The following is a 144,179-nucleotide window of genomic DNA, read 5'->3' as shown; positions in this document are numbered from 1 at the left end:
CACACACAGGACGGAGGCCTCCTGAAGAGGGAGCCCAAATGCAGCCACATCTCCCCAGGAGAAGGTGGTCCCCGGGTACTCGCACATCTCGGGACGATCCAGCCTGAGGCACTCTGAAAATCCTGTGCATGTCCATCTTCCCATTCCACATCGAAAACCAGGTAAAGCAGGTCAAGTGAATCACTCATGAAATTTTTTTAAATGTGTCTTTTTCCAGGGATGAATGACCCCCCACCCCCCGCCCCATAGCTGCCACCTCCATATGCTACCCTAATGGTCACTGAGGTCATGCAAGGCACAGTCACTTTCAGCTCAGCTCTCAGGAAGGCTAAGAACACAGGAGCATGTGCGTTCATCTGCCACCATTTCTCTCCTGCTCTTTTCAAGAATCCGAAAAACAAAAGGATGAAACACCAATTCAGCCACTGAGGATTCATTTTTAAAACATATTCCTAGCTTCTGCTAGAATACCTCTGCCTTTTCATACACAGCTCCCTTTAGAAAAGCGTGGCTGCTGTTCCTCCGATGACAGAACAGCAGGCTCTTACCAGCCACACCACGTGGTGGTAGAGCAGGAAGTAGAACCAGAGGTTACCAAGGAGGCGCTGGCCTCTGTGCACTCGGAGAACTCAGCCTCACCTTAGACACCGCCTCCCCCAGGCTGCACTGTGTGACCTTCCTGAGCTAAACCAGGAGCCTTCCTTCACGGGAGACCATCATGGTGGTCAGCTTTGTGAACACAATACTGAATTCACCCTATGAGCTTAGGGTTCAAGCCATCGCTCCATTACTTTCCACGAGACCTACAGCTCTGCAACGTTTTGTATCCTTGTTGACCACTAACAGAATACCTGCCTCTGGGATTCGATGTTAGCCTGAGAAAGTATTTTGAAACTGTAGGTTTTTAGCTGCAGAAGAAATGAAATGTGCCGAGTTCTCTGGTATTAAAAGCACAGCTGTTGAAATGAAGCCAGGCATACAAGCAGACCTATGCAGAGAGACAAGGACTTATATGGCTTTTCCAATTGCTAACGAGAATAAAAATGACAGGTCAGCCGTCAGAAACAGGGCCCCCATCAGACTCCCAACCCCACCTTCTCTGCTCTTTCTGCAGACGCTGTTTTATTGAGCACCTGCGAGGGCAAACCATCTCCATTTATGAATTAAACATGCATTTTTAGTTTAAAGAAAAGAATGAAGGCATGGCATTAAAAATCCCTCTTTCATTTTACATCACTGCTGTCTACTCCTGATGTATAAATTCTCAAAACAAAATCCATTTCACTTCAATTTTTAAAAATCTCTTTCTGGCCTTTGAAATCAAGACCACATACCTGTGAGCCAAAGGGAGCCACAGACACCCACCTTCATCCACAATTAATACTCGGAATGTCTCTGTGTCTCTCACCTACTTTCTCCTCAAAATCTCACCTCCACCTGCCAGCAATCTCCTGGCTCTTCAAGCACATCTTCAGTCTTGCCTCTGGACTTGGCAATGTGTTTAGTCAGAAAATACTTATGAGTGCCTGCCCTGTGCCAGGCACTGTTTGTTCATAGGGAGCAAAATCCTGGGAAAGCAGGGGTCCCTGGATCTCCTAGAAAGGTTCACTCTTGCTTCCTAGTGTTAGAATCTTGGTTTCCTCCTGTGGGTTCTGACTTGTTTGCACCTGGCATGGGTTAGTTCTTTGGGCCTCAAATGTCAATTGCATCATCAAGAAAAGAATAATTTGAACAGAAATGCCACATGGAACTTTTAAGAAACCACATTTGATAAAACCCAACCCTATATAATAAAAGGCTAATATGCAAATAGACCGAACAGCAGAATAACCAGTTGCTATGATGTGCACTGACCATCAGGGGGCAGATGCTCAATATAGGAGCTGCCCCCTGGTGGTCAGTGTGCTCCCACAGGGGGAGCGATGCTCAGCAAAGAGCCAGGCTCATGGCTGGCGAGTGCAGCTGCAGTGGCAGGAGCCTCTCCCAGCTCCACAGCAGCACTAAGGACCCCTTGGGGGTCCTGGACTGCGAGAGGGTGCAGGCTGGACTGAGAGACGCCCCCATCCACCACCCCCAGAGCACAAATGTCATACTGCAGGCCTCCAGTAGGCTATAACAGCCAAACAAATCCAGAAAATGCAGGCACTTCAGTTCCTACAGCCTCCTTCCAAGAAATGTCAATAGAAAATGGTAGGTCAGGGTCACCTCAGACTGTCTGACCCCCTCTTCTAGATTGATAAGCTGGGCTTGGTTCCTTTCCCTCTACAATTATCTTGGATGTGTCCTTTATGTCGCACAAGCTGTTCTCAAAATAACTTCTTTAAAGAAAGAGTTTCAAGTAATTGAAACACAAATTTTACTTTTGTTCAATTTCTAGCAATTTTGATGCTCTTATCTCTGTCTTGGAACAATATTTTGGGGTTAAAAACGAAGTAAAGAGCTTCATTTCTGGTACCAGTTTAAAAATTAGTCACTAGGTGGTAGGTTTTGTTAGTTGCGTTGGGAAGTTTTAAAGTTTCCTATACTTTAAAATGGTTTTTAGTTTGGTACTACATAAAATTGAAAAAGAGTAGCAGAGCCCTGGCCAGTTAACTCAGTTGGTTGAGTATAGTCCTGTGCACCAAAAGATCACTGGTTCAATTCCTGGTCAGGGCACATACCTGGTTGCAGGTTTGATCTCCAGTCAGGGTGCATATGGGAGCCAACCAACTGATGTTTCTCTCTCACATCAATGGTGTTCTCCCTTCCTCTCTCTCTAAAAAGGTCAATAAAAAGAAAAAAAATATTAAGTAAAAAAGTAGCAGAACTTTCAGCTTAAGTTGGAGTTCAGCTAGTGACTCTGGATATAAAGGCCTCGAGCAGCACATCAGCTACATACGAAAGCAAGAGATGCAAAGTTTCTCAAAGACTGGAAACAAAGGAAAGTAATTCTCCAAGAAGAAGTACACGTCTCCAAGAATTACACTAACCAAAGTGTAGATGAAGCCCTGAGAAAGAAGAGCAAAGAAAGAAAGTCAAGAGGGATTTATGGACCCCCCATTTCCTACAACCCCTACTTCAGGGACATGAGGCCTTCGCTGTCCATGAAGCTGATAGGCTCATCGTACTGTAATTAACCCGCTTTCTGAAATGACCGTTGTTCATTTCACAGTGGTTATTTATTAGTCATTGGGGCTGCATACCAATATGTCTCTCTCTCCTCAATAGTATGTGATTGAATTGCACTTCCCAACCCCCTGAAGATTAAACATGGACAAGTGACTCACTTCGGCCAGAGAAAAGTGATGTGTGTCACTTCTGCATGGAAGCTTTAATACCCAGTGCACAATTAGCCACACTCCTTTTGCCTCTGCTAAGATGACCATACGCTCTCTAGATGGTGGCTGCTCCAATAGCCTAGGTCTTGGAGTGATCTTGGAATGCTATGATGGACATTCAGCAGGAATTCAAAACAAACTTACTATGTTAAGGTGCTGAGCATTGTGGTCTGTTTGTTACTGCTGCATGGCCTTGTCTATGCTGACTTTCTACTCATATATCCTGAACTAGGGTTGCCAGATAATGCATCACAAAATCCACCCAATGGATTCAAGGGTGAATGCATTTCATTTTTTAAGAAACCAAAGGTATTTATATTTTATAATATTTGCATTTTTTAAAACTGTTCTTTTGATGTATATTTACTATATAGAGCAGAGATTAGAAAATTTTTCTACAAAGGACCAGAAAGTATAGCAATCAAAGTTTGAGAATAAATTAATTTCAATAATTTTAGAGCTGCTATTAATTAAATAAGTGTGCTGGCCCCTCAGGGAGAGAAATGGTTAGTCAAAGTAAGTACTTTCATCATACAGGGAATTAAGAAGGAAGTTGTTTTTCCTAAGGGCGAGCCATTAAATTTTTCTGATTTCATCATGGTTGGATATTTACTCCAATAAATGCAGCATGTGCTAAGGCCTCAAAAATGCAATATGTAAAATCATCCAAAGGACACATTTCCTTAAGTACCTGACATAAATATTAATGTTTCTTTTTTGTAAATTTTTCAACTAAATATAATGTAAAACAAGTTCTTATACAATGCAAATGTAACATTTTTCTTGAAAGGTAATAATTTTTATCAAGTACATAAATTTTTTTATGACAGGGCTAATTTATTCCTTATTTTGAGTTGTGAATATTATGACTGCAAAAATCAGTAAATAAGATAAAGATGGGATTCTGGAACTACTAGCTATTGTAGAAGAGTGTATTACTAGCCAAAAATTATTTCTTCCTTCCTCCTCCTTGCCAAAGTCCTCACAGTTTACCTCCTCATTCCATTTATGTTGTGTTCAGTCATGTGACTCTTGTTGGTCAATGGAATATAGACAGAAGAAACTGTGCTATTTTAGAGAAGAAGCTTCTAATCACCTCTTATGGGTTTCATTCCCCCTTGTCCTTCTGTCAGGAGAAAAGCAAGCTCTTTGCAGCTGCTTTTGGTGATGTTAAACACCTGGAACAGACTTGAACACAACTCTTATCCTAAAGCAGACCCAATCCAACTAACTTGCAGATGAGTGGATGAGGAAATAGTTGTATGCCATTGAGATTCTGGAGTTGTTATTCAATGCTATCACATTAACAGTGACTTAAATAGCTACTATTATTTGCCTTTTTTTTTCTTACTTAATCAGGAAGTATTTTTCACACTGCCATATGAAAAAATCATGATTTTTAAATAGTCATCAGTTCAGTAAAAATGTCTCAATTCTCTTAATAAGCCAAGCCACAAAGTGTGATTAAACCTAGTAATTCCATGGAATTCATTTTTTAAAATTTCTTAGCGTTTTTTAATTTTAGGTGATGCAGCAGGATAGTATTTTGAAGTACTAACAGATGTCCTCAATTATTCCCTATATTTCATTGAGTTATAACCCAGTCCAATCCTAGGCCTAGAAATAAAGATATCAAATAACTTAAAAAGAAATGCTTCCAACTATGGATTGAAACCATTAATGGATCACAAAATCAATGAAGTAGGTCTCAACCAACGTATTTTAAATGAAAAAATAGAAGATAAAATATCAGACTGTGTCACACATAAAAAAGGTAAACATTGGTTTGCAAATATATGTGAAAAAAAGAGAGAATAAAATGTAATAAAGAAAAATCAAAACAATCATTGAGAACATTCTTAAAGGAAGTTTATTTGAGTAGATTTAGAGGCATCAAATAACTGGCTCTCATTTGAAACTAGGCTCTTCAAATTAGCACTTTACTTTCTACATTTCTCTGGAGCTATAATTATAGTTAATGTAAAATAGAAGGACATTATTTGAACATGGAAAAGACCACAGTAAATTGTAATTAAACAATGAATTATTAAAGTGATTTCCATTCAAGTCAGGACCAAGATAGGAATGTCTACTATGAACACTACCTTTCAATCATGTTTAGAACATTTTAACTAATGCACTAAGGAAAAATAAATAGAACATAAAGAAAGATAAGTCTTTCTTTCCTTATCGATGATATTATTGAATTATGACTATCCAATTTCCTTTTATTATAAAAAAGGAAAGACTTAAGCAGACATTTCATACAAAGGCTATCCACATGATCAATAAACATATGGAAAACACTCAGTATCATTAGTCACAACAACATATGCTAAATAGCCACCAGAATAGCTAAAATTTTTAATAACTGTCAATGCTAAGTTGATAAGAATGGGAACAACTGGCACTCTCACAATACTGACAGAACTTTCACTTGGTACTGGTTCTTTGAAAAGCTCTGCCATGCTCTGTTAGAGAGGAATATATGCATATATTCTGACCCAGCAATTTCATTCTTGGCATATACCTGATGGAAATGTGTGAACCGACAGACATGTACACTAGTAAGAATTGTTTTGGTGTTACAGATAACAGCCAAAACTAGAAACAACCCAGATGTCCATCAAGAGTAGAATGGAGAGGCAGAAATGCAAAATGACGCATCCACTGTAAAAAGTGGTATGGTGAGTCCTTAAAAAATTAAACATAGAATTATTATATAGTCCAGCAATTCTACTTCTGAGTGTGTCTACTCAAAAGAATGGAAAGCAGAGATTTGAATGAATACTTGTACACCCATGTTCCCACCAGCATTATTCACAATAGCCAAAGGCGGAACCAAATCAAGTGTCCATGGACAGAGGTATGGGTAAATAAAATATTGTGTAACCATATGAAGGAATATTATGCAGCCTTAAAAATGAAGGAAATTCTGACACATGCTACCCCATGGATGACCAATGAAGACACTATGCTAAGCCACACACAATAGATCAAATATTATATAATTCATTTAAATAAGGTAACTGGAGTAGACAAACTCATAGAGGCAGGAAATAGAATGATGCTTCCAAGGGCCTGAGGTAAGGGGGGAATGGAGGGTTATTTATAATGGATACAGAGTTTCAGAGTAGGATGACAAAAAAAATTGTGGAGATGGATGGTGGCAATGGCTGCACAACAATGTAAATGTACTTAATGCAACTGAACTGTACACTTAAAAATGGTTAAAATGATAAATTTTATGTATGTTTTACCACAATAAGAAATTTTAAGAGTAGAATGGATAAATTGTGATATATTCATCAAACTACTACCACACTACAACATAGATTTAATATTTTTAATTCAATAGCTTTAACATGTATGTGTTTTTTGAATACTTATATAAAAAAGGCAGAAGACTTAAGCCAGACAAATAAAGACAAAAAAAAAAAAGATATTTTCCATCCTTAGAACCACGGAAAATATATGTTAGCAGTTTTAGAATGATTATTTTGTTCTAAATTTCAGCATGAAGCCTACTAGAAACTGAGCCTGAGAAATTTTCAAATAATCAAAGCAAACATTTACATAACCTTTTCAAATGTAACTTATTAAACAAAATTTTTAAAAGGTAAGACTGTCTAATTTCACATCTGGCAGCTCTTCCCCAGCTTCATTGTCATTCACTTCCTGCACCACTCCGATTATGACTGCCTGGGCCCGGTGACAAGCTGAAGTAGACGAGGCAGTAACTGACCACTTCCATGTTTTGAGATTCGTAGGAGAGAGGACCAGCGTCAGGAATAGACATTGGAGACGTGTCTTGCAGAGACTGCCATGTTTTACTTACACTTCCTGGCACAAAAAGAATGACAGATTGTTCCACACAGCCAGGCACCATAATGGGGCCCAGTTCTTCAACGGTCCTTACAGTGAGAGCAGCTCCCTGCACTGTCCAGTTGGGGCCACCCCATCAGTGAGCTCAGCGTGGTGCACAGTGCTCATCCTCCTCCCTTGGACCTGGCGAATAGTGACAGGGACCAAAGCCACTCCCACCCAAGCCAGGTGAACAAGCCCTGACTAGCCCCCCACTGCCTTGCTGTGCAGGTGAACAGAAAAGAGCAACACGGCGCCTACGAAACAACGTGGGACATAGAAAAAGGAAGCAGTACACTCAGGCGGCAGAGGGAAAACAGGCTTTTTTTTAAGAGCTCAAATCCATCATGTTTATTTTCTAAAAGAATGAGAGACCCTCCAATCAAGAGGAAAGGTTATTCCCTAAACTTGGAACTCTAAACAACTTGCTTTTTAAAAAATATTTCATTTGCTTTAGAACGTGAAATACATAGGGTAGTGGGTGAAGGTCTCTTCAAAACTCACAGGACCCAGAACCACAGAAGGTGACCTTTTTGGGATACAAAGTTTTTGCAAATGTTATTGGTTTACCTAAGATGAGGTCGTGCTGGCTGAGAGTGGGCCCTAGAGGCAATGACTGGGTCCTTACAAGGACAGGCACACAGAGAAGGCTCTGAGGAGACGGGGGCAGAGACTGGAGTGATGCAGCCACAAGCCAAGGATCCTTAGGAGCCACTAGGAGCAAGGAAGAGGCCAGGAAGGGGTCTTCCCTAGAGCTTTGAAGGAGCATGGCCCTGCCGACTCCTTGATTTAGTTGCCAGAACTACGAGAATAAATGTTTGTTGTTTTTAGATACCTACTCTGTGACAATCTGTTATAGCACTCCTAGGAAATTAGCATAGTAAGCTATACAGAAGGGTAAAATCAACAATAAAATAAATACCCACTTATCCATATCCTAACTTATGGAAGAAAAGTTACTGGCAACTTTGAAGTCCTCAAGAGTGTCCGTCTCCTGTCTCAGCCTCCATCCCTCATCTCTCCTATCTGGAATTTTGTATTTAACACTCCTTTTCTTTTCTTTGTAGTTCCCTTAGATGTACCTATGAAAATATCCCCAAATAATACAGTGTTTAGTTTTTCCAGCTTTGAGCTTTTATATGAAGTTATACTTTATATATTCTTTTTAATGTTTTCATACAATATTTTGTTTTTGAGACTAAGTCATGATGATGTGTAATATTGCATATACAACATATTTATTTATTTATTTATTTTATACTACCTCCTAAGTAGTTTTTAATATTTTGTTGTTATAAACAATGTTACCATGAACATCCTTATGTATGTCTCTTAATACATCTATATGATTATGGTACTATACCAACCTGATTTGCAATAGGCTTAGAGTTAAAATGGAGTTTCTACTTCATATATTTGCTGAATTATGGATATGTCTATGTTCCACTTTATGAAAAGTATACTTTAAAAATATATATGGTGCAGAATTTTTTAGATGTCAAAATCACAGACTCAAAACAAGAGAAAAAAAAAAGATGAGGTAAAAAATAATTAGTTAATAATCCAAAACCTGATGAGGTTAGGAAAAACACACAGACTGATCTCACTTATGAATATAGATTTCAACTCATAAATAAAATATAAGCAATTTAAATCTAAAAGTATATAATAATAATGCATCAAGTTGACTTTACTCCAGAAATGCAAGCATAATTAAATATTAAGAAAAATGCACATAATTTATAAAATGAGTCAAAACATAAAAGTATACAATTATTTTAATCAAAATTGAAAAGATATTTTATAATATTCAGAATCTATTTCTCTTTTTTTAGAAAAAAAAAACTCTTTATGAACCAATACTAGGAAAGTGGATTCGTAACTTGATGAAAAAATAACCACATTAACCAAATTAGAAAAAAGAATAGAATGTTTGCCTTCATTATTCAAACCAGTTTGGAGATTTCTAATCCATGTATTAAGAAAAAAAAAGTGAGAAATATATTTTATAAAGGAGACAAAAATTAGAAAGGTGAAAATTTATTTGGAGATGACATGATTTGCAAATGATTTTTCACCTAGATAACACAAGACTAAAAAATCTGTTGTAAAAATCTCACCATAATGGAGACAGATATACATAGTAGTACTTGTCAGTGTTCAGCAAAGACAATTTGTCCTACAATATTGACACAATGCCTCTTGTGGGGCAACAGATTAAACGGAAGGCTGACGTTAATGATCCGAAATATTGTATAAAAATCATTTTAAAAGTATATAAGTAGAATTTCATGTCATATGAAAAAAATATTAACTTTTAATACTTACAGACAGCATAGAAAAACTGCTCATATCATTAGAGAAAACAAGCAGTGCACCTCCCCTTTCTCATGCTCCCTTTTGGACATAATTTTACAGGATGAAATAGGGGATGGAATTGTCTAACATTTACATCATTATCTCCTTCCTTTTCTCTTTCTAACTCTATTTTTTCCCCCTCTCAGAACAGACATTTGAATTCGTGTACTTCACATGCATATATAATCAGACATCATTATAAATAAAACCGTATCTAATTATGCCCATATGCAGATTCTGCTTTTGCTTGATGCCAAGCCTGATGCAAAATTCAGTCCTGCTACAAATCCCACCTCCCAACGAATTATTTTCGCACACCAAAAATATTATTGAAAAAAATAGAATTTGCTAGGATGTTGATATTGGAGGAGGGTATGTGGGTAGAGATACAGGGGGCATAGGGGAACCCTCTATACTTTCCATTCAATGTTGTTGTGAACCTAAAACTGCTCTCAAAAAAACTCTTATTAATTAAAAAACTGGAATTTGCTAATTATTTAAGAACTTAATCAGTAGCCAATTTTAAGAATTGACATTACGTAGCACACGTTATTTCCACCAGGCAATTCTTTCCTAAGTGTCTCTTGTCGACAGCACCAGCCACATCCAGCCCAGATCCAGGTCCTGGCCCAGGACTAAGAATCCCACCTCTGGCTTCTTCCAGCTAAATCCACTTTGTGATTTGGGGTTAACAGGGTCAAGGAGTTGTCTTCTCCAGAGCCCACCACCTAGAACTTTCCTTTTATCCCTCCTACTTACTCTCTTTTCTGCCCTCTCTTATTTTATCTTTTTATTATTATTAGAAAAGCTTCTTTTTCTTTTAATGAAACCTAAAATTCTGCCACATGACCATTCCCACCATCAGCAGGTTGTGATAGACTATTATGCAGGCATGAAAAGGAATGGTGCAGGTCCCAGCAGTAAAGCAGCGAGGTGCCCGTTCCCTCTTGGTACCCACTGCAAGCGCCAACAAGACGCCCAAGCACAGGGGCGATTCAGCCCAAGAGCGCTAACGGAACCCTATGGGATTCGCCTAAAGGCCCGCCAAACTGTTTCTGTAAACAGTGAAACTAAGCCACAGAAATCTAAGTAACAAAATAAAGTGATGAATGGAGTGGATCCAGAGACATGGAAGTGTGGAACAGAGTGTGGAATCTTGGGAAGGTCGGTGGTTTGATTCCTGGTCAGGGCACATACCCAAATTGTGGGTTTGATCCTCAGTCCAGGTGTGTCCCAGAGGCAACCAAACAAAACAATCTCTCTCTCTTTCTCTCTCTCAAATCTATTTCTAAAAGAAATACAAAAAAAAATTTTTTTTAAAGCCCATTTTAGTACTCAGTGGTTCAGCATCAACCTATGAACCAGGAGGTCACAGTTCAGTTCCTGGTCAGCGCCCATGCCCACGTTTCAGGCTCTACCTCTGTGTGGGGCATGAAGGAAAAGAACCAATCAATGATTCTCTCTCCTCAATGATGTTTCTCTCTCTCTCTCTCCCCCCCCCCCCTCTCTGAAATCAATAATAATATATTTTAAAGTAATATGTCAATTATATCTCAATTTTTTTAAAAAAGGAAACTGGTTAGAACACAGGTGTTGTGCTATAGTTCAATTGGCAGAATTTTGTCTGTCTTTCTCAGCAGTACATAAAACAATGGGACACTAACAATCAATGACATATACAATGAAATATAGTTTCTTTATTATCATGGAAAGAAATCCTTGATACACTTGAAGTGTTCCTTTCAGGAGCACAGACTAAAATTGGAATGACAGAGCATGGCACCTGGGTAAGGGTGCCATTCAGCCTCATGAAGAGCTCCACCTTTTTTTCTATTTCTTGATCTGGGTGTTTATTTATTAACATTCATCCAGCCATACACTTACGTTTCATGCCCATTTCTGTAGGTGTGCCATCTCTTCATATCATTTCTTACAGTATCAGTATGTAATCTAGCTTACTAGTATATAGTGTGGATCCCATTTTTCTAACTAAGTGTAGGTGTGCATGCCCTCTCCCATTTGGGTGCACATATTTTGGTATGTAGGCACAGAATCCAAAATGTCAAGGGGAATTATGGAAAGACAGGTGGCTTTTACCCTCTCCCTTATGCTTTTCTGTGTCTGAATATTTTTTACAATGAGTGTGTTATTTCTTTTACAATCAAGAGAAAAAGACAAAAAGACCTATTCTTGTTTTAAAAGCACAGGTATATAAAACAAAACAAGCATATTCCGAGAACAGCGATTGCACTTCACAGAACTGCTGTACATAATAATTAAGGATGTGCACAACAAGTTAGCTGTTATAATGCTCATCACATTTCATGTCTTCTACCCAGTATTTTCATTTCTGAGAACCTAGCCTAAAAAATAATTTGAGATGTGGAGAAATACATATACAAGGTTTTTCAGCATAGTATTCTATAAAATATCAAACACTTCTAATAACACCGGGATAGTTAGATAAATTATTGTACATTCGTGTGATGAATGTAGCCACCAACATGGGTGTGGATTTTTAAGACTTCAGGGGTAGACAAAAGTAGGTTTATTTTTTACAGTGAGTGTGTTATTTCTTTTACAATCAAGAGAAAAAGACAAAAAGACCTATTGCAAATACATGAAACAGAGAGTTTGTTCCTATATTATTATGATTATAATAATTATGATTATAACCTGCATGTATTTTCTATAGGAACAACTGCAAATTTACTTTTGCCCACCTATGCATCATAACAAATGGTTTAAATAATATCAACATCGTTGTACTTCTTGTTAACAAAAAATAAGAGAAAAAAACAACTTTAAATACTAACAAAACTCTTACTGAATTCCTGTGATATGCCAAGTACTTTATATACATTATCTCATTTAATTCTCAGCATAACTCTGCAAAGTACACAATCATGTTCCCATTTGTAAGACAGGAAAATAAAGGCTCCCAGAGTTAGTACAGAAGTTAGGAGCTAGGAGCTCTGGAATTAAATGCTGCCTCTCCCTTCTATCTGATCTCAGTAAGTCAGTGGATTTCTCTGTGCCTCTGTTTCTTTACCTGTAAAATGGGGACAGTAATTCTCAGAGAGAAGTTGTCAGGATTAAATAAGCATCAACAAATGTAGGGCTGCAAGGCCATCTTATTATATGCTACTTAATTCCAATTTCTCTCCCTTTTAAGGCTCACTCCACTCAAATTTTCCACCCCACAATCTTGGCATCTTAGCGTGGCTACCAATGACATCCACATTGCTAACTCCAGCGGTCAGCTCCCTCCCTTCCTTACCTGGCACAGATTATCACATCCTCTGAAGTGCTAACTCCCTTCCCTTTGCTTCTCCAACACCGCACTCTCCTGACCTTCGCACCTCACTGGCCACATGCCCCACCTGTAATCTTCTGTTCTGTCTTCCTATTCAGAAGACAACGTGGAGGCCACATGTTGAAGATGGTGGCATCAAAAATTGGAAGGAGATGAAACCGGTTTGGCTCAGTGGATAAAGCGTCGGCCTGCAGACTGAAAGGTCCCAGGTTCGATTCCGGTCAAGGGCATATATCTTGGTTGCAGGCACATCTCCAGAAGGGGGTGTGCAAGAGGCAGCTGATCGATGTTCCTCTCTCATCGATGTTTCTAGCTTTCTATCCCTCTCTCTCTTCCTCTCTATAAAAACTCAATAAAATATATATTTTTTTAAATAAAAATAAATTTTAAAAAAAAATGGAAGGAGCTCAAGCTCCTGAAGGTGCGGGAAACAACCTTTTACTTCTCCTGAGGAACTACATTGGGAAAGAAGTAAAGCTTTCTTGTGTTAAGCTAGCATAATGGAAAGGTTATTTATTTTAGCAGCTAGCATAATTTAGCCTGACTAATATACTCAACCACTGGAATAAGAAGGCAATGAAAACACCAAACAAATCAAAAAGTAGGCACTGAAGCAAATTATTTAGACATATGACTGTTTGTGGTAAAAGAGGTGGAAGTGGTATAACCGAGGTATGAAGTGGGGTGGGAAATTAAAGTGGGGTGACTGCCGGTTTTCATTACAAGCCTAATAGTAACTTTCAACTACATGCATGCATAATTTAAATAAAAATATAAATTATTGATCTAAAAATTATTTATATTAAGTAAAAATATAAATTCTAAACGCCTCTAGGAGAAGCAGATATGAGCCTAAATAATTACAGAATACACACTATAAAAACCAGAGTGAAGCATGATGGGTTAAGAAAGCGCTCTTAAAATGAATCAAATACATCTGAGTACAATAAAGTTGTGTTCAATTCGGTTCGGTTATTTTGTTGTAGAGTTTAGACATGATGGCTTCCTAGCGGGTAGAAAATTTGGGAGCATTTTCCTCCCTTTCTCTTTTTGGAGAAGTATAAGAAGAAGATATTTTAAATAGTAAGTGGAAGAAGGCCAAAAATCAGGCCTCTGCCAGCACATACTATTTTTGTGTGTGGATTCTTTTAAAGCACCCCTTCCTCGAGATACTTTCATCAGTTGGAAAATTGCCTTCAGTACACTTATCTTGTTAGAATGAGACACTTTACTGACATCTGGTGGATACCCATAAGTATTCAAGTTCAAATATTCCTACCTGCACAGTTGCATTGCTCTCCTTAGAGGTGTGATGTGTTCCATGCACAACCAGCTGGTACAACTCATGCTTTGGGTGGTGGCATTCCTAAAATACCTCTTTTTTTAAAAAAAAAATATATTTTATTGATTTCTTACAGAGAAGAAGAGAGAGGGACAGAGAGTTAGAAACATCGATGAGAGAGAATCACCGACCAGCTGCCTCTTGCACACCCCCACTGGGGATGTGCTTGCAACCAAGGTACATGCCCTTGACCGGAATCGAACCCGGGACCTTTCAGTCCGCAGGCTGACGCTCTATCCACTGAGCCAAACCGGTTTTGGCTAAAATACCTCTTGACTGTCCCACCCTTGCAGACCCTGGCCCCTCAATTGATCCTATCTTGCTAACTCCTCTCCCCTCCTCCTTTCTCTCCTTTTTCTCTCTGGCCCTCCTGTTTAAGAGTGCCTCTCTCCTCCAAAAAAAATCAACCCTTCTTTTGCAGAGTAAAGGCCTTGGTTTCAGCAGACACTAGACCTTTAGAGCTTCACCTTCTGCCCAGAGCTTTATCCGGAACTAAGATGTAACCCCAGAGCCTGCTGTTAATAAATAAACCATTTCTACTTCAGAATAGATGCAGACCACAATTCAGTATGTCTTTTCACTTAAGGATCGTGCACAGGGTGAGTGGGGTCCTGAAGGGTCTGCTCTGGACAGAATCTTATCCTGATGCCCTCCTCTCCACCACTAGGCCCATAAATGCTACCTGCTTGGCAGAGAGCATTTGCCACACCCACTCAGGTGATTTTCAAGCTCTCAACTTCACCAGGAGTCAGAAAACCAATGGGTGGGCTTTCTTCACCATTCCCCTTAGGACTCTAGGGTGATTTGGCTGCTGGTTGCTCAGAGCCCCTGAATCAGCTCAGTTAATTTTTTTTTTCTTTGCTATTTTCTGTTCCAAATTACTCAAGGGGTTAGCTGGTACACATCTGAAAAAAATATACTTCATTCTTTCGGACCTAACTCCTCTCTTTTTGGGGGAAGACAAATGAACCAGCCTATGCTTGGGGACTGCACAGTGACCCAGTCCCCTTTACCTACATGCATGATTTGATGCCACCAGTTCTGTCTCACTTGCAAAAAGCCATAACCCTTGTTGGATTAAAAGATCTCTCTTCAATGCATCCCTTTTTTGCTGCCTATCTCCCCTAACACTACTTAAGGGGAGTAAGTGACCTTCAAGAAGACCCCTCAATATCAATGACCAGCTTCGAAGTAATTTTTGTTCTCCAACATGCTGCTCTGTAAAAACAGGATGAGTCCAGGAAACACTGTCTCTAATCCAGGTACAGTATAAATCCAAATGTCTCCAGCCAGTTTCCTCACACCCTATTGAGCTTGAGACCTGGAGATTTTTAAGAAACTGAAACAATTCAGTCCAGAAAGAGAAAGATGCCAGGGAAGGTCTGAATGCCTTTTGATGTAAAAAGAGTTACCATAAAGGTCTCATTGTTATTTGTGTCCAATAAAATGAGCTTCACCTGCAATTAAATGGCCATCGATGAGAGAGAGGCAGTGAGTGGATGAGCTCCTCCCTCACACTGGGGAACCTGCTGCGTGGCTGGAAGCCCACTGGAGGCAGGGGATGGAGAGAGGGCCTCCTGAGCTCCCTACAGCCATGCTAGTTGAGAGTCTACACAGTTCAGTCAACTACAGAATTATTCCATTAAAACTTGGCCCTCGGGAGCTCACCATCCACCAGTGGAATCCAGCCTGTGCAGACTTCAGAGAGCCAGGCGCTCAGCTTGTCCAGCAGGTGAGGGAAGGTCACTCCCTGACGCTAAATTCCTGCTGACCTGATCCTCTCTCAGACTCGTCTGCCAATGTAAGTGTGGCTGTAATTTAGCCCTAATCCCTGAACACTAGGACTCTGTGCCCTCCCTGAGAATATCCCCGGGCTCTTTGTTAGCCAGCCTGCATGCGAGGAAAGAGCGTTTTAAGTGTCCTGGAAATACCTTTCATTGCATTATGCATCAGGGATGATCTGGGAGTGATGCAGGGAACGAATGCTGAGCCCTAATTAGGACAGTCAATGCTGATCTGTCTCTTCTGCAGCTGTCTTCAAAGCTCTGCCTGCCTGTACAGGATCACAAGGTTTGTAAGAAACCAGAGCAAGTGTAATATCAAGATTGCACACACTGAAGCGTGAAAATGTGCCAAATATTAGCCATCCCTCCTCAGTCCTCTTAGAACTAGGTCATTAATGCCATGCCTAATTAATTACAACTTTTCATAGGTCCTGTCTCTGCCAGGGTTCCAACAGGAAAGACTTGACATGCAAGAAATATTAAATGAAAGGACAATATACAGTTATGTGGGGGAACCATCAGGAATAATGCAATCCTTCACTACTGTCATTGGGACTCAACGTTTGGGACTCAAGGAGGAAGGCAAAGTACTTCAGGACCAGAAGGTTAAAGTCATGGAGAGGCTGACAATGGAGAGGAGCTGTGATCTGTCTAAGGGCACAGCCGTCCAAGGCCAGGGATCCAGGAGAACAAATCCCCAGCCTCACTCGCCTCCCTCCTTTTCCAAATCCCCAGCCTCACTCGCCTCCCTCCTTCCAGCTAAGCAGCAGCTGGAAGAAAAGGAAGTCCATTGGTTCAGTCCAGAGCACCACCATGAGTATGAGTTCTTTATATATTTTAGACACTGGTGTCTTGTGTCTTTATAATTTGCAAATATATTCTCCCATCCCTTGGGTTGCATTTTTATTTTGTTGATGATTTCCATTGCTGTGCTGATGCTTTTTAGCTTGATGTAGTTCCACGTATTTATTTTTGCCTTTGTTTCCTTTGCTTCTGGTGTCAACTCCAAAATACTATCACCAAGACTGATGCCAAGAGTTCTGGGATCTGTGGTCTAATTGGATTCAAAGGCAGCAGTGACTCCGTTTCCACTGGTAAAGAAGGGACTGGTCTTTGGTGAAGCAACAAAACAAAACAAATCATTGTTCGCAACACATTCCTTTAGTTAGCTCTGTTCTCTGTCAACTGAAACTGCTCTGCTTCTTGAAATGTTTGTTCCAGACCTAAGATTAGAAATCATATTATTCTTCCAATAGTGTGCCTAAGACTAGCGCTCACGCTAAAAGGCATGGTTTTTCATTCAATTTTTTTAAACCTTAATTTAACTTTTGTCTTTATAAATGTAAACATAATTTTGAACATTTTCATTTTTTTTTCCTCTGGTTCATCCATGCTCTTGATTAACCCCATTATTTCATGTCATTTGATATCTATCCACCCAGAGCTCTTTCTAAGGAAAATCACTCTATCCACAGCCCCTGCTAAGTTTAGAGCACTGCCCCTTTTCTTTGTTTGGATATCACACACACACACACACACACACACACACACACACACGCACACACACAATTTTCCCATCTAACTGCAAAGCAGAGAACATTTTTTTTTCATTCTTCCTCTCTCTTGGAATGGAGACCAAGCATGGACGATGTCCAGTCATCAGAATAATTCCTCCCAAAGCTGTGATGCAAAGGAGGAGTGGTAATGATATACACCTGGATGCAATACTGAGCACTCGTCATTGCCATCCGGGGGGCAAGTGCTGGCCGAGGAAGCCAGCCACCTGCATTTTTCTCACACCTCCGCAACTCCTCCAGTCTTTCAGCTGCCTTGGGCTTTAGCGCCCACCCTTCCCATGAAGAGGATTAAAGCTTTCATTTCCTCCCCTGGGATGCTGTAGAAAGAGTGTGTGAGAACCCACTGTGTGTGGTTGTGTGGTCTGAGTCACTGGAAGATGGAAAATGTAGGAAATGTAGGAAATATGAAATATGTGCCTTAGGAAATAGTCTTTTTTATCTCACTTGGTGATTAAATAAATCAATATAATTTATTCAATACAAGTTTTTCCTACTCACTCAAAAATTATGCAGAGCCCAGCTGGCATGGCTCAGTGGTTGAGCATCAACCTATGAACCAGGAGGTCACAGCACCAATTCCTGGTCAGGGCACATGCCTAGGTTGTGGGATTGATCCTCAGTAGGGTGTTTAGGAGGCAGCCAATCAATGATCTTTCTCATCATTGTTGTTCCTATTTCTCTCCCTCTCCTTTCCTCTCTGAAATCAATAAAAATGTATTTTTTAAATTATGCACAATTGTATGTTTATGTACATCTATTTACAAAGACATACAGATATACTTCTTATATACAACTAGAGGCCCGATGCGTGAAATACGTGCAAGAGTAGGCCTTCCTTCCCCAGCTGCCAGCCTGTGCTTCCCTCTGGCACCTGGGACCCAGGCTTCCCTCCAGCCCTGGCTTTGTCCGAAAGGAGGTCTGGAATGACATCTGGTCTAATAATAATCTTTTATTATTATAGATTGCACACAGGGGACTGGGGGTTGCATGTGTGTTAAATATCTAGATATCTTCTCTGAACTCCTACCCTGTGCTAGGGTCTATGCTAAGTGCTATGGATTTGAAAATGAATAATGGACAAAATATTTTCTTATGAAGTTCACTAATAGTGGATACAGACTTCTAAGCATCTTCTCAGTCTTTTATCAAGTACAGCATTGGACATTTTTTTTTTTTTCAGATTTAGAGAACATTCAGAGAGTGGTCTGAATAACATTATCTAGCAGGATAGATAGATAGGCTGAATAATGCCCCCAAATATATCCATGTCCTAACCCCCAAAGCCTGTGATTATGTTAGCTTGTATGACAGAGAGGACTTTACAGAAATATTAAATTAAGGAGTTTTCAGTTTAGACTTCTGACCTTCAAAACTGAGAGAGAATAAATTAGTGTTGTTTTAAGGCACTAAATTTATGGCAATTTAGAATTATAGAATGCAGAAGATTAGGGATTCCTGGGAGAGATCAGATATAGGCTTGAAAACTAAGTAGAATGTTTCTGGGAGCCAAGGCAGGGGTGACAGTTGGGTGCCAGAGAAGGGACCATGTCAGCAATGGATAGAGGTATAAAAGCACACATGAGACAGAGATTTCACTTTAATTTTTTATTTTGTTGTGATCATAGAGCTTATTTGAGAGGTGAAGGAGGTAACACCAAGCGGACTGTGGAGGGCTTTGAATGGGGAATATCAGTTAGCTGTGGCTACAATTAAGCTGCATAACAAACCACCCCAAATCTGTGGCTTCAAACACCACCCATTTATCATTTTTCACAAATGATTGGGTCATCTGGGTGGTTCTACTGATCTGAGCAGACATGGCTGATTTAGCTGAACTGGCTCATGCATCTGTGGTCAGACGGCAGGTTGGCTGTGGGCTGGTTGGTCCAAGTTGGCCTCAGCTGGGAGCTCCTGGTTCTTGGCTCTTTTCCATGAGTCCCTCGCATTCTTCCGGGGGGTATAGCTTGAGTATGTTGTCTTAGTAGTGGCAGGAGTCAAAAGAGAAGAAGCAGACATTTAAGTGCATTTTTTCAGTCTTCTGTTTGATTACTACCATCCCATTGGCGAGAGCAAGACAAATGGCATATTTGTTTTCAAGGATTAGCATAATAAGCATCACAGATGGTAGCTTAAACAGTAGAAATGTATTTCCTCATATTTCTGGATCTGGAAGTCCAAGACCAAGGTGCTGCCATGGTTGATTTCTTCTGAAGCCTTTGGCTTATAGATGACTGTCTTCTCCATGGTCATTCCTCAATGCGTGTCTGTGGCCTAATTTCCCCTTTTTATAAGGACACCAGTCATATTGGACTAGACCCCACCCTAATGGCCTCATTTTAATTTACCCATTTTAAGGTCCTTTCTCCAAATACAGAATGTGATTAAATTCCAAGGTATTTGTAGTTAGTTGTGTCTCATCCAAATTCTTTAACATATGAATTTGATGAGACATAATCCATCCTATAACATGTGGGTAAGTGCAGAGTCATTGTGGGAGGAGGTACCAAAGGTCATGGGCCCTGGAAGCATGAAAATTTGGACCATTAATATAATTAATCTACCGCACAAGGAATTGAGAATTTTTATTTTAATTCATTACATGATTGGAAGTCTATAGATTTTTAAGTGGGGGTACAATGATAAAAAAAATATATATGTATTTAAGGAAATTATAGTTCTAAATTTATTTCTTGCTACACAGAATATTAATGAGTGAATTCTAAATGCCATGGCTCTGATTCATCACACTGATTTTGGTTATCTATTGAAAAACTTAGTGGCTTACACAACCATTTTATAAAGATGTCATACTTTTATGGATCAGGAACAGGGGATAGATTAAGCTAGGTCCTCAGAACACTCAGAGAGAGAGTTCCAAAAGAAAGGAAGTGGGAGCTTGCAGTCCTTTAAGGACGGGGTCCAGAACCAGCACCGAGAGCCTTCCACTGCACTGTATTGCTCAAAGCAGTCGCAAACAAGGTCAGTCTATTCGTTTCTAAAATCCTGTTGCTCCCTCAGGACAACAGGGTCGGAGCAGCTGGGCTTCCATGTTGATCCTTTTGCACTTGTTTGAGATGGGCTTTTGTAAGAAGACGAGCAACATTTGAAACCTAGGAACAGAACCAGATCTGGAAGGTGAGTGTGGGTGTGTAACCTGTTCTCAGTCCTGCTGTGGATTCTCAATTTGGAGATGTAAACTACACACCTAGCATTGCATCCAGACCCAGGTCTCCCAGTGCAGGCTTCTGCGTTCAGAAATGCTACCAGCAGCAGTGACCTCAGACCTTCTCAAGGATGGGAAGAATGAAAGGGGCCAACCTCTGGTCCTTCCCTCCTGGTGTGGTCATCCTACTATCCTTACCCAAACAAAGGAGTGAGGGGTCAGGGGAACATTGTGCCAGCCCTCTGCCTGAGGAGTGCACCTAGCTCCTGGAAGGTTTCTTCTCTCCACTGTCTCCCCCCAAAGTGCTCACCTCCTCAGAACTTCCTCATCCACTTTCCCTGCTCAAGGGAGAAAGGCAGTTAATCTTCCCTGGGCACACACTAGAACTTATGTCTTCGGTTGGGTACCCCAAAGCAGATTCTGAGACAAGGATTCAAGTGCAAGAAGTTAGCTTGGGAGGAAGCACTAGTAGTGGAGGGGGGAGGAGAGCCAAGAGAGGATGTTAATAAGTGGAACACCACTGTGGGCAACCAAGGCTCCCTCTTGCTGGGGACCTTTGGGGACGCTGTAGAGCGTGGCTCCCTCCATTATGACTGAGGCACTGTTGGTGCTCGCAGAGTGCCAACTCCCCGGCACTCGGGCTTTGCTAAGCATGGGCTCAGCAGCCAGAGACAGCCTCGGGCTGAGCCACAGGTGCCTGCGTAGGAAGCTGTGGGCAAGTTCAGAGCAGGAACAGTAAGTACTGAGGGGATGAGGATGGGGTGACAGCGGTGTCTGCCACAAACTCATATCCAGGGACCCACATTAGACCTCCTATCATGCCCATTCTTACCAATTACGTCACTGAGATATTTTTATCAAATCAGAAAAAAATCAAATTTTGAAAATTGTATGTCTTTAGCAAAATAAAAATACAATGGAATAAGTTTGAACAGTAGAGAAATGTATACAATCAAAAATAAAACTCTTTGTCTCTACCTCATTCCACCAAGGTATCCACTCTCTCAATGCTTTCTGTGGTAAATGGTTGGGTACAATCATCCCTTTCAATCATGTGCTTAGACCGGAGTTCCTCACAATCCAAGGACAATTAGCACCGGAAAAAGCCACTTACAGGGAATCCATTTAAAACTGAGATCAAAATTTCACACTAAATAGCAATTAGGAGATTATCTTGAAAACTGAAACTGAAATTATAAAAATAAATGTATTTTTATTTAATAAAACATAATGGCCACTAATTCTTGGAAAGAGTAAAAAAATAAATCAAGCATTTAAAGGGTCTGGGGAGTAATTTTCAGACAAAATTGTACAGCAGCAGGATGCAACATCCTTCGCTTCCTGTGTGACTTCCACAGTTCATGGAATGCTCACTCTCACAAAGAGCCTTCGAAGACTTCATAGATGTTCCCAAGGACTTCTCTTTATTTTGTGTAATTCGAACCCACTTCCTCTCTGTGACCACACTGTGCAGCAGCAGTTACCCTTTTACCCCGTCAGGTTTTCCCTTCCCTGTTGTCAACGGGCCTCATTCCCTACGTCTTATTTCAGATTTGCAGTTGACTGAGTTAGAGTGATGGGGTGTGAGGGGGGGGGGAGGGGAGGTTGTTGACTGCAAGTATCAGGAAGTGAGGCTGTTTTAGTGGAAACTAATTTGATCAATATTCATATAATTTTGAATTATACAACCTCATAACAATAGAGACCAGCATAATGAACATTCAGATAACAGACACCCCTCTGCCTTCATTTCTGAATTTATCCATTTTGGACATCTATGGGCATTGCCCACTCAGCAGTTCTGAGTGATTGAACCTGGCTTCGATCATAGAAGAACCTGGGCCATGCAGCTTTTCCACACTCTTCTTCCTCCCACTTTCTCAGAACCCATGGAACAAAGCACCCTGACCTCAGTATATAAAACAGCCATCATTTAACCTGCCCACGAATTCTGTGGGTCAGGAGTCAGGAGGGCACAGAGGGACGGCTTACCTTTCATCCACAATGTCTGGGGTGTCACCCAGGAAGAGTTGGAGCTGGGGTGCCCTCGTATCAGGAGGCTGGAGTTATCTGAGTGGGCGGGAGGAGGACCGGACTGCGCTCCAGAGCACCTGTGTGTGGCTGTTCCCCGTGGGCAGCTTCCTCACACCATGGCAGGCTCGGCAGGCTCAGGCTCCTCACGCGGGGCCTGGGCTCTACGCACAGGTGTTTCCACTCGCGTGGGGCAAGAACTGCAACTCCTTTTATGGCCTAGCCTCAGCGATCTGGCGCTGTCTTTTACTCTGTGTTCCAGTGGCTACATAGGTACCAGCCACAGCTTCAGAGGGGAGAAGAGCATGGGCCATGGTAGGTGTTGTTGAGATCACTTTTATTTTTTTTAATATGTTTCATTGATTTTTTTATAGAGAGGAAGGGAGAGTGACAGAGAGCTAGAAACATCAATGAGAGAGGAACATCACCGACCAGCTGCCTCCTGCACACCCCCCACTGGGGATGTGCCCGCAACCAATATACATGCCTTTGTCCGGAATCGAACCTGGGACCTCTCAGTCCGCAGGCCGACACTCTTATCCACTGAGCCAAACCAGTTTCAGTGAGTTTGCTTTTAGAAATACTATCTGTCTGAAACCTCAAAGCCAAATGACACCACTAGCTGTTAGGCAAACATGCCCACACTCTTCCATCCCTTGTCTATTTGCACCTGTCTTAAATCTGGCCCAGCCTTCAAGGCTCACCCCAAATGCTGCTTCCTCCTTGAAGCCAAAAGAATCTCTTCCTCAGCCACTCCCCACACTGTAGCTATTTTTCTCAGCTGCCCCACTGTCTTGTGTCCTAGGTGTCTGGATTCTCCCTGGATCCTTCTGGTCATCAGGCCAAAGCCCCATTTCTCCTTATGGCCCCTCTGTGTCTGGGGCACGTGTCTGTTGGCAAAATGTGTCTCTGGAAAGTTTATCAGCCTCTAAATGCAGCCCCAGCCCTGGCACAGCGCCAGCTGGCAAGGTCTGGAGAACAAACTGGACATTGTCACATAGACTATCCAGGCCCATATTCCCACCCACGGCTCCTTAAATGTGACGCTCTGAAACAAAGTTCCCCAACCTTCTAGGCTAAACAGACATCCCCTCTGGGGTGGCAAAGGCAGGCTGGCACACAAAGCTCTTAGCTGTACAAATTCTGGGGTCCCATAGCGTCTTAGGTGTCCTTCTCCCTGGGCAATGGCTCTCGTGTGGAGATTGTAACAACTCCATTTCCTCCCCCCTCCACCCCCCACCAGCCCCAAGCTTTATTGAGGTATAATTGGCAAATGAAATTGTAAGATACTGGAAGTGTAACGTGTGATGATTTGATATATTACATATACATTGTGAAAGAAATCCTCACATCTATTAATTTGCTCCACCTTGTTGACCTGTGTCAGCAAACTGTACCAGTGGTTGGGTGGGGGTTGCAAATCCAGCCCATGGCCTGTTTGGGTAAATGAAGTTTTATTGGGACACAGGCATGCCCATTTATTATATTTTGTCTATGACTGTTCTCCCTCTACAGTGGCAGAGTTGAGGAGTGTGACAGAAATCATATGGCCCACAAGGCCCAATTGATTTATGTTCAATAAATGTAAGTATGTACACCTGATCTGCATAAGAAAGTGACTAGATAAAAAAATTTTTAAACGCTGGGACTATGCATACAAAGACTAAGTTTTAAGTCTTTGCTTTGCCACACACACTTTGAATAACCCTCGTAAAGTCACTTGACCTCAATGGGCCTCAGTTTCCCCATCTGCTCCAATAAGAGATTTGGGCTAGGTTCTATTACATTACAGAATGCACAACTTGAGAAAATGGTGGGGACAAAAGGAGCTTCAGAGGTTATCTGTGTTCTTCTGTTGTTGAAAGAAGTCGTCTAAAGAAGTCAATTACACCCAGTTGATCGATGGTGTCGTTGAGATGAGCCTCCAAGTCCTCACTGACATCCTGCCTGTGAGATCTGTCCGCTTCTGACAGAAGGTGTTGGAGTCTCCAGCTGTCATAGTATGGCCATCTATTTCTCCTTGCAGTTCTATCTGTATGAGTTTTGCCTCATACAGTTCAATGCTCAGTTGTTAGGTGCATACACATTAAAGATTCTTATCTCTTCTTGGAGAATTGAGTTGTTTATCATCCTATATAATAAGCGAGGAATGTGCTAATTATCCGTTATGCCCTGAGGCGTAACGACCAACTGCATAAGGACCTGATCTCAGACCCGCAGGAGGGTGAGGCAGTGAACTACAAGGGGGCAGCAGAGAGCTACAGGATGAGTCAGGGCAGCAAACTATGGGGGAACAGGGAGAGCTATAGGAGGGCAGGGTAGCAGGTGGAAAGCTACAGGAGGGCGACAGATACTAGTTATTCATGTGCAGGGCTACTAGTTATATGATATCCTTCTTTTTTAAATTCTTTATTGTTTGAAGTATTACATAAGTCTCCTTTTTCCCCCATTCACCTCTCCCCAGCCACCCCTACCCCCAGCACATCCCCTCACCCCCCCTACTGTCTGTGTCCATTGGTTATGCTCATATATATGCATACAAGTCCTTCAGTTGATCTTTTACCTCCTCACCCTCCACCTTCCCTCATAAGTTGGACAGTCTATCCGATGCTTCTGTCTCTGGTTCTATTTTTGTTCATCAGTTTATGTTGTTCATTATATTCCATAAATGAGTGAGATCATGTGATATGTAATATCCTTCTTTATCCTGATATCTTCACTTGCCCTGAGGTCTGCTCTGTCTGAAATTACTATAGCTACTTCTTTCTCTTAACTGGTGTTAACATAGTATTTCTCCTTCCCTCTACTTCTAATCTATATGTGTGAGTCTCTTGTAAACAACATATTGTTGGGTTTTATGTTTTGATCCACTCTCATAACCTGTGCCCTTTAATTGATACATTTAGACCACAGATGTTCAAAGTGATTACTGATATAATTAGGTTAATAGTTGCTACTGTTTTCTATTTCTGACCTTGTTCTTTGTTCCTGTTGTCTCCCAATCTTTTTCTGCCTTTTGTGGCTGTAATTGAGCATTTTATATTTTATTTTTCCTCCCTTCTCAGTATATAAGTTGTACTCTTTTCACTTTTTTTAAAGCGATTGATTCAAATACTCAGGAATCAAGTGCCTGAAATTCAGAAGTGCCTGTCAATTTACCTCATCTTAACAGCCATCCTCAGCCTCGGGACTCAGCTGGATTTCTCTAGCAACTTAGGTTCAGTCTTTGTTCTTTTGTACTCACCTGTTGGAATAATAAAACCCTGGCCTGCACATAAAACCTTTTTCTTGAACTAATGTTATTCTGGATAGCTAAGAATCAGAGCAAACCTTTGTATTCCAAGTTTTAAGCCTCTCTCCCACACAAAGTCGCACAGGAAGTCTTTGTGGCATTATTCATGATAGATGAAAATTAAAAACAATTCAAATGTGCAATGGTTTTAAAAAATGTATTGTTCCATACAATGGAATATTATTTGGCAATGAAAGGAAACAGAGTAACAGCACATAATGAGATGTGATGGACCTCAAAACATTTTTCTAAGTGAAAGAAGCCAGACACAAGAAATTGCATGTTGTATTATTCCATTCATATAAAACGTCAAAAAATGGCAACTCTACAAAGACCCAGAAGTGTAATGGTGCCCTGGGGTGTCGGGAGAGAATAATGGAGATTAATAGTAAATGTGCATGAGAAATATTATTAGGGTGATGAAAATGTTCTATAAATGATTTGTGGTGGTGGCTGTACAAGTTAGTAAATTTACTGAAAAAAACACACATTGAATTGTACACTTGAAACGGGTGAATTATATGATATATAATATATGCCTCAATTAACTGGGTTTTTTTCTTTCTTTTATTCTAAAATTCACAAGCCTGTGTTTTTAAATCCTTTTTGCATGACTGAATCCCGGCCTCCATCCATTGGGTGAACTATACTGATTATTGCTGAAGGTTTTACCCTCAAGGTACGGGAAGTTCAAATACAGAGCTGACACCTTGAATCCCATATAACCTACCCAGAAAGCCTTTTACTTATTAGCAAGTCTCCAGCTTTGACCCACCTGCCAAGTGTTTCTATTTCTGTAGGTTGGGTTCTAATTGATCAGGATTCTTGTTGTATTTTCTTCTGTCTTCCTCCAGGATCTTTCCTGGGGCAAGACAGACACGCGGGAAGACAGAAGCATTTGAGGCAAACTGAGCTGGGGACCTACGCCATCCTGCTTGCCTCATCGCCTCGCACAGAGCCAGACCTCCATGTGTGTGGAGCCAAGAGAAAGGCAGGGCACTCGTATTCCGTGTGGGCAACATTCATGGTCCATCGCCCCAGCACCTCCAAGCAACTGGCTCAACGCAGCACCAGTGAGTCAAATTTGTGTTTGCGGAGGGAAACAATTAAAACAGATCAGAAGCTCGATGTGATCGTTGGAAACATGCTCATCCCTGTCCGGTCCCTGCCGAGGTTCAGCACTCTCAAAGTTGGAGAAAAAGCCGCAGATGCTGTGTGAACACTGGCCCCACCCCTTGGGCTGACTTCTATTTTTCTCCTGAGAGGGTTTCTGCTTGCCATAAGGATCCATCCCCTTCTTTCTCAGCCTGGTGGCCTCTTCCACAGACTTTAATCCTCAAACGCCATGTCCTCTAGGAAGCTGGTCCAGATCCCTAGATCCCTCGGGCTCGGGCTCACAGCTGGTGGAGCACTTCCCCCATTGGGCTTTGTTCTGCAGCCCGGGGTAAGGCTGCTGACTCCATCGCCAGACCACACACTCCAGGCGGGCAAACCTGTGTCCCTCACCTCCAGGGCTTCCACATCACCCACCGTGCCCGGGGCCCAGCACATGCCCAGTGAGGCTCACTCAGACACAACCACTGGTGCTACACGTCCACTGTTTGTAGCACCATCAACATGGTCCTCTTGCCTTATATGTTCCACCTCCACTCACCCCTGGATTCAGAGAGAAACAGAAACATTCACACCGACTATTCCCTCCCCTCACCAGTTCACACTGACTCCCTTCTGGTCTAGAAGAGGAGGTACCTTCCCACCAGCTTCTAAGCTTTCACTGGCTCCTCCTCACCCAGAGATTCATATCCCCAACTCCCAGCATGGCCTTCAGAACCCGAAGCCACCACCCTGAGGTGCCCGCCCTGCCACCCCAACCTGCATTGCAGCCCCAGCAAATCACTGGCCCCTTCCTACTCCGCCCCGGCTGCTCCAGCTCCGTGCCTCTCCGTGTGCTTTCCCTGCTTCTTGTGTTTCAAAGCTCCAGCCCCAAGCAGCAGGCTCCTCTCCTGCTCCCTTCCCCTGGTGCTCCCAGCAACACCGTGAAGCCAGCATTTCCCCCTGCCTCCGCTGCCTCTCTGTGTTTGCTCTTCTGTGTCTCCATCCAAACGGTAAGTATTTTTAAAGCAGGGGCTCTGCTTTGCTTGTCTTCACATTCTAGTGCCTAGCACAAGGCCTGGCACAGGTTTGGTAAAGCCAACCAATCAGGAGAGGACTGTCATTAGGATAATATAGCTTGCTACTCAAAGTTCCCAAGAAAAGAGGGCATACCATGCCCCCGGGGGTAATTAGAGGGGAGAAGGTGGGGTGTCTCACGGAGAAGAATCACCAGAGATGGTCAGGAGGCAGAAGGAGTGAGGGAGAAGCATGGACATGAGCTTTCACTGTGGTTTTCACGGGAAGCAATGGGAAAGGCAGGATAAGCAGGCCAGGGCTTTGCTTGTTGGGATAATTTTGAAGACTCTGGATATAGGGGCTCTCCCCAGTCGCCTGGCAGCTGGCCTTCTAGTAATAGGGCAAGTGGATAGTGGCCCCAAATATGAGAAACCAATAAAGGAGGTGGTTGGGGGATGTAGGCTCTGGACTGGCTGCTTTGTATTTGAAAAGCACACCCCTGGGAGCAAGGGGACACAGCAAAGCATCTGCTTGTCCAGAACAACTGTGTTCAAATATGCATGCGGGCAGATGTTAAAGCATCACATTTACAGAAGCTAGAAACCTGGTTATACAGTAGGTGCTTTAAAAACATGTTGCAGTAATGACCAAATGAATAGATGGAGGGGTGGGTGGATGAATAAGAGATAAATAGATGAGAGGATGAATGGGTGGGAAGTCCGGGGGTGGGGGGTTAGATGGATGGAAAGATGAGTAAGTAGATAAATGGGTGGGTGGATGATGGGTAGGTGGATGGATAGATGGCTCACACGCTAACAGTTTCAGGTAATTAAGAGAGATCACTGAAGCATTTCGATTTTGCAACCTTTAGATTTTCGCATATTTCAAATGTGGGAGAATTAGCATTTGTCTATAAAATAACTCTCAAAAAATCTTGAGATATAACAAATTTTCTTTCATAGCCTGGTTATGGCACATTTATTTTACAGATACCATTTACTCAGTTTTATTTTCCCCTTCTAATTATGATTAAAGATAAAACTCATGGTTCTATGTTCACTGCCTAGTAAATGCAATATCGCAGTTTTAAAGAGCTCATTTGTGCTGACAGAGTCCCAGAACGGAGCGGTGCATTCAAGGTCAGAGATGAAGAGGATTGGAGAAAACTGAGCCTGGGAGTGCTTCAGTGGCTACAGAAAGGGCTAACCTGAGACTGGCCCCCAAGTCCCTGATGCCTGATGCCCAACCACCCCCCTCTCTCTCTCTCTCTCTCTCTCTCTCTCTCTCTCTCTCTCTCTCTCTCTCTTCCCCCCTCTCCTCTCTCCAAATGTGTGCCACCAAATAAAAAAACCACTGATGATTTCAAACCTAATGCAAAGATGTTTCACAAGGAAACCGCCCTCTGGAAACAGAGCAAAAATCCACCCCGGGGATGCATCCCAGAACTACCTCCGCGGGGCACCCTCCACTTTAACTGATTTATGTGAAGAGCAGGGATTTGAACGTTTCTAGGTTGGCATCACCAGTCTCCTTAAGAAACACCCTGCCAGCTCACCTAACCAAGTTCACATAAATCCAAACTAGAACGACCGCTTTTGTAAGCTGGAAGACGCCAGCCACTGCCATGGCTGAAATCTCAGTGGGAGGCTTCGGGCCTAACCACTGGGAAAGCTGTGATGCTCACGAGCGAGAAGCCCAGATTCCCACAGCTCCCAAAGAGAACGCCACGCAGCTCGGCCTTCAGCTGGGAGCTAATAAAACGTGGGGCAATAAAACACATGTTGTAGTCAGAGCCAGAGAGAGGATACTTCCTTAAGCAGGCCCAGTTTACAAGCGAGTTTACTGCCTGCTTCTCAGGCCCAGTGCATTAGGCATCGCTGCTGAAAACCATGGGGGTTCCAGGTTCTAAATGAAGTGGACTCTCTCCGGGCAGCAGCGAGAGACTCGGGGAACTTCAGGCTAAACCTTTGCTTAGATTTTCCCCGAGGGGCATCAGAAACAGGAGACACCTGGGGAGCAGGCAGCAGCCGTCAGCATGGCCAGGCCCTCACCCTGGGAGACCACAGCAGCCTCGCACACAGGCTTAGACAGTGTCAGGAGGCCGGGAGGTCCTGTGCAGCCACCGCTGTCCCTCTCTCCAGCTCACAGCTCCAAGATCCCCTCTCCCGCCCCTGTGGCAGCTCACGCCGTGTCCTTCGAGCCGGGCTAACTGTGACCGCAGCAGGTACCGCCTCCCCAGATGTCCAGTTTCTTTCCTCTTTTGGCCCTGACACCACCTCTGCAGGAATACTTGCTACCTTGCAGGAAAACTTCCAATAGGAAAAGAAAATCCTACCCTGGCCTACCCCACCTTGAAGAACGTTGCATTCAAGCCTCAGCACCTCTTAATGACACAGTCCCCTGATGGCAACGCCCAAACCAGGACGGAGAGGCCTGAGTACTGTGTCCACAGTGCATAGCAGCTGTTACACTGAAATAACACTCTGCATATACTTACTGGGCTAGAGTGACTAGACATAGGTGATATGAAATTATTAATAATTTTCTTAAGTGTGATAAAAGTACCGTGGTTGTGAGGAAAATTTAAATTCACATTCATAGAACCCTAACTGGTTTGGCTCAGTCAATAGAGCATCCGCCTGCAGACTGAAGGGTCCTGGATTCAATTCCTGTCAAGAGCAAGTACCTTGGTTGCAGGCTCCTCCCGGGCCTGGGCTCTGGTTGGAGGCAACCAATCGATACATTTCTCTCACATTGATATTTCCCTCATCTTCCCCTCTCTCTTTCCCTCTCTCTAAAAAAAAAATAAGAAAAGGAAAGAAAGTAAATTCATATTCATAGAGATATGAAGATAGATAAATCATACATAGCTAAGGAAATAATTGAATCTGGATGGAAGCTATGTGGGAGTTCATTACATTACTATTTCTCACAGTTTAAACATTTTCATAGCAAAAAGCTGAAGAAGGAAATAAGCCAAGCAAAGCTACTGTAATAATAAAATGCTTATTATAACTACAATTTATAAAAAGGAAATTAAAACTCTTTATTACATAAAGATTTCTCAGGTCAAGGTATACTGATCATTCAGAAACCTAAAAGAAGATAACCCCAGAAAGTGGCAAAGAATTGGGTGTGAGAGTGTTACTCTGTAGGGTTGGGTGGCTTTTAAAAGGGCAGTTCAGGAATGCTCTTCAAAAACATTTCCCCAGCAATCCCACTGCTGAGTTTAGCCTGAGAAAATAAGAAAACAAAGGGGCTAAACTATATGTATACAAGTGCTCAGTTCAGCCCAGTTTATAAAAGAACAAAAGAATGGCAACCAACCAACTTTCCCTCACTCGGGGGCTGAGGTAGTCACGTGATGGAATAATATTCAGTCCACATGTGCTAACCCAGGGCGATGGCCACAGGTGACAGGCAGGTTAGAGATACATAGGCGGATAGATGCAGACAGGGAGACTGAGGAAGAGGAGAAGGAGGAGGAGAAGGAAGAAGAGGAGGAGGAGGAGGAGGAAGAGGAGGAGGAGGAGGATAATAATGTTGGTATTCAATCTTTGCTTTCAGGGGGGAAGAAGAAGAAGAAGAAGAAGAAGAAGAAGAAGAAGAAGAAGAAGGAGGAGGAGGAGGAGGAGGAGGAGGAGGAGGAGGAGGAGGAGGAGGAGGAGGAGGAGGAGGAGGAGGAGGAGGAGAAGAAGAAGAAGAAGAAGAAGAAGAAGAAGAAGAAGAAGAAGAAGAAGAAGAAGAAGAAGAAGAAGAAGAAACAAAAATGATGATCATTTATTACTTTGTAATTATGGAGAAAAGGGCCATCTTCATTTGGGAAGCAAAATGACACAGGCCTGTTATGCAGAGTAAATCAATGGGGTCCACCCTGCCCTGCCTGACCCCAGGAAGAGGGAGGACCAGAGTTCCTGCCACGGTCACAGGAGGAATACACCCTCCAGGACCGCTGCCAGGGACTAACGAGTTAACCGAGCCACAGTGCAGGCTTCTCAGGAAGGAGAGAGAAGAGCACGCAGTGTCATTATTCCCCACCCCCGCCCCACTCCCCAGGGGCATGCCAGGCTGCATCTCAGTGTCTGATTGAAATTGTGCCATCCAGTCTGTCTCTCCACAAACAAATGGAATATTCTGAGCTTCCAGCATTTGCAGGCACACAGCTTGCATTTTTCTGTGAAGAAAAATAAACACTGTGTATGGTAACAACTAAGTCACGATGGATAAAACATGCCTTGATCCAGGACTGCTTGTGCAGCCCAGGCCGCAGACTGGCGGCAGGGCAGGCCCGGCTCGGCGGTGGTGGGGAGCAGGCCGGGCGTGGGAGACGTGAGGGAGCCAAGTGTGGACGTGCCTCTGGGGAGGACACCTTATCCGGTCACGTCCCCAGCGCTCCTGAAGAACAAAAGGCGCACGTTGTTTATTCCAACGGTGCCAATCACTAGTGGCATCCAATTCTCTCTAGGGTTCCAGCCCCAACTCCAATCGCCCCTTCCCCCGGACATCCTCAGCTGCTCCGGGGACTGGAAGGAATGGAAAACCACTCACTTCACTTTCCGACTCATACCTTAAGGTGTCTGATGAACCCCTCCCCAAATGGAGCAGAACAAGCCACCACTCTGTCCTTCCTCCTCCTTCTCCACAACTTCCTTGGCTTTATTTCTTGGGTCCTCTTCCTCACGTAAAGGCGGCAGGCCTGAGCAGTTTGGGGAGACCTTCGTACCCGGCTCCCTGATAGACAACGTGGGAAATAAAGCTGGTGGAATAAACTGGGTCAGAGGGAAGGAGAGAGAACTAATATTTGTTTAACCCAGCATGTGCCGTACACGGCAATGGCTGTTGCCATTCATTATCATAGCAGGGCCCCCAGTGGTCTTCTGAGGTAGGTGTTGCCCTAGACCAGTGTTTCCCAAACTTTTGACATATGTGTACCCCTTCTATAATTTTCGTAACGCTGAGTACCCCTGGTACTCATGAGAACGTAGAATTAGGCGCAGCTAAGCACGGTGCAGTGCATATCCCCACCAAACTCCGGTGCAACGCGTACCCCCACCAAACTCTTCCCATACCCCTGGGGGTACGCGTACCACACTTTGGGAAGCACTGCTAGTAGACCACAATGAGATGGTTGGAAATCAGAGAGGTTCAGTAACTCTAGGACTGCAGAGCAGAGGAAGGAAATCTTAAGGTGATCATCCTTGTACCGTGGCTGGCCTTCTGCTTCTCTGGAATGGGAGGTCCCCACCGGGAGAACACTCCCTGACACCGTCAGCTCACTCCCCCCCAGGCGACTGGCTCGCAGGAGTGGTCCTGTCTGTTTGACAAACCACAGGAGATATGCTGCTGCAGGCACAGTGCGAGCTGCAAAGCTTTTTGGAACAAGGGACTTGAAACTCACCTTTTTTGAGGGATCCCAACTCTGAGAGAAACAAATGGAAACCAGAATTCTTCGGCTGTGGTCTGTGGGAATATCTGGACCCTTTTCCCAGCATGTGACATCATTTTCCTTCCAGACTTCCATGTTAAAAATAGCCCAGAAAGTCCTTTGAACTATTGTCTCGGTCCCTAAAGCGCAGTACGGATTGTGTGTGTGTTTACCACTTGGAAGAAACGCTTTGTGACATGCGACGTGCACTCAGGCGGCTCCTGGCCTGGCGGACGCTCGGGGAGCCGCAGACCCGCTGGACTTGCACTAACCAGACACATGCACCGTGCACACACACAGGCTGCTCTTGTATGGCACAACCATTCCAAATAGCAGCTAACGCTCTTTTATTTATTGTCTAAAGTTTTATACATCTCTCCTTTTTCCCCGATTGACCCCTCCCCCCACAGCCATTCCTACCCCGGGCAAGCCCTCACTGCCCCAGTGTCTGTATCCACTGGTTATGCTAATATAAATGCATACAAGTCCTTTGGTTGTTCTCTAACCCGCCCCACCCTGCCCACTTCCCATGCCATTTGTCTCTGGATCTATTTTTGTTCATCAAACTATGTTGAGTATTATATCCCACGTATGAGTGAGATCGTGTGATATTTATCTTTCTCTGACTGGCTTATTTCGCTTCGCGTAATGCTCTCCAGTTCCATCCATGCTAGCTCACACTCTTTTAAACAACCCTGGGAGGTGACTGGCTTGACTAGGACTCAGCAGGAAGATGACCAGGCAGAATTTGAAGAAGCTGTCCTTGTGAGACCTCTGACTGCCCCTCTGTCTAGATGGGCCCAACCCAGTTTCCTCAAGAAAGGGTTGCTCAGGTGAGCTTTCAGGCTCTATGGAGGTGAGGCAGCGGCCTTCTCTGCAGGGGAAGCCGGGGAGCTTAGCAAGGGTCTCCCTCCTAGAACTGCTTCTACCCAGAGCAGGCTGCAGGGGGAGACACAGGGAGCACAGAGGTGGGGAACTACCCAAGTCTCCGAGGTTCACACTATTAGCGTCTCTTGGTGAGACTGGAAGATTCTGACCACAGGCAGCTGGCAGGAGCAGAGAAACATGGGCCTCTGACAGGTAAGCCCAGCTCAACTGGTACCAGCTGGCTGAGTGGCCCTTCTAAGTAGGTGCCCAACCCAAAGCCAGCAAAACTGCAGCCACGGCTGGAAGTGGGTTTCCAGGAGGAACATTGAGCCTGCCAGAGCTTAGGGCGAAGGCTCGCCACAGCATCGGCACATCCAACCTGGGAGGATGGTTTCTAATAGAAACGAGGTAAAGCGCGGTAACAGGCCAAAGAACAAGATTCCCGGGTTTTCTGGGGGCATGGGAAGGTAGGCCTTATGATCTCCTTAAGCTGAGCAAACGCCAGGTGGCAGGGACAGTCTGCGGAAAGGTGCGCACATTCTCATCTGGTTTGATTTTTACCACTTGGCATTAACATCCAGAAAAGTCCACTTTACTGACATTAAAAAGTTAAAATGGCCAAGGTCACTCCAACAAAATGCAGCATTGTCGTAATTTAAAACTCAAGGAAAATAAGAATATGTGGACGAGAGCACTTGGAGTTGTGGAATCCCCTGCCAAGAACAGCTACACGTTGTCAACAGCTCCCTACAAAGAAGGGCACGGAAACTGGCTGAGCTATTGGCCCCCCTGGGTCAGGCAACGTCCCCGCCCCGCAGTCCCAAAGAACAGCCCGGTCCCATCTGGCATGTGCTTATCAATTTCCCCCAAAGACCTAAACCAGACTGTCCTTCCACAAAGAGTATGAATCACACAAGAAGCCTGAAAATTCAACCCACTCTGCACAATTTGACTTTTTTAACTGAGAGTGTGTTTTCCCCATTCTCATATTCTCTTGACTCCAACGGAGATCAAAATAAACTTTCCAGACACTCCCAAACAAATAAAACGCATCACCTTGAAGCTGAGGCCAAACGCGAACACGTTTGGCTCAAGCCAGCAGGAAGTGGTCACTGCGTTTATGGAAGCAGGCCTGCTTCGTCTCAGGGGACGTGAAGAACTGGTTGTGTGGCAGCGAGGTGGCTGGCTTTGGCTCTTTTCCCTCCTCCTTTTTCTCCAGGTGCCTCCTTTGGATTTGTTTTCTGTTGCTATGAACTTAGCAGATTTAAATGACTCCAAATGCCCAGTTCGAAGAGCACAGTGTATTATCTCACATTATCTCTGGGGCAGAAGTCTATCCACAGCATGGCTTAGCTGGATCTCCGTGGGGGGGTGACACCATGTAAGGCTGAAATCCAGGCGTCAGCAGGGCTGCAAGGCTCTGGGCAGAAACCCACTTCCAAGTTCAGTCAATTGTTGGCAGAATGCCCTTCCTGGCAGGACTGAAGTCCCCACTTCCTAGCTTTGGGTCCATGCTGCTTCCACCTCCCTGAACTCCCCGCTCTGTCTCTCTAGCCTCCAGCCTTCACCTCCAAGGCCAGCCAGCAGCCCTCCCAGTCTCTCTGACCTCTTGCTGCCTCCTTTCTCTGTCTGGCACTTCTGCCCTCTCTTCTGCTTGTGAGGCTTTGTGCCTACCTGGTAATCCTGAAGTACTTGGCTACAAATCTGAAAAATAATCCAAATCTTAACCAGTATTTGGGCAATAACCTGACAGACATGTTGTGCCTTTCAAAATACAAAATGTACCAACATAACTGCGGACCAGACAACCAATGTCACTGAAAATCCATTATCAAATCCCATTTGCCCAGATTTCTCATCTCACATGAGCTATCGTCATGCTGTTCTCCTATGCCACCACTTAAAAGCCTCATTATTAGGCCTGGGGAGTGCACATTTGGATGGGGAGAGTGTTTGCAATTATATTTTAAGGTGCTTCCCCAAAGCTATAAAGTCAAGGCTATAAATGGCAAGATGGGTGATGTAATTGCCAACAGAATATGAAACATGTCTGAAAACAGAGTCAGTTCTGCTCATCCTTAAAAGAGGTGCCCGCAGAGCATACATATCAGAAAGGATCCGATGAGGGGGTGCAAGAACAGAGTCAGAAACCTGGGTAGCCTGACCAGTTTGGCTCAGTGGTGGAGCATCGGCCACTGACTGAAGGGTCTCGGGTTCAATTGCAGGCAAGGGCATGTAAGTCAGGGTGAGTGCGAGAGGCAACCAATCAATGTCGCTCTCTCACACTGATGTTTGTCTTTCTATCTCTCCCCTTCCCTTCCACTCTCTCTAAAAACCAATGGGAGAGGATTAACAAAACAAAACAAAGCAAAAAAAAAGAAAGAAAGCTGGATGGATTCAGGCAAGACACCTAACCTCTCTTGGACTGAATTTGTTAATCTAAAAAAGAGTGGGATTCCATAACCTCTGAGAGCCTTCTCAGCACTAAAGATTCCATGGAAGGACAGAAACTTTCTGAAATATTAAGTAGAACAAATGAAATTGAGTCAAACGGGCCACTGCCCACAGCATTATTGAGCTGTTGTGTGCTGGGCTTTGTGCCTGACACTCTACAAATTTGGGTCTCTGGAACCTCATAAGCAGTGACAGTGATATTTGGTAAATTAATTAAATGGATATTAATCCTCCAGCCAATGCAAACTAATTCTGAATTTAAAAAGTAGACCTTGGCCCCAACAGGTTATCTAAATCAGATTCCACTTACTCAATGTGAGTGACCTGCTAAATCAATACCTGAATTTTCCCAAGAATATATGGCCCCAGTTCATCAATAAAGACAAACAAAATGGGGACATGAGTCCAACAAAGATGCAAGACCTGAATTAGTCTCTTGAATTAGTCTCTTAGTCATTCATTAACTAAAGTGTCTCCAATTTCTAAGAAATCTAAGGATATTTTGACCCAAAATGAAGAGGTAATTTCTAGACAGTTTTAAGCTAGATATATAGAATTACAGGACGTCTCTTGCTTTTCTTCTCTCTCCTTGTTACAAACAGGCATTATTTTCTTGAGGGAATAGAGCAGACTGAACTCCTGAATTGCACCATTTTCCTTCAGTCAGTCGGTTGCTTCTATTACTTTAGGTTTTTATAACCTCACAAGCTGCAACAGTAATACTTAGTGAATTAATTAAGTGGACATTAAATCCCTCAGCCAATGCAGACTAATTCCAAATTTAAAAAATAGACCTGTGAAAGGGCATCCTCTGTCCCTTTGAAAACCAAAATCAGATAATTTGAAAGAATCCAAATTTAATAAGATGCAGGGCTCTCAGCTGGGACAGCAAAACAAGACAGCGGGTTGGGGGGAGGGGGGGGCAGAGAACACATGGGTGGTGCTGGCATTGGGGAGGTTCAAGAGTAAAACTATCATTCAGAAGGCCTCTGGTGAACTTACCCTTCTGAGTGTTACATCTGTCCCTTGTACATTCACTTGGGAGAGGGCTAAATATTAACATACTGAATAACTAAAGGTAAAGTCTTGCTCTGCTCTAAATCATGAACAGATTGGCATGCTCTGGAATGGTCTGAAAATTTTGGTAAGTTTCATGGACTTGCCTATAAAGATACAGTGAAACCTCCCACCCATGTCACATTAACTAGAAGCAAAGCCATGTAGGAACCTAGAGTTCTCTTCCTCTCTTAGCTGGATATCCAAACCCTAAGTTATCCATAAAACATGTCTGTTACAAAGACAGGCAAGAGGGCACCTTGTCCAAGGATTACAAAGCTTACAGTTCTTAACTCACACCCTTAGGATTACAGAATTTAGAGATGACACAGGTTAAGCATAATTAACCAATGAATTTAAAAGTCTATGCCGAATCCAGTTTGGCTCAGTGGACAGAGTGTTGGCCTGCAGACTGAAAGGTTCCAGGTTCGATTCCAGTCAAGGGCATGTACCTTGGTTGTGGGCACATCCCCAGTAGGGGGTGTGCAAGAGGCAGCTGATCGATGTCTCTCTCTCATCGATGTTTCTAACTCTTTATCCCTCTACCTTCCTCTCTGTAAAAGAAATCAATAAAATATATTTTTTAAAATAAAATAAAATAAAAAAATAAAAGTCTACGAAAGTTTTGACAATAATTTGATCATAAACGAATACAAAGTTGCAGGATTTAAGTTGTCTGATTCTTATTTTGTAAAATGATTATATTCCTCTAAAATTAAATCTAGAAAAACACACAAACATGGGCTTCTTTTTAAGATTTACTTCTTAGTCCTGGCAGCTAAAGTGATAATGAGCTACAGAATAAACTATCTTCTCAGTGAAAACCTAAGTTCTTTAAAGAAAATGAAGTAAAAATTGACTTGATGTGAAGTCTGTGAGACTTCAAAATTCTTTGCCCTCACCATCGGAGATAGAAAATCAGCCTTTCCAAGACTTAGGAGAAACCAGAAAGGACAGAGAAAGGCATGTGCTAAATCATTACCTATTTGGTTAAACATAAAATCAAAAGACTCGAGAGTCTCTTTCCTTTGAAAAAAAAAATATATAAAATGGTTCGAAACAATGGGTCACCACCTCTGTATACACTGCCTTTCTCCTAATCAACCATAAAAATACTGATTTGGAAAATATGAGAATCATTCCACGGGTTATGAGAGAAAATGTTTCCATCTAGATCGTTTTCAGAAGGCACTCAACAGATGTTGTCAAGGTTAGTTAGCTCTCCCCACCTTCCTCAGGGACCCTATGGTATATTATATGATGATAAACAGTTGCATGGTTTTCCAATATCATCAAACTACTTACCCAAGGCTGGCTGGGCTGGCTCACTCACAGCGATGGCCCAGGCCCACCAGGTGGCTGCATGTGAGGAAGCACAGGGTCCTCAGAGGAGGGCCCCAGGCTCAAGTCTGAGCCCCACCTCTGTTGCATCCCAGCAAGTCCAGGTAAACCAGATGGCCTCTCCAAGCCTCACATTCTCACAAATTAAATGGAAATGTTAATGATATATTTATGAAGTGTTTGCAAGATGCTAAATAAGTTTTAATTTAAATGTATTTTTATTGCAGAGAGGGAGATTGAAACATCGATGAGAAAGAATCATTGATTGGCTGCCTCTGCATGCCCCACTCTGGGGACTGAGCCCACAACCTGGGCATGTGCCCTGGCTGGGAATCAAATCCTTGTTCATAAGTAGACACTCAACCACTGAGCCATGCCAGCGGGGTTCAAATAACTTTTAGGAAAACACTTCTTGGACTTTAAAGAGCTATTTAAATGCTCTTTATCTACAAATATGGTGTGGATGAAAGGCAGGCTTTTGCAGTTCTAATCAGTGGGTGGGTGGAAGTAGCTTTGAAATTGCTAACTGAATGATAATAAGAGGTCATCCCATTATATTTGCTCATTGGTCTACCGATGTAACTCAACAAAGGGATCTCTGACCCCTCTCTACTCACTCCCTATGTCTATCTTATTATGATATAGCATTGAAGAGGTCCTCACTTTCAATAATTTATGACTTCTATTACTAATGGAGAGAACTTTTTTTAAATATATTTTATTGATTTTTTTACAGAGAGGAAGGGAGAGGGATAGAGAGCTAGAAACATCGATGAGAGAGAAACATTGAACAGCTGCCCCCTGCACACCCCCTACTGGGTATGTGCCTGCAACCAAGGTACATGCCCTTGACCAGAATCAAACCTGGGACCCTTGAGTCTGCAGGACGACGCTCTATTCACTGAGCCAAACCAGTTAGGGCTGGAGAGAACTTTCACGATGCTGAAAAGTCAGCTCTTGGGACAATATTATCCCTGAAACCCCCAACAGCTATCATGCCTGGAATAAATAACCCAATTTTGAGCTGGCAATGCCAAAAATAAGGTTCATTTCTAGCCAGGTAAACTTTTCTGGTAGGTATAAAAATTAGTTACGTCTGGTGTGTCTGAGTGGACATGTGATGTTTTTGCCTTCCCAGAGTGTCCCTTTGGGTGAAAGAACTCTCCTCTTAGAATGTGTGCTTTGGATGGACCCACCCCCACAGACGGGCATGAGAGGCGGCTGGTTTTTCAGACAGGTTTCAGACATACAGACCCGAGAAATATTTACTTAACATAATAACATCCTATTGTGTAAGGTAGAATAGCTTTTCAATTAAAATTAAAATTTTGCTTCAACAGGTTTTTCCTAATGGAGAGAACTAAGGTTTACATGTAGCTACTGAACCCTAACCAAAATAAGAAGAAAAAAATCACTGATTTTCAATTAGTGTTTTATAATTAAAGTACATAGAAAACAAAAGAATTTAGAAAGATGCATTTAGTTTCATGACTGCCATTTATTTCTGGATCGTGCACAACACAATTCCATTAATACATTTACTACATTATCCATCTCAGTGCTCATCATAATTTGGACATTTGAAAGTTAAAAGTATTATATTCATTGCTTTTAGTATGCTAAATGAAGTCAAACTCCAGGTTACTTATTTTAATTAGGATTCAGACAAATGTCCATGTTTCCAAACACCACACAGAAAATGGAAAAAGTGGCAGAAACGAATGGAAGACAAAATCTTGGGTTCAAACACCACTATGACTGCAGTGAGGAAAAAGCCAACATGCAGCATAGGTTTTTGCATTCTGCCTTGCTTGAATGCATTTCACAAACTCAAGACCCTAGAGCCTTTAGCATTCCTCACTCGCAAAGGGCAGCATCTTCTTTTGTGGTAGGAACATGAGGCTAACTGTCAGGAGACCAGAGCTAAAAACCCTGGCCATTTCCAAATGACCCTGTGATTTTGTGTAAATTTTCTTGATTCTACAAGTTAGTTTGATCTAAACCAGCAATCACCAACTGGTGGTCCATGAGGTCCGAAAGGTTGGAAACCACTGATCTAAACCATCTCTAGTGCTAATTTCCAAGTCAGAGGTCCTCTGATTCTTAGGAAACTGTGATCACAAAAGAGCACGAGAGGCCGAAGCCGGTTTGGCTCAGCGGTAGAGCGTCGGTCTGTGGACTGAAAGGTCCCAGGTTCGATTCCAGGCAAGGGCATGTACATTGGTTGCGGGCACATCCCCGGTAGGGGGTGTGCAAGAGGCAGCTGGTCGATGTTTCTCTCTCATGGACATTTCTAGCTCTCTATCTCTCTCCCTTCCTCTCTGTAAAAAAATTAATAATTATATATATATATATATATATATATATATATATATATATATATGTTTAAAAAAAAAAAAAAAGAGCATGAGAGACCACGGCACTGGAGAATTTTTAAAAAATGAAAATTTAGGGGTCCCACCCCAGATGTATGTGATCAGTAATCTCTGTTTTGAGAAGCAAGGTCTCAGGCAATTCTGATGTACACTATACAGTCTGAGAACCACCGGATTAGACCAAAACTACATTTAAGAAATTCACCGTTAAAAAAAAAAAAAAAAAGAAAAAAAGAAATTAACTGTAGTTCCAAACACAAGATAAAGCAAGTAAATCTAAACCCCATTATTAGTCTCAGTTGATCAGCCACACATTAATTTTCAGGCTTATGAAAAAGTCCTGAAATCATTCTTTGAAAATCCTGAAAGGACATAGCCACAGAGGTAAGAGGGCAATTTTAGCTATGACTAGCCAATGAAACTTAGTTTTACATCTAATTAGGAAAGATTTTAAATTATTTCTCATATTTCCAAAGCTATTTATTGCTTAAGAAAAAAATCATTTCCTAACCATAAAGGCTTCCTCTTTAATTCTATGAATAATTACTTAATAAAAGGTATATTCAGGTTTATAACATATGCTAAAAAATGAACAAAATATTGTACCACTTAACATAATAAAGTGAAGTTTTGAGTTATTCTGCACATTATGGTAGCTGTAGAGCTGCTTTTCATAATGACTGCTTTGGTTTTTAATTTCTAATGTTATAAGAACAAAAAAAAACCCATAATATGGATATAATGGCTCCATAATCTATTCTGAAAAATATATTATTAAATATGTAATTGTGTTATGTATAAAATATGTAAATAAATATTTTAAAGTATTAGACAAATTACTAAATACATAATACTTTACCTTGCTAAAGTATCCTGATCTCTCCTAAATTATTAGGTCACCACACACCAAGAGGTTTTCTTCAACTTCACAATCCATTTAGTCTTTATTTTCTGAGATTAATAAGGATTAGACTATTTAGAGAAAAAGACCTCTTTGTCAACTGCTCCATGCTGTTTTTAGACATGGTTCCCATGACACCAAAAGGAAGCTACAGAGTGGAATAAATGCCTCTATAATACAATGAAAACCACTGATTTGGAAAATGCAAAAATCTGAAATATACTCTTATTTCTTTCCAATTATTACAGGTTTAAAAAAAGACTGAAAAAAAATGACTCAGGAATAAGCAAAACTAATGTGCTAAAACCTAAGCCCCTGAGTCCAGAGATTAACCAAAAAATTTATATGCATATATGCATTGCCCATGGACACAGACATTAAGAGTGGTGAAGACTGGGGTGGGGTGGGAACTGGGTGCAAAGGGGGTAATGGGGGAGTTAAGGGAGTACAATATTGCAATACTCTTAACAATAAAGATTTTAAAAAGGAAAAAAAGAATGTTAATGAGGTATTTTGGGGGGGTTTCTTTTGCTACAACAGAAACTTAGTTCATAAAGCGTTTAACATCATTGGACTTGTTATATAGTATTTGAAAACAAAGTCATTCTTGCAGCAAGAATTAAACTTGGGAAGATGGCACTACAAGAAAAGGCCTAACCTTGCTGCAGTCATCTAGGACTCGGGTGCCAGTGGTAGATGCCCTGAATGGATTTACTCCCGCTAATAACACAGCACAGCTCGGGAACGCTAACCATGCTTGCATACAACTAGACATTGAACAGTGGACTATGTCCTCACTGCATTTTAAAGCTTCTTAACAAACTGACTGCAGTGATAAACTTCAGGTGCACCCAGGAGACACCATTTTAGACGAAAGAGCTGTTCAATTACATCTTTTACAACAGGTAGAGATGTGCTATACCATGAAACACTTAACACTGGTAAATTAAGCACTTTTTTTTACAAATTTTTCTTAATGTGTATTCAGATGTTAGATTTTTATAATATTTTCACAAAGATTCTATAAACCAATAATCTGAACTGGTTAGAAAGGATGACAAAATGAATGCAATATTTAATATTGATTTTATTTAATTTGGTAAATGTAGAATGTAATGGTTTCCAAGGCAAATTCTGGATTATTCAATCACAGCTCAACAATTAACATGATTCAGAAGAACAGTCTTCAATATCTACTGACCCTCTCTACACAGACACATCTATAGACATCCATGTACATATATATTAGTTCTCAAAAGCTCAGGATTCTCAACAACTCTAGAATTTAGATTTTATATTCTCACACACTTCAGAATTATCCATCTGATGCAGGATATCACCATAAGGAGATAAAAATTCATGCAATGATACTCAGGTTTTCCTTTAAAAGCGTAAATCCAATACTTGATGATTCAATGCTATATATAAAGTGCATTGAATAGCTAAAATAAAACAAGTGCCAATTTTATCATGAATTAATAACATATTTATTGTCTTGAAACCAAACAGGCCCAAGTTTCTTTTTATCTATATGAGTCAGCTCTCTCTATAAACTCATTTCTTCCAAACTTCTCATGTAATACAAATCAAGATAGTTCATTTCTTCTTTGCATTTACAAGAGATGGCAGAGGGATCACGGTAGAAATGATCTGGATGAATCAGAATCAGAAAGTACTTCTTCTTGAGTAGAAGTTTCATAATCTGCATTTTCAGCTAATTCAATATCTAACTCATCATTACTCTCGGCACTGTAATCAACTTCTTCGAGGAATCGAGGTTCATCTTCATCCAAAACGTAAGTGGTAGGGCTGCAGCCAAAGCACATAGAACATACAGGTCTTCATTAGGTTACAAGGTTCTAAGAAAATGATTATTTGAATACACTGGAGTAACTTATTTGAATGTAATAAATCTCGTCGGGCCAACTTTAAAAACGTTATCCAAATGAACAAATTAAGAGATTTATAACAGTTAAAACCTTCTTGCATTGATAATAAAAAGTGAAATGCTAGTTTTTAATTATATTACAATTATCAATATACATCCTACAATTAGAGAGCAACAAAAAACAATAGACTCTCATTAGGTTACTTCTTTGAGGAGTTTCATCTATAAACCCAGCAACCAATAATTTCGGTAAGCTTTATAAGAAACTGTGAGTAGCCCTGCCCAGTGCAGCTCAGTTGGTTGGATGTCGTCCTGCGCACCGGAGGTTGCCAGTTCAATTCCCAGTCAAGGGTATATGCCGGGGTTGCACACTCAGTCCCCAGTAAGAGTCAGCTGGTGGATGCTGCACTCTCACATCAATGTTTCTTCCTCTCTCTCTCCCTTTCCCTTCCTCTCTCTCTAAAAATCAATAAAGTATAAAAAAAAAGAAAAAACTGGGTATTTAATTGGTTCCTCCAGTCTTGCACTGACATCACTTCTAAGTCTGTAAAGTGATTATTTGCCATAAAAACATATCCATCCTCAGTGTCTATTGGTCAAGAATAAAAATTAAAAACAAGTGAACATTCCATATTCATATCACTTACTTTCCCTGGGGACACAGAATAATGTATTTGCTTAAAAGCACTAAGTGCTTCTACATATTTCATAAGGTACATTGCTTGGGATTAAGACAATCTTACCACTAGGATATTTATTATTTTCTCTTCAAGAAAATAGCAGTATTCTGATTTTCCTCATTTGAGAGATTACACACACACACACACACACACACACTCAACAAAACACTACAGCAGTATTTTCAATGTCCCATTTTGTGACCCAAACTATCTTAATTTCAGATAGATGCATGTTCGTTTATATACCACCTGCTTCCAAATGGATTTCTCATCACTGGTGCAATTAAAAGCTACAAAATCAGACAACAATAAAAGGGAACAATAATCTGTTAAAATGAGCAGAGAAGCAGATGTCATTAGACCCCTAAAATGAAAGAATTCGTGCAACTGAGTATCAACTTCGCTCCAGATAGCTGCAAGTTTGGGCAAGAAAAATAAGTGAATGGATTATAAGGTTCCAATTTTCTAGAAGAGAATGCAAACTCATCTGGTAAGAGGATTCTTTTTCCTAGAATTGTTTTAACTTTGTTCACTAAATAAGAGAAAATAATGTATTTCAAAACCATCTTGACCTTATATATAGCAAACAACCTCTTTCTATGATGGAGTAGTCCTCATAAACCAAGCTGAGTGGCCTGGAGGATTATGGGAGAATTTACAACAGCCCTCACACTCATAAAAACAAGTGTGCAGCTTTCAATTATACATCTAAAATATTTATGATGACTCTGTTATATCTTTAGAGTTAGATTAAAAGAAAAATTTATTTGCCTTTCAAAATGATTATTTTCTTTCTTTTGAGAAACTAATTCATTCCTCTGCTTAACCTTGTTATTTCAAATTCACAGGATGTCTCAGGTGATTCTTCAAATAAAAGGTTAGCTGAAGCAAAGGAGGGGGAAAGAGAGTGTGAGGAGAGAAAGCAAGAAAAGACCAATTTCTTGCCACATACTTGCTTGTTTTCTTCCTGGACACTGTCATAATAAGACATGATCATCCTTATACTCAGAGTGGACCAGTTTCATACCCCTATTCCACTCGTAACCCATACTGGCCCTGATGGTTAATCTGCAAATATAACAAAATCATGTTCCTAGCCTGCCACTGAAGGATACAGAGTACCTCCAGCAATGGTGATGGGGCTGGGCCCTCATTGCTAACTTATATACTGGGAGGTGGAGGGTGAGCAGCAGAGGAGGGAGAGGGAGGAGTGATCAGATCTAGGTTCAAGGAACTGGAGGAATACTGAGAGAGAAGGGAAGGGAGATTAAACCCCATCACTCCACAGAAAGCAGCCTTCTTACTGCTATTCCAGCTGCCTCTTTCCAGTCTGTTTTTTCTAGGTCTCTCTGCTGTGCTGACTGTGGCAGAAATTCTGCTTCTCCTCTGTCTTTCCTCAAGGCTGCCCAAGTGCTCTTCACTCCTTGTGTATGCCGCTCGTAACAATGTTCTGTTTTCTTGTATGCATGCCCTCTCCAAGTGAGTTCATGTATTTTAATTTACATTCTGATCATTTCCAAATCCAAATGTCTAGCCCAGCTTCTGCTTTAATTTTTCCTGGGTATGCCTGGACTTGCTAGTATAGTCACATGTCTATCTCACAGGCACCTTGTGAATGTGGCACGTTCAACTGATGGGGCACATTCATTGTTCTCCCCTCCAAGCCAGCTTCTCTGGAATTTTCTCAGTATCATTCACTGAGTCATAAAACCAAAATTCTCAGTAAGCATGTCCTGCCAATCAATGCCCAGACCACTCCCTGCCTCACACTTTATAGGTCTTCACTTACAGGACACCGTTTCCTCTGCTTAGGACACACTTCACATCTCCCTTCTCACCACTCACATTTCTTTCAAACCACAGCTTGTGCTCATCTTTACATGTCTTCCTTTCTTAAAGCTCAGCGTGGGATAAGAGCCCTTTCTCTTTATTCCCTTTGCACTCTGAACAAACATTCCACCTGATCACTATCAGAAGCCATTGAAACCATCTACCTGTGGCGGCCTGTGTTCTCAGTACTAAATCATAAGCATTTTAAAGTCAGAAACTGTGACTTACCCATCTTAGTACCGCCTGGCGGCTCCCAGAAGTGCCTGACACATTGCAGGCCTAAAGGAAATGTCCACTGCGCTGTCTATGAGGAGCCACGGTCCGCAAGATCAGCGACTTTCACATCACCCCCTCCCACTGATTTCATTTTAGTAAAAAAATTAAGGCACAAGACCAATCATAGCAGTTCAGTTTCACTTTTATTAATAATTACAACATACGTTTTAAGCACATTACAATTTAGGAAGTACATTCATACACATTATCACACAATAACCATCACCTAAGAGAAAGATTTTAAGGTAATTTGCCCTAGGGTTAAAAATAATTAATCCCTTTCCATTAGTAGATAGGAATTCAAATATTATTTCAATCATAAAAAATGTCTAATCAACATTTAATTCTTTCCCATTGCTGTAATTTTGGTTTCCCACCACTATTTCCTCATTTCCCTCATTTTCTTCATGTAAGTTACTCCTTTTACCCTGTTTTTGCTTCATTTTCCAATAACTGTCCTAGATACACCTGCCTGAATAGCCTTTTATTCTGGATTTTAATTCTTAGTGTAAAGTTGACAAAACCAAAAACAATTCAATATGGAACATTTCATTCTAAAAGAAAATAGCATTTTAGTCTAAATACAAATCCTCCTTGTGCTGCTTCAAGAAAAATACAAAACCTTCACCCAAAGGGCCTTCTCACAGATGAAGGCAGTAAAATTCTCTGCTGCATGGTGTCATCGTGATGCAGAAAAGGTTTATAATAGCAACTATTTCTAAATTAGGAAAAAACTGTGCTTCATTCAGATTCAACGCATTATAGCTATCTTCATATTAAGCTATTAATCAGCACTGCACAAAATTAAACCTAAAGAATTCACCATCTTCCTCAAACGTACACCCGTCTACTTCCATTAGAGCTGATTGGCCATCCGAGACATCAGAATGTAGATCTTCAGCTCTGTTACCTATACAAGCATGAGAGAAACAAAACACTGTATATGGAGTCAGAAATTCTCTTGTGCCTCTTCTCTTCTACTAACCAGCCGCATCTTAAGCGAGTCTCTCTCTCCAAGCACCCGTTTTTCTCACGTGTGAAGCCAAGATAACAATTTCAGCTCCACGACCTCACAAATTTGTTTGCCTCAAATTAGGTAGTAAATGTGAAAGCATTTGTGAACCCTTAAGCTATACAAATATAAAATGTTATTGTGACATTAATAAAGCCTACCTTATTAAAGAAAAGTGTAAATCAAATCTTTCTCAATTCCTAAAGAGCCCACACAAAGAGCTGCCCCAGGCCAATAGGACTAAAAATACTGCCTTACCTTTGTAACTCTGAGTCCCTCCTTAATCTCATGCTAGGCTACAATTTCAAAACTAACCTATCTATTTTAAGACAGTACAATAAATATAATCTGGAGTAGAATTTCTGAAACTGATGCACGAACAATTCCATGGCCCAAAGTCTCAGCAATTTGTGACTTGCTGATTGTATCTTTGGGTTAAAATGTCAGGTCTGATGTGGCGGAAAATATCTATATGCATAAATATTGGAGAATATTTTATTTATATAATTTGATTCCTTTCTTATAAGAGATATAGCATCTCCTAAATATCACAAAGTGAATAAAATTATCCACAGAAAATACAAGTAACAATTTTGTCCATCTTAAGTGATGGACGTATAAGGATACATGTAAGTACTTGTACACACTTACACATGGCACATATAAACACTCAGACTTAATGTATAAAATATCTAACAAGAGAATGTTACTTATTTGGGGTGGGGGGAAAGCTAATTTACATGTACTTTGTTGGAAAGTATAACTAAACTGTCCTTGGGAAACGGTGATTAACTCCCAACTTACTTTATTATTCTGACAACATTCCTTAGATACATGGAGGATTAAATGAGTAAATTCTCACATGACACAGGAGACCTTCAAAAACTGAAGCCACTCCTTTTCGGTTACTTGGAAGACTCAAGATATAATGGAAGTACAGGGGAATTCTGGAGTTAGACCTGGATGCATTCCTGGTTCTGTTGGAAATTACTAGATGGATGACCTTGGGTAAATGCATCTCTGAGCCTCAGTTTCCCACACATATAAAAGGATTACAATACCAGTTGTCTCTGATAATTCTCAACAAAACACTAACATTTCTGAGATAATAATCAAACTTAATAGAAATTCAGAATGGCAGGCATGGGTTGGGGGTCCCACTCTGGGCTGAGTGATTCGCTACTAAGACTTCCAGGATTCAGCACACACCTAAGATTTACGAGGTGTACCAGTTAATAATTCGAATTTTGTAATCAAAGAAAACATGATAATTTCAAGAGAAACATCAATGGGAGAGAACCATCAATTAGCTGCCTCTTGCACACCTCTACTAGGGATGTGCCCGCAACCAAGATACATGCCCCTGACCAGAATCGAACCTTGAGTCCACAGGCTGTTGCTCTATCCACTGAGCCAAACCAGTTGGGGCATCGACATTTTTAAGCATAAAAATATATATGATGTTAACGCCTACAGAAAATTTGACATATGCAGCTTTGAAGCTTGCTGTCAGTACAACAACACAGCATACATATCATATCGCATATATATCAACATATGTGTAACTTCATCTATTGAAAAAAAAACGCATTATTAACCAGTACACCTGGTATACAGTTGAAAGGATACAAAGCAAAATCAATCAAGGGAAAGGGTGCTTGGGGTAAAGTCCATAGGCAACCAAGGTCAGGCAAGGACAGCTGCCAAGAGGCAGGAAAGTCATCAGAGCTTTCAGCAATTTCAAAGGTTTGCAGGCAAAAACAGGAGTTCAGAGCTGCCAAACTTCCTGAAAGAAGGGAGTTGCACAGATGTGACCCCAACAGTTTTCCCCTAACGGCATTTGACAATTTTTTTAAAATACATAATACACAAAACTGAGAAGCAGAGTAGAAAGCAGCAAAACAAATGAAACAAAAAATTTTGGCAGCACTGTGATAGTGAGGAAAGAAATCTTAGGCCTTCAATTGTGACCTCTGGAGGGCTATGCCCTAGAAAGTGGGAGGGGTGAATCAAGGATCAAACAAGTTTCACAGGTTTTGCAAACCCACCTCAAGTCAGCTAGGTCCCACACTGGAGTGAAGCCATCTGCCCTACTCTACAGCCTACCAAAGGATCCAATGAATCCTCTTTGAAGGGATATGTATTCTTCCTTATTCTGATATACTATCTTTTTATATTAAAGGCTCAAGAAGACACCTATGTGAGAGGAATAACTTCATTCTTCCAAGAGCTACCAAAAGTAAAACACACAAATATTTATAAAATATACAGTCAGCAAATTCCTTGTATAGCTAAATCTTAGAGATTAGAAATTACTACTAGTCTGATGCCTATCTGGCTCTCATGATAAGGAGCATTTCCTTCTCTTACTATAATAGTATTATAAACCTCAAAGCTTTCATTATAATCTAATCTGGCCTGCCGAAACCGGTTTGGCTCAGTGGTAGAGCGTCGGTCTGCGGACTGAAGGGTCCCAGGTTCGATTCCGGTCAGGGGCATGTGCGTTGGTTGCGGGCACATCCCCAGTATGGGGTGTGCAAGAGGCAGCTGGTCGATGTTTCTCTCTCATCGATGTTTCTAGCTCTCTATCTCTCTCCCTTCCTCCTCTCTGTAAAATATCAATAAAATATATTTTTTTAATCTAATCTGGCCTGGGGTCCTGAGGTGCTCTTATAAATCCCAAACTTATTTTTCTAGATGACTTTGATCTCCTCTGATTCTGTGAATACAACAGCATTTCATTGACTCAGCACAAAAACACAATCGGTTCACTTGTACTTATAAGCCACTATGATTTCAAGTGGACTGGAAGTTGTGATATGATCTTCAATTATATGGCAGGATTTATCTGCCTGGAAGATACCCCAATAGCAAGTATAGCTGTAAGAATTCCCTACTGTAAGAAGTCACTTAGGCAGCAGTAAGTGACTAAGAAATGCAAACCAGGCTCAAGTATGTGCGTCACAGCCATTAACTAGAAAGATCTTAAGATTGGCTTGATTAAATGGAAAACTTCACAATAAAAAAAAAAAAAGCACATTAATACCAGTAAGCTTTACTACAGAGCTATGTATTCAATATTACTGTTAACATGTGGCCCAAGTCCTTAATACTGACAGAAGTCCTCTCCTTGATCAAACTTAAGTCAGGCTCCTCTGAGTTCTGTTGAGGAGTAGGCCCTGACTGTGGGCTGTGTCCTTACTCCAGTGGCTCTGCCTTCTTAGTCCAGTTTCAGCAAGAATCCTGCTGAATCAGTTTATCGAAAATCCCCCACTCTCAACACCTAATCACCCTGGCAAAAATTCTGTCAAGTCTGGTGAGCCAACATCTCCCACATCCCCGATGTTTCAACCCACCAACCCCCACTCTACTCCTTGGCTATAAACTCTACTTTTCCTTACTGTTTCCAGAGTTGAGCCCAATCTCTCTCCACTACTGGAAAGCCTCATGCAGCAGTCCTCCTGAACAAAGCCTGTTTCCCATTCTTCAAAAAGTGCCACGAATAATTTTTTTCTTTAACAATAATATTAATTTAATTTTCTCAGGAAAAAAGTTCCTATGTATGAATAAACACTAGATTCACATAAAGAAAGTGTGGATAATATAGAGTTTAATATTTCATTTTAGTGTTAATAGTCTATAGCAATCAATATCTTTATTACTACTTTATAATAACTTCAAGGCAGTCTCTTATAATGACAGGGTCAGTACAGCCTTTAAACAAGGGGCATAAAGATGTTAACTGGTCCACAGATCTGTACTTACTCCCTATACCTTATTAAAAAAGATACTTTACCTTTATCAAAACTCATCAATTAGATTTTAAAAAATTTTAATACAAAATAGAAGTAAAACTAAGCATATTTTAAAGGCTTTCCCTAGCTTAAGTTCTGTTTATTTTACTAGTTGTATTAGGAACAATTTCTCATCAAATTTTCTAATGTTCATGCTGTACTCATAAAAAGGAATTAAGTACTAATACATGCTTCAACAAGGATGAACCTCAAAACAAGCAGGGTGAAAGAAGCCAAACACAATAGGTCACTTATTTATTATTCCACTTATTTGAAATATCCAGAATAGGTAAATCCACAGAGACATAAAGAAGGCTATGGTTGCCAGGGGCTGGATATGACTGTTTAATGGGTATGAGGGTCTCCTTTGTGGGGGGTTGGATAAAATTTGGAACTATATATTATAGAGGTGACAGGTGATTGCACAAAATTGTGAACATACTAAAACCCCATTCCATTGTTCACTTTAAAATACTTAATTTTATGCTATGTGAAAATTTTATCTTGATATTTTAAAAAGAAGTCCAAATACTGTTTGATTGTAAGGCAGTAATTAGGCTTCATTTCAATATGGGCACATTTTGTATTACGATGAAACACTATACAGAATTTGGTATTTTTCAACTTCAGTTTTCTATAATGTTTTAAACATACTCAAATTTCAGATACTTCTTCCATATGCTCAATATACTAAAATTTAGTCATCACTGCAAAATCCTAATGAGAAATATTTTTAAATGGTTTATCAGTTCTCAAATCTTTTAAATGAGGGGTACTGAGAAAACTATTTAATAGTTCAGGTGACATGTAAAATAACACTTTTGCTAAATACAAAGGATTAGGAGGGGAAATGTCTAAATCAGCGTTTTTCAACCGCTGTTCCGCGGCACACTAGTGTGCCGCGAGATGTTGCCTGGTGTGCCGTAGGTGCAGACAAGACAAGAATTTTATAATTTTTCACTATTTTGTTTACTTAATATTTCATAATAAAGTAATTATAAAATACTTTCTTTGTGTTTATTTGATTCCTATTCAAGAGAATTACTTTATATATAGTCAATACAGGCACAGAGTTAAATTTTTTAACATTTTCTAATGGTGGTGTGCCTCGTGATTTTTTTCATGAAACAAGTGTGCCTTTGCCCAAAAAAGGTTGAAAAACACTGGTCTAAATCTTTCCTAATTAGCTACAATTAATAACTGAAAAGATAAATTTCACATCAGAAAAAACCCAGCCTAAGAGAGCATGGGTGAATTAAAGATTTTTTTTTAATATATATTTTATTGATTTTTCACAGAGAGGAAGGAAGAGGGATAGAGAGCTAGAAACATTGATGAGAGAGAGACATCAACCAGCTGCCTCCTGCACACCCCCTACTGGGAATGGGCCCGCAACCGATGTACATGCCCTTGACAGGAATCGAACCCGGGACCTTTCAGTCCGCAGGCCGACACTCTATCCACTGAGCCAAACCGGTTTCAGCGAATTAAATATTTTTTTAAACAGCCCAAACACAGCACAGAAAGACAAAGAGCAGAAACTTATTCATGAGAGTAAGATCTATGAAAAGGTCAAACTTAAAGGTAAATGGAGTCTCAGAAAGGACATAATGGGGCAGAATCCATGTTTGAAGAGAAATTGGCTAAGAATTTCCCTAAATTGACAGAAGATATTCAGCCACCGATTTAAGAAACCTTGTGAACCCAGGCAAAATAAACAAAATCCTAAGAAAAATCCCTACATACCAAAGACTAAGAGAAATTCATTAAAGCAACTTAGCTTATAAAGATAGATTACATTCAAAGGGCAACAATCAGACTGACACCTAATTTAACAACTCAATAGAAGACCAAAAACAATAGAATGGCCTCTTCAATGAAGGACAGTGTTACCTATCCACTAAAAATATCCCTCAAAACTAAAGATAAAGACTTAATAGTATTCTTTGAACAAAAGAAAAACTACTTAAGATAAAAAATGAAACGTAGGGAGGAATGAAGAGGAAAGGGGGGAAAGAGGGCAGTAAATGTATGAGGAAACCCAAAGACTGCATAAAACAGTAATAATGTCTGTAAAGTTTAAAATATCAATAGTATACTCATAAAATATCTGACAACAGCAGCACATATATTGAGAGAGGGAGTTAAATGGAGTTAACATGTTCTAAGGATCCTATGTTGTCCAAGAAAAGATAAAAGTACAAATTTGTATTGACTTTGATAAACTGAGAAAGTGTGAAGTATACCAAGTATCCATTAAAAGAAATTAAGAGGACAAAATCAATATAAACCTGAAATCAATCTAAAATCTATCAATCTAAAAAAAGGAAAAACAAACAAAAACCACAGGGCAAGTGAAACAAACAGCAAACATGTAATAAGCTGGTAGAGTTGTCTAAATATGTCAATAATTATAATAAATGTAAATGAACTAAATATTTCAATTAAATATAACTGCCAGATTAAAATTTATAAAAACTATGTCCTAATTATGAGACATTTTAAAATATAAAGAGACAGACAGTTAAAAACAAACATTGAATAAAAAGAAAGTTAGTTATAGCTTATATACATAGTAATACTAACATGGTTTAAGAATCTGTGAGCTTTTTAATATAAAGTCTTACATTCAGAGGTTTCAAGATTTCTAAGTCAAATACTTTAACAGATCAGTTTTTAAGCTTTGTTAAACTTGTAATTATTTTTTAGATTTCCATTGTTATTTATGAAACTAAATTATACTTATTGAATGAAGCACGGTAAATATACTTAATAACTGAAAACTTATCTATACATATAAAAGTCAAGCGACTGGAATGCTAGGACAACCTGTTGCTTTGATGCACACTGTGGCCCCAATCGACGCCCCCCCACCCGGATGGGGGGGGAGGCGGCCAGCCCAGCCCAATTAGCCCCAATCAGGGCAGGCCAGCTGGACCCCACCTATGCACAAATTCATATACTAGACCTCTAGTTTTTCATAATTATCATAGATTAAAGTGAAGTATTTCTTAGCTTTAAAAAAATGAAGGAAACTTGGCCAGTGTGGCTCAGTTGGTTAGGCATCATCACATGCACGAAAAAGTTGTTGGTTCAATTTTCTGTCAGGAATGCAGGAATGCAGGCTTGATCTCTGGTAGGGGGCAGGCAGGAGGCAGCTGAATGATATTATGCTCTCACGTTGATATTTCTCTCTTCTCCCTTCCTTGTTCTCTAAAAATCAATAAGCCATTCTTTTTTTAAAAAAGAAAATATTTTAATTTGCTACAACATGGATGAACCTAGAGAACATTATGCTAAGTGAAATAAGCCAAAAAATAATAATAATGCATGATGTAACTTCAACGTGAAACCTAAAAGAAAGGAAAAAATGGAACTCATAGAAACAGAGGAGAAAAGTGGTTGCCAGGGACTGGGGTGAGGAAATAGGGAGAGGGTGATGAAAGGATATAAACTTTCAGCTCTAAGATGAATAAGGTCTGTGGAAGTGATGGTGATTATAGTCGATAACACTAGATTGATAATTGAAATTTGCTAAGAGAGTATAACAAATATTCACACACACACACACACACAAATGTGTACAGTAATGGATGGATATGTTAATAACTCAATATGGGAAATATTTTCACATTGTATACACATATCAAATCGTCACATTGCATACTTCAAATATCTTACAATTTTATCTGTGAATTATACCTCAAAAAGATGGGGTGGGTGGAGAATACATGAAATAACTTAAAAAGAGGCTTCTATACATCAGTGAGAATAACTAACAAACTTTATATTAGCTTCCGTTACTGTTTAGCAGACACTTTCAAGGGTAGAAAATTCAGGTGATCACTCTGTCAGCTATCACGATGAACAGAGTTCTAACTGATGTTTTACTATACTACTTAAAACTGCCAAGTTGATATATAATAGAGCATGGCAATAATTAAATCTGATAACAAGTCAATATCTAACAACAAAAATTAAGGTTCTGTATAATGACAGTATTCTTACTCATATATCAAACTATAAAATTCTAAAGTCTAATATTATGATTAAGAACTATGATACTGCCGAAACTGGTTTGGCTCAGTGGTAGAGCGTCGGTCTGTGGACTGAAAGGTCCCAGATTCGATTCTGGTCAAGGGCATGTACGTTGGTTGCGGGCACATCCCCGGTGGGGGGTGTGCAGGAGGCAGCTGGTCGATGTTTCTTTCTCATCAATGTTTCTAGCTCTCTATCTCTCTCCCTTCCTCTCTGTAAAAAATTAATAAAAACATAGATTTTTAATATTTTTTTAAAAAGAACTATGATACCGAATTGTTTCTGATCCTATAGCTGACCAAATTTTATATACATTGAATTTTAAGGATCAAAATTTACCTATTTAGAAGAATATTTGGCAGATACAGTTCAAATTTCAAAGGCGTACTAAATTAGCTGTTTCTAGTATAGGTAACCAGAAGTTTATTGGAAAGATATATGATAGGTGTAGATAACAACAAAGTAGACTTCTTTTTAAAGTATGAATCCTAATTCTAAAGCCCTCTTAATTTAGATATTACCTGATATACATATTGTTTTTCACATTGCTTTTTTGGAAGGTTAAAGTAAACCATTAAAATCACTAAAAACAGCATCCATAATATAAGAATATTTCATTAAAACTTCATCTAAAAAATCAATATTAAAGAATTAATAATATTATTACAAGTTGGAACAAATATTAAATATGTAAACTTAATTATAGTAATCTTAAAAATGTTCTTAACTGTCAAAATTCTCTGTGCCTTTTCTATGCTTAACTGATTTAATGAAGTCTAATAGAATACTACAAGGTAACAACAGAATAAACAAGTGTTCCTTACCTAGTTACTTTGCAGCTTGATTCAATCAAGTCATTTTCAAAGTCAAGCAGGCTGGAAGGCAGACTATATTCCAATGGGGATGTCAGTCTTTTCAAACGCAACAGACCAAGACAAAATTTTGCTCCCATCTCTTCCAATTCTCGTGTACCAATCTGTAAGCCCTGGGTATAAAGCAATATTATATGTGTAGCTATGATGACTGCTATCATCTGGATGTATCACATTAAAATTACATTTAAAAAATTTATAATTATATAAATAAGATTAGAAGGTTAATATTTTTTATGGACCCAGGACTCAACAGAATGTCTTAGCAATATCAGATATTCTAAGTCATAAAGGAAACTGTCTTTAAAAATCATTTCTAAACTGTCTATTCTTATTCATCAAATGCAAACTATTTTCACCAATACACTGGGGAGAAAAAATACATAAACATTTTGTGCTTATGTTACTCTTAGAATTCATGTGTGGAAATTAGATTTTTGTAAGATCTCGCTAGTATTTCTTGTAATCCACTACTCTGGATGCCAATGTTGAAATATAGAGTTAAAATCAAGGCTCTAATTTGTATACTTGAACATAATAGGTACTTTTATTGTATGATAAACAAAAGAAAGGTAACTATGTCAAAAAAGAAACAAACAAATCTAAGCCAATGAGTATTAGTAAAATAAGTTCCTATATTCCATGTCAATTAAGAATGCCCATTTCAAATTTTGTTTTCTAAGGCAAAGAGAAAATTTTAGCACAACCCCCATACCCATTATACACAGGAGTTTTCAATAAACAATATAAGGTTTTCTGGAAGTTAAATGTAACAATGTAAAAGGATAAAAATGGAGTGTAAATCAAGATTTTGCTTATCATGTAATTTTCAGATAAAAATAAGTCTCTAAAATAAGTGAAAGTCTTGCACCAATAAAAGTTGGATGTATAGATGAGAGCTGACATTATTTAGAGACAAGGTACTGTACAGAAACAACTTCTCAATGACAGGTCTAAAAGCACAGGCTAAATGAAAAAAATAAATTGTAAAAACTATTTATTAACCTACATGCCTTTATAATAATGACTGATTAACTGATTATTTAATGAGTTTGGCCATCTTAATTTAAGAGCTTTAGAAAGGCTATGCCTATTTCTGAATTATTTCATAGGAAAAGAACATTTACAGCCTAAAATACAGTAATAAAAGAACATTCTCAGGGTGAAGAAATCTTTTTTTTAAAATATAATTAGACTCACACAACTTATTAGCTAATATTAATAAGTTTGAAAAGTATAATTATATGCATGTGTGGGATGGAGGTAGGTGGGAATTTTGTACTTTCACTCAATTTTTCAGTGAATCTGAAACTATTCTAAAATATAAAAGTTAATTAATCAAAAAAAGGAAAAAACTAAAAGGAAGTGTATCTTATGATCAAAGAATTTAATTTTAGACATAAAAAAAAAACTTGGCTTAGTAATACACACTTCTCTTCATGGAGTTTGAATGTCCATGGTAGAGTTGTCCACTAAAGCAATGATTGGGGGACAGAGTTTGGGGGACTAGAATGGTGCTCAAGCTACATTTTCTCTCTCATCACCATCATGCTTTTAGCAAACTAGAAGTCACCGTTTTACAATATTTGGAGAGAATTCAAAAGTTATTATTACACTTTGGAAGAGGAGTATACGGTGGTCAACCCAAAACAGAAAGTACTGAAATGTCATTAAGTTCTATCCTACCACGCCCCAAAAGCTTGAATGTCAGTTGCAAAAATCTACCAAATCTTCTTCCAGCTTGTTTCAGACTAAAAGTCATTACTTAGGCTCTCTCTCCACTTAAACATTCTGACAACTGTAATATGTTTACATTTTTAATACTAAACAACTGGAAGATTTTTAGCTCTTTCAAAACATAAATAACCATCTTTATGTGAAGTAAATGAAAATCTCTATTAGATTCAGTTCCCTCTTGCCCTACGTCAAAAACAAAACAAAACAAAACAGGACACCTAAAAAACCTTTCTGCGCCAAGGCAAGAAAGATGTTCAGGTTTGCTGTTGCATATATAAAGTCCAATTCATTGTCCATTAACTTCTCAATATTTAAAAATTTTAAATTCAAAGTCACCTAATATTTTATTAGTCTTATATTTCAAAAGCAGAGTTTAAACTCAGGTTGTTTCCAATAAAAGTGCATGGCACTACCGAAGAGTAGTCTTAGTAAAGAAAAATATTTAGTGAAGGGATATGCATTTAAAAATGAAACACAGGAGGGGGGTCAGTGGAGGGGAAAGAGGGAAATCTGAAATACTTTCAACAATAAAAATATATCTCAAAAACTTTATTAAAAAGTGTGGTGTGTTTATTTCTAAATGCATAAAAACATATTTACATCCAAATTAAAATGATATAAACATTTTATTAATAATGTATTACTTGCACAACTCATTATAAATTACTAATCAGTATTTATAACAATATGTTTTCTTAAAAAGTATGAATATAAATATACTCAAGATTTTGTGAGAATCCAAAGCAAGCTATTTGGTTCAAAGGAATTTTTTTAAATGTTTATGGCTGCATACAATTCAATTTCATGATTGCAAATTACATATAACTCAGCATATCAAATGTATCATGGAATATATACTTGAAAACCTTTGGATTATACATATGAAAAAAAGTCTTCAAATATTATTTTAAGGCTAGAAATCCTGAAATGTTTTACCTTATATTTTCCCTGATCACAGCCACACAAAGTACTCTCCATGGTATAGCTTCTTTGTACTCCTATCTCCCTCCAAACTACAACACGTGCTGTGGATTCTTTAGATTTTTCCACTACGAAGCTACAGCTACTCATGCAAAACGCTGGGGCAATATGGCTCAGTATCTTAGGCAAAGTCTGCAAAGATAAGAATGATAAGATAGAATATTTCAAGAAATTTTCTAACAAAATTTTTCTAAGTTTTTAATCTTTAAAAATGTTCATGAAAGCACAGTGATTAAAGCAGAGTCATGCAGATCTTCTTGCTATACCCCCTGCTATTCAAAACATCAAGATAATTCTCTTTCTAATTTACAATTTCTGCTTTCCTAGAAAAATAATCAGAAAACAGAATGGACGAAAGTATCACCTTTACTTAGTATAGTAGTAACCAGTAAGTGGAATAAAAACTTATGTTAGAAAATCCATGAAGGAAACATGTTTTAAATAATGAAAAAACTTTACAGTCATGAAAGATGGCTTGACTAATTAAGAGATTTGCCACGAAGCCCTAGCTGGTTTTCTCGATCGTTAAAGCATCAGCCTTCGGACTGAAGGGTCTTGGGTTCAATTCCCAGTCAAGGGTATGTATCTTGGTTGAGGGGTATGCAGGAGGCAACCAATCGATGTATCTTTCTCCCACTGATGTTCTTTTCTCTCTCTCTCTCTGTCTCTCTTCCTCCCTTCCACTCTCTCTAAAAATCAATGCGAAAAAATATCCTCTGGTGAGGATTAACAACAACAACAAAAAGATTTGCCACTGTAAATGTCAATCATTCCAAATTAATCAATAAAACTAAGACAATCACAATCAAAATGTCCACAACATTTATGGCAACTTAAAATCATTCTGAAGTTCACCTGAAAATGTAAATATGGGAATATCCCCTGAGGAATTCTGAAAGAAAAGGCAATGACTGGAGAAATAAACCAGCAGATATTAACCTAAATTATATGCCTAAAGTTAAGTTAAATTGTGGTATTGGTGCACGAATAGATATAATCTCTAGAAAGAAAAGATTAAAAATTAGAACCAAAGGTAGCTGTTAAAGTTATTACTGTTACTAGAGAAAAGACTGTTCCCTCACTAACGCTGACACCACTGGATAGCCACTAAGACAAACAAGCTCCAGTCACTCATCTTCATTAAATTAACTTCAAATTAGATTGAAATTTTAAATGTAAAATTTTAAAATGAAACTAAAAACAGTAAACATAGAACCATACTTTTATATCTTGGAATGAGAAAAGTTTTTCTAACCCTTAAAACCCAGAAGCCGTTTTTTAAGAATTCAACAAATACGATAAAAGTTTTAAATTACTATACATCACAAAAACATTTGCTACACTTGTAATACACATAGTTTAAAAAACAATAACTAGGTGACCACTACAAAAGTAAGCATTGAATATGCAAAAAGCCTATTTTGAAAAAGAGAGAGATCATAATTGGTCAAACATATGAGAAAATACTCATCCTAAAAATTATAGATTCGCAAATTAAAAGTATGAGGTATTTTTTTAACCTAGAAAAATAATAATAATAATAGCATTATGTAATAAAGATGTGGAGAAATAACACTATCATTCATTATACTGGGGAACATCAATTTGTATAATCTTTAGGAAGAACAATTTGGCATACTAATTAAATGACCACCACCAGAGGGTAACTGGGTAAATTTTGGCACAACCGAACAACAAGAACAAAATCACACGATGGAAATCTTGTGGAATTGTCATAAAGACTGACACAGATCTCCATGTGAGGGCCGGGAAAGACGGCCAACGAACATGTGAAAAAACAAGGAGCTGTGGAGCACTGGAAACAAACAAAAACTTCATATACTCTAGGTATAATCTATGAATTAATGTGTTCAGAATAGCAAAACTGCTTAATCAGTAACTGTGAGATGACTTCCACTGACTACTTTGAATTCCTTGGTTGTTTCCATTTTTTATATAACTCTAACATTTTATTTATTCAGAAAAGGGGAAGAGAGAACCAAAAATAAAAATGTAATTTGACCTTCTGCTAAGGGCAGTGGTAAGTTACTGAAACTCTTTGCAAATTAACCTAGGGAGCTTGTCTAGGCATAAATGTAGGAGGAGAATGGAAGCACACTGGGCTTAAAGCAGTTAAGATCTCGTGTCCATCCTCAGCATACCTCAAAACACACCCGAGCATGTGGAAAGTGGTGTGCCACAGACGGCTTTATAAAATCGGCCGAGAAAGGATGTGCTCTTTAATCAATGTTTATACATAGAACTAAATAGGTCCCCACAATGCAGATCAAATAAATTCAAGATAAACAACTAAATGTGCAAAGCAAAAACATTTGGAAGAAACATTTAAAATGAAAAATTTGAAAGCATAATAGCAAAATGGCAACATGAACAGAAACTGAGTAGTTTATGTTAAATTATTTTCTGCAGTTGTATGTATGGTTGTATCTCAAAAACTCCTGACTTATCTGTCATAATTACCCTGTATCCAACATCTTCCACAACATCACAGGAACTTGCATTATTATTGGTATGCCACACTGTCTCCTTGATGCTGCAGCCATACATAAATACATTCTTCTTTCGGGAGTGGCCATGATAATCACAATAAACCTTGAAAAGATTATATGTTTTAAGAATTAAAAACCCTCAAATTCATATATTTGTCAAGTAAATCTAGTTACTATTAAGCCAATAAACTGGTCTGTGTTCCTTGATCCTTTTACTATAGTAGAGCCACCACTTAGCACGTAGAGTCAACAAAAGTAGAAATATCTAGTTTTGGGGAAAAAACCTATGATTACTAGAATGGATAGAAAGTCCTTTGCAAGACCTGCATCAAATCACAAATTCCACTCTTTTCTTATATTTCCTATGCACCATTATAAAAAATAATAAATTCAATTATAGGTTAAATCTACATCTGTTGTCATCACTGCCCCAAGGGCTGTTAAAATATTTATCTAATTTAAAAACACATGAAAATGTTCTCATGAAAAACACTATTAAAAACAGTGTGGTTTAAGCCCTGGCCCATGGGAGCCCTGGCTGGTATGACTCGGTTGGTTGGAGCACAGTCCCATACACCAAAGGGTGGTGGGTTCGATTCCTGGACAGGGCACATACCCAGGTCACAGGTTCATATCCTCTCTCTCTCTCTCTCTCTCTCTCTCTCTCTCTCTCTCTCTCTCCCTTGCCTCTCTGGAATCAATAATTTAAAAAATAAAAAGTGTTTTTTTTAAAGGGTATAGTTTCAATTTAATTTTTGAGAACATCATTTTTAAAATGAAGGACAGGCTCACATGCCAATTTTTCCCCTCTGCAAAATGTTTCTTTCCTATAACTCATTTAAACACTAACAGAATAGAAACATTCTAAACAAAAGCTGCTGAAAGCAGAAGTGCATTCACACAGCTCCTGGAGCCTCCCACCCCACCTATACTACCTTTCCCACGTGAGTAGCCAAGACTGACCAGCTTCAGAGTTGACCAAAGAGCTCAGATATAAGCTAGTAGTATGAGAATTTTGAAAATACTGTTACCTCAGTATTGTTCAAACAGTGAAGTTAAATACCTAAAATTACAACCAGAAGTTGCCAATATTAAAAAATTAAAGTAAAGGGCTCATGAGAATTATAAAAATTAAATCTGATGAAATAAAAATATAAATACATTATATTGATACCATAATTAGTACACAAGTGACTAATAACAGAAAAAGATATTTTGAAGGAATTGCTTCTAAAATTAACACTTAGCTTTTATAACCAGAAAATCCTATATAATAAAAGCATAATATGCAAATCCACCAAACAGCAGAATCACCAGTCACTAGGAAATGTACTGACCACCAGGGGGCAGACACTCATTGCAGGAGCTGCCCCCTGGTGGTCAGTGCGCTTCCACAGGAGAGTGTCGCTCAGCCAGAAGCCTGGCTCATGGCTGGTGAGCACATGGGCGGTGGCAGGAGCCTCTCCCACCTCCCTCCACAGCAGTGCTAAGGAGCAGTGAGCCAAGTGGTAAGGAGCAGCAAGCAGGTGGGCGATAAGGAGCAAGGGGTCCCAATCATCCCCCTATAGGTCCCAAACTGCAAGAGGGCACAGGCCGGGCTAAGGGACATTCCCCTAACCCCAGAGTGCACAGTTTTATGCACCGGACCTCTAGTAATATAAAAACACTAAGTCATTAATCAACAAAGTTATGTCTCTGTACAAAGCACAAACAAATCCTGGTACTTACCAGTGGTAGGCGCTTCACGGCAGCCAGGTACTGTAGCAGCCCCTTTGCATGGTAAATTGTAGGATGCAAATCTGGATTTGGACTCTGCCATTGTCTATTCAAATCTTCTCCACTTAAAGAACAGCGGTGACTACACAAAAGAAAACACAATGATAGACAAACACTGATACCAATAAATTCTAATATATATTTGATTTGATTTGATGAATCAAATTCTATTTCACTAAAAATTTCAAATTTGTATAGATGGTGGGCTCAACAATGCATATTTTAGTCATTAAATAATCATTAATTAAGCATTTGCTGTGTCCAAGATCCTGTGTTACATGCAATTAAGTGTGGTAATAAGCTTTCAGATTCATAGGTCAAAACTTTCAAGCTATAGAAAAATACTAATTCTCAATTCTGGGATTTTATTCCATACTCTATAAAAATTAATGGCCATATTTCCCATTCTGATACATAATAATCATTTTATACTAACATTTTATATTTTGATTGTATTAGTTATTATTAAAAGTGCTATCTGGGCCCTCCTAAGAAAGGTTAGTTTATGAAAAGCATATATACTTAAATACATTTTCATTTAATCATAGGTATTAAGTATTACATCCACTGAGCACAAATTTAAGCAAACAATCAGAAGGTGATAACAGAAATATAAACAGGATTCTAAGTGATTAAAATAAAATGTAAAATTTCATTTTAGTTCCATTACCATAACATAGCTAAAAATAAATTATCCTCTTTTTAAAATTTTCCTAAAATATGAGAAAGATTCATGCTATACTTATTGAATAAAACACAGTACCCTCAACTTTGGAGATGCTCATGTCAAATTCCATCTTTCCAATGCACTAAAGAGACCTTGTCTAATTGCCACAATAAATGAATTATACTAACAATGAGCAATGAGCTACCTTCACTTAAAAAAAAGTATCCTAGCATCTCCAGTCTAAAGAATTCCTTCTGTCAGAGATTGGACTTCCTTATATCAGGAAGAAGTTAGCAGATGGACCCAACATGCCATATAAGTGGAAAGAGATCCCAGGAGATTTTAAATCTTATAACTATGATCACACCATTAACAAAATTAAAAAGGAAATATAAGAGGACATGTTAAAAAAAATCTTTCTCATATCCTAACACTATGATTTTTCTAAAATATTTCAAGCAAGACAGACATCTTATGAAATCATACTGTCATGAGTACAGAATTTGTCAAAATGCCATACTACTAATATACAAAATATATTTTCATTTAAAAATGTATCTTAAATTAATTCCCCACTAAAAATTTGTTCTAGCAAAATCACTAGATTTGCTCTCCAAATTCACCCTGGATAATATTATTTCAACAATCTTAAATAGGCTGACCACAATTATTTATAGTATTTCTATAACTATTGCTTAACTTACTTTCCATTGATGACACCATCTGGATTTAGCATAGGGACAATTTTAAAAATATAGCATTCTCGTAAGCTCTGAGCAGTAGGGCTATTACTCATGAGATATTCCAATGTTCCTTTCATTACCCAACTTGCATTAGTTTCTCCAGGATGTACCCGAGCAGATAAGAAAACGTAAGGGCGGTTTCCTAAGGTACACATAAAATCTCAAATTAAAATGAACAACGACTAAAAGTTTGTATGATGTTTGACTTTGGAGCTATAGAAATATATCTACTTAATCATGAATTCATAGTAGAATTCAGCGTGCACCTACTAGCAACAAGCACTGTATTAGGTCCTGGAGAGGAAAACAGATAGAAACCCATGCAAGCCACATCCTAAAGGAGTTCATAATATGAACATAATGCAATAAATACTACATGAGTCACTTATTTACCAATCATTAATCTAATATAAAAATATTTCTTTAATATTGGTTTTATAAAGAACAAGTAGCTAGGGAAGTTTTAAATATAAATTTATTTTTCATAAAGTCATTGGGAAAAGAAGGAAAATATAATCTTAACCGTTTTACAGTCACTATGACAAGTACAGAAAAAAAGGCATATCTTCTCAGAAATTTACAAAGAGAAATATTTTCACTGTGCGTTTAGATATACCCATCTACAAAATAACACTCAGTTCACCTGATCATATTTTCATGCGAAGCAAGATCTCTTCCCTGAAAATATTTTACTTTCTTATAAAAATTAGAACAGTTTTCTTATTTTTTTCTACCCCAGCTATATATCTGAGGCAACTTTAAAAAAACAAATGGCCAAGAAAAACAAGTAGCTAGAATTAAAACACTTGATAATTTTCTGGTGGTTTTATTTATAAATAAAATTAGCTATAAATTTGATTGATGACATTATTACATAAACTCTAGAAATGATTTGTTACATTATGGTTATGACTTACAAGAATAAGAACTACAGAACATCAGTTTCCAAAGGGACTGTAGAGATCATCTCACAGAGCTCTCTCTTTTTCGAGATGAGGAAACTGAGGCCCAGAAGTAGACGAGGGCTAGGCAGTAACAGGACCAGGACCTCTGATGCCTATTCCTGGTGTTATTACCCTCACAGATATACATAAAGCAAAGGAAAATAAGTAAGGACGACCGGCATTTTGAGTGAAGAAGACAGACTTACTGAATTGACAGATATGTTCATAATAATTAGACTCTGGCATTGCTGTTATAGTCACCAGGGGACAGCTGTTTCCAGACAGAGTTTCACATAACACATCTCTTCGAAAATAGATTTGCTGAGGGTTATGCGCTGATTCCAATTTTTGAAGATGCATCTTGATAAAAATGTAAAAATAAAATATACAATTATTTTAAAAACTCCTATGAAAAATAGAAATAAATGCACCTAGATCTCCACATAACTAAATGTCAATCAGATTCCTAATCCCTCCTCTAGAACCCTCAGGGGCCAGATGTCGTTCAAACATCAGTATTTGGGGAACTCGAGGCTTAAATGTGCAATACCATAAACAGGGTCAGAAGCAGCCTGTATAAGCATGTTATTAAATCTGCTACAAAACATAAGAAGAATCCAAGTAGAGTCAATATTTTAAACAGGCTCACATCAATTTAGGCCAGGCTTTGCTGCCCAAGTGGGCTATGAAAAAGCTTTTGGTTCTCAAAGCCCTTTGAATTTTGAAATGATAAATGACTGTAGACCTACAAAATAAAATTATTTTTGTTGCTACTTCATAACTGTAATTTTGCTACTGTTAATGAATCATAATGTAAATATCTGTGTTTCCCGATGGTCTTAGGCTCTACAGCAGTTGTTCTCAACGATTCATAGCAGTAGCAAAATTACAGTTATGAAGTAGCAACGAAAATAATTTTATGTTTGGGGGTCACCACAACATGAGGAACTGTATTAAAGGGTCGCGGCATTAGAAAGGTTGAGAACCACTGACTTACGGTAAGAAGAGCCTAGCTGAGTCTGCGCAATAAGGAAAGGTCTCCTAAGAAAATATTACATTTAAACTGGGAACTAAAGGATGAGTGAAGAGGACAGAGGAGAGAGGTACAGGCAGAGGAAAAGTGTGCATGAAGAACACGAACTACTGGTAACTGAGATAACTAAGGTTGTATGGATTACCTTTAAAAAATGTAATAGGTATGCATTTCATTGTGAATTAGGAAAAAACGTCTATGCATTAAACCTGCAATTCCCTGCATATTAACTTAGGATGTGGATAAATTTAAAGAGTGAGTTATTTTAAAAACTATTTAATAATAAACATAAAGTAAATAATAGCTCACACAGTTTGTGGAGATGGCAAAAATTATAGAAGACAGCAAAGAAATGACTTGGCGAGAATTTTAGACTTTGTGCAAATGTTTATAGAAATCACGAAGGACTCTCAGGCAGGGATGTTATATGATTAGATTTGCCATCAAAGAACTCTCTTGTTATAGTGTGGGGAAAAGACAGACAAAGAGGAAACGGGATAAAAGTAAGTTTTAGGACACCAAGTCCAGGTGAGAAAACATGCAAATGCCTGGGGAAAAAAGGTCATGGGATTAAAAGAAAGTAGGGGAATTCAACATACATTAAAAAGGTATTTTTATATACCTTTTATAAAACATCAGTAAAGAACACTAACATGTAACCCTCTAAATAACAACAGTATATATTCTGATGCTATGTTATTCAGAGAGATACCTGATAATACCTTTAATGCAACCTTTATTAAAATAAATGGAGCCTCATTTAGTGTCCCCAGCCTTGTTGCCTCTGCTGCTCCATGGACTGTGCTTTTCTCTCATTTTCCCCTTTCTAATCATGTGGAAGCTTGTTTCTATCCCTACTGCTCCAATTCCTTTCTGGGTAAATTGATATCTTTATGATGCCTAGTCAGTAGGATAGCCATTCTGTACTGAGAGTAAATCTACCACAGTAATTACTTGAATTCACTTGTTTTATTTTGTTTTACAATGCAAATAATAAAAAATCTCAAAAGAACCCACAAAGCAACTCTTGTATCCCAAATTCTAAGCAACCTAGATCTAGTACTACATATAAAACTATTAGAAGAAATAAATTCCCTATAGAAAACTTTAATTGCATCCACATTTTTCTACTGTTAGATTTTCCTATCAGATCCAATGTTTCTCATTAAACAGGTGGAAATCTCATCCAGTGTACAAAAATAATAATTTAATAAAAAATATATTTTAAAAAATAAAATAAATAAAATAAAATACTTTGGTACATCTAAAAATAAATAAAAATAAAAATAAAATCTGAAAATCATGGAAGCTTAGAGAACTGTAGATTTCTACCCAAAGATAGAAAGTAAAAATAATGTCAAATTTCCTTCCTATTACATAAAAATAAAGACTACATCCCCATTTATACCCTTTAATGTTTTCAACAAATATATTATTATCTAAAATCTTCAACACTGGATCTTTTTCTTATTTCATTAATAAAATTAATTAAAGCAATTTTTCTTCTATTATCTGACACATATACATGTAACACAATAATAATCATATTACAACTTAATGAGTTCTCACCTGTAAAGTTGAGTACGTATATGGATAGTGATAAGCAAAGTAGCAAACATCATCTTTATGTGGGAAATTGATAGTGAATGTAATTGTATAGTAGGATTTTCCCTTTTGCCCACCTGCAGCAACTGAACTTCTTGAAAAGTGATTTCTGCAATAGAAAAGAATAAACCATTTATTTCCTCCACACAAAATCCTGATGTTTTTTCCTTGTTATTATATTAAATAGAACTTCAAAGTGGGGAGAAAAACCATTGTTTGTGAAAAGCAAAACTTAAGTATTCTATAAAAATAGACTTGATACTAATAAAACAATCAATTTCTATTAGGCAACATCATTACTGTTCACTTCTGGATTTACTAAATAAATAGAGTTAATACCCTACACATCAATAAAGCTTTTAGAACCCATTCTTTGATGGCCATACACATTACTGGTAGACAATGATCATCAATGGCTGCTACAACCATTAGATGAAAAGCTGATAAACGCCTTTGCAGAGGATGGATCAGTGGGTGGAGTGAAAGCAGGTTTACAGTTGTTTGTATATAAAAAGAAGATAATATAATAGTTAAGAAACAACAACACAAATATAAACTGTGTTTTGCCCATACTCATAACTGTAAATCTACTTTTGCTTCATCCCATACATGAATTCACTAGTCAATCTTAAGATTAAAAAAAATAATAACCAGAGATGATATGTTTTCCAATTCACTGCACCATCTATAGTTTTCTTGCCAAAAATCAAACCTGAAGTTGATCAAGCTTCTAGATCTACCTATTAGTTTATAGGAAATTGGTGAGACTACAAGAATTCATTAGCAGCACAAGGGAACAATCAGCAAAATCCAAAATGTGGGAAATCCTACATGGCAAATTATCTAGTTTCAATAAACAAAGGAGAAATAAAAAGAGACAAAAGGGAAGACTATAAATTAAGAGACTTAAGAAACATAGCAACATAATTCAAATGCACTGTGCAGTCCTTGGCAGGTCTGATTGAAACCAGTAACATTTGTTTTGAGACAAGTGGGGAAGTTTGAACACTGACTGGATATTTTATCATAGTAAGGATTTTTCTCGGATGTGATAATGACATTGTGGTAATTAGACTCTCATATATATATATATATATATATATATATATATATATATATATAAAAGACAAAGACCTTTGAAGTATTTGAAGTGGATAAAATATGGTATCTGTAAATGTTTTTAAAAATTCAGTATGTTGGGGGTGGGAGTGAAAGTATAACTAAAACCTAACCTGAGTTGATACCTGTTGAAACTGGGTGATGAATACATGAGGTCTCATTATCCTATTATTTGTTTTTGTAAATGTAAATTTACTTTTCCATGAGTTAAAAATGCTTTGTCTATTAAATTAATTTCTAAATTTCCAAATCACCTTGTGTTATTTAAGCCTCAAACTGAAGAAAAGCTGTGCCCTATAGACACATACATAGACTTTCAAGGAATTTTCAAATTGGTATAGTCTTCATTAACTTAGCATTACACCTTTAATAGATTCATATTCTCTCTCTCTCTCTCTCTCTCTCTCTCTCAACACTCCTTCCCTCAGGCAAGGATTAACAAAACATTAAAAAAAAAAAAAAAACAGAGTAAACATTTTGACTCCCCAATATAACAGTCATCCCTTAGTATCCACAGGGAGCTGGTTCCAGGACCCCACAGATAACCAATATCAGCAGATGCTCAGTCTCCTATGTAACATGGCATAGATGAGTGAATATAGTTGGCCCTCCAACTCTGCTGACTCCCATCCACAGAGCAAAAACAGTACAGGTATTTATTGGGGAAAAATTCACATATAATTGGCTCTGTGCAGCTCAAACCTATATTATTCAAGGATCAACTACATTTCCACTAAATGTATCCCTAAACTGATCTCAAATTTTAAAAGATTCTGTTAGAAGTAACACTAAAGCACATCACCACAATTCATAGAATGCAATAACAACTCTACTTTTTAATCCTTACATTGAAATAGAGTGAAGTTAATATCCCCTTCAGTAAACTGATGTCCTAGTAGTCTTAGAATACTTACTTATAGTAACAAATGTCCGTCCCCACACGAGTCCACCATGGTCTGGCATTTAATGCTTCCTGAACTGAATACATTAGTGGTTGCATACCTTTGACAGAGAGACCGAAAAAGAAAATTATTTCCAAATTTTTGAGATAAAAATTAATTTTGCCATTGTAGAAAGCACCAAATAATCAGAAAGTTAAAAGGCAACAACAGCCGAAACCGGTTTGGCTCAGTGGTAGAGCGTCAGTCTGCGGACTGAAGAGTCCCGGGTTCGATTCCGGTCAAGGGCATGTACCTTGGTTGCGGGCACATCCCCAGTAGGGAGTGTGCAAGAGGCAGCTGGTCGATGTTTCTCTCTCATTGACGTTTCTAGCTCTCTTCTCTCTCCCTTCCACTCTGTAAAAAATTAATAAAATATATTTTAAAAAAAAAAAGGCAACAACACATTGCCATTATTTTAGTATATATTTTTTTAATCTGAGAAATTTCTTTAAAATCTATAAGTCAATCAATATGATTTAATTTCCAGTTTAACTAAAATAGATTACAACTTTAATGAGTGAAGTCATTAAACTTTTTTCTATTAACTTTTCAATGTTAGATTAAAATAAAAAGGAATATATATAGATGTATACACACACACACACATACATACACATCTTATAATAAGTGAAAGAGTACAATAAAAAAGAAAAGGAATAGCTCTATAGCTCTCCAAGGATTATCTACACTAAGAAAAAGAAAAAATGCCATCATAATGAGATTCAGGCTGAGGTCAAAGGACACATTAAATTTATCTGAAGTATTATAGTTATAAAAAAGACAATGTATTCTTACATTACTTTTAAAATAATAAGAAGGGAGCTATATTTGGAAATTCTGACTATAATAAAAGCCATATGAACAAAACAGGGTGCCCAATAAGAATCAATCAAATGAGATAATTCAGGCTGAATACCACAATCTACTCAAAGTGATATAGAAAAGCTATATTTGAATAATTAATATAGTCATTAGCCAAAGAATAAAACCTTGATGTGCATAAAACAAATACACTAAGAACTTCCCATCTTGTCATATGAATATAGACGATCAAAATATTAAATTGCCACAGTGAAGCCAACACCCAATGACATTAACCTCTAATACTACACAAGTAAAGGCCAAAGTTGTATTGAGTACATTCTCAATAACAGGTGCAGATACAAAGAAAGACAAGGTGTTTTAAGCACTAATTATCAAATGTACCATGAAATCACTGACTCACAAAATTTTCAAGTTGAAGATAATACCCTCAATTAACAGATCAGAGGAATAAGAAAATTTAAGATAGAGCCTGAATAAACTTAGGGGCACCTATCACAAGTGGCATTTTTTCTGGGCTCGTGGCTCTATAGAGAAAAAACACATAGCTAGTACAACAGAGACTTATACTAAAAAAGAGGAAGGCCACATTCTTGGTCTAGTAGAGGCTAACAGCGGTCACTTAATCCCATGGGGATATGTCAAAAGGACACATAAGCCAGCATAAAAGATATCCCATTGGCCAAATCTTGGGCAATTGTGTGTCAAATAAATAATGATAGAAAGAAATTATAAGTCACTGAATAAAAGAGGAAACCAGTTCATCTATCCATTGCCTCATTCATTTAACAAATATTTACTGAATATGAATTAAATGCCATGGTATAAATACAGTGGTCAGCAACAGAGACACTTTCTCTGACCTTATGAAATTTACAAGCAAGTGGTAAGGGTAGGGAGAGAAGATATTAATTCACACACAATAACAACATAAAGATGTAAAGAACATCCTGAGAGGAAAAGGTTACAAAGAACATTTATCAAGGAGACTAATCCAGTCTGGGGAGTCAGGGAAGACTTTCTTAGTCAAAAGATCACAAAATTAACTAATGTGGGAAATTTAGAATCCTACATACTAGACTCCAAAATTCTATTTTGTTGCCTGGTTCTACAATGGTCAATTTATATAAGAAGGTTGTTAAAAATCCTATTTATATGGGAGACAGTGGAGGGTGAGGGGAATGGGAGAGGAAAACAGAATGCAAGAGTGCCAGAGAGGAAGCTCTAATGAAAGCTCAAAGTTTTACTAAAATACAAGACTGCCATCTAGTGGTAACTTGAGCAAACCCCTTTCAAGTACTGAGGGTGAGGTAAGAGGTCATGGATTACAACAGATACCATATAGCACTATTATACAGTGTCTTAAATTCTCAAATGTAATTTCACAAATAAGATAATTCATTTTTAAAAAATAAAAGAAAGAAAAAAGAAAAGAAATTAAGTATTTAGTATAATTCCCTTAAATATCCCCAGAAAAGAACAACTTGGGAAACAAAAGCAGCAGTAATACATTCATCTTGTTTTGGGGGGAACTGCCAAAGAACAAGACCTCTTTAAGGCACCTTTGCTAAAATCCAACATTAAGTACTCAACCAACCAATATGTCCCAATCAAGAAAAGAAAAAATGTTCAGAAAATAAGCTACTTTTCTAATTACTATTATTACCTGATATCAATCAAGTATGGCAATTAAATAAATCCTTCCAGCTGAAGAAGTTCTACTCAAATATTTTTAGTCATCAGTATCCTCTCTTAAAGTGACTTCAAAATTAATCTGATGATAATAACAATATCTATACAGCTACCGTGTTTCCCCGAAAATAAAACATCCTCCGAAAATAAGACCTACTTACAGGTTTCCTTCTGAGTGAAATATAAGGCATCCCCCCGAAAATAAGGCCCCCCCTAGGCTAAACATGAGAGATTTGGTCCACTGATTCTGAAAGAAATGGAGTCACAAGAAATTCACCAGGAAATTCAGGAATTGGATTGTTATGATGATGTTCCAGAAGATGACGTGATTGTCAGTGAATAAATGAGTAAGTTCTTGATACTGTAGGATTCACAGTTTTTCTGGTTTGTGTTGACAACTACTGTACTACCGTACCATATACAGGTAATAAACTTTATTTTCATTTAACAATAAATATGTACCGTATTCTTCTTCATGGAAAAATAAGACATCCCCTGAAAATAAGACCTAGCGCATCTTTGGGAGCAAAAATTAATATAAGACACTGTCTTATTTTCGGGGAAACAGGGTAGTTATAAATTCTTAAAATGTTGAATTCTAATTTGCTAAAATATTGGTCCCTTTCTTCTTCTAACTTGATTCATGTTATGACAAACCAAAATCTGCTCTATGCTGTATTAACTTAAATCTTATGATAGAGTTTCATAAAAATTAAAAAAAATTACAACTTCCTAATAGCTAATAGCTACTTCTATAAATGTTTACAAATATGTGGAAATAAAAAGGAAAATCAACAGACAACTTCTTGTTAAAATCTGGGAGGAATCTATACTAAATTTAAGGCAGATAGAGCAAGACTGAGAAAAATCCAAATATGCTCATGACCTATTTTTTATAGACATATTTTAATTTCCACAAAGAATGTTACACTACACTTTGAAATTTCTTAAAAAATAACAGATAAAGATATAATTTTAAAAAGTACAAGAAATGAAACGCATAAAAACATCAATTATCAAGAAAAATTTTAACAGGCTAAAAATCACATATTAATAGGGTAAAATAACAAAATGAAAACTCTGTTTACAAGAAATAAAATGCAAAGATATCAAATTCAAAACAAAAATTTTTTAAATAGAATTCAGGGCAAAAAATACTGCATGGAATAAATATGGCTACTTTATATTATTGAAAGATAACATGAAAATGTGAAAGATTTTTATGTACCAAATAATTCTGCCAGGGTTGGGGTTTGATCCCCAATAGGGGGCATACAGGAGGCAACTGAGAGATATTTCTCTCTCATATCAATGTTTCTCTCTTTTCCTCTCTTAAAAAAAAAATCAATAAAATAAAATATATATTATTACAAATAAGCTTTACTACTGTAATTCTAACTCTATAAAAGAGTAAAATTGAAATTTAAAATTATGTGAATGTGAGTCAATATAGGCATAGATACAAAATGCTAAACAGTACATTTTCTTTTCTCATTTCTTCCTAAAAGAGTCTTTTAAACTATTTTTAATTTACCAACTTCCTATATTAAAGACCCACTGTTTAATAATCAGGAAAAAAACACATTTACAGTTGGCAGATAGATTTTTAAAATTCCACTCCTGTGAGTTGATAACTAAATATTATAAACACAAAGATTTAGTATAATGTTTATCTCAGCATTATTTAAAATAGAAAATACTATAATTAGAAACAACATAAATATCCAATAAAGAAATGTTTATATAAATAAGTTACAATATCTCCATAGGATGCACATTAAATTCTGTTTCAGACACATTCAATGACCAGAAAAAAAATGTTGACGATATGTTTGGTTAAAATACAGATTATGAAACTTGCATAGGTTATCAGCCTCATTTTTTAAATAAATATATAACTATGTATACATAGAAATCACATATTGCATTATTAAAATGCCTAGTAGGAAACAACTAATGTAAAAATGATTCTCTCTGGGTGATGCATTGATGGTTTTTATTTTCTTAACACCAATTTGTTTTCTAAATTCTCCACAAAATGGCCGAAACTGGTTTGGCTCAGTAGTAGAGCGCTGGTCTGCGGACTGAAAGGTCCCAGGTTCGATTCTGGTCAAGGGCATGTACATTGGTTGCGGGCACATCCCTGGTAGGGGGTGTGCAAGAGGCAGCTGGTGGATGTTTCTCTCTTATCGACATTTCTAGCTCTCTAGCTCTCTCCCTTCCTCTCTGTAAAATATCAATAAAATATATTTTTTTTAAATAAATAAATACTCCACAAAATGAGTTTGAAAAATGTGATATACATATAAAAATATCCAGCCCTGGCCAGATAGGAGGCTCAGTTGGTTGAGTGTCATTCTGTACACCAAAAAAGTTGCAAGTCCAAATTCTGAGTTAGGTCACATACCTAGGTTGCAGTTTGATCCCTGATCAGGGCATGTAAGGGAGGCAACAGATGGATATTTCTCTTCTCTAATATCAATGTGATATTTCTGTTTCATTTCTCTCTCTCTCTCTCTCTCTCTCTCCTTCTCTCTCTCTCTCTCTCTCTCCCTCCCTCCCTCCCTCCCTCCCTCCCTCCCTCCCTTCCCTCCTCCCTCCCTCCTTCCTTCCCTCCCCTTTTCACTCCTTCTCTCCCCCTCCCTCCCTCTCTCTCTTTCTCTCTCTCTCTCTCTCTCTCTTCCTCTCCCTAAAATCAATGAAAACATATTCTCAGATGAGGATTTAAAAAAAATAATATCTAATGGGCAAGAGGTAAGGAAGAGGACAATTTAAAAATAAAGCACTCACCTATCTCATTGCTTTATTTTAGTTGCAGAATTATATTCATTTTAAATTTAAAATGATACTAGAGTAAGAGATTATAGATGTATGGAATTTTTAAAAACAAAAAGAGCATTCCAAATGTATGTTTTTAATTCTAAAAATTCAAATGTTGAATTAAGTTTAAAGTAAGAGTATGTACATGTATATAGTTCATAAAAATACCATCTACCTTAGTCAGCATTACAGTTTAAAAATTATACTGATTATCATTTCAGCAATAAATATGCCTTTATGTTTTAATCTTAAAGAGCACTCAAAATACAAATACAATTACATTTATGTATCTTTTTCTCCACTAAAATATTATGTTAGCATTATACTTAAAGTTAAATAGGAAAAACACAAGATTCTTTACTTGTTTTGGGTATTTTTAATGAGTCCATTAAGGTCATTTTTAAAGTTATACAAACATTTAAGGTCAACAAACAAATGTTCCTAAGAATTAGGGCACTCAATGATTAGTATTTATACCTAAAAATCAAAAATTAAGAATGTGAAATAAATTACCAAGAATATTTGTACTATTCATGCAAATCAATATAATCACTGAAATAATCCTTAAAATTAGATTATTTCAAAATTTTAATATAACTAAGCCAGTTATTATGCTACCTAATCTTCTTATACTTAGTACATTAAATTAGTGAATCTGACTAAAGCTTTCATGCCATACATGTAAAGCGATTAGAGAAGATAATTTCCTGTTTTCCACATAAATAATGACAATTGGGAACAACCTCTTCAACTCTTGAAAGGTTCAATTTTCAGAAACGCCCCCTTAAAGAGCATCTTCATATTCATGCTTTTAACAAGTTAAAACATTTGAAATAGATAACATGGCCTCTCATTCCTTAGTTGTTAAAAGCTTTTCATCCTTACAACAAATGACTTGAGACCTCTGAGATTTTGCAACTTGTCAGACAAAATATATCTGTAAAGAATTATTTTCTTTTACCCCAAAATTATCAGATTAAATACTTAAAAACTGATGTTTCCATTTTAAATGACTGATCTTAAGTTTTTATAATTATATTATCTTTCACTGATATATTTGACTATAAAGACTGATGCCTGAAAAAGAACTCATAGTTTTGTTTGTTGGGTTTTTTTATATTTTTATTGATTTCAGAGAGGGAATGAGAGGGAGAGATAGAAACATCAACCATCAGCTGCCTTCTGCACTCCCTCTGCTGGGGATCAAGCCTGCAACTGGGCATATGCCCTTGACTGGAATCGAACCTGGGACCCTTCAGTTCGCAGGCCGACACTCTATACACTGAGCCAAACTGGCTCGGGCTATATTTTTTAAAGTACTAAATACATAGCCTTAACTGAGGCTATGAATTTAATATTTTTTCTGGCACAACACCAGTTTTGTTTTGTTTTTTAATTGCCTCATGAGGAAACAAAAGAGAAAGCAATGAAGCAAAAAGCTGATTCTTTGAAAATGTCAATAAAATTGGCAAGCCTCAAGCAGGACTGCCAAAGAAAGAGAAGACACAAATTGCTATTATCAGGAATGAAATAGGGGATATCACTGGAGACCCTACCAGCATCAAAAGGGAGCACTCAGATCAACTAACACACATTTTACAATTTAGAAGAAATGGATCAATTCCTAAAAACACAAACTAACACAACTCACTCAAAATAAAACAGATAATTTATATGAAAGAAACTGAATTTCTAAGTTAAAAGACCACCATATAAGAAATCTTCTGGCCCAAGTAATTTCATTGGAGAATTCCACCAAATGTTTAAGAATCAATACTAAATCTACACAATCTCTTCCAGAAAATAAGAGGAAGGAACATTTCCCAACTCTTTTATAAGCTTACTACCATCAAGACATAAGCCAAATAGAGTACAAAACAAAAAGAAAATTATTGCTTAATATCCCTCCTAAAGAGAAATATAAAAATTCTTAATAAAATATTAGCAATTATACACAGTGGCCAAGAGGGGTTTGTTACATGGATAAAAAAAGCTGGTTCAATATTCTAAAATCAATGTGACATGTCAGATTAATAGGCTAAAGAAGAAAAATCACATGATCAAATCAACGAAGAAAAGGCATATGACAAAATTCAATACCCATTTACAATAAAAAGTCTCAGAAAACTAATAATGGAAACTTCCTCACATAGATTTTAAAAATGTACAGAAACCTCCAATTAATATCCTACTGAATGGTGAAATATGAAGGAGTAGCACAGGCTATGTGGTGAAGGAGGTACACTGTATCTTGATTGTGGTGACAGTTACAGTAATCTACACATGTGATAAAGTAGCACAGAATTATGCACCCACATTTTACCAATATCAAATCCTGGCTTTGATACTGGACTACAGTTATGTATGATGTAATCGCTGGATGAATCTTAGTGAAGAAAACTCGGAACCTTTCCACAGCTTCTGTGATTTTTAACTTTCTATGAATCTATTCAAAATAAAAAGTTTAAAAAGATTGCTTTCTGCAATTCTCTTCTAGATGAACTGACATGAGTAACTTGAACAGCACACATGATACATTTATAGTGGCATTCAATTTGGATGAAATCAACCATACTCATTACATTTTAAAGGGCTTGCCTCCACACAAGGATAACTCTCGTTACTAACAATGCAAAGCTTAGTCTATGTCAAATTCTGCATAACATCTGAATTTTGAGAACCAGAGAAAACAAAAGAACGCAAACTTTTTTTTTAAGTTAGCAATTTTTTAATTATATATCCCTTGGATATGAATCCTATGTGCCCTCTAAGTTGGGGGGGGAAACGGTCTTACCATAATTAAACTGACTGTTGGACTTTTCACAGTTAATGATGTTAAACCTGTAAGCAACCCCTGGACGCATTCCACTGACTTCAAAGTAAAACCACTGATGATAATGGTTACTATTTATATCCGAGTTCAGAATAAGATCATATTCATTTCTGAAAATATAAAATGAAGAATTCTGATGAAAATGAGGAAAGTATCTGTGCACATACAAAATGAGAAAATTTTAAATTACTTACTTTCTCATTTGAATTACTTTGCGCAGATTCCCAGATTCAAATTTGGAGTTAAACTTCAAAATATCTACTTCTTCTGGAACAATGAAACTAAATAAAAATTTTAAAGTAAGCATAATAAAATACATTGCCTTTAAGTAGGTAAGCAATAATAAATATAAAAGTACACTACTGATTAAAAAATCCACCCTTACCACCTCACCTTCCTTTTTGAAACCAAAAAACATAACCAACACGGGCAAAATACAAACTCTGGCTAATACTAACAGAAAAAATATTATAATTACAAGTAGAGATTTGTTCCTACATTGAGAGCAAATGTTAATAAAAATAAGAATTTTTACCTCAGTGAATAAGTGTCATTTCTAAGTATGTACTAGTAATCATATAAAAAAAAGTCAGACTTACTTTTTAAAATGCACATGACCTGTTCTGAGTACTAATAATTGTAACTAAGCAGTTCTGAAGTAAAATATTATTTTAAATTTAGATAACTATATTACCTATTATCTTCTAATACTTAGAAAGATGGAGGTATTATCCTCATTTTACAAACTAATTACTTTAGTAAATACTTACTGAGCACCTACTAGGTGCCAGATACTCTTTTTTGTCTGTTATTTGTCTGTGTCCCTAAATGAATACAAATTCTTGCTCTTCTGGAACCTACATTTAATAGGGGAAAACTCCAAAAAGCTCAAAGATTTTGTTCAAAATCATTTCAGTTAAAAATATGCCACACTCAGAATTCTTGAGTTTCTGTTCTTACCACATCTGCCTCGTCTGTCTGACACAGAATTACAAATGTTGAAATAACTAAGAGTAATAAATAAGGAGATTTGTTTTTCATTTTTAAGAATATTATTTCAACTTCAGTAATTATCCTTTAATAAAAGTCTTTGAAAAGTGCTTTATTTTCTCCAAATAAGACCAATAAAATATGAAATTTTCCAAAAATATTAGAATGTTAAGTGGGAGGGAAAAATCCACTGAGGGCTAATTAAATTTCTCATTTGATGATGCAAATGACTAAATAATTGTCACATTCACAATTTGTAACTTTCATTTATTTACTTTTACATAAACCCTAAAATGTGATGATATTAGTGATAATCCTAAACTGTAAAGGACACTACCACATCAAGCATCACAGTCAGGCAAGTAATTTCAAGGACTGAAGCAGATTATAAACAGTAAGAGACAAAGGAGTATAGCAGGTACTGTGGAGAATTAGCAAACTTGCATTCCTCTTGAAGGGGGTGGTAACTTATTGTTCTAAGGATATGAAAGCTAAATATTACAGGACAAAATTCAAGAATTTCAGATGACATCTCCACTCTCTTGAGTGGAAGTACAATAATTTTAATTTTTTAAAATTAAATTTTTAAGCATCAATTTGTGACCTTTACCTTATTAAACCCATTAAAAGTCCACCTAAAAACAAACAAAAGCTTGTGATAGATTCAATTTAAGTAAATAAACATGATTTTATTACTACATTATGTCCCTGCTAAAAACTGAAAGTGTAGTGACAGTAAACCAGGTGGAAGTTAAAAGATAACCCTTATCTTTTAAAAATAACACTGAAGTTTTACAGTAAAAATAAAACTAATAAAAGTAAAACAAAACAAAAAAATCAGACTTACTTTGGGTTATCTAAGTCATACACCACTCGATCTATGATATCACTCTGATGTATCAGCCTCTCGATATCTTGGGCAATTTTTGTCCTGAAATCATAAAGGAGATGTTTGACCAAAATTCACTGATATATGCCAAGGCACAACTTTCTCCAAATTAAGTTTTGGATAAAAATAAAGTATAAAATGATAAAAATTTCTTAAAGATGGCCATTCTTCTATATATATTTTGTGTACCAAAAAATTATCACTATATAACAAGACAAATTTGAGTATTTTTAAAGTCTGAGTTCTAGAAAATAACATGTAGAATACAGTTACAAGCTCAATAGTTTTGGGTTTTTTTAGTCTTGAACGTCTACTATCCTCGTTACATAGAAATTGTGTGGATCCACTCTCTAGCCCTTATGCAAATAATTTTGTATACATAATAACAGCATTATTAGAAGCAGTAAAGATCTGAAAAGCCAGAGATTGTATAAGAAACAGATTTTTAAAACCCACCCTCACTGGTATATAGCTAAAAAGCAGTTGGGAATCGGCCTGCACATTCTGCAGAGTCCATTCTCTCTTCTACACTGGAGAGGAAATGTGCAGGGGAGGGAAACACTTGTGTTGGGAAGCGGAAGGCGGACCCCCTGCAGCTCCAGGATTTTCTAGGCCTGACCTTCCCCTGACTCAGTCCAACAACTTACTGGAAAATTCCTAAAATCCCTGCCACTGTCCTAGAAGATTCGGCCATCCAGAGACCTCACAATCTTCAAGCCAAGGAACACAACAGTCACCAAAAGTGGTAGCAAAACTGTAGCTGAAACAGAATAGATCTGGTTCAGAAAGCCAGGTGCCTAGAACTGCAGGTAGATTGGTCACAAAAGCCATATTGCGAAGGTGCCTGGGGTTGTTAGCTAATACATAGCTACTTCTCAGAGTAGTTAGTCTGAGAGGGTTGTTTCAAGATCCCAGAAATGCTTGAAACAGCAGACAGTAACTAACCCTATATATGTTTTCTTCTCCACATACACACCTAGGATAAAGTTTAGTTTATAAATTAGGCAGAGTAAGAGACTGACAACAATAACTCATACTAGCTGCACCTGTGCTTTTTGAGGGCCATTCCAGCACTGCAAGAAGCCAGCTGCCTCTGTTTGGTGCAGTCTGTGGTACAGCCAAGAGGGGCCAAGGAATGGGCCCACTCCCACACACCCTTGCCAGCAGAGTGAGTCCCCTTCCTGACCCTCTGTGCTTCCATGATATGGTCAGGTGTATTATGCTGGTTTCACTTGAATAAGTAATGAGCTTAGAAAATAAACTAAACACCTAAGGACAATTTCAAAACAATGTAAAATTCCCAACACAGGATAAAAATTATAGTCACTTTAATCTAGAGTAATTTTCTTTCTAAATACCCAGTTTTTGTAAGTGTGCCTCATATTTTGACAATGGTCTTGTTTAGAAAGAAGAAGGAATCTGTAACTCACCTTTGTACACCATAAGGCCGTTCTAAAATAGGCTCCTTGAATGGAGGCGGAATGTGACCAAAATAATCAGGATAAGCCACCTCTGAATATTCTGGGACAGACTTTGTATTTTTCACAATCTCAATGTAGAGGTCTGAGTCATGCAGTGTTGGTCCGTCAGCAACTTCAACTGATACTTGTTCCATGGATGAAGCAAACTCAGTATCTTCATCATCCTCAGTCTCGACTCCAGTGCAGCAAAGCTTCCCCAGCTGAACTGTTCTTCCCTCAAACAGAACATTCCCACAAGCAGCCACGTGTGGGCACGCTTTAGAGCATGTGACCACGGTGAGAGGGAGGCTGTAGTCCTTCTTCATTCCTGCAGTAAAACCTGGAGCTGTTTGAGAAGGAATATTCTGCAATGTAATTCGGTCCAAGGCCTTCACAATATCATTGTTTAAGCCATGGACTGATGAAATAGTTCTATTTTGATCACCTAGCTGTTGCTGTAATGTTCTGTCATTATCTTTAATATCTTCTTTTGCCAGATCCATAAGGCTAGGTTTCTTATCACCTTCATCTCCCAGGGGAGACACATTCTCCTTCATTACCACTCCTTTTCTGAAATTGCCTGAATTCCCAGCTGCTTCCTCTCCTGCTGTAGGCACAACAATTGGACCACGTCCTTTTCCCTCAAATACTAAAGGCTTTGGTTCTTTGGAGATTAAGTCATAGTCCTTTGAAAATAAAAAATATGTTTAATCTTTTATCTCAAATATTAAAATGTATTAACAAAACTAAGGCCATATTCATTTTATATGCTGCTTCAGAAACCTAAAATTCTAAAGATGGATATATTTTAATCTTGCTAGCAAAAGACACAATACAGGGGAAGGGCAAAAGTAGGTTTACAGTTGTTCCTATGGAAAATAATACAATAATTAATAATAATACAATAAACTCTGTGTTTCACATAATCACAACTGTAAATCTATTTTTGCCCCTCCTGTATTTAACTACAACAAAATTCATTACACTTATTTTACTTTTTCTATTACAAAAACAATGCCTATATATAACAAAAGCGAGAAATTTAGAAAAGTAAAAACACATTAAAATCCTCTTAAAGAAAACACAAATTGTTATTCTCTAATCCAACAAATATTTACAAGTGTCTGTTTTGTGCCAAGCAATGTTTCAGGAACTTAAGACCCATCTTTTGAAAAACAGAAAACAACTCTTCTTTTTTGCAGCTTACATTCTTACAAGAACAAAGGAGAGAGGACTGTCAATACAAGTAATAAACATGGTATAAATATATTTCATGGAATATTAGATAAAGTGTTAAAAGCAAAAAAGAGGGGGATCGGGTGGCGGCATTGGGTGGAGGGGAGCAAAGTGGGGGGGAATAGGGACATCTGCAATAGTATCAACAATAAAAATTAACAAAAAATAAACAGGTACCAGGGAAATAACAAAAATTAATTTAACTACATTAATATTTTTAAAACCTTTTACTACTAAGTCTTAGAAATGAAGACAGTATCTTCACAATGATAAAAAGTTCAAAAGGAAATCAATTTACATTTATATATACTAAATAATAAGCCTCAAAACATTTAAAAAAAAAAAAAAAAAACACCTGATAGACCTGCTAAAAAAGATACACATTCACAATCACAGAAATTTCTAAAATACTTTGCACAGTAATTGATAGCATAGAAATAAAACTCCATGAAACAAAATAAGTTCTCAACACGTTAACAGTCTTTTCCTAATAGGCATATAACCACAGAACTCTTTCAAGGACACAAGAAATCATAACAAAAGTTAACCATATTTAAAACCATAAAATAAGCCTCAAAAATGTGCAAGGATTATAAGAATAAAGAATTATGTCCTCTTATCCTACAACAATATGCTAAAAAATAAAAAAATTAAAATTAAAAAGCCAGCTTTAACATTACCAATGAGTCAAAGAAAAATAATAATAATGAAAATAAAGTTAAACAAAAATTATAAAAATGCTGAAAATCAATACTTATGTGATATAGCTAAAGCAGTAATTAGAATAAAATTTATCACCTAAAAATGTAAATATTAGAAAAGAAAGGCTGAAAAGAACTAGATACCTATCTTAATTATAACATATACAAAAATAAAATTTAAAAAAGAACAAAAATCGAAAAAAATCAAGATATGGCAGTGTAAGTATATTATATTACTTAGAAATATGGGGATTAACTTCAAAAAACATGCTATAAGTGACTGTAGGAAATGTCAGGTGGGAAGGAGACAATAATTTTCCTCATTAAAACTACACAAAACTATTTGGCTCTTAAAACTCTGCCCATGTGTTACTTTAATTTAAAACCACCCCAACCAGTTTGATTCAGTGGATAGAGCATCAGCCAGTGGACTGAAGGATCTTGGGTTCAATTCCCATCAAGGGCACGGACCTCCCCTACAGGCTCTATCTTTACTTGGGGCACATGCAGGAGGCAAGCAATCTATGTTTCTCTCTGTGTATCTCTCCCCTTCCCTTCCACTCTCTCTAAAAGTCAATGAAAAAAAAATATCTTCAGGTGAGGATTAACAAAAAAAAATTTTAATAAAAATCTAAAACCAAATTAAAAAGAAATAAAAATAAAACAGAACAAAAGTCCATATGGTAAATATCATCATGCTACCACAGATGTATGAAAAAAGAGCTGTGAAAATGCAGAATTTTGACACCTCCCATATTCTGCCATCAAGAAACAAAAGCAAATAAAACTACAATTGTCATTATTAATAAACAATCATGGCCTTTACAGCATGGTAAGTTCCCCTCAAAAGTCTGTTTTTTTTTTAATTACTTTAATTACTTTATTAATTATTTTAATAATTCCATATGTTGCCTTCAAATGCATTCATTTTGCCTCCCACTGGCAACGAATAAGAGGCTTAACATATCTGGACACAAAGTGGGTGGTGTTAAGGACTAAAACAATAACATCAAGTAATTTTCAACTTCACTAGTTGATGTTGAAAATGACATACAAATCAAAGTGGAAAACATCATATTAATTCTATTTATGTTTCCTATCCCATGATCTGCCAGTATTTGATATGATGATGGCTGAAAAAAATTCTTTCAACAACTTCCTATCTAGTTCTTTCTAATATATATATATATATATATATATATATATATATATATATATATATATATATAATTTTAGAGAGAAAGGAAAGAAAATGGAGGGCAAGGGAGAGAGAGAAACACTGATTGGCTGTATTGAATTGGCAACCTGGGGAATGTGTCCTGACCAGGAATCAAACAGGTGACCTTTTGGTGCACAGGATGATGCCTAACCAACTGAACCACACCGACCAGGGCTCCAACCAATATTTTTAATTCTCAAAAATATATCATTTAAATACCACTGCCGATATGTAGTTCCAACGCATACTTCAAAAAACAGAGACTAAAATATTTGAACAGCACATTCTTCTACCTAAAATTGAGATAGTCAAATGTCATTTGAAATGATTTTCCAATTATGTAAATAAAAGATACTGCACTATTTCCTGTAGAATCCTTATCTACGTAATAAAGAAGGAATATGCTTAGTTGACTATCACTCCGTCACAAAGATGGCTGCACCCACAGCTGAGGCCAAGTTCCCATAAGGAGCCTTAACGAGCAATCAGCAGGGACCCCCGCCCCCATGGAGCTTGACAGGGGACCTCAAGGTACACCCCCAGTGCTGGGTCAGGAGAACTCAGGCCATGCCCCCAACCAGGTGGGGCTTGACAGGGTACTTCAGGTCACGCCCTCCACCCCAGCACCAGGCTGGGGGACCTGAGACTATGCCCCCTGCCTGGCTAGGCTTGATAAGGGACCTCAGGCTGTGCCCCCCCACCCCAGCAGGGCTTGACAGGGGACCTCAAGGCACACACCCCCGCCCTGATCTGGGCTGAGGAACCTCAGGACACACACCCCACCCTAGCAGTGGGCCAGGGGGACCTGAGGCTGTGCCCCCCCGCCTGATGGGATTTGACAGGGGAACTCAGGCCATGTATCCCATCTGGCGGGGCTTGACGGAGGACCTCAAGGTACATCCCCGGCCCCAGTCTGGGCTGGGGGACATCAGGCCATGCCCCCTGTCCTGGCACCAGGCCAGGGAACCTGAGGCTATGCCCTCTGCCCAGCAAGGCTTGACAGGGATGGGACTGGCCAGGACTGTAACTACCGGAAGCCCAATGTGTGGGGGCAGGGGTGCGCCAGCCAGGGCTTATGTGTGGGTGGGACTTGACTCTAGGTCCCGTGGTGAGTCCCAATCTCTTACAGGAGGAAGGTTTTCATATACATTTTACTAATTTTCTTTCATCTCTGACTCTTCTATTATAGAGAAAAGGCAAATAGCAATATTAAATTATTTCCTCTAATTAATCCCCTTTCAATGTACATGAATTTCATGCACTGGGTCACTAGTATGCTATAGAAACAAAACTAGCTCCTCTACGTAAAACTTTCTGGCAAAATAGAGGATATGTTAATAATTATTTATGATCAGAAGTATTTGAAGTAGTTTCTTTTGATTAAACACAATAAAATGGAATCCTCACTTGGGAAAAAGATTTTTCAGAGGTCTCTCACTTAGACAAACCTGTCTTTACCAACTGACCCTGGACACACCAAGTCAGACCAAAAGTAGGAATCTGCTCTTGGAGCTGTCAAACCGAAAGGCAAGTTGGCCACCTGTTCATAGGTACTAAGCAAGAAGCCATCAACGGTAGCCTATGTATGTGGTAAACGAAAAAACAGACATACAAGAAGACCTCATCACTATAGCCTACAACAAAAAATAATTGGCTTGTGAAAGATTGAGACTCAAAATCCTGGCCTTCACATCCATTAACAAATTACTCACCTCTATGCCTATAACTTTTTAATCACATTATATAGTTCTTATGTGCACACAAAGAAGAAAATAAATTATTTCTTCACACAAGAATCAATTCCTTCCCCCAAATCCCTTTCACATATTTTTCTACTTTGAGTTAGCAGTATTTCTTACTTCTGTGGCTTTATTTTTAAATGGTTCCTACCTGGTCATAAAAGTATTAACAGAGCAGCCAGAATACTTCCTTGTAGGTTTATTGTATGAAAATCAACCTGTATCCTTTCCCAAAAGTCTGTCTCTTTTTAACAAATAACCTCTCTTTCATTCCTGCCCTTTTTTTAGTACCCCTGATTTCAGAGTAACTATCCATACCTCAAATCTATGGAGGGAACCAAACACTAGGGAAGGGGGAAGGAGAACAATTTGCTGCTCCTTCTACTGCAGCCAAAGCACACAAGTTCTCAGAGAAAAACCTGAATAATCAGAACTGAGCAATGTAAACATTAACTAGCAACTACTTCCCTTTTATTTGATTTCTACATATGACTGCACATTAAAATCTTTTTTTTTTAAGCAACTGGAAATTAAGTGTATGGAATGTAGGGGCATAGAGGTTTGGAGCAAGAGTTAAATAAGTCTGAGATTATCTGATTCAAACCCTTTATTTCACAGTTTAAGATCCTAGGCAATTTCAGACTTATTCAAGGACCCACAACAAGTGAGCAGCACAGTGAGAATAAGAAACTAGATCTACCAATTGCCATCATTCAGTCAGCTTTACTTGCTGTGTAATCCAGGCTGAGTAACTATATTCCAGTAAATAACTGAGTTTAAGAAACATTAACAAGTCATTCTCCCTATGAACCAACTTTTATTTTAAAAACTTCGGGTTGCTTTCCTCTCTCTTGAACATTCCACAATTATACAATGACCTTCAGGAAAAGAAATTCAGCATGCATAGACTACACATATTTTAAATTCAGCAGCTTCTTAGCTCACATCTCCCTTTAGTTGATCAAAACTGATACAAAGAAGACTTTAAAATAAGATTTTTGAAATACCACTTTAAAGAACAGTTTTAAAGAGTAAAAAAAAAACTATGTCAATTAAAATGATTAACCAAAGCAATGAAAAAATTAAAAATCTAGTCCAACAGTTAAATAAGCTAGTTCCCTCATTTTATAGATAAGCAATTTATACCCAGAATGTTAAAGTAACTGACCAATGTCACTCAGAAATGCAATGCTACTTTCATTTCTTAGAAATTAAGACAGTGATTATACTAGTATACCTAAGGGAGGGGGGGAAAAAATATTTTATAAAATTGGTTGAGATGCTGAGTTTTCCATATTTATACCTGAAAATCATCAACAAGCTCAGGGAAAAGGTGTTCATACATTTTAAGGTCTTCTATCGTTCGTCCTGGCTCTTGCTGGGGTTTTAGTTTGTTAATATCTGTTTCAATATCATCATTCTGAAATAATAAAAATGGCATATCATCAGTTAAGAAAAACCTAAAATTACAGAATACATTACAGATTAAAAGTTTTCCAAATTATTAATTACATATAATTAGAGAATAATTGCTGAACAAAGGGTGTGTTAATTTTACCGTAAATTAACATTTGTTTGTATTTCTGGGTTGTTGCTGTGTTACTGTTTTAGTTGTTTTGTTTTTACCTAAGGTTATTCTAATATAATATGGTATTTGAAGTCAGAAAAACTAGTGTCAAGATCAAGACTCAAGTATGTTCCCCTAATCTCCCTAACTGCCATCATTTTGTTTATATTAAAGAGTAGAAGAGCTAAATTGAAAAACATTAAAAATATGATTGTGTTAGTAGTAATCAAACTAACGTTTATTGAGCATTGAAAATATGTGAAACACTAGTCAAGGATTTTATATATATCATCTAATGTAATCTTCAAAAGAGCACTCTGAAGGAATAGTATTATTACTTCCATTTAACTGGGAAGGAAATGGGTACAAAGAGGTTGTGGCTTGCTCAAAATGACACAGCTTGCCCATAGAGTACTCAGTGACTCCGAGTGGGCACAATGCGCTGCCTCAGGAGACTCATGATTATCATGCACTCTATGTTCCATGGTCAGCAAAGTGCCCTCAGAAAAGCTCAGTGTCACCATTCACTCTTTTTTTTCAGAGAAAAGAAAAGGAGTGGAAAACAGTGAGAAGTGATATCCGTGACCCTTTGGGAAAGAAGAGGATATGGTTAAAAAAGTATGACCTCAGAGAAACAGGGCATGTATCCAGGAGCAATGTGGTTGGTTGGTCTGTATCTGTTCAAAGAGCTAATTAATGTACAGCATCATGGGAAGACAAGTGCCAGTTTACCTACTATCTAGGCTAGTCTCTAGGGCCCTCAACAACTTGGTCTCACACAAATGCAAGCTCATTATTATCTTCATTGGTGGCTAAAGAGAGGTAACTGAATATCAATTTTCAATTGGTATTTGTCTTTAATTGTGCATTTAATTTACTACTACAGAGTTCACTGCTTATTTTTCTGCCTTAGTCTACTATGCTTCCATCTTTAAAATGCTTTATATACACATATCAGATTATATACATTTCCTATCAATAAGCAATTTAAAAGAAAAAACATACTATGTATTTCTCATATTTCTTATTCAGGAATTTAGCTATAACCTGTACAAGCAATAAAAAGATTTTTTTCCATTGTCATAAATACTGGTTTTACTTAAAGAGTATCATGTTAATTATTGTATCAATATTACTTGAATATATAATTTCATATATCTTAAATTATGCATTGATAAATCAAAAATATATAATTTTCTTGATTAGTATCTAATAAAGCAGATAATGCTTTCAAAATAAAAAAAAATTTACAGAGGCATTGCTTTCTCTATTTACTAGATCAATATTGAATATTATTTTGTGAAAATGTAACCTCACAACAGTGGCTCTGTACTAAAAAATAAATTTACCTGTAAATAGTATTAAATCTTCCAATCCATAAATATGTTATATCTACCCATTTCTTCAAATCATCTATGATTTCTTCAACCAGTATTTTGTGATTGTCAAGATATAAACTTTTGTATACATTGTGTAAGATATTTATCCACGTAATTAATGATTTGATGCTATTGTAAATGGTACTTTAATGTTTTTTCATTTCCTACATCTTCACTGATACACATATAAATATAATTTTAATATATTAATATTTTCTATTAACATAGAGAATAAAAACTTTTTATATTAAAAAGAATTCACCTGTAAAACAGGCATAGTGAAGAAAGAATGCATTAACCCTTTTCAGACCAATGCATTCAAAGCAACTTTATTTTCTCTTTCATAGTCAGCCATGATAAAAAGATGTGGACAGAACAGAATAACCTACCATTAACTATGACCATTTATCCAATCTTGTTTTACAACTGTGTGTACAATTGCTAAGTAGACTGAAGACAGACATTTACACTAACCTTAAAGTTTTGATCTATGTCATCTTCATTTTCAGTTTCATTTTCAGCCTCTAAATCAATATCATCGTTGTCATCACTTTCATCTACTACGTCATCCACTGTGATACAAAATGTGCTATAAGTAAGTAGGTCAGAGGTAAGCATTCTACAACATGTACATCCAAAGGTAAAAAGTTATGTTTATGCATATATATATATATATATATATATATATATATATATATATATATACTGTATCAAGTATTTCAATTACCAAAGAAAAAATAAATTAAATTTCTTATTAAAAATATTTCTAAGGCTATCCCAGGTGTTGAAAACCTATGAGATAAGGTGAAAGTGTTTTAATATTTGAAAAAGCACTATAAAAATTAATGAGCTTTTTTACTAATGTTTGTTTTTAAAAATTAATGTCTTTAAAAAGTACCACCTGCAACTGATTCTTTACCAAAATAAAAAAATATATATTTTAAATTGCAACAGCCTGAATAAAGCATCTTGTTTCCTATTTTTGATAAATTTCAATAACTCATTTCATCCCTTTTACAATTCACTTCCCATTTATTTATTTCAGTGACTACCATGTACTGTGCTGTGTTTAGGAAATATTTTTAAAGATATGGAGCTCATGAGGTTAAAAGAAGAAAAGAGTAAACAAGTAGAAGCTGCCTATCTTTAGGCATTTAATATCCAAGAAAATAAGTATTTTTTTAAATATATTTTTATTGATTTTTTTACAGAGAGGAAGGGAGAGAGATAGAGAGCTAGAAACATCAATGAGAGAGAAACATCGACCAGCTGCCTCTTGCACACCCCCTACCGGGGATGTGCCCGCAACCAATGTACATGCCCCTGACCGGAATCGAACATGGGACCTTTCAGTCCGCAGACCGACGCTCTACCACTGAGCCAAACTGGTTTCGGCCAAGAAAATAAGTATTGAGGCTAATTCCATTCATCAACCAATGTTAAATGCACACTTATGTCTCAGCAATCTAATGGATGCTGAGGATAAAATGAAGGAAAAATGTAACAGTCGATCTTCACAAAACTAGCTAAAGTAAAAAAAAATAATGAAAAGTTTGATAAATGTTATGAAGCCTGATATGTGAGAAAACCACAGAAAACAGAAAGATGGTATTTTTCCTTCTACCTATGCAGTTGCTAATAGAACCTTCCCCTTACATCTTAATCATGAAGGCTTGGTAGTTAATGTAAATCTCCATTTCTAAGTCCCTGATCCATCAGCCTGAGATAAATCAGAAAAAGGCCCTCAAAAAATGTCATCTGTCTGTCATTTTTTGCACTAGAAGTCAGCTTTCCCTGTACATGTGATTATTCTAGACACAGTGCTAAGGACAGTAAGAGGTATATCCTATCTCCCACTCAGTGTTACTATTTGTCATATCACAGACAAGTCTCACTAGCTATCCATCTGCCTGTTAGAATCAGCACTTAAACTCCATAATCCTACATTGAGATACACAAGAGAAAGGGATTCCAATTGCTTTTTTAAAAATATATTTTTATTGATTTCAGAGAGGAAGGGAGAGGGAGAAATAGAAATATCAATGATGAGAATCACTGATCGGCTGCCTCCTGCACACCCCCCACTGGGGGGATCCAGCCGAAACCCAGGCATGTGCCCTTGACCAGAAAAGAATGGGGACCTTTCAGTCAGTTAGGCCAACGCTCTATCCACTCAGCCAAATCAGCGAGAGCCCAACTACTTTTTTATTGTCCCTCCAAATCAGGTGCTAACTGAACCTCAATTCTGTAGTCAGAGATACTGCATTTCATACTAGAGTGAGTGAAAGGATGACACTCTTCTTAACCTATTTATATTTATGCCATGATTTTTTGCATGTTCTATGTTTATTCCATGAGAATTAACTTTTAGAGTAAGAACATATTTTCCCATATTTTTAAAAGTCTATTGTTAATTTTAAATGGAATGAGAAGAAAAATCTTAAAAAATGCTTTTATTTAGCTACCTTACTCCAGTTCCCAGACTTGATTTTAGACTTGTAAACTTTTAAAGGAAGTTTTTGAATAATCAATTTTAATATTTTGTGCCATTAAACTTTGTACTTTTTGTGGAGTAAACTTGTACTTCAATAATTAAATATTCTAAAATAAAATCATAAAAGTGCACTCTGTGATAAATACCACTAATAAATGTGTCAAGATTAAAACTAATTATAATTACTTAATTCTCTTAAACCACTGATTTCAAATAATGCTTTTAAATATTTAAAAAGTACCCTTAAAATAATTTTGTTTTACCTAAAAGAAATGATCAAGTGACAAGAAAATACCTCAGAAATTCTATTAGTAGTCTGGACAACTTTTTCTTTTCCATTTTTTCTAGATTGTAGCAAAAAAATTCTACTTTTCCCCCAGATTAAAACTTTTAAACTCTTACTTTCTTTACATGTACCCACAATATTGTATGGAAAATGGAAAATAGTCAACTTTTGATAATTTCATGTTTATAAAACATTTTTGATGGCTAGGCTTTTGGGGGGGGGGGGAGAGAGAGTTTGCCAATTACGTATTTTTAATTTTATAAAATGAAGTTCATGAAAAAGCTACAAATGTAAGTCCAATATAATTACTTAGACATTTAATGTTTACATTCTTATACTTTTGAATTTTATATGCACTACCAAGTGATGGTCCCATATGATGCTTACGTTTTTTCACAGCACACATTTACATTCTTGTAAAAAATCCCACTTCCTTTCATTACTAAACCACAATTTCTTATATTTAAAGAAATACTTATTAACTAAAATACAAAGTGAAAATTTACTGTGTTCATTAAGACCTTCTTTTGCTGAGGAGTTGGACACAAGTTAAAATAAAATTTAAAAAAGTCGACAGAGTCACACAATCCCCAGAACCACTGAAGGCCAGCCGTGAGCATGTGGTCCTACCTTCAGGAGGTAAACTATAGAGCTGAGCCACAGGTCCACTCATAGGAATAACTGGCAATTGGAAATTGAAAGAACTTTTAATTGTTGGCAGTGGCAGGCGGTTTTTAGGAAAACACTTCCTCATTATCAGACTGGAGATGTTGACAAGAGGATCAAGGGTCCTGACTGCCAAACATTCCTGTTTTTTAAGAAGAAAAAAAAAAAAGAATGTGCCTTTGATGACTAACTGAATCAACTTCATATTATTTCAGAAAGACATTAATAATTTTCAAGAGCAAATATCACAAGAAAACAATATTTTAACATAATGTAATTATAAAATAGCTTTGACTCATAAATAAGAACCTCATGTGGCAAATTTAGTAGTACTTTACCTTAAAATTTTAACTATGTGGAAATCAGTGCCAACTTTGGTACTAAAAGTCACCAAAATACTAAGTAATATCTTCGATGGACTTAGGCACATTTAGCTAGCTTAGCACACAATTTTTTTAATTAAGCAAAAAATATAGTAAGAAATAAAAAGGAACATGAACTTGCTGAACCATTCTCAGAATTTTATCAGTTATCATGCAATAGCACCTCAAATACGTTAGCTGTTCAACTATTTTTTATAGTCTGAATATCACAGTTTTAAGAGTTTAATCTGCTGTCCTAGTATCTAATCTTAAGAAGAGCTAAATATAAAAGATTTGAAACTATATTATATAGCATCATCATCATTATTGACATTTAGATGGCACTTTGATACCCTGTAAAATTTTCAATACAAATCTTCACATCAGACCTGTCAAAACAGAAGAGAAATTAAGGCTCAGTAATGTTAAGTGGCATAACCAAAATCATCCAACTCTTCCTCATGCTAGTATATCAATATCCATCATTGCCTATATTAGAAGTAATAAAAACAAGTGTATATGATTGACAAAGAAAAAAAAAAGCTAAGAGTAAACATAAAATGTATGTTCTTATATCTTAACCACTCTCAGGTAGAAAGAGATTGTCAGTTGTATATAAGGCCAAAGAGCACAGGAATTTTCAAAACAACAGTTTTCTTTCTAATAATCACAGACTTCTAAAAACAAAGGACTGTGCTGAAACATCCCTATTTCCCATAGCTGACAGTCTTCTACAGATGCTAGAACAAATCGTATTAAAGATATTGTCAAGAAGGTTGAGTATAATAGCTGGCAGAACTAGGGACACTAACTCCAGGTTTCACTTTTGTACCTTCTCCATTTAAAAATGCACTATCCAGAGGAAGACACTGAGAACACTCACAAACAACAGAACTACATTACCAGTTGTAAAGAATCCATAAATACCTTATAAGGGAAACATGCAAAACGGAGTATAGCCAACTGCACATCTTAGAAAGCATGGCTAACTGGAATCCCTTAGAAAATATGGCTATACGGATGGCTTTATGTATCTTGCTTTTACCTGAGGGGATAAAATCTCACACTGCAGATATATGCACTAAGCACTTTCTCCAACCTAGTCTGTGGTCACATGTGAGAAATTATTATGCCTTTGTTTTCTAATTTTTTAAAAAATATATGTATCTTACTTTTAGGATATTTTTAGAAATACTAAGTTTTCTTAAGAACCAAATCATGCCGAAACCGGTTTGGCTCAGTGGTAGAGCGTCGGCCTGCGGACTGAAAGGTCCCGGGTTCGATTCCGGTCAAGGGCATGTACCTTGGTTGCAGGCGCATCCCCGGTGGGGGGTGTGCAAGAGGCAGCTGGTCGATGTTTCTCTCTCATCAACGTTTCTAGCTCTCTCTCTCTCTCTCTCTCCCTTACTCTCTGTAAAAAATCAATAAATTAAAAAAAAAAGAACCAAATTATATTATTAACACATAATCACAATAATAGGAAAAAACTTACTTGTGAAGTGGTATAGAGAATTTTCATCCCATTGGCATCAATAAATGCTTTTCTTCCCAATTTGATATTTGTAATACTTTTTAAACTCTGTAAAATTCCTTTCCGAATGAGCATGTTTCTATGCCGATTGTCATGGCGATGCCAATCTACATAAATTGTTAAAAGGACTTGGACACATCCTCTGTCTACAGCTCTCCTGGCATTTGTTTCTTTAACAAAAGAAAATTGAAAAGAATATTTTTTAAATGACCAGGGAAAATAGTAGAAACCAAATTAAAAAATATAACCCCACTATTATAAGGAATTGTTAAAATTATTTTCATTAAAAAAAATGGCAACCACATATGTAAACATTTTTATCTAACAAAATAAATATAACTTCCAGATAGTAAATTATGCTATTTTCCAGAAACCAGCCCATATATTATTTTGTGGTTATAAATAATAGGTATGTATTTAATACAATTAGGACTGCAGCTTTTTAAATGTTAATACTAATAAAAGTTTCATGTATTTTAAAATTTAGGATTATACCGACTTTGATTACAATAAAGGGACTATTCAAGCCTTTAACTTACTAGCTGTGAATGTGGTTTTGTTAAAAGCCATTACCATGGTTGTAACTTCTATTACAAACTTTGTGTACTTCCACTAAAACTAACTACATTGGACTGTAGCTGTTATTACAAACTTTGTGTTCCCATTGAAATTAGTTGCTTTAATTACCAATTATATAAATACTAATGCTAAGTTAAAAATACTTGTAAAACTTTTTAGTAAATAAAGTATTAGAAGCATTATGTAACTAGAAGATAGGACTTTCTAATCATTAATTTTTCTTGTAATTAAAAAACATTAAAGGGCTTTTTTTATAAATGGTCAAATTTATTGGGATAGATTAATTCTTAAAAATCCATAAATCTGACCTATTCTATTATTTTTAAAGTGTTAATATTTAAGATAATTAACCAAATGGGTGCATTTTACTAAGATGGCAGCAAAGGAAACCTATCACAGCAATATCTTGAACCACCCAGCATCACTGGGTGGGCCTATTATAAGAGCACAAAATAAAGTGGAATACCAACCCATCTTAGGTTGTATTATATAAAGAAATACCAATCCCACCTGGCCAGTCTTGTAACTCCTGTTCCAAACTATGTCTTGGTTAAACTTTGACCTATGAACCTGGAAGGTTCAATTCCAGTTAGGGCACATGCCTGGGTTGCAGGCTCGATCCCCAGTCAGAGATGTGTAAGAGGCAACTTTTCAATGATTTTCTCTTATCATTGATATTTCTCTCTCTCTCTCTCCCTCTCCCTTCCTCTCTGAAATCAATAAAAATATATTTTTAAAAAATACTAATCCCTTCCTAATCTAAATTTACCTATAAAATGACCCCCTGCCTCGTGACATGGGCACAAAGATAATGCAACAGTGAAGCTTCATTGCTTTTAGTTGCCTCAGAGAATTACTAGTGCTGATATATAGCTGAAACATAAGGTTTAAGACAGTGAAAGGAACCTTACTGATGCCTCTCAGAAATTATGCTACTACGTGAGGGAACTGGAAGAAACTCCCAGGGTGGGAAGAGATGGGGATTCTTATATAAAGCTTTAAACCTCTATTGTGAATAGAAGAGCTAGTTTTGCTAAAATTGTGGCTATGTGCAATATCAGGTAATAGTTTTGACTAGCAACAAGTAGTTTCATGTATTTTGAATTCATATGCTCACTGTGGTTATACTAGTTGGCATATATAATAGTAAGACTTTAATGTTCTTAAAAAGACATTATCGTCATTGTAACTCCTGTTCCAAACTATGTCTCCATTGCAATTCTCAATAGCCTAAATGGTATTTATGATGAATACTGAAACTCTTTACTAACATTCAAATAAAACAAACTTGCCCATAACTCAAACACAGGTACTGAGTGACCCTAAAGAAAAGGGTACAGAGTAACCTGCAACTGAGCACAATTAAAACAGTTTAGTAAAGGGGGTTTAATTCATGTGTTCAGGACACCAAACATGATCAGCCTATGTCTCCTCTTCTCTCTGGGATTAAAAATACACTTAGGCTTCCCTGTACACTGCAGCATCTAATCTATACCACAGCGATGATAACTAAGCTGCCTGACTTTCTGTGCTAAATATACATTCTTTGCTTTATATTATCTCAGGTTTATTACAATAATTTAATTATCCTTTAAAGTAAATTACTGCCCCCCCAAAAAAAGAAGTCAATAACTGAGAATGCTCCAAAAAGCTATAGTACATTTAAAAATATGCCTCTAGTATATAATACTATCACGTAAGTGATTTTTTTAAATTTAATAAATCATTACTTTGCCAAATATCAGATTTACCAATTAATTATTTGCTACTATTCAAATAAAAGTTCTGATCATTCAAATTTAAGAAAAAATTGGTTTACCCCCTTGATAGATAGTTTTTTGGGGGAGGGAATAACATTAAAAGCCATCATTACAGCTCTTTGGGACTAAAATGTTTTATGGTTAAGTAAATGTTAATCAACCAATAGAAATATGGGTGCTAATGAAAATTATTATTTAAAATGGAGATAATGAGTATCTTGGTGAGAAGAAATATATCATAATCACTCTTCACAGGCATATTACAAGACACATTTACTCCAATGCCTCAGCTTTGAAGATAGAGCCATAGTTTGTCTATTACTTTAGTAAACTGTAAATTTACATCAGTAGCCATCTGGATTCATGGTAGAAATAAAAGGGCTCTAAATTAAAATTATGTGTGCTATAGAGTAATTATTCAAGACAGTCTTTACAGTAAACATACTCAATACCATTTTAACTTTAATTTTTTTAAATGATACATACATAATATTTACATATTACTTTCTTATACTAACAGAGCTTTATATTTATAGTTATCACTTAGAAAAAGGAAGTCAATGTATCTTAATAAATTATAGTTTAAAAAACATAAATGACATTAGTTATGGCTCATCCAACAACAGTACCAAAAGGTAAAATCAGCTTTGACATTAAGTTATTATAAACCAGCTTCATAACTATAGACTAACTCTACATTTCCAGTTTAACATTGTAGATAAAATACTCAGAAAAATAGTATCTAGTAGTTTTAATATTAAAAACTTACTTGATTTTAGCAATGCAGCAAGAGTGTCTAAAGCAACCCTGTCGACATGAGAAAACACAAACAACAAAACTAGTAAAATTAATCTACAACAGTAAATTCACACAATTTTTTCAGATAAATAATTATTATCTATTCCAAAAGCCATTCCTGTTACAGTCAATTACATACAGTGTTTCTCTGTATGTATTTCTCCCTTAAGGTTAAAAATGAATACAGGAAGATTGAAATATCAACAGAAAAGCACCAAAAAAAATTTTTTTAAGAAATAAAAAAAGGAGAACATTAACAATATCTAAGTCTTTACATCAGAGGTTAGATGAATTAAACCAGTTATTGTACCTGTATCTGACCCTAGCAGAGTTCACACGAAAGCATTATTAAGATTGACAAAGAAATTAAAAACAAGTTTCACACAAATAAAGTTCATAACTATTAAATTCTATAGATATTTGTAGCTGTCTGACTATAAAGTATTTTAGCCCTATCAAGCAATAATCCTAATAAATTATAAATGGTAATAATAAATACAAAATACTGGAACTAGAAGGACGAGGAAGAGAAAGGAGGGGCCCCTTAACGTTTTTCAGTCCTAAGGCACCAATGAGAATAATGAACCTGGTATCTCAAAAACTCTTACTGCCCATCAGAGAATGAAAAAATAGCCCCCAAAATTGAAGGTACTTACATTTTCTTTGCACATAAACACTCACTTACCCACAGTGAAATCAACTTTAAAAATACATATAAATATTACTATTAAAACCTACTATAATTCAAACAGGTGTGTTTTGTTTTTTTTTAAGGAAGAGTTACTAAAGAAATGGTATTTCATATCAGTAGTTCTAAGAATATATGGCTAACATGTTACAGTTCCTCTTAGTAAGATTTCAAGTTATATTTGCATAAAAATATGTACATTTTTAAACTCACATATGTCACTCATCATTAAGCATTTGTTGAATGCCTACTAGATACCCACAAAAGCAGGTTTTTCAAGGGTATAAAATTAGAAAACAAATGTATGTCTTCCACAGATAATTTTACAATCTAGCTAATGCAGTAAAATGTACTCATCTGTGCAAAAACTACTCAAGAAGTTAAAACCAAAAACAAAGCTGCATATATTAGTGGTAAAGGAGTAACAGCATGACCAGATGTGAGTAAGAAAAGAATCTAATTAATTACAAAACTGAAGATGGATACTGGTTCACAGGAGAGCCTGCCACAATAACCCCAAGGCCACAAATGAGAGAACCCATGTGATGATGGAGGCAGAGTTTGAAATGTTGCAGCTCTAAGCTAAAGAGCACCAACCACTGCCAGCAATCCACCATAATCTGGGAAGAAACAAGGAAAGATTATCCCATAAAGGATTTAGAGGGACCACTGGCTCTGCTGACAAGTTGCTGTTGGGCTTCTACCTCCAGAACTGCGAGACAATAAATTTCTGTTATTTTAAGGCACCAAATTTGTACCAGGTACTTGGTCACAACAGCCCTCGGAAACTAATCACTTGTAATGAACTTATAGGACTTTCCCACCTACACTAAGTCTTTATTCAAACTATAAAAATCATAGAGTACTTTAAAAATAGCTTTTCTCCCTGCTGGCAGCTGTTTGTAACACATTTGAACCAAATCAAAGTGCTTCTGACAATTTATAATCCTTGACATTTATTCTTCAAGACTGACACAAGTGGAACATGAGCCCCATTCTTTCTGACTCCATGCTTGTTCCACAGTTCCACTAGATTAAAAAAAATTATGAAGTTTGGTGCAAAGTTGTCTCAATACTTTTACCAACATGTTATTTTAACGGTATTTTTTTTAAACTTCAGTATAAAGGAATTTCTAGAATTTTACAGCAACACTTATAAGCCAGTAGGAATCTGTAACATAAAAATTACAAAATAGCCGAAACCAGTTTGGCTCAGTGGTAGAGCGTCAGTCTGCGGACTGAAAGGTCCCGGGTTCGATTCCGGTCAAGGGCATGTACCTTGGTTGCGGGCACATCCCCGGTAGGGGGTGACAAGAGGCAGCTGGTCGATGTTACTCTCTCATCGACGTTTCTAGCTCTCTATCTCCCTTCCTCTCTGTAAAAAATCAATAAAATATATATTTTTAAAAATTACAAAATAATTTTAGAATAGATTTTTTGAAGTGCGTAGTTTATATTACGTTAATTGATTAGAACTCCACAGTACCAATATTTTATTCTTCCTCACGTGTTTCCCCCATCTTCATATGTCACACACAATAATACAACCAGCAATGGCTTAGACGGCAGCCTGTGGCTTATCTATTTAGGAGCAGTAAAGGAAGAAAAACAACCCCAGGTATTTATGAAGTTACATTAAGATGGGGATCAATCTTTGCAATAATCCCCAAACCTGTTGTAACTTGAAAAAACAGAGTTACAGTAACTTCTGGAGTTGCTTCCTTCTGGATTAACAGTACTTAAATCCAAAACCTAAAGTTGGAAGAAAAGTAAATCCTAAAGGGAAGCAAGACCTTTCAAACTAAATAATACCCCTCAATCTTCTTCCATGAAATTCAGGGCATTGTTTCAGGAGAAGAAAAACTATGATACAAATGCTACATACTGAGATATCTTAATCAAGGGAGAAGGCCCTATGGTGAATAAAGAGATCAAGATATACATGTTTGGTCAATGAGTGATTTTTCTTTTTAAAGTAAAAGTAAAGCTTAAGATTTTGTTTTTCTTTTTAAATATATATAGAAAAGAATTAAGGGGTAATTTATGTAACAACTAGGGACCTGTTGCAGGAATATTCCTGCAAGACTTCCAGCGGGCTTCCCTCTGACCACCGCCACCTCTCCCACCCACCACCTCTCCTGCTGCAGAGATGGTGGTGGTGGTGGTGGTGGTGGTGGTGGTGGCGGCAGCTGCCTCAGGGCCCACCCCACCCTCATGCCCCACCGTGCCCACAGCCACCGCCACCACCATCTCCGAGGTCGGGAGTGCTGCCACCACCACTGCGCACCTCGCCCCGCACACCCGACCCACCACATCTGCCACCACCGCACCCACCACCACCTCCGCTGCACAGCCTGACCCGCCCACCCTACCTGCCGGGCCCACCACTCCCAGCGCCATCAGTGCTTTCCCTCCAGCAGCCACAGCTGCCTTGCTTTCCACTTTCCCTCCCTCTTCCTTTTATGCTGTCTTCAGTCTTCACTCCTCCCTCCCGCCACATATGCAAATTAACCACCATCTTTGTTGGGTTAATTTGCATACTCACTCTGATTGGTTGGTGGGTGTGGCTGGTGGGTGTGGCTTGTGGGTGTAGCAGAGTGATGTTAATTTGCAAAATTACTCTATTATTAGGTAGGATACTCCTTTCTCAGGAGTTTAGACTCACTGGTTTCTACATGGTTTTGGATATACTCCATGTTGTATATCACAAAGATTTAAATATATGGACATTTTATATTAGAGTTGGTAACTTGGTTACAATAGAATAATGTAGGCTGTAAGTAGGAGATCAGAACCATTAGACAAAAGATAAATAATAAAATACTTTAAATATCAAGGGAGAAAACTGAATATAAATTTAAAAATAAAGAATGTACTTTTAGTATTCACATGCACATTACCACATTTCCTATCTAAATTAATTACATTGCTTTAATAAAAGCATTATGCTAATTGCAGGAATCATCTCATTAAATTCTCACATCAACCCTATGATGTACGTTCTAATATTACCACCTTACAGCCAGGAAACTTGGGCATAATACATTAGGTAACTTACTTTGTATTATGGAGCCAGTAACATGCAAACCTGTTCTGCCTACCTCCAGAGCCTACTCACTACATTACACTACACTAAGTTGGTTTTACTAATTGTGACACAATAATTTTCTTTGTCTTGTTACATTTCATCAGATGCTCTAAGATTGTATATGATCCTTGCACAAGTTTGTTAAGTTATCCCACCAAATAATATTTAATAAATGATTATATGTGCAAGTAAGTTCCCATTTTCAAAAGGATACAGCTAAAATATTTTACCTTTACTAAGAATGGGTAAGAAGACTGAAAATGGTCTGAAACTTATAAGTAGAATTTAATCAAATAGTTAACGTGGACAAGTTCTACCTTATAAAAGAATCATAGCTAATAAAAGCAAAAAGAAGAATAAATTAGCAAAATCAATGATCTGGACAATGTCATTAAATATTGCTAAATTACCAGGTGAAAAGTAGATGGATTACATCAACTCAATAATCTTAAGTGATGTGAAATAGAGTGACTACCACCTACGACACATTTTTTTTATTGGAATAAAAAGAACCCAAATCTAGTCAAGCCTCTAGCTCTATCAGTCTACAGAAAATTCGAGGGATATACCTACATGTTTAAATGACCCCAGGATACAGTCATCTTAATCCACAATGCTGGGACATTCTATAAGACAGCACCCAGGTCCTTCAACAAATAACAAAACAGAACCAAAAAAATAGGGGGACTGTTATTGATTTCAAAGGATTATAAGACATAGTAATCAAATAGAATGTATAGACTTTATTTGAATCCTGATTTGAACAAGCCAACTGAAAAAAAAAGATTTCTTAGATAATCAGAAAATATCAGTGGATATTAAAGAATTAGTAATATTGTTGGGCAAAGAAATGATACTGTGATAACCCTAAAAGAGCTCCGTGTGTAATAGCAATCACACAAAAAAAATTATGGGACAAATGTAAAGGCTGATATCTATTTTAAAATACTCTGGGGGGCTGAAGGGAGAAAGGGAAGGACCAGAAAGAGAAAGATAAATTAAAAATGACAGAGTGTTGATTTTTGTTGAAATTGAATGATGGGTAGGCATATCAGGGTTCATTATTCAATTCCTTCTATTTTTGAGTAGTTTTGGAAATTTCCTAAATATAATGAGGAATAATGTGTGTATCTTGGTTAGATCCCAATTCAAACAAACCAACTGTAAAAGAGCATCTTGAGACACCTGGAAAACCTAGAACACAGACTGGATTTTAGATTATATTAAGGAGTTAATAATTTTGTTGAGTGTGACTATAATATAGTGGTCATTTTTTAAGTCCCTGTTTAGTAGAGATACACTAAAGTACTTAAGGGAAAAATTAGAAAATATCTGAGATTTGCTTACAAAAATTCATATGACATTTAGGATTTGCTTTAAAATAACCCAACAAAAATAAAACGTGTAAGAAAATAAATGAAAAAAAAAATGGCAGAGTGCTGACAACTGCACATAATTAATATAACTATTCAAGACAATTAATTAGTTTACTATAATGTAAATTCTATGTATATTTGAAAAATTCCACGTAAATTTTTTTTTAAAGTATGACCTTTAATAGGGTCTAAGAAAATACGGCTTTTTTTTTTTTTTTTTTTATTGTCTGAGGTTGAAAGACCTATAAATGTGGTGGTTTTTTTGTTTGTTTGTTTGTTTTTAAGAATGACATTATTTTGGCACAAAAAAGTATAAATTAAAAATATGTCCAGGTAATTGTGAGAATGAAGGACATGGTCATTAGAAGATTGAAAAATTGGTAGGGAAGATAGTAGGCACTCAATAAATGTTTCTGAGTGAATGATACTCTATAAACCTCTTTTTCCTTATAGTATCTAGGAATTTTCAAAGTCTAAATTTCTATAACACTATATTCAATGAATTTAAAGTTTTCTAATTTTGATATAATTTGAAAATTAAACTTTATAGCAAAGAAAATCTTTATCATAATAAAATCACTATCTACAATACAATTTAACTCTACTGTTCATTGTACAGATCAAGATGATGAGATCTAGAATAACAAAGGATATCTCTATTTATACTCAAAACATTTACCTACTTCATAAGACTCAAATTCTTCTTACTAAATGGTCCAATGATTTTAAACATCAGTTCCACAACTCCATTTTTCCCTAAGGATACTGAATTCACAGCTGGGAGGGGAAGAAAAAATTTTAAATTATTTTAAAAACTCAGTAAGTAGGAATGTATATATATATACTTGGTGAAACATAGTCAAAATATATATTAATTATTCAGTAAATATAACTCAAGTTCCCTCATCCACCTTAACCAATCACTTAAAGGTATATTTTTTTTTTTACTTTATTTTTTTTTTTACTTTATTTTACTTTCAGAAATTGCAGGAAATTCTGAAAGAAGTTATAGAAAACAAAATGTTACTTCTAAAAAAATACTTTTAAGTTGCTTCATTTGTTTCTTCAAAAACTCTACTAAATACCACGTCATGGAAAGACAAAAACAAAGAACAGTTTACAGGAGAATGACAGTAACAGTAAACAAATCAATACTAAATTACTTGTAAAATAGATGAAGAGTTACAGGTTATTTAGATCACAACAGTGAGGAGTCCTTAATTCTTAGTGAAACAGAAGGCATTTCTGGAGAAATGGATATCTGGGCTCAGTCTTTTTTTCCTTTTTCTTTTTTAATCCTCACAAGAGGATATTTGTCCATTGATTTTGAGAGAGAGTGAAAGAGAGAGAGAAGGACAGAGAGAAACACGGATGTGAGTAAACATCTATAGGTTGCCTCCTGCACGTACCCTGACCAGGGCCCAAGCCTGGGAGGAGCCTGCAACCAAAGTACATGCCCTTGACCAGAATCAAACCCGGGACCCTTTGGTCCACAGGCCTACACTCTATCCCTGAGCCAAACCAGCCAGGGCTCTGGGCTCAGTCTTTACAAATGACAAGGAGTTAGTTAGGATAGGAGTTGCAGAAAGGGGCAGAAGTGGATATAGTATCAGGGGGAAAAAGCATTCTAATGAGAAGATGAGCTGGGTAAAAAGCAAATTATTACCCTAAAAGTTGTTCATTCTTTCAACCAGAGGAAAGTATCTCCCCTCCCACTGCTGGCAAAAAAAATAACACTCATTTTTTGGAAAATAATAGATAAAAAACATTGTGTGTGAAATAGCACCAACAGACAGTAAATTAACAAAGCATACATTTTAATAATGTATGGATAAAAGCTAGAAGAATGTACACTAAAATTTTTACAGTGAACATATGTTTGTTTTAAAATAAGATCTGCGTTTTGAATACAGGTCAGCCTCACAGCACGCTGGGGAAGGCATGTTTGAGAGAGACATCAGGAGGCTGCATGCTAGGTGGCAGGTGATGAGGACATGAATTAACAGCTCAGCAGGGAAAGGTTCCACACCGAAGATGCAAACAATTACCTAATCAGAAAATTGTGCCTAACATTTTCAGCTCTGAACAAATATTATTTTAAAGTTACAGGTAGCCATTTACTAGCCTTCTAGTGATTAAGTCAATAAAATGCCACCAAAAATATAATTCCTAAAGTTCTAATATGCTGATTTTAATTTCCTCTGCATCTGTTTAGTATTCCATTACCCCTTCTATTTTTGTCTGTGCTGTCTTGCTTCTTCTTCCTTAATTGCAGAAATCAGTGGTTTATTTTATTTACTTTTAATCTGTTTTCTTTTTTTTGATCAGCTGGGGTTTGTTTTTTGTTTTTTTCTACGTGTGTGTTTTTTTCCCTTTACTATTTCATTCCTCTTCTTTTCTTGTGTTTTTGCTCTGTTCCTAACTTCTTTGGTTAGATATACAATTTATTCATTTCCTTATGTTCTTTTTAATTCTAAGTGTTAATTACTTAAGTGCTCAGAACTAGATTCCTCTGAGCCCACCTTTAGCCATATTGTCAAAGCAGATAGATATACACACATAATACATAAATATGTATGTATGTATGAATAAATAATAAAAGAGTAATATGCAAATTTACTGTCACTCCAATGTACAAGATGGCTGTCCCCATGTGGACACAAGATGGCCACAAGATGGCCAGCAGGGTAAGGCAGTTGTGGACGGGACGATCAAGCCAGCAGGGGAGGGCAGTTGTAGATGATCAGGCCAGCAGAAGGCAGATGGGAGGGATCAGGCCTGCAAGGGAGGACAGTTGGGGGCAATCAAGCCTACAGGGGAGGGCAGTTAGGGATAACCAGGCCTTCAAGGGAGGGCAGTTAGGAGTGACCAGGCCTTCAAGGGAGGGCAGTTAGGGTTGGCTGGGCCTGCAGAAGAGAGCAGTTAGGAGTGACCAGGCCTTCAGGGGAAGGCAGTTAGGGGTGACCAGGCCTGCAGAGGAGGGCAGTTAGGGGCAATCAGGTTGGCAGGGGAGCAATTAAGCATCAATCAGGCTGGCAGGCAGAAGTGGTTAGGGGCAATCAGGCAGGCAAGTGAGCAGTTGGGAGCCAGCAGTCCTTGACTGTGAGAGGGAAGTCCCAGATTGGGGACGATGCAGGCTGGGCTGAGGGACACACACCCCAGTGCACAAATTTTGTGCACTGGGCCTCTAGTGTATGTATAAATACACATAAATACATATGCAGACATATCTACCACTTTGATTATTTTGCAGTGATACTCTATAAGACCATGTACTCTATAATTTCAATTTCAGATGTTTTATTAACCACCCCAATTCCATAATCAAGGAATAGAAAGAACCTTATGGGTTTGGGATCTAATATGGGTGAGAAGGAGAAAGAGAGACAGAGACAGGGAAGGAGAGGAGGAGAGAGGGAGAGAAGAAGAAAAGAGAGGAAGAGAGGGAGAGAAGAAAAGAGGGGGAGAGGGGGACAGGGATAGGAAAGATACTTCATCTGAGTTTCTCTTGGTAATCCCTCTTCTTTCCAGTTGCCTCGGGGGCTCCTATACTACTTATTTGCTGTTCTGATACTTCCCTACTGATTGCTGAAGGTAATTAGCTCCAGGTGACTACGCTACTTGCCTTCCCTCTCAGCTTTCCTCTCATCTGTGAAAACCTAAATAGGCACAGCAGTTTTCCAGCTGCCAATACCCTCACATTCTTCCACATATTTCCCACGAGGTGCCTACTCCTCCCGCTCACTACAAGCTTTTACAGTTAGAGGAATTCATGACAATTCTCAAGATTTTGCCAATTCTCCTTCTTACCACATATCACTTCTGTGGTGGTGCAGCTAGACATTATAAAAAGCCACTATTAAATATTCTCTTTATCTTGTCCACAAATTTTAGAGAGTTATGGAGTTAAGGTATTTTTAAATTTTCATTTTCTGTAACTTCAAAATACTGAGTTAACTAAAAACTACGCTGAAATACTCACAGTTTGCAGAATATACTCGTAAAAGCTGAAGACAAGGCAAAACCAGACGATGATTCTGCAAATTCTGTTTGACCAAGTTCAGGGTTATATTCAGAGCTCCATTAATTCTAGCTTTCACTCCAAATTTTTTGTCTGTTTATAAAAAATTAACACAATGTATTTATATGTAACTTTGAGTGAAATTAAAATGTCATAAAGCAGTGAAATTTAAAAACTTATGAACTTATATTACAAATGTAAAGTTGACCTGACATATCTAAAATTATAATCATTTTCTTGAATGATTTTAAAAGTACTTCTTATACGCCCTAGCTGGTTTGGCTCAGTGGATAGCGTGTCGGCCTGTGAACCAAAAGGTCCCAGGTTCAATTCCAGTCAAGGGCATGCATCTTGCTTGCAGGTTCCCTGACCCTGGTCCAGGCTCGTGCAGGAGGCAACCAATTGATGTGTTTCTCTCACACTGATGTTTCTCTCTGTCTTTCCTTTTCTCTTTCACGCTCTCTCAAAATCAATGGAAAAATATCCTCGGGTGAGGATTTTTTTAAAAGTACTCCTTATAACCCTGGACGGTTTTGCTTGGTGGTTAGAGTGTTGCCCCATACACCAAAGAGTCACAGATTCGATTCCTAGTCAAGCTGTATACACACACATACAAACATACATACCCTTTAGAATAAGCATTTAAACAAATACTTCAAAGTGTAAGACCTATATGTATGTCATAAGGCAATGGCAGAACTCAGAAATCATTATTTGAAGAATTTAGGTGATCATTTTTATCTCTGTGCAGATAGACAACTATAAACTGAAATTAGGTTCTATTCAAAGGATTACTTTTTTTGTTAACCTAAATCAGCTTCTTTGTTTCATATTCTGTGTTTTCTCAATTTTTGTAATACTTTGCATGACATGTTACAATAACCAATCTTATAACTTTTTATCACACACACACACACACACACACACCCCAAGACACACTTGTGATTTTGACATTTTTCTTCTTTTTCCTACATATGCAATGCAATTCTTCAAGAATTTATCAGGATCCTCAATTCTTTCAGGTCACTAATTGGCTTTGGAAAGCATTTCATGGCTTAAGATCAAGAAAAAGGGTAGCGTTCCAGATTTAAAATTTTACCAGTATCAAGGCACAGAGAAGCCATGTCACAAAGATGCTTCTAATCATACAAGTGCAATCCTTACCTTTCGGTCCAATCTTTGCAAGAATAGAATGAATCTGCACCATTAACTCCTCATTTGGGGAAGATTCTTTGCTGGCATTCATAAGTAACTGTAACAATATTTGTGTACCACCTTTGGCAACTAAGAAACTAGCTCTTCGACCTCCACCTTAAAAAAAAAAATTTTTTTTTATTTGTTTAAACAGCAAATCTTCCCATAACATATCAAATATCACTTTTAGCATTCAAAAAATATTTAAAGTGAAGACTTCTGAAATAAAATAAAAAAAACATCAAAATAAAATTTTGTTTTATTTCATTTGTTTTATTTAGAAAACAGTACAAAGAGTAAATACAAGCAGTGCCAAAATTCTATGTTCAGGGCTCCAATTTAAGGAATACTGAAAAATAACAAAAACAAGCAACAACAAGAATATGACCTACCAGTTTCCAAATTCCAATACTCAGAACAGCCTCTATATGAGTATCAGAAAATTCCTCATAAAGTACACATGACACATTATTGATCAGTATTTACAAACAGAAATTAGATAAAAAAAAAAAAAAAAAAAACTTACCAGCTGACACCAGCTCAACAAGAATGCTTAAGATATTAAGTGTAGTTTGAAGATCTTTCGTGCTCTGAAATAAATAGTTTATTTGCTTTATTAAATCGTTATAAATCTGTAATTCCAAAACTTTTTCTATTCCTGTTGGGAACTATCTGTATTTTACAGATGACCTTTCCAATTTCTCTAAGAACAAATGTGATGGGGTTTCCACTATTCTCTTCTTGCCCTTAAAAATTTTTACAAATAATCTGGCTATTACTTTCTTAGTATCAATATTATTACAAGAGGAATTAATTGGTATTTGAATTCTTCATCATCTGCCCAATAGGCAATAAAAATAAATGAATCAAAATATAAAGGCACTACAATGTATATATGGTAACTACCTAGTCACCTAGCTCCCCTCTCAGAAGGCACCTGTGTTATTGGTTCCATGTATCCAGCCAAAGATAATATGCAGGTATTTTTAAAAATCCATGTAAATATATATGTGTATACTGATTTATTTCTCCAAATAGTATTGCCCTACATATATATTGTTTTGTAAACTGATATTTTTACATATCAATAAATAGTTTTTTCATCTTCTTAAGGACTACAGAAAGTATTACACTATATGGCTAAACAATTGTTGATGTAACCAATCACCTATCAATGAAATTTTTTTTCCAATGCGATTTTTAAAAATCCCTTGCTATTAAAAAGCTGCAAAAGACATATGTAATACTTTCAACAACAAAGATGTAAAAGCAAAATAAATAAATAAAGTTATTTGGCATTAAAAATTTGCAACAAATACTACATATATTTACATGGAATCAATTACAGCTATATGTAGGATAAGTTCCTTGAATTTCTGGGTCAAAGAATATGAGTATTTTGATAGTAAACTGCTCTTAATGGAGCCATTTACACTCCCACCAGCAATGGAGAAGATTAACTATTTCCCAAAGTCTGGACAACCAATCTAATTAAAAAAAAAAATGTAAATATTACACTTGGTTACATTTCTCTTATTAAAAGCCATGTCTGGCCCGGCCTGTATGGCTCAATGGTTAAGCATTGCCCTAGGAGGTCATGATTCAATTCCCAGTCGGGTCCTATGCCCGGAGGTTTCTGGCTCAATCCTCAGTAGGAGCATACAGTAAGCAACCGATCAGTGATTCTCTCTCATCATTGATGTTTCTATCTCTCTCTCCTGCTCCCTTCCTCTCTGAAATCAATAAATATTTATATATATATAAAAGGCAATGGTTGAATGGACAAAAAATAAAACAGATACACAGAACAGAAGCATGGCCTATTCAAGGAAACACCATACCCAGGATAGAGAATTTTATAGTGTTATACAGAGGAATCTCAGAATTACTGTGCATCAGTAACTGGCATGGGAATCTTATTCCTCTTTCCAAAAGGAAATGGGTGTCTCCACTTCATATTTTAGCTCACAGACTGATGGAACCAAACCTTTTATAATTAAGTTTGAGCCATGTGACTGAGCTCAGGCTATTGGAACCTGAATGGAAGTTGCACTGTTATCTTTAGACCTTATCTAGACAAGTCTCCCAAATGAAATTCATCACCTCCCACCTCTGCTGACCTCAATAATTTATGACACAACCAAACAGGGAGAAGAAACAATGATGCTCTATCTCAAGTGCAATTTGTGTTTCTTTTCTAGGTGCTGTCTGTTCATAACCTTTACACATTTTTCTATTGGGTAGACTTCATCCCTTACAAATTTGTGCAAGTTTTTTTATATGTTAAAGAAATTATATATGTTGAAATCTTTTTTCCTCAGTTTGCCAAGTGTCTATGATGTTTTTTCCCCAGGCATTTTTGTTAATATAGTTGAATTTATCCATCTTTTCTTTTATGGCTCCTGTTTTTTTTTCATACTTTGAAAAGCCTTCCCTGTGCCAAGATTATTAAAAATTCTTCTCATTGCCGCAACCGGTTTGGCTCAGTGGATAGAGCGTCGGTCTGCAGATTGAAAGGTCCCAGGTTCGATTCCGGTCAAGGGCATGTACATTGGTTGTAGGCACATCCCCAGTGGGGGGGTGTGCAGGAGGCAGCTGGTCGATGATTCTCTCTCATCGACGTTTCTGACTCTCTATCCCTCTCCCTTCCTCTCTGTAAAAAAAATCAATAAAATATATATATTTTTTAAATTCTTCTCATTACTTTCTCAAGTATTCTGGGGGTTTTTTACACGCTTAAATATTTGCTTGATATGGAATTTATTTTAGTGTAGAAAGTAAGGATTTAACATTATACTCCTCTGCATGGCTACCAATTTGTCCCAGTTCCACTTATTAAAGCAATCCCCCTATCCCTCTGAAATGCTACCATTGATTAAGTAGTACTAAATTCCCATAAACATTTTTAATTTAATTTGGATTTTTCCATTCTATTCCATTGATGTCTATCTAGTTCCGACCCACAATTTCTAAACTACCTGAATTACTGAAATTTTATAATGTTCTCTGATATTTGGTGGGGCTAGTCTTTTCACCTTTATTTTTCAGAAATATCCTTTTGTTTCATAAATATCCTTTATCCCACTGAATTATAGGAAAAAAAAGTTAGTATTTTTATCAAGATTGCTTTAAACTAACAGATCAATTTAGAATAACAACTTTGTCATTTTTGACAGGAAGTAACTCCTATCAAAAAAACATAAAATCACACCCTGTTCTTGTTTTTCCATCTATTTTGAAATATAATTTGATATATAACATTATGTAAGTTTAAGGTATATAATGGTACTTACCCTCTATTCTTAATAAAATATAAAATAATGATTCTAAATGTATCCAGCTGATCTACCCAAAACTTTCACACTGGCATAGAATTTAATTATTATCAATATAATATAGTTATTCAACCAATATATATAGTAAACTAAATCAAAAATATATGTCAGCTGACATAACACAATAAATGAGGATTTCCAATGCCAATAATTTACTATATTAAGCTAAAGACTTATTTCTAGCTAATGCTTTAATTTCTATTACCAATTAGAATGGCATGTAAAGATTTAAAATGTGGTTATCATTATAATCATAGGGTAATATACTTAGAGGTTTGCCTAATATATATTAGAATGTTTATATAACCATTCCAAATGTTAATCTAAATCATAAAACAAACTTCCATTCGTTGGCTTTACCTCTAGGATAAAAATGTTATACTTTATATACTATTTTTTTCTTCAGTACTGATTGATACTAATAGTTACATGATTAAAGCCTGTAAATGCTTTACCTCTAATGTTGAGAGCAGAACTTCCATTCCTGTAGAACCTTTGGCTGTCATTTCTCTCCTTATTTTTTCTGAAAAGTGGGGGGGGGGGGGGAATATATACATATATATATAAATATACACATATATACATACTTATATATACTTATATATACATACATATATATAAGTATATATCATTTTATTATACAGCTAACATAGAATAAACAAGTCTCCATTGGTTCAGTAAACATTCTAAATTGGTTCTTACATGATCTTCCCTCTGATGCTGCTAATTCTATTCTCTGTAGACTTTCCTTGGCCTTTAGCACAGCTCCTAGTAGGAACTAGGTGAATCCCTGTCTGTCCATCTGTAATCTTAAAATCATTATCACAGTACAGGCACCAGAAATGAAGGTAAAGAGGCAGTGGTAATGGAAGGCCTCTATCATCTTTATGACCAGAACTAGAAAACATTTCATCAAATTGGTGAAAACAGAAACCTATCAATGTAACCCCTCCTATGTAACCCCTGTGTTTAGGGGTTAGTTAACAGCACCTCAAAACCCAGGAGAGGTCACTAATAGAATGTATTTGTTTCTAGAAAAATCTAAAATACATGCATCTTTTAATTCAGAAAGTGGTTGTACTAGATTCTAGCCTTTGGAAATATTATGCTTATCAACTAAGGCAGATGTATAAGGATGTTTATTGTATCAGTGCAAAGATAGGTGTACCAGGTATGTTCACTGTATTATCCTCAAAACAAAACACCAACAAAAACAAAGCATTAATAATCACATGATATTTCTCATCCCTATTTCAGAGATGGTATCCCAAATCCTAGAGATTCAATTCTTCCTTAAGGTCCTCCAGGCACTGAATGACAGAGCCTGCATTTCAAAGCAGGCACCACACTAATAACCAATGTTCTCTGCTACCTGACATCTTTTGTCAGCATTCTAGTGCAAGTAGCACTAGAATTAGGTATTTCTTGAAAATTGATAGGGGGAGGGGAGGGAGGGATTCGTCCATATGTAAAATCTTAATCATTTCTTAGAAACAATGCTTTGAAAATTAATTTCTTTCACAGCTATTCCATTTTCTACTTCTTGAGTCTATTTGAAGAAGTTTGATTTTTACAGAAAATCGTTTATCAAAAGTTTAAACATTCTTAGCTGCCTCCACTGTTAAAGAATTTTAAAAGCATTCCCAAAACAAGAGGTTAAAACTCACCTTGACTTTGAGCCAGATGAAGAATTTTTGACGTAACATATCTGGCAGTATCTGATTCTGTAGGCTCAGTACTGATCTTCTCCAGCTGAGCGAGGAGTCCGACAACCCGAGAGTTATTGGTAAGGCTAAAGAGAACGTTACTTTATATTAGGGCACAGCAGATCACTGTTTTTCACTAAGTGAAATGGGAAGTTTTGAGAGTGATGCCCTCTGACATGCCTTTATCAGACAATTGCACACGTCGCATTTGTAAGTTTTATTTCTTGGGTAATTGGTACAATGTGTTTATTATATTATGCTCTATATTTTCTGGTTTTCAGAAATATTTCATATTTTTAATTTAAAAATTCTGTAATTTAGTAAGAAAATATATAAAAACTTAAACATGTAACTTATTTTTGTAGTGAGAAAAATAAATTACATGTTTAAGTTTTTATATATTTTCTTTTTCTTCCAATATTGTAAAAGAGATAAATGTTTCCTTAAAACTGTTACTATAAATATGAATGAGCAAAAACATTAACATTATTAAAAAAATCCAAACATGAACAAAAGAAGTCAAAATAAGAAAATTAACTATCATGTACCTATCACCCAACTTCAACAATTATCAATTTATGGACCATCTTATTTCACACATGCTTACTTGCAGGCATACCCATCCATTGGCTAATTTTGAAGCAAATCTCAGAGAGATCATTTCCTATGTAAATACTTTGGCATTAATTATCTGTTTTTAAAATAAGAACTCTTTAGAATGTATCTATAATAATAACAGAATAATATGCTAATGAGACCAGACATCCTTCTGGATGAAGCCAGGGCTGCGAGGGAAGCCCGGGTCCCGGGTGCCAGAGGGAAGCCGGTGCTGGCAGCCAGAGGAAGGAAGGCCTCCTCTTGCATGAATTTCATGCATCAGGCCTCTAGTATAACTAAAATAACACTACTATACCAAAAACAGTAACAATAATCCTTTAACATCAACATCTAATTTCCAAGTTCAAATTTCCCAAATTCATATTCTCTCTCATTTTCTTTAACAGTAAGTTAATTTGTACAAACCACCAGAGACTGAACTCAGAAGAAGAAAACCTATCTGTCTTCCATTAAGTCAAACATTAAGTTTTCAAATATGTAATAAATCAATAGCATTCTTCTTATTACATTTTGAAAATAGTTATCTTTAATATAAAATGTTATTGTGTCATTATGCATTGCTTATTATTTTTAAGTAGATAATTTTTAATTCCTCAGTTTTAATTTATAACATGGTAAATATCAATAGATTAAAATATCCATATCAACAAAACTTTTTAGAGTCTTCATTCATTTAAGAGTACAAAGAGATTCTGAGCCAAACCTGTTCTTTTTGAGAGCTCTAGTTTTTTGTGGTGAGAAATTACATTAAGATACCACAGTTTTGCATACTAGGGAAAATACATCTTTAAGAGAAATTTGCATTACAGAAAACAAAATTCAGAAACATACTAATTGAGTGTGTTTTCCTAATTTTTTTTCAATTATTTTCATGTGTTAATATTTTTAATAGCTAATCAAACATCTATTTAAAAAATTCAAAAACATACAGAACACACTAAGCATAACACACATTTTATTCCGTTCCAAATTAAGAGTTTGTTTTGTCAGAAACTCTTAAAATGTTAAATTAACTTGTACTACTATAAAAAAAAAAATAAAACTTTTGCCCTAGCCAGTTTGGCTCAGTGAATAAGTGTCAGCCTGCAGACTGAAGAGTGTCGGGTTTAATTCCAGTCAAGGGCACAAACCTCGGTTTCAGGCTCCTCCCCGGCCCAGGCCCTGGTCAGGGCTCCTGCAGGAGGCAACCAATCCATGTGTTTCTCTCACATCGATGTTTCTCTCTGTCTTTCCCTCTCTCTAAAAATCAATGGGAAAATATCCTCAGGTAAGGATTTTTAAAAAATAAAACTTTCATCTAAGAGACTCCTTTCTGAGAATCATGCTATTACATGGATGTGGATGAATTTATTTTTTGAAGGAAAGAAAAAAAAATGGAAATTCAGAACATGAGCATTCCATTTCTGTACTTTTTTCATCTACAGAATGAAAACTGAATAAAATATTCTAAACCACTACTGACTCAGCTCCAAAATTTAAGGCTATTGACACTAATGTTGAGAGAATCATAGGATGAACACCAGGGGGCAGCTATACCATTTGAATAATTTTTAGACTTTATTAAAAAAAAAAAAAAAAACACAAAAAAACACGCACAATTATATAGCTTTTCAATGAACAAGGAGATAATTTTTTAAATAAAGAGATGGCCACCATAAGATGGCCAGCAGAGGAGCATAGTTCGGAGGGACCAGGCCTGCAAAGGAGGGCAGTTGAGGGCAATCAGGCCAGCAGGGGAGAGCAGTTAGGGGTGACCAGGCTAGCAAGGGAGGACAGTTAGGGGTGACCGGGCCAGCACAGGAGGGCAGTTGGGGGCAATCGGGCTGGCAGGGAGCAGTTAGGCATTGATCAGGCTGGCAGGGGAGTGGTTAGGGGTGATCAGGTTATCAGGCAGAAACAGTTAAGGGCAATCAGGCAGGCAGGCGAGCAGTTTGGAGAGGGATGTATTATATAGGGTGGTATTTTGTGGAAGAGCCACAATCAAAAGGCCAAAGAGCTGCATGTGGCTCTTGAGTCACAGTTTTCTGACCACAGGTATAGTGGATAAGACAGAAACTAAACAAGAGTGGTTGGAGAATGTGAAATGAAATGTAGATTGCATTTATAGACTATTTCAAACTTTGGGCTTTTAAAAAAATCATATAAATTGGACAGTAACAGAAGAACAGAGTCTATAAATACTGTAAAGTCCAGATTATTTTTAAATGGTAATAAATGGAGGAATTAAAAATTCAAGACAGAAGAATAAATAATAATTAAAAGACTCTCAGAAGGAAGGAGGTATAAAATCTAGAACAGAGGTGACAGTATTAGTCTTTGACAAGAAAAGAGAAAAGCTCTGCTGGAAATAATCGATTCTACACTAGGAAAAAAAGAAGATTAAATGAGAAAACAATAAAAGTCAATAAACTAGAGTTCTGGGTAAGGCAGAACCCTTACAATACAGATATTTGCACAAGTGAGATACACAGATGAAAGATTGTTGTTGGAGAATAAAAAGTCTGAATTAGTACTTAGAAATGAGAATTTTGCCAATGGTAACATTTAGGGCATGATCATGACAACGATGAATGAAATGAAGAGAAAATATCTGCCTGCTGTAGCCTTTTTTTTTTTTCTTAGTCCTCATCTGAGGATATGTTTTTATTGAATTGAGAGAGAGAAAGGGGGAAAGTGAAAGAGAGAAAGTGAGAGAGAGATAAAAGAAAACATTGATGGGAGAGAGAAATATCAATGGGTTGTCTATATGCCCTGACTAGAGATTGAACCCGCAAACTTTTGGCATAAGGGACGACACTTCCAACAAACTAAGCCAAACCGGCTAACTTAAACATAAATAATATTTTTAAAGTGATGGTTTCAAATAACTGCTTCATGCATTATTTCTGTCATTTATTCATATTGGTATTTAGAATTACAATACCTTTTATCTGATGCCACTTTTAACTTGCTCATCTTGAGTTACTTCATTTCACCATTGCAGGTAATCTAAAAAAAAAAAAAAATTTAAGTTAATTAAATATAATTCTGTTTTCTATACATTAGATGTCATAACTGCCATACAGCTGAAGGTTTTTGTTATGGGAAACACAAGATAACACTGGAAACCAAAGAATATGTGAGCTCTATGTGCTTCTGGCAAGTCACTTCAACGCACAACCTGTGACTATTACCTAAAACCAACCAATAAAACATTACCAGCATCCTAGCGCTACAAAAATGCAAAAACCTAATCTAACACAATTTACAATCTAGTGTCCCCATTTCTTTTGCGATAAAATTATCCTTCCTATTCTAATACTCTTCCTTAAAATACTCAAACCAATAATAGCATCCTGAGATTAGTGTATTTATTGTCGGCCATTCACAAAAGTACTCAAAGACTGCAAATATGTATGATTATTTCTACATGAGAATACTTTTACATTAATAACAAGTTGTTCAGACAGAGTAAAAACCTGTAACACCTTATTTAATGCATTTCATGCATATTTTCCTTCAAGCAGTACAGGTTTTATCTTTATAAAGTTCATACTATACATTTTAAAACATTAAATCTTGATTCACAAAATTTTGATAAGTTTTGGATTATGTGTAAAAAATTACAAGGTCCGTTTTTAAGTTAGTATAAGAAATTTTAAAATTGCTGTTCTTTTTTTCAACTGGCTTATTTACTTATTTATTTATTTAGATTAATCCTCACCCGAGTATATTTTTCCATTGATTTTTAGGGAGGGTTGAAGACAGAGGGAAAGACAGAGAGAGAAATGTCAACGTGAGAGAAACACATCGACTGATTGCCTCCTGCCCGAGCCTTGACCACGGCCCAGGCCAAGGAGGAGATTGCAACCAAGGTATGTGCTCTTGACCAGAATCAAACCCGGGACCCTTTGAGGAGCAGGCCACACTCTATCCCTGGGCCAAACTGGCTAGGGCTCAACTGACTATTTTGTAATGACTACAAAATCAAAGTAACTTTCCCAATATCCAAGTTAATTAAGACTTAACTGCATATACAAGAGGAGTGGGGGGAGGAATTTGATGTGTTTTCAGAAGTGCTGCTGCTGCCATAAAAAGTTACTTCTTGTTGAGTGGTATGTTTCTCTCTGAAACTACATTAGCAGCACATCTTATGGAAAATTCACTGTAAATTCCGATTTGCAAAAATTAATACTGGGCATTTACATCATTCCTATGTCAACAGCTAAGAAATGATTCAAACTTCCAATTCACAGTAAGATAGCAATTTAGCCACAGGCATTTCTCTCCTCTCCCTCCCAGGACTAGGGTAAGGTAAACAGTAAAGTCCACAGTGACAGAGAGGAAAACTATGGGGAAGGAAGGTACTCTTCCCAGAACTCAGGAAACTCACAACCAAGAACAGCAGAGAAATAGACTGCTAAACAGCTAACTAAAACTTTACAACTGCACATAACTTGTAAACTCCTCAATATCCCCATGTTCAACATGCCTGGCAAATAATCTCCAAAGAAATTGACAACCTCAAAGAAATCTGCCTTCTGAGACTTTCGAGTTCCTCAGGAAAGAGGCCAATTCTCGTCCTCATTACCTTAGGGCTAACCCAGCATGTCCTGTACAGACAGCGCTTTTATTTCTGAGGCCTGAGACCAGAGTGCCTCAGAGTAAACGAAGGCCCTTCGTGTTGCTGTGAAAGTTTGTGTTCCTTCCAAGTATGGGGTAACAGAAGTGCTGCATTTCACCAAGCTTGTGGTTTTGCCTATCAAAGAGTGACAAAGCAAGAAAGAGGCAAAGAAGTTGAGAAGGTATGCAAGAGAGTATATAATAACGGATGGTGGAATTTAGATATAATCTACTCATTCCTCTTCATTGGATCATTTTTCATCACCATAAAATCATGTTGTTTTTGTGTCTCCTTGGGGCGGGGAGGAGGAAGAGGAGGGGGAGGAGGGCCTTCTTGCTCTCAGTTCCCCAGCTCAGCTACTCTCCCATTCCTTCCCTTCTGAAAGCAGAGTTGTTTATATACATTGTCAACAAGTCCTCTCTTCCCATTCCCTCTTAAACACATTCCAGTCCAGTTTTCCACATACCGCTCCATCAACACTGCTAACTGCTCTTGTCAGCAACCAATGATCTCATTTAGTGTTACCAAATCCAACTGTCCATTCTCAGTCTTCCTCTTACTAGTTCTATCAGCAGCATTTGATACAGCTGATCACTCCCTCTTCTTGGAAGTACTGGCTTCATTTGGATAAACTCTGTTTTCTGTCTACCCCACTGCCACTCCTTCTAAGCCTCTTTTCCTGGAATGCCCCAAGACTTAGTTCTCTCTTGTTCTTGCCTAACTCAGGTCTCTTGTTGACCTCATTCAGTTTACTCAACACTTCCACTTAGATCTCTCTTATCACAAACTCAAGATATCCAAGACTGATCTCTTGACCGTTCCTTCCCTTTCCAGGGTGCTCTAACCTCAGCTTTTCCCAAGGGTAGTTAAAGACAATTCTCTCCAAGTATGTGATCCAAACCTTAACTTCCTCCTTAGCTCTTGTCTTACACCCCACATCCAATACATCAAGAAGACCTGATAAGCCCTGACCGGGTAGCTCAACTGGTTAGAGCATCATCCTGTTATGCCAAGGTTGCAGGTTCTAGCCCCAGTCAGGGTACCTACAAGTAACAATTAATGAATGCATAAATAAGTAGAACAACAAGTTGATATTTCTTCCCCCCCCCCCCTTCCTCTCAAACAAATATCCATTAAAAAAAAAATCCTGATAATTCTACTTTTAAAATATAGAATCTGATCACTTTCACCACATCTACCTCTATGAACAAGCCACCATCTTAGTCTCTCTTCTTACCTTTGGCTCCCTAGAGTCTGTTTATTCTCAACACAACATCCTAACTGACCTTTTTAAAACCTTGGGGAAAAGAAAGAGAAGAAAACAAAAAAGAAAACCAAGAAATATACCAGTTACCCCATTTCTAATGCTTTGCTATTAGTGCAAACTTTCTAAAATGTGGACTGACTATATTACAAGGAACCTATACTGTGAAATTTTGTGATTGTCTCATTTGGTCATTTATTATGCCCTTATGTTTTACATTATAACATTTTAATTACAAATATGCTTCATAATCAAATATGTCCATTTTTAAGGATGAGGTACCAGAGAAGGGCCAGTGGACAATTTTGCGAGTATATCACTAAATTAGTGCAACAAAAGACACACACACACACACACACACACACACACACAAAACCCCATCTTGAAAACGATGGGTTTACACACAGGCTGGTAATTCAAGTTGTCCAATTCCATTCTGTGTTGTCTCTGGAAAATAACTTTTCAAGTAATTGCAACAAAGGTTCCAGCAATATGCAAAGGACATTTAACTACAAATTATAGTCATTTAACAAGTTAAAGGTACTATTGGAATCTGAAACATAATAAAGCTTTTCTTTTTTTTTTTAATTATATTCAATGAAAAGGCTGATGAAACAATTTGCATAGTAGCAGAACTTACTAGAAAAGGGAAAGCCATCCAATTGCTGAGAAACTAATGAGATCAGAATGTAAAATTATGCCGAGTAAAATGCTTATATGAGATGCAATAGGAGAAATGTTTAAAGTTCTACAGCATATTAGCAGTAAGGTAAGTCAACATATTGACCTGTCACATGATGTAAAATACGTAATAAGCAGAAATATATGGTGTGTTTTTTATCCAGATTGATGAATCCAGAGTTTGTAAACTGTAATATATCTAAGATTATACTCTAGATCACATGTGTCAAACACAAGGCCCGCGGGCCAAATCCAGCCCGCCAGGCCTTGCAATGTGGCCCACACCGCGCTGTCATCACTGCACTCCACTGTCAGTTTATGACATTGTCAGTTTATGACTGTTCAGTAAACCATTCGGCCCGCGATTTAGGCTGGATTTTAGATTTTGGCCCCTTCTCTGATTGAGTTCGACACCCCTACTCTAGATATATTATGCATTCATAAATATTACAAAATTTGAGAATAGTAAAATTAAGAAAAGTTTTTTGCCTAAGTGCTTGCTGCCCAAGATTAACAAAAAAAAACAGGGCATTTAATGTTTTGTCCTCCTATCTGCAAACTAAAAGTCTATTTAGAAGCACTATGTTGGCATCTGAATTGATAATATCCCATCAATAGCTGGCTCTATGTGAAGATTTGCTACTCTTATTAAAAAATTAAAAGTAAAATTAAAAATACCTGACTTCATAACACAGTATTTTCAAAGAGAGCTAAGTGTCAAAAACTCTGGGAGATGAAATTTTTTAAAGTTATACTTAAAGCTACAAAACTGATCAACAAAAACCTGTACACTCAATAATGTTTAAAGAACTACATGGAAACCTAGACAAAGAGCACATAAAACTCCGGCTACATGAAGAAATCCAGTGGCTTAGCAAAAGGCGAGTTCTCAACAGGTGTCAGCTGAAAGGTGAATTGCAGGAGTACTTTCACAAGCAGGTCAGAGAATCAAGAGCGGCTACTGAAGCTAGTCACCTTAGCAAACACTTATCACATGAAACAACTGAACAACTCTCAGCAAGACCTTAGAGAAAATATTTTTACTTCAAGTGACAAGATTCTTGGCCAGGGAAATTCATGTGACAAAAGGAAATCATAAAATGATTGCTACTTGGACTTGAGAGTGAAAAGGGATCTCTGGACCTTGAGGAGGAAGAATCTTATGTGCCACTTTCTGGCTAGACCCTCAAGATGAGATTTACTGATCTGCCCCTTAAAAATTCTGGATTTCTATGAAAGAGTAGTGACCTGCAAATCACAATAAAGAAATGAGCATTTTGGCTACAAGTGTTCAACTTTTTATGTAAGAAGTTTTTTAGTTGTTTATTAAGTCAAGGAGAAAATCATCTCATGTCAGTTGAAAATGAAATCTGTGAATGGTTATTTCAAGTTCAATAAAAGAAAGCAAACATAATTTTCATATGAAAGACATAAATTTCATTATTTATTTTTAGTTTTAAAAAGTAACTGTCATGTATATAGCCTTTTCATAAAAGGTCAAATAATATATATATATATATATATATATATATATATATATATATATATATATATAATTTGAAACTTCTGGAACTATATTTGAGCCTCATCATGTCAATCGGTTAAAAAAAAAGTTGGGTATTTTTTTTTTCAAATTCTTATATAAATTCTGTCTTAGGCTATATTTTTATTAACATTATTTTTAGTAGCTTTGTCACTTAGCATTCTCAATAATTTTCATATTGTAAATACATTAATATACATCAGCTTACAAGTATTACTGGCCAATAGACAACAGCTGAATGCAACAGAACTGAACGTCTAGAAATAAACACATATATCTATGGCCACAACATACATGAAAATAAAAAAGAATGTTCAGATACATGCTACAACATGAATTAATCTTTAAACATTGTGCTAAATGAATTAAGCCAGAAACAAAACAATATTGCTTTCATTTATATGAAAAAAATCTAGAATAGGCAAATCATAGGAATATAAAGTAGATTAAAGGGCTGGAGGTAAAGGGGAATAGGTACTCATTGTTTAATGGAAATTATAGAATGTCTGCCTGAGGTAATAAAAAATTTTGGAAATATTGATTATGGTTAGACAACATTGTGAATGTAATTAATGCCACTGGATTATAACCTTAAAATGATTTAAGTGGTTTTATTGTGGCCAAATATATTTTACCACAATAAAAAATTACAAAAAAAAAAAATAATAACTTGAAATATTTATTTAAATTAAGTCTATCGGGCCTATTTTTTTAAAGCCATTTATTTAACAGTAACTTAATACCTCTACCATATGAGTCTTTAAAAATCATGAAGCCCTAGCTGGTTTGGCTCAGTGGATAGAGAGTCTGACTGCAGACTAAAGGGTCCCAAGTTCGATTCCCGTCAAGGGCACATGCCCAGGTTGCAGGCTTGATCCCCAGTTGGGGGCTTGCATTAGGCAGCCCATCAATGATTCTTTCTCATCATTGAGATCTCTCTCTCTCTTTCTCTCTCTCTCTCTCCCTTTCTCTCTGAAATCAATAAAAATAAAAATGTTCCAACTGGTGTGGCTCAATGGTTTAGCTTCAACCTATCAAGCAGGTCACAGTTCAACTCCAGGTCAGGGCACATGCCCAGGTAGAGAGCTAAATCCCCAGTAGGGGGCATGCAGGAGGCAGCCAATCAATGATTCTCTCTCATCATTGATGTTTCTATCTCCCTCTCCTTTCCTCTCTGAAATACATATATATATATATATATATATATATATATATATATATATATATATATATATATATATATATATATTTTTTTTTTTTTTTTTTTTTTTTTTTAATTAAAGAGTCCAATGCTTTTTAAAAAAAAATCATGATAATGAGCTTAGTTTCCAGAATGGTAAACTAAGTTAATTATTTGTTTTTCAAATAAGGTTGGTTAAAGTTATTTTTGTTCACTTTAAATAAATATAAATAAAAATACTCTTGTACATACCATATACACAGGCCATATTTTATCAGTATCTTGTATAGTAAAAATTTGTGGTAAGACTCCTAGGCCTACTTGAATAAAATAAAAAATAAAGTGGGAAATTTAAGAAAAGGAAAACCTATTTTTTCTATCTGCATTACTAACACATCAGAGTTTACATCTTTTGTGTGATGGAGAGCCACACAAAAGAATAGACTAGTAAGATGGCCACAATAATTAGGTGCACAGAAAATATGTCATCCTCTGTCAATAAAGCATTAGCAGTCATTACTGGAGAACTGTGTTAAAAGACCTAATTATTTTCCAGTACTATCCTACAATCCTGAGCTTCCCAGGGCCCCAAAGGCCTAATGAGAGTTCTCCCACTCTTGCCACAAGTGCCCCATCCAATGGGAAAGACTCCTCGCCCAGCCAGTTTCACCATCAGCCAAACCAGTAGTACTTGATTGAATCCAAAATCTAACTAGTTTCAGTCCCCTGCCAGCTCTCAGAATTATTCAAACAAACTAATCACAACTCCCACAGTGAAGGGATGGGAAGGTTACTGTGACCTTTTGTTACTACAAAGCCTGTCCCTCACAGACCCTGTGGCTGGTTCACTCTATTCCCATGCGATGTGCAGTATCTTCCTCTCCCAGAAAATTGCTGACAATTTCATCTCACCAGTGTCTGGTAGTATAGATTTGAAACTATTTAGGACAGAAGATCCATACTTCACCAAAGGATTATAGGTGGTAGTAACAATTATTATATCTAAACTTTCCATTTATACTAATATCAGGAAGTTTATAGATGTTATACCTTTTATGGAGGAATTCCCTGAGACCTAAAAATTATTTCACGGATCCTCCGGTGTATAAAGATTGAGAAAAGCTAGTCGAGTCTCTGTAGGCAGGGTTGGTGCAGACCAGAAAAGGTTGGTCCTGGTCCAGTTTAGTTCTATAGCTGGTAAGCACAGCAAAAGATTCCTGATCACACAGCCTCCTGACCAAAGACAACAGTTTCCTAATTTTAAAACAAGAGAGTGGTTCTAGCAATGAAGATCTAGGAGCAATTTCACAATTACACAGGAGGCCTTTTAATCATAAAAGAAACAATTACAGCCGAAACCGGTTTGGCTCAGTGGTAGAGCGTCGGTCTGCGGACTGAAAGGTCCCAGGTTCGATTCCGGTCAGGGGCATGTACATTGGTTGCGGGCACATCCCCGGTAGGGGGTGTGCAAGAGGCAGCTGGTCGATGTTTCTCTCTCATCGACGTTTCTAGCTCTCTATCTCTCTCCCTTCCTTTCTGTAAAAAATCAATTAAAAAAAAAAAAAGAAAGAAAGAAACAATTACACACACACACCCCTTGGTTTCTCAATTCTCTGCAGAGGTTTGGGGAGTTGTTGCTTCAAGCTCAAGCTAGAGTCTCTTCCTTTAGATCTCCAAACAATTCTGTAAAGCACATGATACCTGTGCCAGACATTAATTTATTGCCCCTCATCTCCAAATTCACCGTGTGCCTGTTCTGTGAAAATGAATGTATGCCCTCAAAATATTCATTTCTGTGCCAGCTGGCAAGATATTAAGCTTTGTCAAAAGAGGACGCTGGAAAGACACTGCAGAGGAGAGAATTTTGCTCTGGCTCATTTGCTCACTAGGCTGCAGCAGACAAGGCTTCTGCAGGACCCACTCCTGCAACAAGGATGGCTTTCCCAGCAGCAGGCTCCTGCAGCACACCGGGCGGCCCCAACAGGAGGTAGCACAGAGACCGGACAGACATCTCCCCGTGGACAGCTTTCCCTGGTGCCCTAGAGGGTTGATAGTCAGCAAATTCACCACCCAGAGCTACTTGCCTTGACCTTGCCTTTTCCAACAAGTTCTAGACCCCAGATGGAGAGGGAAATCCACTACCTCAGCTTCACTCTACCTCAGTAACTATATCAGTTTTTCCTATTTTGCTTAGAGCTATCTTTACTTCTTACTGGTAAACCCCTCATTGCTCCAATCCCAGTAGTTAATAATTCTTTTTTTATATACGTATTTTTCTTGATTTCAGAGAGGGAAAGAAAGAAACATCAATGATGGGAGGGAATCATTGATTCCTGCACAAGCCCCATTGGGGTTTGAGCTTGCAAACCAAGCATGTGCCTTGACCAGGAGTCATGATCTCCTTGGTTCATAGGTTGATGCTCAACCACTAAGCCATGCTGGCCAGGCTAGTCGATAATCCTATATAATAAAAGGCTAATATGCAAATTGTCCCCTCGGGAGTTTGACTGACTAGGAGTTCAACTGCTCACTATGATGTGTGCTGACCAGCAGGGGACAGCACAGAACAAAGGAAGGCCCCAGCTGGCTGCTGGCAATGGGGGAAGGAAGGCCCCAGCTGGCCCTGATTGCTGGCCAGACCTAGGGACCCTCCCCATGCACAAATTTCATGCACCAGGCCTCCAGTCTATAAATGTTTCCCCGAAAATAAGATAGTGTCTTATATTAATTTTTGCTCCCAAAGATGCGCTAGATCTTATTTTCAGGGGATGTCTTATTTTTCCATGAAGAAGAATACCGCACACATTTATTGTTAAATGAAAATAAAGGAAATGTATCATCTGTATACGGTACGGTAGTACGGTAGTTGTCAACACAAACCAGACAAACTGTGAATCCTACAGTATCAAGAATTAACTCATTTGCCGAAACCGGTTTGGCTCAGTGGTAGAGCATCGGTCTGCGGACTGAGAGGTCCCAGATTCGATTCCGGTCAAGGGCATGTGCCTTGGTTGCGGGCACGTCCCCGGTAGGGGGTGTGCAAGAGGCAGCTGGTTGATGTTTCCCTCTCATTGACGTTTCTAGCTCTCTATCCCTCTCTCCTCTTCTCTGTAAAAAATCAATAAAATATTTAAAAAAAAAAAAAAAAAAAAAAAAGAATTAACTCATTTATTCAATGACAATCATGTCATCATCTTCTGGAACATCATCATAACAATCCAATTCCTGAATTTCCTGGTGAATTTCTTGTGACTCCATTTCTTTCAGAATCAGTGGACCAAATCTCTCATGGTTAGCCTCGGGGGGAGGGGAGGGAGGGGGGGGCCTTATTTTCAGGGGGATGCCTTATATTTCACTCAGAAGGAAACCTGTAAGTAAGTCTTATTTTCAGAGGATGTCTTATTTTGGGGGAAACACGGTATATAAGCCTAAGTGACCGGTTGACCAGTAGCTATGATACACACTGACCACCAGAGGACAGACACTCCAGTAGATTAGCTTGTTGCTGGGGTCCAGCCGATCAGGACTGGGCAAGACAGGCCAGACACGCCCTGGAACCCTCCTGCATTCCCTCCCCAGGCCCCATCGTGCACTGGTGGGAGTCCCTCAGCCTGGCCTGTGCCCTCTTGCAATCCAGGACCCCTCTAGGGATGTCAGAGAGCCTCAAGCCAGGCCGAGGGACCCCACAGATGCACAAATCTGTGCACCAGGTCTCTAGTTCTTTATACAAATCTTTTCCTGTTAAGTTACAGTGTGGTTTCTATCTCCTGAAAGGACCAAACTGATACATCCCAACAATTCTCTAAGCTCTTTGGTTCTTATGGTAAATAAACACTTTCTGCTTAAGGAATCTAGAATAGATTCTGTTCCTTAAAACTGAATCTTCACTTTTCTTTTTCAATAAAGAAATTTTTAAGGAGTGAGGAATCATACAATATCCTCAGAGATTTGATTAATCTCTGACTTTTTTTTTTTTTTTTTAATTAGGAAGTGAACCCTACCTGGTCTGGCTTGATGGTTAGAGCGGCAACTGGTCAACTGAACGGTCACAAATTCAATTCCAGTCGAGAGCATGTAACTTGGTTGCAGGCTCTATCCTGGGTCCTGGTCAGGAAGCATGAGGGAGGAAGCCAATTAATGTGTCTCTCTCACATCAATGTTTCTCTCTCTGTCTCTTACCCCCCCCCCCTTTCACTCTCTCTAAAAATCAATGAAAAAAATACCCTCGGGTGAAGATTAACAAAAAATAAGTAAATAAAATAAAATAAAATTAGAAGTGATACTAATCACACATAGCCAGGATTAAGATGGCTACTATAGTCCTAAATTAGTCTATTAAATACTTTAATTGTAATATGAATTCCATCTTAGACTATTATCATCCCTGCTATGCCTAACTACTATTTAAAATTTATTCTACAATAAGATTACACTTCACACCCACTAAAGTGACTATAATCAATAATAAACAATTAAGATAATAATAAATATTAGCAAGAATGTGAAGAAACTGGAAACCCCATACATTGCTGAAGGGGATGTAAAAGGACAGCTACAATGGAAGTAGTCTAGCAGTGCCTTAAAAGGCTAAACATAAAGTATCCAAATGACTCAGATAGTCCATTTCTAGGTATAACCCAAAAAAGTGAAAATCTATATCCACACAAAGACTTATACACAAATGTTCACAGCAGCATTATTCATAGCAACCAAAAAGTGGAAACCCAAATGCCCATCAATGGATAAATGGATAAATAAAATGTAATATATCCACATAATGGAATATTATTCAGTAATCAAAGGAAACAACATACTAATATTTGCTACCTAGATGAAACTTGAAAATATTACGTTAAATGGGAAAAGCCAGCCACAAAAGACCACATCATTATATGATTCATGTATATAAAATACCCAGAAATAAGTAAACCTATAGACAAGATAAATGGTTACCTGGGACTAGGGGAGATGGGGATTAAGGTGGGAGGAGAGAGTAAAGTGGTATAGAGTTTCTTTTTGAGGTAATAAAAATGTTCTAAAACTGATTGTGATAATGTTTCACAACTGTAAATATACTAAAAGCCACTGAACTGCATACTTTAAATGGGAAAATTGTATGGTGAGTTATATCTCAACAAGGCTCTTTAAAAGGGAAAACGAGCTTAGTCTCCGCAGGAACTTTCATAATTCAATGATTTATAAATTAGGATTAGAGACTTACGTCCTCTGTACCTCAATGCCTACTCCCAACTTGCACAAAAGCAAAACAATCAACCCACCTGGGTCTTGGGAGATGTATTCTGAGTTAATTATCCAACAAAAGTTTTTTTAAAAAAATAATAATAATAATAAGCTGCCTTTCCGTGCTGATAGCGCTCTCGCAAACATGGTGAACGTTCCTAAAACCCGCTGAGCGTCTGTAAAAAGTGTGGCAAGCATCAATCCCAAAAAGTAACCCCGGAGGAGAAGGAAGGGCAAGGATTCCCTGTATGCGCAGGGAAAGTGGCATTGTGACAGGAAGCAGAGTGGCTTATGGAGGACAGACTAAGCCGATTTTCTGGGGGGGGGGGGGGAAGGCTAAAACTACAAAGAAGATTTTGCTGAGGCTTGAATGCATTGATCACAACTGCAGATCTAAGAGAATGCTGGCTATTAAGAGATGCAAGCATTTTTAACTGGGAGGAGATAAGAGAAAGGGTCAAGGGATTCAGCTCTAAGTTTCATATTTTGTTTTACTATAAGACAATAAAATCTTGATATGTTCACTTCAAAAAAAAAAAAAAGCTACATTAAAAATCTACGCTGTCATCTAAAAATCCACAGCATACATTATTCTAAATTGGAGGAGGGGTCTGTATGAGTGCTCTTATATATTTAACGATGACCTGTACTAAACTTATATATGGGAATTTGACTTTAGCAGAAAATCATACAGCAAAATCAACTCCCTCAAGCTAGCCTATGCATAAAGAAAAGCAAGCAATTGTGTCTACTCTAGCTCAAGAAAAGTACCAAATTTTAGATCTGAATTTTTGAGATTTTTCCTCAACTAGAATTAGTTCCAGAGCCCAGAGAATCTAAAAACTGAAAACTTCAATTCTCACTAGCTTAAGCCTGAAATCAAGCCCATGAGCTAAGTCAATAAGCATGCACACACACCAGCATCAGAATTTCATACATACAAGCTGTCCTAATTTTCATTCCACAAACAATCCATAGAAGAAATTCTGTCACCTAGCCCAAACCTAAAGTTGTATATTCTAGATATATAAATACTTCAAATATACATGGTTTTTATTTCAAGTTTAAACTGCTTTTTAAAAAAGTGAAAAGAAACACTGTTCACACTCCAATGTCCCATCTAAATCTTGTAAATTCAATCTGAGGAAACATGATTCCCTTCTGACTGGCCCTGACTAAACAAATTGGTCCAGTTCCCATTCAACCAGAACGACATCACTATTTCACTCTCATCTGTTTACAGATAGGTCTTCCTACAAGATAGTGTTAGACAAAAAAACTTCCACTGTTTAAAAACGTTTAAGAAACATGTCTGTAGTTAACAATGGAAACCTTCGCTATTAAACACCATATTGTTCCTGTTGGAGTGGGAGCGGGCAACCAGGAAAAGACCAGTTAAAGAATATCTGGGTAGCTGGTTCCGCCACAGGAGATGGGCAAACAGCTACACTGAATACAAGTCATCTTTTGTTGACTTTCTCTGATTGTTTCACCATCTGAAATGAATAAATCACTCTTGAGAACATAAGGGAGCTAACTATTATTCCCCCACACCAACTATATCAATGTGAGAAAAACTGCAACCCTGAGTGTTTAATAAACAACAACCCAAAAACTATGCCCATCATACCCGTGGCAGCATCATTAAAGAAAAAAGTGAGAAACTCTGAGGGAAGGTGGTCAAAAATATCTGTTTTGTTATTAAAGAAAGGAAGAGTAATCATCCCAGCAATAGGCAGATAGACTAATACCATTTAAATTAAGAGAGAAATACTGTGAATACAGTCTGTGTATATTAACCTATTCTAAATTACTATGTTAAAGTAGACATTTTTTTCACCTAGTTACCTGACTCATATGATATCCAATTATTAGTTTATGAATGTGTTAGCCCAACTGTAAACAGACAAATTTATTTCACATATATTACTGTCAATAACTTAATAAATAAAAAAAAGTGGGTAAGAATAAACCTATAAAAAGATTATATTTTTTACCTTTCCTCATCATGCATACTCATTAAGAACACAAGTTTGGATGTTTCACACATTTCTCCACAAAAAACATTCTGGCACTAATAAAGGTCTCATTTGTTCTGCTATGTGATTCATTAATTATACTAAAAGTTATAGGGTCTTATTTTTGGGGAAGTAGAATACCACTATACTTCAATTTAGTTTGTTTAAAATTACTCTTCCAGCAATTCAGATTCCAGATGACTAATTTTAAGCTTAAACATATTCCAAAATTCCTACATCTATATAGGTGATAGGTGAGATTTAAAAATTTACCTTGAAACAAACATATCCATTGCCTCTAACATAACTCTGATCCATTAAATTGACTTAAGTTTTGTTTTAAGTAAAGTACCTTAGCCAAAGTCAGGTCCCACTAGCATTCCCAATAAGAATCAAAATACACAAGATATGAGGGACACAGAAAGCTACAAGGCATATTAAAAAAAAAAATAGCAAAATGACAGAAGTTCCTCCTTATCAGTAATATCTTAAATGTAAATAAATTAAACTCTCCAATCTAAAGGCAGAGATTAACAAAATGGATAAAAAATTTTAAAAGCCATGATGCAACAATATGCTCTCCACGACACTCACTTTAGACATTCACTTTTGAAAGTGAAGGGATGGAAAAATATATTCCATGCAAACAGTAATCAAAAGAAAACAGAGGTCGCTATACTATCAGACAAAACAAACTGTAGATCCAAAAATCAAAAAAAAAGTTTTAAGAGACAAAGAATATGTTAATAAAAGGTTCAAGAGAGCAATAAAATTTAACAAGTATAAACGGCATGCACCTAATAACAGACCATCAAAATACATGAAGCAAAAACTGACAGAATTAAAGGGAAAAACAGACAATTCTACAATACTACTTGGATGCTTCAGTACCCTACTCTCAATAATGGATGGAACAACCAGAAAGAAGATGAGAAACAGAGGACTTAAACAACACAATAAACCAAACAGACATACAGGGAACAAGCAGCCTACTTAACAACAGAACGCACATTCTTCTCAAGTGCACATGGGACAGTCTAGGACACATTATAGGTCAGGCCACAGATTAAGTCTCAATAGATTTTTTTTAAAATAGACATACATAGTAAGATATACAAAGTACCTCTTCAACCACAATAGGATAAATTTAGAAAGCAGTAGAGAGAAAAGTTGGACAATTCACAAATTTGTGGAAATTAAATAACATTTTCTTAAACAACCAATGGGCAAAGTAGAAATCACAAGGGAAATTAGAAATACTTAAGAGACAGATGAAAACAAAACCACAAAATACCAAAATTTACACAATGCAGGAAAGGAGTGCTCATCAGGAAATGTATAGCTATAAGCAAATTTAAAAAGAAGGAAGCTCTCAAATAAACAACCTAACTTTACAACTTAAGGAACTAGAAAAAAGAGAACTAAAACCAAAGCCAGTAGAAGAAAGAACATTTTTTTTAATTATGTCAGAGATAAGTAAAATAGAGAATAGGAAAAAGCGATGAAACCAAAAATTGGTTCGCTGAAAACATTAACAAGATAACCCTTGTTATTATATAACCCTTGTTATTATATAACTCTTGATAACCCGTTAGCCTATTAACTAAGAAAAGAGAGAAGACTCAGAAGCTCTTTAGGGTGCTCAATAATTTTTTTTTAAGAGTGTAATAAGGTCCTGAGACTAAGAGTTTTAAAACTGATTTAAAAACACTGTATTACAATCCAATGTTCTATCAGATCCCTGCAAATCGAGAACAAATACATAAAATCATTAATTTAAAAAAAAAAAATAACTTTTTAGTGTTTGAGCTTTGACCTATGAACCAGGAGGTCACAGTTCGATTCCTAGTTAGGACACAAGACCAGGTTGCAGACTCGATGCCCAGTGTGGGATGTGCCGGAGGCAGCCAATCAATGATTCTCTCTCATCATTGAAATTTCTATCTCCCTTCCTCTCTGAAATCAATAAAAATATTTTTTAAACTTCCCTAAGAATATTACATGAAAGCTGAAAAGAAACACTATACCAAATCAAAACTAACTTCACTCTATGTAATATTAATAGCAAAACAAAAAATAAATAATGTTTAGAGGAAAGTGATTTTGTATTAGGTTGGAAATACCATGCAATATATTGATCATAGTTTGATAGATAATATTTTTTTTTCTTTTTTTTTTTTAAATATATTTTATTGATTTTTTACAGAGAGGAAGAGAGAGAGAGATAGAGAGTTAGAAACATCGACGAGAGAGAATCATCGATCAGCTGCCTCCTGCACACCCCCTACTGGGGATGTGCCCGCAACCAGGTACATGCCCTTGCCCGGAATCGAACCCGGGACCTTTCAGTCCACAGGCCGACGCTCTATCCACTGAGCCAAACCGGTCCCGGCATAGATAATATTTTTCACAATAGCACATGACAAGCTTAACCTACATTAATACATTTAAATGCTTTGCAGAGTTTGCTAATTACATGACAGTCAAATACGCAATCACATACTCAAAAACAGGTGATTAAAATAGCAGCCACCACCACCACGAGGGAGACAGTCCAAGGTTCTGTCACAAGGACAAACAGGGATACCTGAGCAGCTCTCCAGCAGCATCTCAAGACACCCGCTCAGGGTCCAGCTGCTTTATTTAAAACTAAATTACATGCTTCCAAGGCAGGACAGTGAGAATAAGCTCTCACTGAGCCCCCAAAAAGTGAATGGGTCTTAGTGGAATTAATCCGCACTAATAATGTCCCATCAGCCCACTGATGGGACATTATTAGTTCCTTGGAAAGGCTGAAGAAAAGCAGCACCAGCAATAGTATTTCCTGAGCACTTACTATGTGTCAGGCTAAGCACTTCAGGTGTATTAGCTCTTTTAATGTTTAGTATCATCTTAAGGGTGTAACCACTATTATCCCATTTTTAAAGCTGAGAAAATTGAAACACAGAGATGATAAATAACTTGCTTCTAAAGCTAGGATTTAAAACCAGCCAGTCTGGCTCTGAGGCCCAACCCCTTAGTCACACACTATAGGATAAAGGCAGTGTAACCAGCAGAAATATATCAAGTGTAAAAGTCAGTGTCCACTCCTCCAATTGTCTACAGGAAGCTCCCAACTTGCAGAGAACCCACTAACCAGATCATTTTTTACAACTAATGTTCAACTTCCAAGCACTGAGGGACTTCAAGCAAGAAGAGCAGGTTTTGGATGGTGAATACTGAGGAATATAATACAATACTGTAAAATAGAATACTGTACACTATAATCTAGACCTCTTTTCCCTCTGGTATTGGAGATGAAACCATTACGCAGGATTCCAGTAAGACTATTCTAAAGAGAATAATCCTTGATTCAAGGCAATAAAAATTTCTTCTTCAAAAGCTTAAACTACATTAATACATTTAAATGCTTTGCAGAATTGACTAATTACAAGGGTAACTCTCAGACTACCCCTTGGTCATTTCAAGATTCAGAGTGAGACTGCAGTTCTAATTATGTGTCCACGCAATTCAAGGCTGAGTTCTAAAGTCATTATATATGAACTTTAAACTTCATTGTAGAACTTAAGAAAGGTGGAGTGGAAAACTAACAAGTCACATCACAACTTTGCTTAAGGATGAGAAATAAGGAGTGGATAAGAAACTGATAACTGTCTCACGGCATTACACAGGACATCCTTACAGATCTCCCGAGTTTTAACTTTTGGCACATGGTTTTAAAATATGTACCATTTAAAGCTCCTTAAATAAACGACTACTTTTTTGGTCTACTGGACTGAAAACATTCCGCGACACAATTACAAAAATAACTTTCTGGTTTTCCAAGGGAAAAAAGACAATTTAGGAAGAAGAATGCAAAAGTTAAAGAGGGTTGATAACTCAATTTACACAGAGATTACAATACGGGCGCAAAAGGGAAGTTAACATGAGTGATCAAGAAACTGCTCAAGTCCTATCAACTACAAATTGCCATGCAGTGCAAACAGTGCTGCAATTCGGAATACCTAAAGGAAAAAAAAAAATCCACCCAGAATTAAAATCGCCAAAGAAAATGCCAACGTGTTAAAAACGTAATAGGTCATCAGCAGTGCCAGACCTTCAGATACTCGAGCAAGCTATCTTAAAAGGAAAAAAAGAAAATAAATGGGCTTGCAGTTACCAACATTCACATGGAGCACACTAAGACCTATTAAAACTCCATTCTATCCTGGGCAATGCCCAGGAAAGGAAACCAAGGCATTCAAAGCTACACTGGCACTAATAGGCTTAAAGGACACACGGGGAAGGGGGAAACAAGCAAGCCTTGCGTAAGGGATTGCAGAAGTCCTTGAATTGAATACTCGCAATTAAGAACCCGCAACTCAGGAAGGAAGGAAGGAAGGCAGGCTGTGGGGAAACTCTGCACTGTCATCTGGGGCGATCTGATTCAGGTTCAAATCAAACCCACCCAGGGCCACACGTTGTAAACAGAGCGCACACACACACTTCAGGCCAAAACGCCCTTTTGCGAGGAAGCAAAGCCAGCCACCGCAGGTGTCACACCACACCCACCCCGCTGCTCTGCACACCGAGGAGCAGAGGGCTGGGCTGGGTACCGGAGCGGATGGAGAAGCAGGGCGCGCACCCTCACCCTCACCCGCCACCCCCACCCCCACCCCCCACCCCCGGCCTCCCGCCCGCCACCCCTCTGGGCTCTGCCCTGCGCCGGGGCCAGTGGAGAAAAGGGCAGGGCAGGGGGGGTAGGGGGGGGGGGGGATCCCCTCTACTCCGCGAGGATGGGGGAGGGAGGTCGATCAGGTGTTCCTCGGTGGGAAAGCGGGAGAGAGCGTTTTCCATGAACAGCCAAACCTCCATCCAGCCCATCAAGGGAGCTTTCCCTCGAGATCCGGCCCGCCACCTCCCCGCAGACACGCGTTACACAAGCTGTCAGGTGAGGGTCCCCGGGCGCCGACAGCGGCGGGCCCGGGCCTCGCCCTCCTCCTCCCGCTTCTCCCGCCCCCATGGGGACGCCGCGGCTCGGAGAGAGCAGGGGGGCACACCGAGGATCGGCCGGACGCGCGGACGGCGGCGGGGCGCTCACCGCGGGCTGAGGAGGGGCAGCTGGCAACGAGGGGGCAGAGCCGCACCCCCGGGCCGGCTCGGCGCAGGCAGGGCCGGCGGCTGCTCGCTGGACGCACGGCGGGTCCCTCGCCGCCCGCCACCGGGTGTTTTCATAGACACCCGGCTGGCAGGCGAGGCAGAGGCGGCGGCGGCAGCGGCGGCAGCAGCGGCGGCGGGGGAACCTTCCCGCATCCCGGGCAACGTCAGCGCGGCGCCCCGCCCACCGCACGCTCCTGCCCGCGGGGGAGCGCGCACGGGGGAGAGGGCGGCGCACGCGCGTCAGGGGGGTGGGGAGCGCGCATGGGCGCGGGGGGAGCGCGCGCCGGCGCGGGGGGGGGGGGGGGGGGAGCGCGGCGGGGCGGGGGGCCTGGGCCCAGAGGCTGGAGGGGGTGTCGCGCGTGCCCTGCGGGGCCCTGCAGCTGACGCCCAACCGAACCAAACAGGTTGCCAGGCCACTCTGCACAAATCACCCTCCTGCAGGCTTCCAACGGGAGACCCCTCCTTTTCTTTTCTTTTTTAATATATTTTATTGATTTTTCACAGAGAAGAAGAGAGAGGAATAGCCAGAAACATCCATGAGAGAATCATGGATCAGCTGCCTCTTGCACAGCCCCCACTGGGAATGTGCCCTTGACCGAAATCGAACCTGGGACCCTTCAGTCCGCAGGCTGACGCTCTAACCGGTTTTGGCAGAGCCCCCCTCCTTTTCCCGGGGCTCATCCGGCGCCCACCCCGCTGCCATCCATCTCCCCACACCCCCTCCCTTCCGAGGCTTTCAGTCACACCAGACTAGCGGTTCTTAACTCTCCCCCACGTGACGCCGGGTCACGTCAGTCCCTGAGGGTGGCCACGGGGACGCTTAGCCCTTTCCTGACCTCAAGGAGAATCCACGATCTGGAGCTAGAAGACATGCAGTTCCCCCAGCTGGGCTCCCCCCCCCCCCCCCCCCCACCTTCCAGCACCTCGAAATCGCACCTTGCAGCCCAGCCTCAGTAAATTGCATGCCTGTTGCAGCAGCGAACAAAGCAGCATGCTGACATGTTTTTGCTATTTTGTGTTGTGCCTACAGATAGTCACGAAAATGGCAATGCTACGTGGGCTACGGAAAGCAAAGACGGGGTTTTTATCTAAGCCAAAGTAATGCTCCAGACAGATTAAATACGGATACCCACCCCCTTCTGTTTTGACTGTAATATATTTGTAATAAATACACTTTTTTTTTCAAGAGCATGGGTCACGTTGGCAGCTGTTTATAGTAGCTGGGAAGGAATGTAACATGATTACAAACATTTAGGACAGCGATTTCCAATCCGTGTGCAGCAAGAATTTTTAAAACATGCAATACCTGACTAGTCAGGACCGCGGATCTCTTTTCCCTACGATTGTCTAAATAAATAAATAAATAAATAAATAAATAAATAAATAAAATAACAGCAGCCAACACAACGACAGCTGTCAGTGTGAATAAATCAAAATTATACCTATTTTTGTCAGAACGGCAAAAATATATATATATAATACCTTTTGGTGTGCTGCAGAATTTTAGTTTAGTTTAGTTTATGTGTGCCGTGAGATGAAAAAGGTTGAAAATCACTGAGATAGGGAAATAAATTTAGAACTGTGAGAGGCCTTGTTTTGTTTTCTTATCTTCCTATTTAAATGAAATTGAGCAATATAAAAGAGGTTCGAGAAGTAGCCCTGGCCCCTGTTGCTTGGCCCCGGCCTGTAATTAGAAAACAGGTCCTCCCACAGATGGGTCTCAGGTTTGATCCCTAGTAGGATTTGATGCTGGTATCTGGGCGAGTGTGGGAAGCAACAGATCAATCTCTCTCTTCCTCTTTCCACTCCTCTTTCCTCCACACTCTCTAAAAAAAATCAATGGGAAAAAATATCCTCAGGAGAGGATTAGCAAATAAAACAAAAAGTAGTCCACGGTGAACCAGGCGGCTTTCTTGCAGCCTACTCTCAGCAGATGTCTTTACGGAGATAAACAAGAGACTACCATTTTCCAAATGCCATAGTTTCCCCTGCTCTGAGCACCAAAAAGTAGGTTATGGTATTTTAAATCATTTTAAAACAAATGTCACCCCAGACCACTCAGTCCAAAAAGCATTATTTGAGAACACCTAATTATCTAAAAATATTTAACATTTTACAGAAATTAAATATGTAGTATTATGAAATTTTTTTCGAACAGCATTTTTCTAAATGTATCAACAGGCAATATAGGAAGATATAAATATAAGTGTGAATGCTTGTGTTTGTAGATTTTGAATTCCACTTTAGCAAAGCATGGTTAGTATGGTTTGATGGCCAGAACACAGCCCCATTGGTTAACACACACAACTACCATGTTTCCCGAAAATAAGACATCCTCCGAAAATAAGACCTACTTACAGGTTTCCTTCTGAGTGAAATATAAGGCATCCCCCTGAAAATAAGCCCCCCCCCCCCCCCGAGGCTAACCATGAGAGATTTGGTCCACTGATTCTGAAAGAAATGGAGTCACAAGAAATTCACCAGGAAATTCAGGAATTGGATTGTTATGATGATGTTCCAGAAGATGATGACATGATTGTCATTGAATAAATGAGTAAATTCTTGATACTGTAGGATTCACAGTTTGTCTAGTTTGTGTTGACAACTACCGTACTACCGTACCGTATACAGGTAATACATTTCCTTTATTTTCATTTAACAATAAATGTGTACCATATTCTTCTTCATGGAAAAAATAAGACATCCCCTGAAAATAAGACCTAGCGCATCTTCGGGAGCAAAAATTAATATAAGGCACTGTCTTATTTTCGGGGAAAAGGGTAAGTAAAAGGCAGAGCCTATCCCTGCTGGTCAGTCACTCTTTTCCACTATTTTAAACAGCTTCCTCAACACACCTTATTATGATATATAAAACTAAACATAAATAATTGTGTGATGTAGATCAGAGTCTAACCTTATAATGTTATTCACTTAACCAGGATTCCTCATAGAAGTTCAGCCTTGTAGGCATTCAATAAACATTGCATTAGTTTAACTTCGGACTCGCTTGTCAGGGAAGAGAAAGGTGAGCATTGGAGGCCAGCCAGCTATTTCTGTTCTTGCTGATTTCCTAACTTCCATACAAAATCCAACAAACTTTATAACAAAACTCTATAGCTGTCAGGTTTAGAACAGCCATAGACCTCTCAAAAGTCTACAGCCATTTCCATCTGGAACCATAAATGTTAGGAGCACAATCTTGATCACGAACTTTCTGAAACATAGCCAGTCCTCCAGAGTTGCAGGATTGTTGTAACTATTCAATACCATTCAACAATCATCAATTTATTCCGCCCCTCCTCATGTGCTAGACGTACTACTCCTGATATCTTCTGAGGAGTTAAACAACAAAATACCTAACAGCTGTCCTGTGTCAAACTAAAAGGCTTATGACAAATAGACCATGCAGCACAAGTGCAGCAAGAACAATGTGAGCTGGACCTCTGAATGTGGCAAGGCTGGGGAATGGAGGGAAGCAGCCCCAGCGTTTCATACAATGGAGTCATTCTGGAAGCAAAAGCTTTTACAGTGACAAATGGTTTCCAGCAGCCAGGTGGTAGACTGTGAATGATAACACGATTCAGGGCCAACAACAGGGAGTTTAAAGAGCCATATCTGGCTGAAGCCGGTTTGGCTCAGTGGTAGAGGGTCGGTCTGCGAACTGAAAGGTCCCAGGTTCGATTCCGGTCAAGGGCATGTACATTGGTTGCGGGCACATCCCCGGTAGGGGGTGTGCAAGAGGCAGCTGGTCGATGTTTCTCTCTCATCGACGTTTCTAGCTCTCTCTCTCTCCCTTCCTCTCTGTAAAAAAAATCAATAAAATATATTTTTTTTTAAAAAAGCCATATCTGTAAAACACTCGCCCTCGCTTTCTGTATATGTGAAATGGGACTTAAATATTCCTGCCAAATCTAAAATTGTAACATTTGGAATACCCTTTGATCCACTTACAGGAATTTATCCTAAAGAAGGAACCAGGAAAATAGGCAGAGATTTACCTAGATGGGTTTTTATCCTGAGCAGTATTCAATAGAAGGCACATGGCTAAACACATTATTGTACATTCATAATATACTAGTAGATCACTAGGAAGCCATCACAAATGACGGGGCAAAATAGGCGTTCTTAACAAGGGGCCAAAGGGGTTTAATTCATGAACAGATGTGAATTTGTCTTGAGGCTAATGAAGTGAGGAGCTAAACTTAGCCCCTTCTTTATGCAGACTCCTGTGACTACTAAATTGCTGAGAGTTAAAGAACTTTCCAGATGCTAAAGGGGAGCCAGATTGCAATCAGGAAGCTTTTCTACATAAGTATTTCTGGTAAATAGATTACCTTACGTGGCAAGGAGACCTTGCAGATTTGATTAAATTAAGCACCTTGGAAATAAGAACACTACTCTAGGTTATTTGGGTTATTTTGAATTATCAATCTAATCACATGAGACCTCAAAAACAGAGAGGCTGGCCTGGCCGGGTGGTTCAGTTGGTTGGAGTGTTGTCCCATACACCAAAAGGTTCCTGATGTTTCTCTCTCACATCAATGTCTCTCTCTCTCTCTCTCTCTCTCTTTCTCTCTCTCTCTCTCTCTCTCTCCTTCCCTCCCTAAAATCAATAAAACCTATTTCAGATGCTATAAATAAGAACCAAAGGCATTGCCTGTGTTCACAAGTTTCAAAACTCCTCTTTAAAAAAAAAATAAAGTTATGTATATATGGGTGAACAGATGTGTTTGAATGAAGAGCTAGAATATATACCATAAGTAAGAGTGACTATCTTTAGATGGTGAATAAAGTGATGTTCACTTTCTTCTTTTTGCTTTTGTCATTTCCTAAATTTTGGGGGGATACATCAGGGTCACTTTCATAATTAGAAGTGGAGCCATTTTTTTTTTTTAATCCTCAACCAAGGACATATTTTTATTGATTTTAGAGAGAAAAGGAGAGAACAAGGGAGAAGAAGAGAGATGGGGAGGGGGACAGGGGGAGAGGTACTCAACTGGGAATCAAACCCGAAGTCTAAATCTTTTGGTGTATGGGACACTCCAGCCAACCAAGCCACCTAGCTAGGGCAGAGGAGCCTTTTTAAAAGACAAAAACTTCCCCTCACTGAGCCCAGCTCATATGATTGACTCATTTTCCAGTTTCCAGTAGCAAAGAGAAAGTTATCCAGTTGCTTCGTGTAAGAGAGAACTATCGGAAAGGAGGCCTGCTGACCACAATGATCAAAACCTCAGAAGTGCAATTCCTCACCAGTGGGTCTGGGGTCAACATGGTTTGTCAAGAAATTTGAATTTTCAGTTAGTATATCCCAGCTTTATCAGTTGATAGGAAACTAACAGAGTTTAAGCTCACAGCAACTGAATTATACCCAGAATAATAACTTCTTGCTTTTCTGGTGAACAAAGAGCTCTCTCCTACTACTTTCAAAAGTTTATTCAGCAGCGGTATGCTTTCTCCAAGTGACTGTTCTGTTTTCTATTTTCGCAGGCATATGTAAAATAGAAAACGAAGCAGCTCTGTTGCAAACAGCTGAAGGACCTACTAGGGTCGTGTGATCCTTCTCCTCCCTTCCCTAGATGTCCCTTAAGTGGACCCCTTAGAATCCCTAGGACCTCAAAGAATATCATTTAACACCACTTCATCTGTTGGTACCAAACAAATAAGCAACAGGTTATTTATTGAGCATAGATCGGAAGCAAGGGGAATTCAGGGAATAATAAATCCAGAAGTGGGAAGTGTCTGGTGACCTTTTCCAGTTCCACAACAACACAGACGCTCTCCAAGGAGTGGACTATACATTTTCCTGACAGACTCTCTCTGCCTTCAACAGCATAGTCAGTGGCTGACTCATAAACCAGCTATCTGAAAACAAAACAAAAGCCCTGGTCTATAGCAATTGCCAACTTCCATGGTATAAAGACTCCCACGTGACTGATTTCAAACTATCTATAGAATTTAACAACAGCTTGCAAAATTCCTGATTATTTAGCATCAGTTCTAAGCCTGTGCTGCTGACTCCAGCAGAACATTGCTGTGTATGTGTATGTGTGTGTGTGTGTGTGTGTGTGTGTGTGTGTGTGCACATACACTCAGAACATAATCTGCTATTTATTTGCTCACACATTTAGGTTATAATATAACTTATTAAGCTATTGCCTTCTCTGATGAAATTCCTATCCTGATTATATATCTAGATCACCTTTATAAAAGTTAGGGGTGTCCTGAAACTCTAGCAATCACATATCTACAATCCATTTCTGGATGGTTTCTGTAAAAGGCAAAACTACTTGCCCTGTGGTTTTGTTCAGAGGGCAACCAAATCCCCACTCCTTATTGATAGCAGTGATTCTGACAAATTGTAGTCATCTCTTTGGCCTGGTGATTATTTCATACCTCACAGGCCCTTTCCGCCCTTATGAATCATGCCATTGTTTGTTCCTGGAAATGAGATGGACAGTTTTTAATAAACGAGTGTTTGGATGGCCATGGAGAACTGGACCTGAACAAACAATCGGGTTAGTCTCTTTCTAGTGTTTATTATCCACATGTTCTACTTTGGTACAGAGGACCTGGGTGACCAGTTCTGCCTTCCATGATAAAGTAGCTGCTTGGTTCAGTTTTTCATACAATTACATAAGGTTACTGTTTTGTACAGAATCACAACCACTGTAAAATGTGTATATTCTTTTCCTCAGCGATGCGAGCATTAAAATAACTGCCTATCAAATATCCAGCGGCAAGTACATCAGGGTACCTGAAATTCTCAGCCTAGGCGTCACTCATTTGAGGAAATTATTATTCCCCAAAAGAACTCATAGCTATGAAATACTTAACCTATGTGGAAGATGCCTTAGCAGTAAGAGACAGAATTTTTAGATATTTATGAATTTTAATGTAAATGAAATGGGCCACAAAGAGAGATTATCACAAAGGGGTGGGAGGAGGGTCCAGAGTGTGAAGAATGCTGTGTGGGAGCTCTGGGCAGAGAGGCACAGTTTGCCTTGAAAGTGACTAGAAAACCACAGCAATAGCCGGTGAGGGTGAGGAAGGTGGACTTTAATTCTGACTTTTCTTTTTTTCTACCGCGGGCTTTACTCCAGCACATACGTGATTCTAAAAAAACAAAACACAGCATTCCACTGCAGCTGAAACTGAAAAGTGTGTGAGAACACTCGGAAGACATGGCAGCCCAGGACACAGCTCTTTCCTCCACGAATTAGCAGCAATCACTGGTATTAGTCAACAGATTATGCCTGAAAGGGCGCCAGGGCGTAACGGGATCAGGTATCACTGACCATTGCAGGAAGGTGAAAGGAGCCAGTAACTAAAAGAAGACTTTGAGCTGGGCACGCAGCCTGGAGCAGCTGGAAAGCCAAATTGTAATATGTGCAAAATTGATCCTTCCAGTCACTCTTTGGGAGACTTTCTTATTGCCAAGAAGGGTTTAATTCAATTAGCAAAGGGCTGTGGGAGAAAAAAAAAAACAACCTTATGCAACCTTGAGCCTGGATGGATATTCTTAGCTCTAAAGCAAAGTTATTTTGGGAGAATCATCATAATTCACCGCTTCAGCACCTGAGGCCATCCTGGATAAGCTCCCTGAAATGGAAAAAAAAAAAAAAAAAAAAAGTTCTGTCCCACAT

General features: G+C 37.7%; 1 protein-coding gene across 6 annotated transcripts; it reads right to left on the bottom strand.

Annotated features, from left to right (window-relative positions):
- Positions 1-43,641: 43,641 nt before the first annotated feature.
- On the bottom strand, positions 43,642-136,710 carry AGTPBP1 (ATP/GTP binding carboxypeptidase 1). 6 transcript variants are annotated; one of them, XM_084897949.1, is made up of 27 exons: positions 136,478-136,611; positions 117,791-117,855; positions 114,211-114,335; positions 112,999-113,066; positions 109,735-109,798; positions 109,179-109,325; positions 107,976-108,107; positions 104,677-104,770; positions 98,813-98,850; positions 95,666-95,874; positions 93,776-93,953; positions 90,840-90,937; positions 88,723-88,839; positions 82,970-83,210; positions 82,495-82,870; positions 81,023-81,106; positions 79,380-79,466; positions 79,147-79,295; positions 70,992-71,079; positions 68,923-69,067; positions 66,527-66,680; positions 65,338-65,518; positions 63,919-64,048; positions 62,162-62,293; positions 59,636-59,812; positions 56,915-57,075; positions 43,642-44,381 (listed from the first exon to the last, which is right to left on the bottom strand). In XM_084897949.1, the coding sequence occupies exons 2-27, from the start codon at positions 117,820-117,822 to the stop codon at positions 44,207-44,209; spliced, it is 3,582 nt and encodes a 1,193-aa protein (XP_084754075.1). In that variant the 5' UTR covers positions 117,823-117,855; positions 136,478-136,611; the 3' UTR covers positions 43,642-44,206. The 6 variants fall into 6 exon arrangements, with proteins under 6 accessions (XP_084754075.1, XP_084754073.1, XP_084754074.1 ...); XM_084897947.1 differs by having other exon boundaries at positions 82,495-83,210; XM_084897948.1 differs by lacking the exon at positions 136,478-136,611 and adding an exon at positions 128,140-128,235 and having other exon boundaries at positions 82,495-83,210.
- Positions 136,711-144,179: the final 7,469 nt, after the last annotated feature.

This window comes from Pipistrellus hanaki, assembly GCF_964339955.1.
Source record: "Pipistrellus hanaki genome assembly, chromosome: 11".
Classification (NCBI taxonomy): domain Eukaryota; kingdom Metazoa; phylum Chordata; class Mammalia; order Chiroptera; family Vespertilionidae; genus Pipistrellus; species Pipistrellus hanaki.
The sequence above is the reverse complement of the archived record's forward strand: the minus strand, read 5'-3'. Positions and strand labels throughout refer to the sequence as shown.

What these genes read in the sequence shown, in the direction of transcription:
- AGTPBP1 (XM_084897952.1), bottom strand. Translation starts at nt 136,689, where the DNA reads ATGCGGGAAGGTTCCCCCGCCGCCGCTGCTGCCGCCGCTGCCGCCGCC. An exon ending in AAGAATTTGAGTCTTATGAA is followed by an intron (nt 98,851 to 104,676) that starts GTAGGTAAATGT and finishes TCATGTCGACAG; the next exon opens with GGTTGCTTTAGACACTCTTG. An exon ending in TTCTCTATACCACTTCACAA is followed by an intron (nt 93,954 to 95,665) that starts GTAAGTTTTTTC and finishes CTTAAAAAACAG; the next exon opens with GAATGTTTGGCAGTCAGGAC.